Here is a 144179-nt window from a genome sequence, read left to right as displayed (position 1 = left end):
CAATGAATATCCTAGTAAGAGCACCAGTGGAAGGGGAAGCCCTGGGTCCTGCTAAGACTGAACCCCCAGTGAACTAGACTATGGGGGGAGGGTGGCAATGGGGGGAGGGTTGGGAGGGGAACACCCATAAGGAAGGGGAGGGGGGAGGGGGATGTTTGCCCGGAAACCGGGAAAGGGAATAACACTTGAAATGTATATAAGAAATACTCAAGTTAATAAAAAAAAAAAGAAAAAAAATAAATCCTGAGCCATTGTTCCAAGCCCCGAAATGCTTAAGGCACTCACTCTCCAAATGGTACTCTTTCTTGCTTCCTAGATTCAGTCCCTTACCAATCCTTAAAGGGTTTGGTTTTTTCAAAATGTGTCTAGAACCTGACCATTCTGTAACTCTGAACCACAATCATGTCATCCAAGTCACCATCGTCATCTTTTCCTTGAACTGAATGCCAACTAGTTTAAAGAAAGTTTTCAGTGACTCTTTCAGAATGTAAAATAAAATCTCTTTTCCAGAATCTTCCAACCGTATTCCCCGTAAGAACAAATATCTATAAACCCTGTGATTCCTATAACCATCCTTTTCTCACACTGCCCCCCAACACTCTTTTGTTTTTCATTTTTTGTTATTCATCAGTTCTAGGTACTGCCTCACTTTACTCTGTTGCTCAAGAGTCTGCACATAGTGTTCCCTTCTCCTGGAATGCTCTTACATTAGACCCTGTAAAGATCACTGTCTGTAGTTGTCTCTCAACTTCTAGATTATGAAAATTGCTTTCTCTCATTGCCATCTTTTGAAATATGGGTGATAGGAACCTGGCATCATGTGCTGTCAGTTTCGATTTCCTCTAGATGCCATCTTATCCTTTTGTTTAGCTTCCTCTGAATCATTGTAATTTGAATGTATTGAAGCATCATCTCTTTCCTGCTGCAACCATGAATAATGCTTACATTAGTACTGTATTAAAGACATATTGGTACCAGAAGAAGACGTGGAGAGCAGGACAACCAAATGAGATTCTGGAATAGTCTTTACTAAATTTGCGGAGAACAAAGACAGGCAGAATCTTGCATTAAAGTGTGATCCTGATGGACCTTGGTTGTTTTGCTTCTTTGTTGATGGCCCCATTTTCTGCTACATAATGATGATAATGTGCTATCTGGGACTGCTAAGGAAGAGGTAGCAAGGACTCCAGATGACAAATAAGATAGGCATACTCTAGAGGGCTGGGTAAAAAGGTCTTGAAATATGAGTGGGCCCGAGAGGATAAACTGATATCCTATCTGAGTTGGTACAACTTTCGTAATACTCATGCCTTAGAAAAAGGTCATAGCTAACATTAAGCAGTTTGAAGATATTGAACATATTTCTATATGTCTTCTTGCTTACTTATTGATAATTTATAAGGCTAAACATTTTATTCCATATCTCTGGGCAAAATGAGCTCTATAGCTGGTTTTGGCCTGTAATGCAGGAAGATCTGCTTTCATAACATAGTACACCTATTAATAAAGTGAGTATATGTGGCAGACATAGATGTTCTGCGAGTCCCTGGCAAACTGGCTTGGAAAATCAACAGCTCAGAGAGCTGTGGTTCTGGAGTAACTCCATGCCCTTCTTTACTGACAACCTACTTTCTATTTGCAAAGCAGACTCTGGCTTGCACTAAGCTCTGACAGATACTAAACACCTCATGCCAAGTTATAGAACAATTATGTGACTTTGACTTTCCATTATCTTAAACTATTTCCTGACCCATATAATTTAAAGGGGGATAGAAGCAATAATGTTTTTCTAGGATATTGAAGTACTGTACGCAGGTCCAGTCCTAAGCACGCCACTGTCAGGAACAGATGGCTCATGAACACTGTGACTCCTTCTACTTCTTTGCAGACTTTCTCTTGTCTGCAACTGTAACTTCATGGGGAGTTCATAGTAGTCACCATTGTGGAGACAAAATCCTAGGTCTGATTCTAGATAAATCTCTGTGCTCTGCTGGCAATGGCTCAGTAACTATAGACACTGTACAACAGTCACACCTACTAGTGACCATGGAAGATGGCACGAGGGCACTTTATGCCACTTCATGAAAATACTAAAGGTGAGTGTTTCATATGTCTCTTGGGATGAGAGCATGCACACTTCATCTGAGGAGGGAGGAAAGAGAAGGGTGAAGGAAAAGACCACACTGAGGACACTTCTCTTGAGTTGTAGGCCAACTTTCACTGTGGATCTCTGACCAAGGGAACAGACTTGTGTGAGTCATGGGAGAGACATCTTTGAACTTCAGTTGATTGGCCAGTAGGCATGCATGCTAGGGCTTGCTAGATTGAGGTAGGAAAGGTAGTTCTACACTTCTCCTATGTGTTCACTTTAAACTAGCTATCACCTTGGCTGAATACATATTTTTTTTGTTTTTTCTTCTTTTCTTCCAAGGTTACTTTTTCTTCATGAATCTCTCACTCTGTGTTCAGGTAATTGCCCTCTGCCCTTGAGTGTTATTGGTGCTTATAGCCTTTCTCCAACCAATCCTGTGGTTCCAGTTTATCCTGCCCACACCTCCATAAACAGAATCTAATTTGCTCCCAAATTATCCAATTTGAGAGAACCATCTGTTTCCTATTCTGAAAAATGCCTCACACAGCCATCTTGACTCTGAACTACACATTGTTTATTATTTAGAGTTCAGGGAACTGCAAGTGATATAAATATTCCAACCACCCTCGCTTAAGCTTTGAAAGCATATGGATTTATTGGGCTGCATCACTAGAAAGTCCAAGCAATGATTTTGTCCACAGGCACGGCGGAATCCAACAGCTCATGTGACGTTGGCAGGGCTCCCTCCTCCTCTTGGCTCTTGTGTGCTGCCTTCCTTTTCAGGCAAGCGCTTTCTACTGAGCAACAAATAAAGACACTGGCAGTTCCTGCCTTACAGCTGATATACAAATTACAGCCCAGAAACAGACCCTGAGAGATATTATGTCTTAACACACACTATCCTTTGTGAACTGTAAAGTGTCATTAAGGTTGCTTCCCTGGATATAGAGATAAGTAACCCAAGTTACCAAATCCTCTACAGCCCAGTTAACGAATGGCTAAAAATAGAAAAGAATATCGCTCAGCGAGAACACAAATACCATCTACTAGTCCTCAGAGTTCTTTCTTTCTGAAGTACAAACTTGAAAACAGGGGAGAACATTGTTGAATGAACTTAACACCAGCTTCTACTGTCCATGGGACATTCTTCTTCCTAGAATACAGATTCACTTGCCCACCTTGATAAATGCTGGTGTAGCAAATTCGTTAGGCATGGTCTCTCAGCTTCATTCTAATTGGTGAATGCCATAATTTGGTGGAAGGGTGTGCCCTAGGGTGAACAGACAGGTAGCTCTGCCCAAAAGACTGTGCGAAAGTCAAGAAGGGACTGTGCCAACTTCATATTTCTTTCTTGGCAGCCAGTTCTGCAAATATGACTTGGAATGGACTGCATGAAGCTTTGAGATCAGGAGGAACATTAAGGAGCCAGCTTGTCTAGGATAGAGGGTGTAATAAGTAAAACAGCTGGTTACAGTAGGAGAGGGAATGGACAGGTAGGGCAGGCTGGGCTCCTTAAGGGAATTACCCACAGTTAGGCAATTAGTAGAGCCATGGGAAACCATAGGGAACTCACATTAAGATAAACCATGAACATGGCAGACATGAAAGACAGATTTGCCAATGGTATTAGGAGACTGGCAGGAAGGAAGTTATAGCTATTCAAGAAAAGAGAGCCTGGGATCTAGACAAGGGAATTAACAGCTTACTATGGGAAGGTAAGACAAAGAAGTAAGGGAATTCTTCAGGCTGAGGAAAAATACATGTTAAGAAATGGTACATGGAAATCATTTGCCTACAAATTCTTCTTGGTCACATGCATCAAGTCAGAACTCAAAGTATATAGAATTCCGTGTAGCATCTTTCAAGAATGTATAGGTTTTTCTGACAAGCTTTTCACATTTTTTCCCAATAGACTTTCATTACATTGTTTATTTCTTTGTGTTTGGGACCTATTATGAAGGGTAGTGCCATAAATGGGGAGAGGAACAAGAGTTTCATTGTCAGAAAAGACGGCTTTTGAATATCCACTCTGCCATTTAGTAGTTAAGTATTTTTGGGTCAAATGACTGGACTTTATTTATAAAAGTTGAACACAATCCCTACTTCATGGGATTGTTGTAGATAATAATGTTGATGATGTGCCCTAAGTGTCTGTCACAGTAACCACTGATAGTAGATATTATTGATAATTCCTTAGCTAGAATGGATTTCTCCAGAAGTGTCATTCTCATGGGAAATTGATAACGATATTAATAGTTACTTCCTTTTTTACGTCACTTTTGCTATCTGAATAAGCAGATCACACTAACCTTCAATTTTTTTTTTTTACATTTTGGTTCTGTTGGGGGGAAAAATGTGAGTCTCCTGTGGTTTGGCTTTGTTCCTGACAGCAGAGGTCAAAAACGTTATATTCATTTACTCTGCCAACCTGACTCTCCTCCTGGGTCATGGGATCATGGGTTGCTTTTGTGGAGATGTGGGAATCTAGATGGACTTTAACATTTCTGGTCTGTGCCATGGGCTCAACACTTCCTTTGTGATTTTGATGCTGGGATAGCCAGACTATTGAGCCTCTTCTTACCACAGAAAGCTTCTTCTTCTGAAACAGTTTTGGTTTCTATATTGTCAGGTATGGGGGGGCATAGTGAATCATGACGGCTATGGCCAGCCAACCAGGTACAGTGTGCAAATTAAGGAACAATGTCTCTGAGCTTTCTGGGCATCAACTGTAGACCATTAAGGAGTGATGTATCCGCCTTGCTCTCATTAGCTTCGTGGTTGCTCTTGTTCATTAGAGATGTAGCTGGTGGGAGACTGGATGTCAGCGGGTGGAACTGAATACAAAGAGATGCTTTTCTCGTTCTTTTTTACTGAAGGAAACTACAAAGTGGTTAAATGAACCCAGTTGCCGGGTCCATTTGAAGGAATCTATTTGCCTTCTGTTCATTCTAATATGGAGCCTGCTATCTTATATTTCAGTTCTTTAACCAGATTGTACTGATGTGTTATTTCTTATTTTTCTGGTAATAGAAGAGAAGTCATCATATAGGTGTTAAAAAGGGCATTTGTCTATGTGAAGCAGGAGAATCTTGCCAAAATTATCTGTAAAAAGTCAAGGATGGGGCTAGAGAGATGGCTCTGTGGTGAAAAGCTGTGGCAACTCTTGCAGAGGACATGGGTTTAGCTCTCAGTGTCCACATTATACTTGGCAACCATCTATAACTTTTATTCTGGAGGACCTAACACCTTCTAGCCTCTGAGAGCACCAGGCAAAAATGTACTCATACACATTAAATAAAAACATCTTTTAAAAAACTCCAATGACCATGTAAAACTCAAATCTTTTAGCTTGGTAAGCATGTGTCTTTATTTTAAAATGTCCATGCAAAACATTTCCAGATTGCAATGGCTATCTCTGTTGTTTATACCTCCCCTCAATAAGGGTGAACTGAGAGCTTCAAAATTTGTGAATTAAGTTTTCAGAGAGGGGTTGTCCACAAGAGAGTGCTCTAGGGACAGAAACTGGAAAGAGGACATTTGCTTAATTTGGGTTTATTTGATTTGCCTCAAAGCCCATTGTTTGACTCTTAGTCACATTTCTGTGTCCTAAGAACCATTTTGTGGCTAAAGATCTGGGTAGGAATGGCTGCAAGGGAGCAGCTCCAGGTTTTAGTCATCCTTGAGGAGGAAGCTGGGTTTTGCACATACTGGTCAAGGTCAATTATTTCTTGTTTACTTTTTTTTTAATGAAAGTAAACCATCTTTCACATTTATTAAAAACAGATTCTATTCTCATACAATATATTCTGATTATAATTTCCCATCTCTCTACTCCCCCACTCCATGAACCACTCCCTTTCTGTTCCTCATTAGAAAAGAACAGGTTTCCAAGAGACAGCAGCCAAACACGACCAAATAAAACAAAGCAAGAACTAGCCTATGAATGTTGGTTATGGCAACTGAACAGAAGGAAAAGAGTCCCAAGGGCAGGAACAAGAGTCAGATACCTACTTGTCCTCCCAGTCAAGAGTCCCATAAAATTAGTAAGCGTTGTCTATACTATACACATAAAGGACCTGGTGCAGACCCATGTAGGCCCTCTGCTTCAGTCTTTGTGAGCTCATACGCATCTTGTTTAGTTGAGTCTAAGAGCCTTTGTTCTCCTGGTGTCCTCTGCTCTGACTCGTTATCTAACTTTCCTAGTTACAGATTGGAGCTTGTTTGTCAATTACTTAACAGGTAATATCCACTTACAAATGAATACATGCCGTGTTTATCTTTCTGTGTTTGGGTTAAAGTCAATCATTTCTAAACACTTGTACTTGGAACAGAAGAAGGCTTGGCTGATGCTCACGTGTCTGGGCCATTAGACCATGTTAACAGTACACACGCATGCAGGTCTTCATCCCCTCTGTATGTATCCACCCTCTTCAGCTCCCCATGAATTAAATTTGGGTTTTGTCTGGACAATTTTTTTTTTGGTTCTTTTTTTCGGAGCTGGGGACCGAACCCAGGGCCTTGCATTGTCTGGAGAATTTTAAACATGAAAACAATATGTTCTCCTTACTCCTCTCTTGGTAGGGCATGATCATGGCAAATACTCAGAATGAGGTGGACTTCAAAGTGTAGTTCATAGTTTCAAGTAGAGAAGTCCAAAACTCTCAATGACTTAAAATTACCTCCCCCATCTCCAACACAGAAGACAGACAGAAAGTAAGTGTTGGGATGACTTCTGACAAATAGTCCCTTTGCATTGTTGGTGGCAATGTGAATGGCAGTGCAGTTGCTGCAGAGAACGCTGTGGTGATTCCGCAAAGAACAGAACAGTGGGTCTGTGTGATGCAGGGCTTCTGGTATATCTGAGCCCCTAGTCATTGAAAATGAGGTTTTGTCTGCACGCACCATTATAGCTGCATTATTTACAACTGTCAAAATGGTAGAAGCCATTCTGACACCAGAATACACACCAATGGAGGAGTTGGTAAAAAATTGTTTTTAATGAAATAGAGTGTTAATTATTCAGCTTTTAAAGATAAGGAAATTGTTCCACATGCAACAATCAAAATGAACATGGAGGTTATTATGAGAGAAATAGGACAGCCACAAGAAGAAATGTCATTTAATTATGGTTCAGATAATATATTATTGCTTTAAATCTAAAACCTTTATGAACTTATAGCACCACACAAACACACACACACAGACACACAGACACACACAAAGACACAGACACACACTCACAGATACACAGACACACACAATAGTACATCCTTCATGATGTTTACACAGTACAGTGTTACAGTGTACTGTAACCAGTTTTCTGTAACCAGGCTGCTGAGCCCCCAAACCTGCCTTTCCTTTGACTCCAGAATGACCTTGAACAACATGACTCTTCTGAGCCTAGACATTTCATTTCTAAGTGGAGGTACGAAAATTGTTTGTCTCATAAGGCTGTGGTAAGGATTAAAGAAATTCAACCAAAATCTGTAACAGTGCTCACCACGTTCTGTGTGCTAGAGAAACAGGATCTTGCCTGCCATTTGTGAGTGCACGAAGCATTCTTTTTTTTTTGTTCGCCTCCCCATCCTCCCCCATTACCACTGTCCCCCCAACAATCACGTTCACTGGGGGTTCAGTCTTAGCAGGACCCAGGGCTTCCCCTTCCACTGGTGCTCTTACTAGGATATTCATTGCTATCTATGAGGTCAGAGTCCATGGTCAGTCCATGTATAGTCTTTAGGTAGTGGCTTAGTCCCTGGAAGCTCTGGTTGCTTGGCATTGTTGTTCATATGGGGTCTCGAGCCCCTTCAAGCTCTTCCAGTTCTTTCTCTGATTCCTTCAATGGGGGTCCTATTCTCAGTTCAGTGGTTTGCTGCTGGCATTCGCCTCTGTATTTGCTGTATTCTGGCTGTGTCTCTCAGGAGAGATCTACATCCGGCTCCTGTCGGTCTGCACTTCTTTGCTTCATCCATCTTGTCTAATTGGGTGGCTGTATATGTATGGGCCACATGTGGGGCAGGCTCTGAATGGGTGTTCCTTCTGTGTCTGTTTTAAACTTTGCCTCCCTATTCCCTGCCAAGGGTATTCTTGTTCCCCTTTTAAAGAAGGAGTGAAGCATTCGCATTTTGGTCATCCCTCTTGAGTTTCATGTGTTCTGTGCATCTAGGGTAATTCAAGCATTTGGGCTAATAGCCACTTAGCAATGAGTGCATACCATGTATGTCTTTCTGTGATTGGGTTACCTCACTCAGGATGATATTTTCCAGCTTAATGACCTCACCAGCTCAGGGACAAGTGACATGATAGGTTTATATTCTTTCAGAATCTGAAATGGCTTCTAATAGAAATCCTTGATAGATATTAGGGAAATGTAGACTAATAAAAACCCTTTGCTTTGCGGATATTGTAGATTATTTCCCTTTTCAGGTTAGAGTTATCCACATCTAAATCCATACCCTTTCTTCCCAGGAATTCAGCATTATTCCATGTTCCAGTTATGTTTGGTTCCACCACTCATTTAAAGAAAATATCTTCATCCCTTTGAATGTCTTTCTGTCTTGGTCCAGCTTGTAGAGGCTTTTTGTTGGTTTGTTTGTTTTGCTTCTTTTATTTATCAGTTATATTCAATTTGTATTTTTTGTTGAATGATTTAGTGAGCTGTAAAACATGTTCATGTCCAATCTTGAAAGCCAGACTAGGACAGACAACAAGAGATCATATTTACATAATGGCCATGGGACAACTGAACTTGGACATTTTCCTGTGCCTAACAATGACATTCAAATTATTATGCTGGTTAGAATAGAGCAGCGAACTAAGCCTGTCAGGTGTTTTGTAGTCAGATAACAACATGCTTTATTTGTTCTTTTTCTAAGCAAACTTTATGAGGATTCTCCCTATTTATTTTTTCTGATTTAGTCATTTACGGTATCTGACATGACCATGGACGTGTATGTAGTACTTAAATCAAAGGAAACTAGGTTTTGAATTTGTTCTTAAAATCTTCTCAACTGCATTCCTCTTAATAGAATTCATTTTTGCAGCATATCTATAGTAAATATGAAAGCATGAACAGAAAGCAACGTCAATGTATATGAAAAATACTTTGGCTTTAGAATAAAATTGTGTGACTTTTACATTTTTCTTGTAAGCTATGCATACAGAAGGGTCCTGTCTGCAACAGTTGTAGCAGTGGGGATGACTGGTTAAGTAGGTAATGTCTAAGTTGATTCCCTGAGAGGAACAAAGAATTGGACAACCCAGAGGATGAAGACCAAGTCACGGAGACAAGGAAAATAACTGCTTTAGACATTTTAGATGGTAGAAGCCCAAAGCCTGAAGTCTGTTAAGTGGATGCTGGCTTGGGCCTTTCATAGGGCCCCTGGGTTCTTGATTTTCCCTGTTTGGTCCACATGCATAGTTGACTTATATCCCCCCCCCTTTTTATTTTTAAAAATTTCAAAAATTTTTTTATTATATATTTCTTTACTTACATTTCAAAGATTATTCCCCTTCCCGTTTAGGAAGCCATAACCGGGATATGTCCATAAGCCCCCATTTGCTCCCTTCCCCCTCCCCCATACAGGTATTCCCCCTATACATCCCCCTTATTGCATCCCCACATTCCTCTGCACTGGGAGTCCAACCTTGGCAAGACCAAGGGCTTTCCCTTTCACTGATGCTCCAACAAGGTTATTCTCTGCTACATATGCAGTTGGAGCCCTGGGTCAGTCCATGTATAGTCTTTCCGTAGTGGTTTAGTCCCTGAAGCTCTGGTTGGTTGGCATTGTTATTTTCATGGGGTTGCAAGCTCCTTCAACTCTTTCAATTCTTCTTCCCCCTTTTTATGTTTTTTAAACTTTATTTTAAATTTTATTTATATTTTTCTTTAATATTTAAATATTTAATATTAATATTTTCTATAATATTTTTTAATATTATAATAACATCATTTTCCTTTCTTTTTGTCCCTTTTGTATGCCCTCCACTTGTCTCTTTTAAATTCATGACCTCTTTTTTATTCATTGCTACTGCATGCACATATGTATATACATTTATATTTCTAATATGACTTGTTAGGTCTGGGTAATGTTATTTATATATATGCTTTCAAGATTGACCATTGGCTAACCAACCGGTGTGCTCTTCACTGAGGAACACTACCGCTCCTGCTCTCAGTTGACTGTAGTCCTTTGTGTAGACTTGGGACCTCTCTCCTTCCACTTCAGCCTGTCTACAGAGTTCATCTTTGTTTAGGTAGCCAAGTTGGTGAGTCATTATGAGTGTAGCTTCTTACACAGTCTGACAGCAACTTCTTGACCCTCTCTCTAGCTCTGTCTTTCCGACCTCTCTTCAGCAATTTTTCCTGAACTTTAGGTGTGAGTTATTTTGTGGATGTATCTATTGTAATTGTGCTCCACAACTCATTTGATTATTTCTAGAATGGTATCTATCTGTTCCAAAGGGTAGTTTTATTGGTTGTAAGTGAGAACTACACTTCTCTGTGGATATAGGAACAAATATTTAAGAGGGAGTTGGATCACTGTGGCTTATTGAAGGGGCGGATGTGGATTCTCCACCGAGATCCATGACTTCACTAGCCCTGCATAGTTAGCCAGGTTTTCAATACCACATATGAATTCCACATTGTTGAGTGGGTCTTAAGACAAATTAGTCGTTGGTTACTGCCAAGGCATGAGTGCCACTACATCACCCATTGTGCTCTTGTGTTATTTTACCATGCTGGTCAGTGCTGTGGTTCATGGGCACCAGAGAGCTGGGCGGGACTGTTGGTTTGTTTCCCTCTTTTGTATAATGCCTTCTGGTGCCATGGGAGCTAGTCCTCAAGGAGGAGCCATTCAGGTTAGCTCCAGTGCAGGGTGACTCTCATCCTTGTTTCTGAAGTGCGTGCTATCTTCAGCAATAGGGACTTTCCTTCCATCTCCCGGGGGTGGGGGCACGCTTACGTAATAACAGTAGCCTATAATATTCTGGGAGTCCCTTGAACGGCCCTGATCAACAGTCTAAAAGAGGGCTTCTCCTGCCTGCTGTTGTCATTTTTGTTAAATTGTCTTTGGCCCTGGAAGAAAGCATTGCCAGTCCATATGGGAAAATTTCACTTCAACTCTATATGTCTGTGTATACACAGTTTTACATGCACCATAGGTATTTTGGGTAGATAATTAGTAGTATGATTCCTCATGACTTTTTCCAGACATCCTTACTGTTTTTTTTTAACTTCCCCCCCTCCTTCTTCCTTCCCTGTCTCCTTCCTCTCACTTATCATAGCACCCCATGTTTCACATTTACCCCTTCAAACCACTTGCACCCCATGGTTCTCTTCTCTATTTCTTTCCAAGTACCCCCAAATGGTCCCCCTTTACTTTCTTGGTTCTTCAGTCACTCTCATTAAATACTCACACGTGAAGATTTAGAATTAGGAGCCTTAAGAGAGGGAACATGAGACATTTGTCTTTCTGATGTGTTAGATTTATGTGCGTTATATAATCTCCTCTGTAATAGCAGACTGAACTGATATAGACAGTGTATTGTTCTATGTTGCTAGAACTTTCCCTGCTGGACTGTTGTCTTGAGAAATTTGACCGTATTCTTGTGTCTCTTTCTCTATGGGATGCACATGGTCTTTCTTCCCTTTGATGCATTTAACAGCAGTCTTTTGGCATTAAAGAACTGGAATCATCTTGAAAATGACTTAGGGCAGTAGATGTCTGGGCTCTAAATCAGATAAATTGTGTTTAACTCAAGGCGGCTTTGGGCAGTGGCAGTGTTATAAGCAGTGAGGTTTATTATCCAAGGCACGGCTGCTGCGAATTGATAACTTTCCCAAGCACAGGGGCCTCAGCAATTCATATTTTTGAGTCCCTTCCCAAGTAATGTTTTACCCACTGAAGTGTGAAAACCATCTTCCTATCTCATAACATTAATAAATTAATTTTATTAATATTATTAATTAATTAATAAATAAAAGAAATATATTATTATAAAATATATATTCTTTGTACTTATAAAATGGTTGTAAAATTATTATTATTATTTTTTATCTTTATTAACTTAAGTATTTCTTATTTACATATCGATTGTTATTCCCTTTCCCGGTTTCCGGGCCAACATCCCCCTAATCCCCCCCCCTTCTATATTGGTGCTCCCCTCCCCAGCCTCCCCCCATTGCTGCCCTCCCCCCAACAATCTAGTTCACTGGGGGTTCAGTCTTAGCAGGACCCAGGGCTTCCCCTTCCACTGGTGCTCTTACTAGGATATTCATTGCTACCTATGAGGTCAGAGTCCAGGGTCAGTCCATGTATAGTCTTTAGGTAGTGGCTTAGTCCCTGGAAGCTCTGGTTGCTTGGCATTGTTGTTCATATGGGGTCTCAAGCCCCTTCAAGCTCTTCCAGTCCTTTCTCTGATTCCTCAACGGGGGTTCCAATCTCAGTTCAGTGTTTTGCTGCTGGCATTCGTCTATGTATTTGCTGTATTCTGGCTGTGTCTCTCAGGAGAGATCTATATCCGGTTCCTGTCAGCCTGCACTTCATTGCTTCATCCATCTTGTCTAATTGGGTGGCTGTATTTGTGTGGGCCACATGTGGGGCAGGCTCTGAATGGGTGTTTCTTCTGCCTCTGTTTTAAACTTTGCTTCCCTATTCCCTGTTGTAAAAATTATAATTATATTTTACTTTCACATTTAATCCATAGTTTGCTGCAAAAATACATTTTACAGTGTTAAAATTTAAAACAAAAGCATAAGTCCCAATATTTTATACCTGTACTCCAATAGATTGTCTTTATGTCGTCATACTTTGTAGACCCCTGTTCTAAACTTGGAGGAAATTGATAAGGTGGGGTTTACTTTTAATTATTTTATTTTTTAAAAAGGAGCCAAACCAAATGCTCCAAATGAATTTTGTGTATTAATTCACAACCACGACGATGGCTGTCCTCATATCAATCAAAATATGAATCACTTAATTGGTATTCAAGATTTCAAAAGTGCTTTATGCAATCCCAATGTGCAAAAAAAGTTGCAAGCCTCCCTATTAGGATAGCATTTCTTCACCTTGGCATGCATGAGAATCACCTGGAGACCATGGTAAAGTAGGGATTCTTGGGGGCTTCTCACTCTGACGTCACGGTTTTATTTTAACAAGTCCCCAGGTGAAGCTGGTATTACTGGTATGCACAGTACTCAGCAGCTCCATTTCACAGATGAGGCATGTATCCATCTCTGAGAACAGAATAAAGTTAGAGTAATAGAAAACTAGTCTGGGACCAAATATTTCTTTAAAATGGTTTCTTATGTATTTAAGAAAACCCGATTATCACTCATTGTACACTGTGGGTGGTCTCCATCATGAAGTCTACAAAGTCAGTTTACAAGCTGGTCACATGATCTTGGCCACATGATGACCAAGAACAAGTTCTGTGGTTAATATTATACGTTCTTGCTAGATTTCTACAGACGAACTTTCTTCCTGTTCCCAGTGTTGGTCTTCCAAGGCATCTGGGGGACCACTTCTCAAATCTTGCTATGCATAAACCAAGAAGGAATGAAGAGCATTCTGACCTGACACTATCCTTTGTTGTCTGTAGATGTCCAAGAAAGGCATAGCTTATTTTCTGGCCCTTGTTTTCCTCATTTCTAAAACGAGTTGGGTAAAATGAATGTTCTTTTTAAGTCCCCTTCCACTTCTAAACTTGTTATCTTTTTCTTTTTACAAAATCTAGACTCTAAGCAAACACGTAGTTTATTATGTAAAAGGGCCTGTGATGGTTCACTAACTCAGTACATTAAAAAGATTGGCTCAAATGTCTGACTTTTGGGGGTTTTAGCATTTTAGCTTTCAGGAAAGAGCAAATCTGATTAAAATGGGAGCATTTCCATGGTGACTCGGCTTCATCCATCTGTGGCTGGAAAGCCTAGCCACAGATATCTTTGCAACTATTAAAACCACCAGTTTAAATCCTCCTCTGGCAAAAATAATAAAGGGATTCTATCTCCCTGGTAGAAAATATATCCTTTTGTATTAAAAGTCTATGTGCCAAGCAACAGAATTGAGAACATTATAGCCAGATTCAGAAAAGAAAGATTAGTGAAATTTTGTAAGGTTCCAATTGGCTGTTCTAAACCATTACCCACATGCAGGCTGCTGGGTAATTGCCAGTGACCCACGGTGAGGCAGAACTGAAAGGGTGGGATGGAGTTATTACAGATTTTAAAGACTAATGACCTAACAATACAGATGTGTATGAACAACTCTAGAAGCTTTGAGATGTTTTTAAGAAAAAAAGTAGACTCTAAGGTCACTCTCAACATTCTGGATACATTTCCTAAGGAATAGTTCCACATGGTAAAAGTTGTGCTCATGGCGAGGTTGAGATGAATTCATATGCACAGGCAATAAGAAAACAGCGAAAGCAGCTTACTGTTCAATAACAATTAACAAATGTCTAATCAAAGTTGATAAGTCAATTATTCTAGTTGGAGAATTTAATAGAATGTAGCCACTAACATTATTACAAAATGATAATGCACATGTGAAAGTAGTTACCAGTTGTGAAGTTACACAATGTAGTGTGGGATCAGTGATTTCCCTGTCAGCATTAGCAAGACACCACACTAGAGTCAACAGTCAAAGTGAAGAGGTGATTTTATCCCCCTTTGCTTTCCTAACTTTGCATAGCATGTCTTTTCTGTCTTAGCACCATGTACTATGAAGAACATGGTTTATCTGGAACAAGCAAATGAAGCATAAACTTTTCAACCACCCTGCTCAGATGCAAAATTGACGTACTTCGTATGACTTAGATAAATTGGAGCAACTTGGTAGCCTCTCTCCTTAGCTTCAGTTTATGTAATGTGAGTAATTTTAGCAAACTTTATGTTATACTTTAATGCATTAATGAATAACCAAAACACACTAGAGAATTTGAGATTCAATAATGTCTGTTTGCTATTTACTGTTGTCTAAAATAATGATTCGTTTTCTGTGAGTGTGCCAAGTTAGAAGGAGAAAATGTCTACTTTAGCTTACTGCCTTGGAGGTCTCAGTCCTTGACTAGATAGTTCTGTTGCTATGAGTTTGTGGCTAGATGTCACATCATGGTGGAAACACCTGGAGAGAGATCTCTTCTCCTCATGGCAAAGATCAGGAAGAGGCTGGAGTCCCATAATTCCCTTCAAGGGCACACCCTCATGATGTAAGCTTCCCAACAGGTCCACGTCTTCCTTTTTCCTGTAAAGATCGTAATGTGACCAAGTATGATCTCAGGCTCAAAATCCGATTATTTTAAAAAAAATATTTATTTATTTCTCTCTTTTTAAACACTCCAATTTATGTCTGTTGATTATTTGATGTAACAAGCTGACATTGATCAAATTTCGAATGTCATCTCAAATTTGTCATGGGCACTTGACTTGGCCAGAAAGTAGTTCTTTTCATACATTACTGCTTTCAAGGTACTGCTTAAAGTTTTGAAGAATGTCTAAATTTATGACTGATACTCACCTGGAAATTTCCTCTTTAAACTTCAAAATTGCCCTGAGTTTAATTTTTTGCCTTTTGATAACTCACTGAGTTCAATCAAGTTTGCTCGTATGAGTAGGATCCGGGGGCTATTCCTGGATCAAAGGCAATGTTCGAGTAGTTAACCCACTGAAGACAACGATACTCCCTGTCCTGACATCTGTTACCTGCCAGTGTTCCTTAAGATAGAGCTGAGATATCATTCACTCCTTTTTCTATCCATGCAGTAATCTTCATGGTTTCAGTCTCGCGTAGGTTTGTTGTGTGACGGTAACTAGAGCTTCTGTGAGTTCATGTGTGCAAAGGCCCTACTATATCCAGATGGTAGTGTTTCCCAGCACTAAACCCCATCTTCCAGTTCTTACAATTCTTTATGCCTTTCCTCTTTATGTTCTCTGAGCCTTGGAGGGACTGATCTAATGTACTATTTTGGGCCAATCACTCAATAATCAAGTATTCGCATCATTTTGGCCAGGTATGAGTATCTATATTAACGATTGCCCACGGTGAATGGGTTTCCTAACCCAGAACAGTTTTGGCTATAAACATAAATTCTTAGGAAGCAGTTTGAACTATGTTCATTGAGAAAAAGAACACTAGTAGCTTCCTTCAGGTCTCATGGCTTCACATGCTACAAGCTTTTGACAAGGTTTTCCATCATGAATCAATCAAGGAGTAGTTGGTTACCCTCATACTCGTCATGCCACTCTTGCATCAGCGAGCACATCGTGCCTGGTAAATGGATATTATAGCTCTCATGCTTCACAGCTTAGTAAAGTTGCTAGTGCCGTCTCTCCTCCAGCAGCGAACAGAGCGTCTTCCATTATAGTGAAAGCTGAGATAAGAGGAGCTGGAGGGGGAAAGCTTCTAATTAAGTTCCAGCTTGAGTTTTCTGCTTGCACCCAAAGTGTGTAACGTCTTAAATCAATGTGTATAGGGTCTTAACATATAGTTCTGGTGGGCAACCAAGACCGTCAGTAATGGAAACTACAGAAATTAGTCATCCCAAACCTTGGCTTGGGACTTTCTTTGGGTTTGATGCACTTTCCTATCTTGACTATAATAAGTCTTAAAACCAGTTGAACCAGTTGAGAACAAAGACAGCTTTGCTATAAAATCTGGAAGAGCTTCTGTACACGTAGAAATTTTCCTTAAATGCTTAGTTGAGCTCAATAGTGAAACAATCTAGGCTTGTTCTCTTTGCACAACATTTTGAATTGCTGACTTGATATTAAAATATATTAAAGCTGTTATTACTTATTTACATTTTCTATTGTCTGTTCTGATAATACGATTGGAGAACTCATGTTTACAAATACTAAAATGTGTTCACAGGATTAATAATAATACCCATTTTCATGACCTAATACGGCACCTATGTCCACACTGAACATACCATATATTTGCTTTCTATTTTGTTAGAATCTTTATTCCACCTTTTCCCTATGATCTGCATGATTACCATTTGTTACAACTGTTATACTTTGCCAGAGGTGACAGAAGCCTCTTTATTTTCTTTTTAATACTTAAAACATTATTTATTTATTTAATGACCTCTGCATAACCAGGCTTCCATTCCAAGAAAGTTCTGAATTAAGCGAGATGAATAGAAATACCTTTCTCCTCTCATCAGAGAACCTTAGGCAAGTCAAAACATGTAAACGGGGTGTGCTCTGCTGTTGCTGGCAACTGGGGTTGATATTGGAACTATATATAGGCTTGCTGGAAATCCACTGAGGTAGACTGGGTGAGAGATGGTTACGTTTTGTCTGCACATTGTTTCTGATTGGCTGGTCACTCCCGTGTGTACTGTAAACTACACTTTTGTTTGCTAGAGCTCTGACAATGTGATTCTGACATTTACCTGTTTGTCAGTATCTTTCTTTGGAGTTACCTTTTTTTTTAAATCTACTGGTGATGGATTTCTGAATCTTTCAACTAAGAACATTTATTTTCCTCTATGTAGTATTTCATTTGCATCTCATAAAGTTTTGTTGTGTTTCCTGCTTATCCAAAGAGGTGATTCTGAGCAGAATGAGGTGTGGCTGTAGCAGTGCTCTGGTATGTTTCATGGACCAAAGGGCTTATGCTCGACCTTGGCACTAAGCCTCAGATCCTGAGCCACTCAGTTGTGTCTTAGATGATGGTGTTGCTTCACTACAGGTTTTATCACCAGGGAAACAGGATCTAACTGACCTAGGACATGAATCTGTAGGACATGAATCTGATCCTCTTTTTCCAACTGGAATAGTGTTTAAGCTCATCTTCCAAACCCAACAGTGGGTCAACTGAGAGTCCTAAAGAAATGTCACCACAGACTGATGCGGAGATCGGATTTCTTCCCTTTCCTCCCATAATATATTGATGTCACTGGGACACTGAAATTCCAGCAGAGTAATTTTCATGTTAGCCTTTTCTCAGGGAATTAAAGCCATGAGAGAAGGATTTCTGGAAGCACTCATATTCAGCACCCACGCTGAAGAAAATATACACCAAAATATATGCAGTATGTTAGCAACTCATAAGGCTTTGGGGGTAGAGGTGTGAGGATGTAACAGTGTGCCTTGTGAGTGTTGATGAGGATGAGGGGAGCATGTAAAAAACATGTTTAAGCTAGACTACAGAGGATCTCCATATATCTACCTTGGGAAGCTTTGGACCTTAGATACCAATAGAAATGTTTTTATCTGTAGATGCTAGGAATATTGGGAAAGAGACAGTGAAATCTCTTTACCAGATGAGATGTAAGGGTTGGCTGGGTAGAGTGGTGCATATCTGTCATTCCAGCACTCGGAGAAAGGAAGCAGGAGGACCAGGACTAGACGCCAGCCCGTGCTACATAGAACCCTGTTTCTATCTCCTTTAACAAGAACAGGAGTATGGTGTGTTTCATTGAAATAGTGAGGACGATGCTATCATTCCTTGATGTCCCATGACATGTAACATGTAACATGTAATGTTTTGCCCACAAAAACAGCCACTGAGATGAGAGATTTACTACTCACCCAGTTCGTCAGACCACTTTTTCTGTGGATTCACCCCAGTAGGATTCTGGATGGTGTTTTACTCTGGGGAAGACCACGTAGCCTTCTCCTCTATGGCTTGCAGGCAAATGGTACCCAAAGGGAGAGCTCTGTGTATTGTTAATCCTCTGATCTGCAGCCAGATCATTGCTGTGTGTTTATTAAAGGCATAAATCTGTGCTGAATAGGTACAAGGGAGATTTGATTTGTGCAGTGTATAACAAAGGAGTCACTCTGCTTTCCAAAGGCAACCTTCTCGTTGTCTCATTAAGTGATCAGCACCACAGTGATATTTTCCAGTAGATGACATCGATGGCTGTTCTTCCTCTTATATTTTAAACTAGCAGAACAGGTGAGAGAGAGTCATAACCAAACCCAAGCTAGTACTCACTCTGTAAGTGGTGAATAATTCATTAGAAGTGAAAAATTCTGAATTGATCATTATAAAAGCTGCAGCTAAAAGTTAAACTCTCCAGCTATAAAATCATTCTCCACAAATATTAAGACTACTAAAGTAGGCGTGGATGGTAGGAGAATTAAAGACTGGAAGAGAGGAAAGTGAACCCATGCCTTTGTGTTTCTGTGAGGAGTAAGGCAATGATGCTTTCCCAGAGATCCAAGCGAGCGCTTCAAAAGTGCCACCAGCAGAAATATCAGGTAGAAACATTGTTGGGATCATATCGGTGATCAAACTATCCAAATCATGTGGCAGAAGACAATTTTTCAAAAGCAACATTGGCACTCCTATGTGACAAACTCAATCCCACCCACTACAGAATACTCACTCAGTAGCAAGGAAGGGTGTTCATATATGAGATGCAATGAAAAGGGCTGAGAGAGTAAAATGCTCTTGTGTGGTCCAGATCTGACTCAATTGCTTGCCAATCTGAAACCTCTATTTAATAGCTCAATGCAAGTGATGCCTTGTCTTACAGGTATGATAACCCTGTGCAATAAGGATCAGTATATGCACCCATTGACATTTGACGAGGGTAGAACGATGGCTTCTGTCTGTGAGGATTCTTCCTGGAGTCGTCTTTATACCTCAGCAACTTAGGTTGGTAATTAGCTTTCTTGAACACATGACCTTTCATGGTCATCAGGAATTAGCAACAGGGAGCCCCACCTTCTAGTCCTGCATACACTTTGATTACTTTTCTAATACTTTCTCCACTGGATTCTCCATTTGTTCATATAGATCTCTATTCAATCTTCTGAATCAATTTCTTCTGTCATTCTCACTCTACAATGTAACACTCATAGCTAGGCACTTATTAGTCACCCAGCACATCTTTATTTTTGTCCAACTTTACTATGTATATCATTAAAATTTTGTTTTGATTAGTTCTAGTTTGCATTTCTCTTGGGAGATTGTCCTTGTTAAAGAAGAGCACAGTAGTGGGTGTGTAACCAGCACCCGTCTTGCCGATCTCAATATTGTCTCTGTTCTCAGGGCTCTCCACCGCTCTCCTTCTCACTGTAAGCTTTTTAATACAGTATTAAAGGTATTTTGGATCCTCCTTGGCCTGCCTTTGTATGACCTGAAATATCCAGCCAGCCAGTTACAGGTGCTGTTTTCATCCTACTAACCATAGTCTCTCAGATCCCTATTTTCTCTTTGGTCAGTTCTTATTATTGTTGCTGTAGTTGGGATCTCAACTACCCAAGTAGAAGAAGATTGGTTGACAGCCTCTGGTGCTACTGGGTGGTGGTAGAGCCTGGAGGAAGAGGTGGGGTCCAGGGCACGGAAGCTACTTCATTGGGGTGTACCCATTGAGGAGTTACTGGGACACAGGCTCTTTGTCCTCTTTCTTTGCTTTCCAGATACCATTGAAACAAACATGTTTCATCTGTAACATGTTCCCCATCATGGTGTGCTAACCACCTATCACACCCGCAAATGTAACTTAACTTGATTTATCTCGTATATTTTGTCACAAAATGGAAAGCAGACTAGTAAAATTATCTATGCAGGACAAAATGAGTTCCCTTGGATACAGGCTATTTCAAGATAGTCTGTTGTTTAGATGGACACCTAAGTGCATTCAGATGCACATTAACTTTTTGGAGCTCAGTTTTGGTTTATGAGCCCTTCTTTAGCTTTTTCTGTATTTATCTTATTTCTTAGTCCCTAAAGTATAAATTATCAACTACCTGGATCTCATTCCACGAGCTGCATAGTTAAAAATTTGCCCAGTTCCCGTGTTTGGCAAAACTCTACTGCGAAAGATAATAATGCATTCAGAATAAACAGGATTGGCTTTGGGAATGAGTCCAAGTTGGATCTCTGGCAGGGCTGACTTCTACTGGAAATACAATTAACCAAAACTCTGGCTCAAAATCTCTTGAAAGATAAAGCTGCAGGATTATCCTAATGTATTCAAGGTGGCCATGTACTTTGAGTACAGCTAATAACAAGCTCCCTGGAAACACTGAGGAGAGCTTTGGCAGATTATCAAAGCTCAACAAAATCAACTTCAGATATGCCCAAGACGACCGTGTCCAAAATAGACTGGGGCTTTCACGTTTACCATTTCATTTGGAATGCTATCTTTGGGAGTGTGGGAGGAGGCACTTTTCATTATCATGAAGAAGGGGCAATAAGTTTAGCCTCCCACAGCCAGTGTGCTTCCTCATGTTTGATCATAATGTCGGAACTCATAGTTCCTTCCTGCAAAGAAAGAGGCCACCCAGGAGCTGAGATGACAGGCATCTTTAGAGGCCTTGGTGGCATAGTTTGACTACAGTCCCTGAAAGCCATCTTTCCTATACCATTGTCTGTCTGCCCCTCCCTCCCAGTCTCTCTTTTTGAGATAGGGTCCCTGTCTTAGCCTCCCAGAATCCTGTGCACTAGATTAGAGGTTTGAGCCACTGCTGCTATTTCTGTAGTTTGGGCAAGTGTTTAAGTAACATTTGCAGCTCCTCAGCTGGACAGAGACCCTACCTATCAAAGTCAGCCTTTAGGGATCTGAGAGGAGAGTTTGCAGAGTAGTCTGGGCTCAAAAGTGACTGAAGACTCCTCTTTGATCTTCCAAAATATAGAAAATGAATGAAAACCACCTCACATCCTAAAAATTTCTTTACTAAGCCAGCCCCAACCAACGTTCATAGGAAATACTTGATTTTTGACAACTGAATGAATAAAACCCCTTTCTTTTCAGGCAGCATGCAACCCCGGCTCCAGTCAGTTTTCAAGGGGGTCATTCTAGAAATCACCTGTGATACATTTTCAAGACATACATTCTTTCTCTGCTCAAGGCTGTTTTCTTCCCCAAGAATCTAGCTCATTCTTGTCTGGGGTGGGCAGCATGGACAGAATTTACCACGGATCAGCAGTTCCTTGTGAGAGTGGTTCGTGTCTCCAAAATATTGAGGGGGAGAAAAGGTGAAAGAACATAGCTCCATGTCTCTGAGGTATGTTTCTGAGCTGCGTCTTGAACTCTTTGGGGTGTAAGTAATGGATAGCTGTAGGCAATTTTCATTATGTTTTCTAGCAACCTTATGGAAACCGTACATTTTATTCTGACAAGGAAGCCGCTGCAGTTTCTGGCTGAGACCTCAGCTCCTGTCTGCCTGTGAAAATTGCATCAACTCATAAGAGTACGCTAATATTCAGTTCACAAGCTTTTGGGCAGAAGTGATGAAGGGCTACATACATGTTCACTGTTGGATGGAAACAAGCAAACAATATCTAGTTAACTAAGTCTGGCCATTTGATAGGTGAAACACTTCAAAACGTGAGTTCTAAAAAGGAAAAATAGTTAAGAGGTTATTGTCATGTAAAGGTTTGGAAGGCACTCTGGGCTGCAAATGAGAGACAACTGAGCCAGGGAAGGAATTTCTGATTTTTTTTTAATCAGTGGTTTCTTCATAATGGCAACAGGTGTATAATTGCACACAAGCATACATTCTGCTTTCAAATAAAAGGAAGAAAGAACAAATACATCAAGATGATTCTAAATTTCTACATGCTGCTTGTTATCACTTACTAATAGTCATCCTTTAAAATTCTGTGTGTCTTATTTACCCTGAGTAAATTTGAATTCTACACTCTGCTCTTCCTTGGATGGCTGATGTAGGTGGAGAGATTGTGGGAGGCTCAACCTTAGCGAGTCACTTCATAATTTTAGTATCGTAAACCAGATCTGGGTCTTACATAAGACATGAATATTTATCCTAAGAAGTGTATCTGAAAAATCCAAATTTCATTAATATAGCTTGCATATTTTTGGATACCACTTTATATATTAAAATTTGAATGCCATTTTCTCTTTTTCTTTGATAGAATTTGCAAGAATTTCCTCCAGAAAAATTGTCATTAGGAAAGTTGTTTGTAAGGTATGAAAATCACTGAGGAGTTGGAAACTATTGTGCTGTCATTGTGTTTGGGATGAAAAAGAGTATTTGTCGTTTTCTCTGTCTTCCTCCTGGTTCCATTTAAAAATGGATGAGAAGTGCGCACCCCTGTAATCCCAGCCTACGAGTGACAGAGGCAAGAGGATGAGGAACTCAAGATCACGGCAGCATAACAAGTATTGGTCAGCCCGAGCTACATGAGGCCCTGATTCAAAAACTGACACAAAATTAGATGACGAAACAGAGAAGAACAGAGCTTTCTGAAGTAACAATGAGGCCACAGCTACACAAGAGTGGCATGGTTCCAGGTGGACAATTTCCTGTGTCTGTCATGATGTCCACACTCCCTGTCAGGAGGCAATGGAGGTTGACCTGCAGATGAAGAAGAAGAAAGCATCTGATTCAGAACTGCAAAGTGTTCTAGAATAATTCTGCTTTTAAAAATAAGAGCAGGCTCGTTTTTAAATTCCTGGTCATCCTTTGAAAAGCGAACCTGACAGGTATGGGATGATACTTAGTTAGATGACTACAATCAAAAAGAAAAAGGGCTGCCCTCCCTACATAACAACTGAGCTTCATAATTGGATTGCTTTTATGCAGGGGAAGAGATTATGATTTCAACAAACAATAAAGATATTTGGTAGATAAAATATATAGTTCGTTACATGTGATTCTGCTGTATATTAACCATTTTTGTTCTGCCTTGCATAGTAAAATATTATTTTCTCCTGTAGAACATTCAACCAAACAAGACCAAACAGGTGACAGGATAGAGCTAACCAACACACTGAACCCTGGTTTCTCAAGGGCACACAGTTTTTCTGTTGACTGAGTCACTTATGGGACTTCTGCAAACTGAGATTATTTAAGCTGCCAGGGACAGAAGGGTCTGTGCTCCACAGAGATGTCTGCAGCCTTAGGAGTGGTTCGCCCTGCAGTCAGCATTCAAGGCTCTCTTCTCTATGGATCTGGGTCCCGACACACCAGCTGTCCAGTGTTGCTTCACTGTGTTCACAGACTGCTCAGCATTCCACCTCCTGTTCTAACAAGTGAGACTTCGTTTTTCTTATTGCTGCAATTCTAGAAGCTGAACTTTAACAAGAGAATGGCTGCCTCTTACTAAAGCTTCAAGCAACTAGAGTCTCCATAGCAACACATTTTGGGGGATTAAACATTTTGAAGTAGGAACTGATGAGGAGAGAAGGATACATGCAGTCAACTAAGATTTTGACTAGAGGCAGAAAAAATCCTGATGCTTCCCTAGAGATATGGGGGTTGAGGAAAAAAACCCATAGCTCATAAAGGCTCCCTGGCACAAAGCAAATCCATGTAGGAGGTGAATCAATGTCGTTCCTCAGCTCTCTGCAACCAAGAGTGAAATGGAAAGGTTTGTGTGTATCTGGTTCATTTCCTTGTCCAGGAACACATTTACTTTGTAATCTGTATTCTATTTACTTTCCTTTATCCTTTCTTAGATATTATTTTAGACTGCATTCTTCTCCAAGGCACAACTTAGGAAAGGGCACTGAGTGTATTTGGACTGGATATTGGGACTGTGTTTGGCATTTGTTCTAAACACAAGATGAAACAAATTTAATTCTTGGACAACAGAGCAAGATGTGGCTGCATCTTCAATACTCATGCCTTTCTCAAGGGACCTGAGCCTTGGAGTGGATTTCAAACCAACCCTTTGGCTTTTCGTTTTGTTTTTGGTTTTGTTTATTTAGTTCTGATGCCTTTCTCCTTCATCTCCCATATTCTTGAAGACTGAGGCAGAGTCAGTAAATGGTAAAGCTTTGTGTACAGAGATGTCCTTCAAGTTGGGAACCGTGTGTGACAGTTTGGAGGAATCCTGGAGTTCTGAGGGTTACAATTAGTGATATCACAGTGTGGAATTAGCACAAGTTAGCATAGTGAAGATGATAGTTATGAAGAGGTGGAACGAGACTGGTCCCACAGATTACTAAAATGATTATGAGGTGTGTACCATCCTATTTTGGATTTCATGGTACCCTGTAGTCAACTCAGATGCAGAACTTAATTGTAACTAAATGATTCTACCAGGTCCATGAAGCCAATAATTCACAAAGACGGAACTTCTGGGGCTTCTCTTGGTCTCCGAGAAAGTTAGGAGCCAGAGGTCTGGAGACAGTGATGAGGATTACAGTTCTGATTCTGCCTCTCATTTGATGAGAAATTGACTGTCTTGGCTACTCCCAGAGAACCACTAGCAAGGTTAATGAGTAGTGTTTGGATGGGGTATGGGTCCCTGTTTGATATAAAGCCTTTATTAGCATTTGCAAACAACAATAACAACCATAAAACCCACAAACAGAATAAGCAACATTTTATATTTATCTGTATCAATGATAACAAGATTTCCTGTTTGGGTCAATCAGAGAAAGGATCTTATTGTAGCACCTGAAATTTATTATTAAGGGCACAATTTTTGGATGTGATTATGTTTTAAAAATATTTACTTTATTTCTAATCATGTGTATGTGTGTATTTATGACTATGGGTACGTGAATAGGAGTGCAGTTACTATGGAAGCCAAAAGAGGGCATCAGATACCCTAGAGCTGGGATTACCCGCAGTTTTAACTCAATTTTGGCAGCTGCTAGAAACTCAATTCATGTCCTCTGGGAAAGCACTACATGCTCTTGACCACTGAGCCATCTCTCCACAGTCCATGGTTATGATTTTATTGCTGTTGTATTATCTTCTTATGTACAGTGAAAATATAATCAAATGGGTTAATTAGACACCCATGTATAAATAGATAGTATGGATAATGTATGAAAAGTATGGACAAGCTTTTTTATTAAATTTTTTTATCTTTATTAACTTGAGTATTTCTTATTTACATTTCCCTTCCTGGTTTCCAGGCCAACATCCCCCTAACCCTTCCCCCTCCCCTTCTATACGGGTGTTCCCCTCCCCATCCTCCCCCCATTGCTGCCCTCCCCCCAACAATCACGTTCACTGGGGATTCAGTCTTAGCAGGACCCAGGACTTCCCCTTCCACTGGTGATCTTACTAGGATATTCATTGCTACCTATGAGGTCAGAGCCCAGGGTCAGTCCATGTATAGTCTTTGGGTAGTGGCTTAGTCCCTGGAAGCTCTGGTTGGTTGGCATTGTTGTTCATATGGGGTCTCGAGCTTCAAGCTCTTCCAGTAGGACAAACTTTTAAGACTTACATATTACCACCATTGGTTAAAGAATAACTTCAAGTACATCTAACCAACATTTCTCATCACAGAGACCTATCTTGTTCACCCATTGTACAGTCTGAGGATGCTGAAGGTAGGCTGAAAAACTATTAGACCCAACACTGAGCAAAGTAGAAAATGTAAGGATTTTTCTTAAGCATTGGACACCAAGCTTCTATGACTGCCAAGTTCCAGCAAAGCTCCTGCAGTACACAGCACACAACCCATGTGCGTGTGAGGGGGACAGGGAAATATTCTGCAAGGCTTATTAAAAAATACCCAGAGGAAATTTCTACAGCTGACAGAAAACTTTCAAGTAACACAGCTACACTCAAGCTGCCACTGTGAACACACCAGCCGACGACAACCACGGTGGTTAGGGAAGGTATTCTCACTGCCTTCCTTAGCTGCGTCTGGGCTTCCGTGTGCTTGGCGTTTGGTACAGGATCTTACGGTGCAGCTCAGGGTGACCTCGAATTCATAATCCTTCCACTTCGGTTCTGAGTGTAGGGAGGAACAGATGCATCAGGGTCTGCCTTGCTCTGGACTTCTCTGTTTCTCCAGTTAGTCATATTTCTCCCTCCTTTTAGCTGTTTGCACAGGCTTCTCTTCTGAGGATTCTGCTGTTGTTAACCCTCTTGGTTAGTTCCTCTTCCTTTTGTCTTGGTATAGATTAGCATTGGTTTTCAAGGAGGGCCTCAGGATGCTCCAGATGACAGGAGACTTTTTCTGAGATTCGCTTAGGGTGTGACATATTTTGCTCCTATGCAGCAACCATCTTGTATAGTTTTTTTTTTACTTTATTTTTATTGACAATGTATATGAAGATTGTGAAATCTATAAGGGATGGATGAATGTTTCTTCCATAGTCTCACTATGTATTATATGCCCAGTGTGTGTTAGAATGTGTTAAATATCACACATATTAATGCTTTGGAAGACAAACTTATTTCTTGCACCCACTAGAGGAAGAAAAGCTCCTGATGAAATTAAAACTTCATGCTGCCTGTAAACACTCAATAACCTTATTTTATAAAAAAGTCTCAGTCTTGTTTAGATATAGATAATTTAAGCACGTGTCACTTTCACATACATGTAAGGAGAATAGTTTATTTCTAAGATTTCTTCATGTTTAGTTTGGCTCTTAGATTAGCTTTTAACATATAGTTTAGGGACTTTTTTTCTGTCATGAAATATCAAGTGTGCAATAAAGGTCAGTGATGAGATCATAGTTTTCTTTTTCCTTTTCCTTTCCATTCATCTATCCATCTACCCATCCTTTATTCCTTCCTTTCTTTCCTTTTTGCCTCTTTCCTCCCTCCCTTTCTTCATTTCTTCTTTCTTTCCTTCTTGTCTTTTAAAGACAGACAAAATTCCTAGCACGGAGCTGCAAACAATGCCCTACACCCAGATGAGGAGTGATTGACATTTGGTCATTACTGCTGGAAGAAGAAAAGTCAGTTTTCTTTAAAAGTGAGGTAGGTATCTGGTTTGTCAGTCAAACTCTGAGTCCAGGAGTTAACCAACGAACATAAACTGTATGGGGTTGAGGGAGACAAAGAACAGGAAGTTGTTGGGTAGTGAAGTAGGAAGAAGGTCTGGGGAGAGTTCAGGGAACTCAGGGGGAAGAATAGATCAAATTACACTATATACAATTCTCAAATAACTAATAAAAACTCAAACAATTACTATAAGCGTGAATAACAATGAGTAAAATGAGGGCTGGGTGTACAGCACAGTGGTAGAGCACGTGCATAGCACATGTTACCTATCTTTTTAATCCTGTATTTGTGCTTCAGAGATAAAGAGACAGAAAGGCAGAGGTGACAGTGAGTAGCACAGGATGCACATACACAGAGAGAAGTCTGTGAAGATACAGATGCCCATCTGCAAATCAAGGGAAGAGGTGTCAGGTCTTAGAAGTTCAGCCTATCAGCTTATAAAAAATTAACCTTCTGTTGGTTAAGCCATTGGTTGTGTATTTTGTGTTGGACCAAAGCTCTCTGATGCTGCAGCAGAATGAATAAATTTAGAGAATTTCAAGTGAAGGAGAGGGGTCTTAAACATTTTAAGTAATTTATAACTGGGGTGGCCATTAGATAATATTGTCCACAAAGTCCTAGAAAAAGGAACTTCTCAAACCAAAGCATCCTTTCCTGAAGGCATTTACGGCCGTTGTGTGCCAGCGGCAGACTGCTCTCGCTGTGGTGTTTTGAAAGCATCTCCCTGGAGGACCCTGGCTTGTAAGACTGAGGGTGACAAGCACCCCTTTCAGCCCTGGATCACACCCACCTTAGGCCTTGATGCTTCTGATGACAGACAGCACATTGGGAAAAAGAAAGCATCAATCTTAGCACAATTAGGTTTTTAAGATTTCTTCTTTAGTAAATGTGGGCTTCAACTATTTCCCACAAAGCCAAGCGTTTGTTATCAAAATATTTACATTTATTGCTCCACGGTCTAGATTATTTTTCCTCCCTAACTACCAATGAGAGACAAGTATACAATGCGGGTTTGCTCTTCATTTCTGGCTTTGTTTGCCGTCTCCCTTCTATTTTATGCTTACCCTTCGCTTTCCCAGAAGAGAATTCAGGTTCTGTGCTGTATGTGGTTCCTTGGGAATCTGAATTCCGGCACTCATTCTCGGCCACCGTTTCTTAATTCTCCCGTGCTTTCTAAAGGGGCCACTGGGTCATGAAGGCCATAGGCTTTTGTAGATCAATACCCTGATTTCTGTGATACATCAGACTTGTGTGTGTGTTCTTTTGTTGAGACTTTATTGTCATGCTCGGTACCTACACCGGGGCTTTCTTTCCTAGGCTCTACCAACTCGATCTGCTGTTTATTGTTTTGTGAGGCTGAGGATAGAATTGTCTTTGATCACACTGCCCAATCCATTTGAGCGACTTGTTTGTTCAATATTCTCCTACACATGTTGAAAGAGCAAATTAAAGTCCGTAATATTGACGCTTTGCCTGGACTTTAACGGGTTTAATCTAACTCTCTTCCACTGGGGTTCAATCTAAGACACCCACACAGAAATCCTGACTCTTTGAACAACACAGATTGATGCTGTAGAAGAAAAAAGTAGTCCCTGGATATGCTCGTCCAGGGGCTTTAACAAGTCATGTACTGAAGACCCATTTCTATATTCTGGCTGGCAGTTACCTGAAGATTATAGACTCTGCATATTTACAGAAGAGGTATGATGTATGGTGCCCGGAAGGCTGTGGGGAGAGCATGTTGCTAGACTCACAGTAAACTTTGGACAGCCGCAGTGACCGCTGTGTTGGTTCACATCCTCCTCCTGAATGGGGCGAACCTGGGGACCGTCTCCTGAATGGGGCGAGCCTGGGGAAAGAAAAGATTGTTCAGCTTCCCTTGCGTCACACACATGCGCAGAGACATTGCCAGTTTCCATTTCACCGCTTTTAGTCTAGTCTCAGGCAATTTTACACATTTGTCCTCTCTTTTTCTGACTTCTGTTTAGGTAATAATTTTGGTTGTTTTTCTACCCACAGTGTCTAGAATGTTCTAGGTGCTCTAGGTAAATAATTAACAAGTGTATAGTTACTACAATTGTATTAGTCAGGCATTAGGAATGTTGCATTGGGAGAACTTTCTGGAAAAAAAATACCATCCTTATTGTGATTAGCTTCCTTGGTTATATTTCTGTGACCTGACAAAAACCTAAATGCCTTTATCTGGAAACCGTGCTGTTAACAAAATCATCACAAGTTGACTTATTCATCTCATAAGCATTAAGATACTATTGCAGATGCTCTGTCATGATAGGATTCTTGCCTGTCCCATGAATAAAGATGTTTGGCAATGATGAAACATTAGAAAATGCTTACAGGGCATTATGAGGTATTGCCAGTTATGTAAAAAGGATGAGACGGGATATTAAAAAAGATAACAAAGAAGATACAGTGAGGATCTTTAAAGAAAGCCATCAAGATCAAGAGTCACAGAGAACAGAGCTGGTAAAAAGAGGGTTCTGGGTGAGATAACAAAACCCAGAGTCTGGGATAGTAAAGGGGATGGCAGGTTTCTCTGCACTGGAGAAAGGGTTGGAGTAGGCTAAGTGGGTAGGTAAAGTGCTTGCTTTGCAGGTATGAGGTACCCAGTTTGGCTCTTTAGTATTCAGATAAAAACCTGGTCACAGTGGTCCTGTAATACTATTGTCTGGAAGAAAGGAACAGTAGGTAGAATCCCTGGGGGGTGGCCAGCCATGCTAGCTGAATTAATAAGTTCCAGATTCAGTGAGAGACCTTGTCTCACACACACACACACACACACACACACACACACACACACACACACACACGCACGCACGCACGCACAGAACACATTGAAGAAGATATCTGAACATCTGATATTAACCTCTGGTTTATACACACATAAACATCTGAATACATGTGGGCACATACATGTGAATGCACAGACACCTTCACAAACATGTACAGCAACTGCAAAATAGGGCAGAAGAAAACTAGCACGGATTTGTACCTATGTGTTGCTGAGAATAACCTTGTCTTAGAATGTGTGGATTGTGCCAGATTCAGAAGGAGGGCTGCTTATAAGACAGAGTGATGATGAACCAGAAAGTTATGATTATGGGGCGGTGAGAAGAGTATGTGGGAAAGGTTATATAAGTGGATAGTTCTTTCCTGGAGAAAATAGATTTTAAAAGAGAACATTTTAAGTTACTAGTAGGATGAAGTTCGTTTTCTCTCTCTCTCTCTCTCTCTCTCTCTCTCTCTCTCTCTCTCTCTCTCTCTCTTCCTCTCTCTCTCCCCCCCCAACCCCTTCTCTCCCCTTCTCTCTAACGCACTTAAACTACATGAGCTAGAGTTGCAGTTGTGTTTCTGCCTTATTTAGTTAATATTTTTTTGGTGTCTACTGAAGTCTAGTGAAAAAAACTTAAAAAAATAATTTAAAAAACTAAGGTATAGACTACGATTTCTTAGGAACCCAACACAATAGTCAGTCAGCATGTTAGGAAACATGGTGGCTTTTCAAGGTACTAGAGCGGTGATGTGCTGAAGAAGTGTACAGTCTTAACCATGACTGTGACGTTGGGAACCGAATTCAACCGTGGCTTTGGAGGGTGACTCTGAAGATCATGGGCGATTTTCTTTAAATAGAGCAGAATGTGAAAACAAACATAAAAACAGCCAGCCAGATTCTTTGCCAACATTTGACGTGGGTTACTTCTAACTTGGTTTCCAATATCATCTTTGTTTCCCTTTGAAATCTCTTGAGAGTGGTCTCCACTGTCTCCTGTCTCTTGGCAAATCACCAACCTGGCACCAAAATAACCCACTGATCTGATTTCCTCGCAGCACACAGCATCCTTAGCTCACAATTCCAACTCTTCCACATTCCCGCCCACAGACCAGTTCCCAAGACCCAAGGATGACGTAAATTGGCTTATCACAGCAACAGCCCTACTCCTTGGTACAAACTTTCTGTATTTGTTCATCTTTTCACTGCCATGACTAAATGCATGGCAGAAGCAATCCAGGTAGCGAGGATTTGTTTGGTTCACAGTTAGTAGAGACACAGCCCATCATGACAAGAAAGACATGGTAGTAGGAACAGGAAGTGGCTGTCACATCAGTTCAATAACAGAGAGGAATGAGCACTGGTACTCAGCAGACTTCCTCTTTCTTTCTTTTTTTAAAATTCAGTCTGGGTCTCAGTCCGTGGTATAGTGTCTCCTACATTCAGGGACCATCTTCCTCCTCAATTAAATCTCTGTGAACACATCTTCATAGGCACATCTAGAGATGAGCTCCTAAGGTGAATTAAAAGTCCAGTGTAGTTACCAGTAAAGGCTGCCCATTATGATTCCAGTGTTGCTTTCCTTGTGTTATGTTATAGTTACTTGGGTGTCCTTAGTTCCACATTCTGTTGTTACGGTGTCCTCTGGTTATCCAAACCCCTGCTCAGCCTGAAGTGATACATGGATCTCATGAGGATAAGAAACGTTGTTATTAGGTTAGTAGGTGGTACATCCTGGCCTCTGAATACAGTGAAATTGGCTAAGGACATGATTAAGAATACAAAGCTCTTGTGGTTCAACAATGCTACCATCTCTAGACTATAGGCAAAGACTCCCATAGCATTGTGATAAACACATGGAGACCACCACTACAATGGACTCTCTATGTAAGGGATGGCAATGTTTATTTTTAAATTACTTATATGCTATAAAATTAAACCTAAGGTGAATACAAGCTACAATACCAATGAGGCAGATAACATATTACGTTGTTGTTGTTGTTGCTGTTGTTGCTGTTGTTATTGTTACTGGGCATATTAAGTGAATGGATTAATAATACCTTGATCCTGAGTGTTCTGGTAATTAGAGAAGTGGGAAACATGTTGGTTTCATGCTCTCCAGCAACTGAGATTGTCCAAGTTTATCTTCAAGACAAACTTAAGTGGCACAAACTGAAGGAGGCAGCTGTTGTGTAAATCTTTATGTAAGGGATATGTGCTAAAATATCCAGCTATGATTTCAGTCAGGATCCTCCAGAGAATACATTCATGATGTGTAAAGCTGAGCTTTATGATTCTGTTACCTGTAAAGTTAAGGAAATACCGTGAGAACGTCACCGCAGGTGAGTCCTGCAGGCAGATGAAAGACGTTCTCAAGAGCGTCATCCAAGGGAGACATCCTGTAGTACACTTCTTGAGACTCCGTCTCCATTCAAGGATTGTCCCGCAGAACTATGAGGATTAATTAAAGGATCCGTTCTATTATCTCTATGATAAATCATTTACTTAAAGGGTTAACTTTTCCTATGTGTCTGATGAGAACTTGACTCAAAGACATGCATTTTATTGGATAATTACTTTATTCTGGAAAAGATGAACATGCAGTCAGCCATTTACGAGGCAGCCAACCTGGAAATCCACGTGAATTTTCACAAGTATTGTCATTCATTTGAGACCACCATCTTACGGGTTTTTATCTTGTTTGCCTGTTTCTTCTAGAACAACATCTATCCATTGGCTACAGATCTCTATGGCATTTAAGCACAGTTCAATAATTTTTACACTTTTAATGAATCGAAAATGCAGATAATAATGCAGAGGACAAGCTCAATCCTTATATATTTAAAGTTCAATCTACAGTGGCTATGGGTTGATGAGTATGAATTATTGGGTACACTTAGTTGACCATCAGGAATTAAGCATTCTTTTCAGAATCTTGGAAACTTTCTTGTTGGGAGCCAGATTGATACAAGGTTTTCTCAGAGGCTCTGATAAAAGCACAAAGGGAAGACTAGATTTATGCCCTTAGTCAGGGAAAGGCTTGGGCAAGGCCCATCTGGGGCTGGAGCCAGGGCCTTGAAAGAGTTAGGATTTCCATCCCTGGGAGCTTAGCTTTCTCCCATTAAGGGTTATAGTTATCAGTCTTGTGTATCTGATATATCCTGTGTTCTATTTGCCAACATTATTTGATTTAGCTTTCTGATGACTTTGGCCCCTTTCCCCATGCAAATAGTATATACTTTCCCCATGCAAATAGTATATTATTAAGAAGTACCCCGGACTTCTTAATAAATAATAAACTGGCTTGGAACAGTTTATCCAAGACCTCCTGGTTTCAAGGGTTTCATTTGCCTTCTTTATTTCCTGTTGCTGGTCCTCCACCTCGACACCTCTCTCTCTTCAGGACACTTATTCTTACAGGTCTGGGTTATTGAATTGAACCACTCCAGGGGTTTACTCCACCTCTGTTTCCATCCAACTTTGATTATCCATGCCTTCAGCTAACCTTTAGTCCTTGGCGTGTTTTAAAGTTTCAGGCTTATGGTATAAGCTCTTCCTGTGTCAACATATTCACTTTCATGAACAACTACATACATCCCAATGATCTAAATCTTTATTTCAAGTTAGAACATCTTTCCTAAGACCCAGAGTCATAAAACTCCCACCTCATCTCTACTAGATACACGGATACATATGCTTGTACCAAACGGGCTGGGCAAGCACTCCTTCTTCAAGACCAAACATCAGCTCAGTTCTCAGTTCTCCTGTTTCTTAACTTGGCTCAAACAGCCACACAAGTGGGCCATCTGGAAATTATCTAAGATGCATTCTCTTTGCTCATTTTTATAGATTGGATTATAGAATTCTCTATCAGTTTCCCCTGTCATTTTCTTTTACGGTAAATGTCATAGTCAAGGTTCTCATAAAGTTTAAATGAAAGTATAATATAGGTGAGTGATCCCCGAAAGCATGGGTACTTATCTCATTTCAGCTTCCAGAACATTTACTTCTATGTTCTAATGTTTACCAAATGGATGTGTAACTAGATAGAAAAGTTAGAGGACTCGTCACCACCTTCCCTTTTAAAAAAGACAATAATTTTGTCATTTGATTTATTTCCTCCTCTTCAGCTTCTTTGAAGTAGGGCTTTGTTAGTCTGGCTGTTTCTCTGTGATTTTGTAATAAATATCTAAGAGGAAGGGGAAAAGAGGAGGAGGGGGAAGGAGGAGAGTGAGGAGAAAGAGGGGGAGGAGGAGAGGGAGGAGGAAAGAGAAGAAGAGAAAAGTTTAGTTAGGGTTTGACAAGGAATTCCTCAGAGAAACCTTGGAGGAAGCTTGTAGAAAAGGAAGCGAATTTCTGAACAAAGCAGATGAGAGAGAAAGGGAGATTTCAGAACACTTAAAACGTGCTGCTGTGACCAGTAAATCCCCTCGTGTGTTACGAAATTCAGCTGAAACAACAGAGATGAAAGATGTAATTTGGAATGGCTTTTCACTTGCTTAACTGTGCAGCCAACCCGTGCACCTGCCACACGCTTCTGTGCCCACTGTGATGTGAGCCTTTCTGACAAGACTCCCAGTCATTGGAAATGCAGATGACTGGGTACAGAGTGCAAGAGAAATCGAAGCACAAATGATTGAACTCAGACCATGGACCTGAGTGAATGCAAAAACAAACAAGAGTCTAAGCAGCATTGCACCCAGAGAAAGGTTTTTCATATCTCTATAGATTTTATTGCAGCTTGGCGATAGATAAGGGAGAGCAAATAGAGAATTTATAGCATCCGAATTGGAAGAGACAATTTTCATTTAAAAAATGTCAATATAGATTCAGAATTATTTTATAATACCAAAGGTATTATAATATCCAAATAGCCAAAGGTATAGAATATTCCAATGAGACTACCAACACACAAACACAGGCAGACAGAAAGACAGACAGACAGACAGACACACACACACACACACACACACAGAGCCTGGATAAATGCACCTGTTTATTGATATCACTTAATGCTTTTCAATTCAACTGTATTAAGAAAGATAATCATTTCACATTTAACGACGTCTGTTCAGAGAGTTGTGAGTTGTGTGTGCTGATTTTCGTGTGTGCGAATGGCATCCAGCTAATTGTTCGGCTGCCTTTAATTCACCTTCTAGCTATGATAGCGAAACTGTCATTAACTCAGCAATAGATAACAGTTTTTCCTTTGCTAGTACATAGATGTATGTAATTACATAACAACCATTTAAAATTATGTTGCAGACTGGAGACTTTACACAGTTTTGGACATTTTTTCTCTGTAAGTGTAATTCTGCTTTCTATGGTGTGTGCAATTTTATAAGAGCCTAAAGGTAGCGTTAGCAGGCAAAGAGAGTGGTGAGGTCGCTTGGATCTCAGGCATCTTTTCTTTCTATCTTTCTTCCATGCCCCCCCTCGAAGACACGACTATGGTGGTATCCCACACTTTTCTAGGATATGACTTCTGCTCATTTTCGAATGTTTTATACCTAATTACTCATCTGTATTAGCTTTCTGACATGTGCTTTGATTTTGGAGTTGTAGTGTTTTGAACAAGAACTTTCTCCACAGACTCAGATGTTTGAACGTTTGGTGCTCAGTTGCTGGCACTGTTGGGGAGATGGTGCAGCCCCGCCTGTGGATTCGTGCCAATGAAGGTAGGCTCTGAGAGGTTGTAACCTTGGCTCGCTTCCAGTTCCTCATCTCAGTGTCTGGTTTTTAGTTAAAAATGTGATCTTTCATCTCTCTATCCCTGCTGGCATGCCTGCTCCTGGCAGCCATGTTTCCCATCATGGCAGACTCTTGCTTGTTTTGGAATCATAATCCAAAATAAACGTTTTCTTTGAAGAGTTGTGTTTGTTCATGGTGTTATATCATAACAGAACTGAATTAACAGATAAGGACATTATTATTTTTCATTTGTGATTATATACTAGGCATTACGCTAAATGATTTGCACTTATTATTATGTTACTTAAACTTCCTAACCTTTAGTTCCAAATTGGGCGAATGACTGATAGATTCCAGATGTGAGCTCCTGTCTAAACATCAGGACTCATCCACTACTATGTCCATGTGCAAACTACTATATGTAGTTTAATAGTGAAATAATTCCATGTGGCTTTCAGTTTTCTCCTCAACATTGGACTAGTTCATATACCAGTCTGTAAAGAACTTCTCATGTCTGTCTCCACATTCACTGTCTATATGAGACAATAAACTTTTGGAAGAAATTACCCCTTATTATGTCATTTTAAGACCTTGTACTTAAAGCAATGCATTGAGCTAATAGGATGAATTAGAATGAGGAGAAGGAGGAGGAGGAAGAAGTGATGGTAGTGGTGGTGATGATGGTGATGGTGATGATGGTGATGGTGATGGTGATGATGGTGATGGTGATGATGATGTGGTGGTGGTGATTATGCTGTTGCTGATGCTGCTGGTGGTGCTGGTAATAATGATGGTGGTAATAGTGATGGTGGTGATGAAAACGGTGGTAGTGGTGATGATCTAGTAGGATGATGAGATGTAGCTGTTAGCATTTGTACAGATGATATTTCAATAACTCTTCCCATCCCACACACAGTTCTTAAAACTTTGAGCTCGGAAAGCATCCCACTCTTCTCTTCAATTTGACTGCAGTTCTCTGCTCCCTTCACCCTCCGAACCTACAGAGTGGGAAGCTTTGCTATCAGAACCCCAGTCCCTGTTCTTTTGAGGTTAAAAAGTCCTGTCGATACTCAGGATTGGATCATGTCTGATAACAAGATGGATCGGAGCCTAAGTATATCCTCCTGGCATGCCAAAGTGGACATCAGTATCTTTCTTGGTCTACGATTCTCAGATAATGGCGATGTTTATTAAATGCAATGCACGCAGACCATAGACAGTAGTGGGAAGCTCAGCAGCTAAGTGGACTTCACTGCAGAGCCACACTGATGGCTCCTTCACATCCACCTTGTTTCCTAAGACTTCAGAAGTGATTAAGTGTAGTGGGAATAGACTAGCAGAGACGTTTCTTGTTTAAAATCTCTAATTAACTTTATCTTTGGTTCAAAGTCAAATGCAGTACCCATGTGTGGGGCTTGTGTTTATAATATAAATGCACAGGCAGCATGGATCAGCAAGAAAAGTATAATAATATATCGTCAGCACAATAGGACAACACCATGTATGTACACGTGTACATGTGCATACATCATACGCAGAAAAGCATAAACATCCCACCCTCCCACATGTATGTGCACATAAGCTCATTCACATAGGCATGTACGCACACAAACATACCTACACATACCCAAGCCCCAACCATATGCAAGCACACAAACACCCCTTACCTCTCCCAGACAGATGCACTTACACATTTTAGCTGATATTTTGTAAATAAGGAAATGAGTATATAGGCACAAATACATGGCATGGAGCAGACAAATCAGACATAACTTTAAATGTGGGTAAATTTTTGAGGCTTGAACAAATTGCAAATACTGTGTTGCAAAAAGATGATTAAATTAGAGAAATAATGTCTTCTTGAATTGCTAATCTTTATGTCTTCCTCATGACTGAAGCATACATCTAAGTATCAGTAATATTGAGAACTGGTCACAGGCATGGTTTAAGCTTTGACATGGCTTAAATCTTTGTCAGACCGAGCTTCTTTAGTTTCTTTATGCTGAAGTCTTGAGGAGTTCAAGGGGAGTGGCCAAAAGGACATTTGAGAAATATTCTAGTTTTATTTCTGTTACTGTGATAGAATATTCTGAAAAAAAGCAACTTAAAGGAGGAAAGTGTTTTTTAGCTTACAATTCATCATTCCAGGGGTATCAAGACAGGAACTCAAAGGAGCTGGTCACATCGCACCCAAATTCAAGAACAAATAAGAGTGCATTCATGACTACCTGCTTGCTTGTTTTCTTTCTTTACTGTTATATGGTTCATGACCCAGCCTAGGGAATGCTGGTACCAACAGTGGGCTGCGTTGTTCTATAGATCAGGACAATCTTTCACAAACATGCCCATGGGCTAAACTGTTCTAGACAATTTGTCTATTAAGACCTTCCTCTTAGGTAACTCCAGATTGTGTCAAGTTGATAGTTGAAACTACTCATAACTGGGACAGAGTGTGTTTATTTACTGATAAGTGTTGATACATTTCTTCATTGTTCTCTACTAGAGAATTTGATCAGCTTATCTGAAGAATGTCAGCCTTGCAGAAAGTTATTAATATTAACAGGTGGTGCTAGAAATAAATTATTTCCAAGTTTAGATAGATCTATTTTAGTGGTAGATTAGAGGGGTTTAGTATATTTGCCTTTTTAGATAGAAATCTCAGGTTTGGAAAATTTTTCTTGAATATAGTCTTTCCCAGCTGTTAGGAAAACCAGGAAAAGAAAATTATTGAAAATCAATTTGCTGCTAATGTTAAGAATTTAGGAAAGTATAATAGTTGCCATGGTTGGCATTAGTAAAGAATAGGACATTGAGTAGATGAAATAATAGAAATCTACTTTTAAAAATCCAAAATGGTGTCATTAGGGATGGTTATTTCATTAGGGATGGGTTATTTCAGTGACTTCTCTTGATGGCTCTCAGATGACACATTTACATCTATGACTACATATAGTCTTACAGTGAGTGTGTGTGTGTGTGCACGTGTGAACGTGCGTGTACTTGCATGCGTGTGTGTGTGTGTGTGTGTGTGTGTGTGAGCGCGTACGTGGCTACCTGCCTTCTAATTTCCCATCCTTATGAAAACACCAGTATTATTGAATAGATGTAGGATGATGTCATTATGCAACAAGGCGGGTCCAGGATAAGGCATAGCCTATCATTGGATGAGAAGCAAGGGCAGTGGGGGGGTGTAGGAAGGAGGGAGGAGCAAAACGAGGGTGGGGGGAGAACCAAGATGGAGACAACAGAGCAGTATGATCCAGATTCAGGTCGACTGGGTCAGTTTTGTTTTGTCTAGGTGGGCGGTTTAAATCTTTATTAATTGGCAGTGAATTTGTTGTGTGGATGTATTGTGGATTGGAGCTTTGATTTTACTGGGCTAAAAAGGACAGCGTGTGAAAGAAATGGCTGAGAGGCAGTTGGAGTGTGCGGATCTGTTGCCCTTGAGGAGTGAGAACGTGCAGGGCCCGCAGAACGAGATGTGTATGTGTGTGTCAGGAATGGTAACTACCTCCTAGTGGACCCCGAGGAGAGTAGCCACCAGAGTGAGAAGATCTGGCTCGTGGGAACTGAAAGAAAACATTCTTTTTAAATTTTTACTGCAACAAATAGGTCTCGTTCTAGAGATTTTATTTGCTTTTAACTATGTTTTTTAAAAAAAATAAACCTGTCTCCAAACATGACAGGTTCTGAGTTACAACTTTTGTTCCTGAATTTTAAGAGACAGCTTAGTAGAATGCTTGCTGCCCGTAACAGAAAGTTATCAATTTAACATCATTTTTCTGTATCTAAATTATTGTGAGGTCATTAATACCACTTAAAGAAGCCCTTTCTCACCCTTTACAGTCAGTGGCAACAAGGATCACAGACATCATCATGGCTTCAGGTGGCCTCACAGACCCCAAATATCCACATGGGCTTCAGTGGTAACACAGGCTACAGACATCCACATGGCCCCTGGCAGCAGGACCAAGGGCATTACCATGACATTTAGGGGGAGCACAGAATGGGTATCCAAATGGTCTCTGGCCTCAGCATGAACCACGGTCATCGTCATGGCCTTGGGTAACTCAACAGCTGAGAATGAGGAACATAGAAGGCTTCTGTGACAGCCCCTCAAAAAGAAACAGTCTAGACAGAAGAAAGCCATTGTAAAGAACTCTTACACTGTGTGATGGAGATTCTGAAGTATAGCTCCTCACAGTTGATGGATTCTGGCCGGGGTAGGGGTGGGGAAGGACTCGGTTTTCTCTCAGGGGCTGCCCACTGGGAGTTTGTTCACGTCCCAGGGAGTATAAGTTGGACTTGATATTTATTTGGGCTTTCTTCTTCTTTTGTTTTTTGGGATGTCCCAAGAAAGCGGGTTAGACCAGGGAGGACAGCAAAATGAATGTGATATTTACAAACAATCAATAAAGTCAATTTTCAAAAATAAAAATGCATTCATTGTGAGTGTACAGATTAGCTATTTTCAAAGGTATGTAATCAATATGTATATTCATATAGCCAACACCATCACCAAACTGTAGAGTAGTATTACCCCCACAGCTCCCCTATGCTTTTCCTTATCACTAACAACTCCTTCCCAATCCTGGCTCCAGGCAGCCATCAACTTATTACATTTTAGAATTTCGTGTAACGGAGCCACTCTCCTTCACTGTTCCGTGTCTGACCTCTTTTCTGCAGCCGGATGCAGACTTCCTTGAAACACAGTTTGAGGGGAACCATATCGATGGTCTGTTCCATTTCATTTTACTCCCTAACAGTGTTCTATTGTGTGGCTCTACCCCACTCTCTGTTTATTGTTTATAGCTTTAGTCAGGAAGCACCAAAGATACTAATGAACAGTTGATTATAGGTGTCTGTGTAGCCAGGAAATAATTTTAGTTGTCTTAGGTAACTACATAAAGACAGAAATGCTGGATCATGCGAGAAAGCCATGCTTATTTAAAAACAAAACAAAACAAAACAAAACAAAACAGAACAAAACAGAGCAAAAGAAGCCTGAGTTATCCAAGAGGCTTTTAAAACATCTCAAGCTATTGGCATTGCCTTTGGTTTCCCTCCACAGAGGTAGAAGGTAGGTCTCTGTTACTGAACACACCATGTACCGCAGAAGAGGACAAGAAGCCCCCAGTGGGTCTCTGACCTGACTATCTACTCCCTGAAGACTATCATTCATGGTGTCAGAAGGCACCATGCAAACATCCAAAGGAGGACAGCAAACAGCAGTCCTACCCAGCCATCATGCCCATGAAACCACAACAATGACCAGAATGGTACAGTAACCAACTCTAAAGATACAATAGGCGCACACATATCTTGCCACTCACCAAAACTCTCTAATTAGACTTAAATCCACTCGTGTTAACTACTCAGGTCTAGTAGTCAGGTCTACACACACAAGTGACTAAAACTTGCCCTTACTTGTCTATGAGGCTTCACTCTCATCCCTCTGGCTCTTCTCGATTCCCCATAATCCTCTCTTCTTCATTCTTGTCACATATATTCCATGCCTTACCATTTAAAAACATTCTTTCTCTTTTCCTTAAGATTTTTTTAATCTCTCATAATCTCCTTCATATTTTCACAACCTATATACATCCTATATCAACATACACACATTATCTATGCACACACATATGTATTTACACACATATATAAATTTAGTACTAGATTCTGAATTTAAGAAAAAAGATGCAGTGATTATCTTTCCAATTCTGGCTTATTTGATTTAATATAATTTTCCAGTTTTATTAGTTTTCACCTCCCAAAATATCACGATTTTTTCCTTATGATTAACAAAATTTTCTGGGTATACATACCATATTTTGTTCATCCATTTATCCTTTGATAGATATCTTGGCTGGTTCTTTGTCTTAAGCTTTAGGACTAGTACAACAATGACACTAACAAGCAATTACTGTCACCAAACCAAAGCAAACCAAGTCAGCGTGAGTAAATGTCTCTGTGGTATGTTGACTAGCCCAGGAGTCATACGCTGTTTCATATCATTCTAGTCGTACCACTTTGAGAAACCTCCACCACACCAATTTCCATTCCTGGAAGTGGTGTATAAGGCTTCACTCTTGTGACTTCCCAATCAGCATTTGTTACCACCTGTTGATAGCCAGTTTTCTGAGATGGGATAGACTCTCAAACCAGTTTTAACTCACTTTTCCCTGCTAGCTGTGGATGGGGAACATCCAATTAAATATTTATTGGCCATTTGTGTTTCTTTGGGAACTGTCTAATCAATGCATTTATTCTTTGGATGGCTTGGTGTTTTGGCATTTAACATTTGGAGTTCTTTGTGTGTTCTAGATATTAATCCTTTGTTTGATGTATAACTGTGAAGAGTTTTCTCTCTGTAGGTTCTCTTTCACTCTGTAGTTCTTTTTCTTGCTGCTGCAGAAGATTTTGTTTTTTTTTTTTTTTTTTTAAGTTTCACACAACACTTTCTCAATTCTGTGCTTTTGAAGACCTTTTTTAGGAAGTCCTTGCTATATCTTGGAGAGTTTGCATATACTTTTCTTAGTACTTTCAGTGTTTCAAGTCTGACATTACATGTTTAATTTAATCTTAAATTGATTTTGTACAGCATGAGAGACATGAATTTAGTTTTATTTTTCTACATGTAGGTATCACATTTTCCTGGCATAATCTGTAGAAGTGCATCTCTTCTTTCCCAATGTAAATTTTTGATACCTTTATCAAAAACTACGTGGTTGCTTGTGTATGTTTATTTTGGCATCTTCTATTTTTTTGGAGGGGGGGAAACCTGGCCTTTGTGTCTGCCTTTGTTCCAATACCATGCTGTTTTGCTAACATAGCTTTGCAGTATAGTTTGAAATTAGGTATTTTGGTGCTTCTAATATTGGTCTTCAGGCTTAGCATTGTTTGGACTATTGGGAATATTTGGGCTATGCCATTAGAATTTTGAGGGAATTGTCTTCACTCTGCAGAACACTTTTGAAAATTAGGCATTTTCTCAGTATTAATTCTGCCATTTCATGGACATGGGAGGCCTTTCTAACTCTAATTGTCTTCATTTTGTTCCTTTATTGTCTTAACATTTTAATTGTGGAAGTCTTTAACTACTTTGGTTAGAGTGTCACTAGATGTCTTAAATACTTGAAGATATTATGAATGTACATTTTTTCATGACCTCATTTTTGGCAAGTTTGTTATTGGCTATTGATTTTCATATGCTGATTTTATAGTGTTATTTTGCTGAAAGTGCTTATTAGGTCTAAGAGCACTTGAAGCATTTCACATTTTAAAAAATGTTTTATCATGCAATTCGTTATTTGTATCCTTTGTAATTGGTTTATCTTGTCTTATTGCTCCAAGATTTCAAGCATTACATTCGGGGAAATTGGGTCATAGTGGGCAACCTTGCCTTAATCATCATTATAAAGGAGTTTCTTTTATTAGTTATTCCTATTTATTGTAATATTGTTAGTATTTTGTCATTAGTTTTCTATTCAGGCATGTTCTATTCCTACCTCCTGCCAGGGTTTTATATGAAGTGATGTCGAACCATGTCAAGGGGACGATCATGCAATTTCTGTTCCTAAGTTTATTTATGGCTTGTATTATTTACTGATTTGTATATGTTGAATGGACTTTACTTCTGAGAGTGGAAGACAGTTGTTCATAGTATATGATCTTATTAATGCAGTCTTCACCTTGACTTGCAAGTATTTTGGTGTCTTTTTTAACCAGTGAAAATAGTCTGTCTGTAGTTGAGTGTGTGTGTGTGTGTGTGTGTGTGTGTGTGTGTGTGTGTGTGTGTGAGAGAGAGAGAGAGAGAGAGAGAGAGAGAGAGAGAGAGAGAGAGAGAGAGAGAGATTGATTCTCTGGTTTTGAAATCAGAATGAGCTTGACAGATCTCCTTCCTGTCCATTGTGTGGAAGAGTTTGAGGAGTATTGGCATTATCGCTTCCTTAAAAGTTTGACAGACACAGAGAAAGTCTCATTCTCCATGTCTATTTCTGACCTACTCACCACAACAGAGAAATGCGGTCAGCCTAGTTCTTTATCAACAGACGAATGAATAGTGAAAATCTGATACATAGACAAAATGAAATATTATTGAGATATAAAGAAAAATGAAATAAAATCTGTAAGAGTATATATAATACTGAAGTCACCCAATCTCAGAAAGAAAAAAAATCACATTTGCTCCTTCAAACGCAGAGCCCACCTTATAATGTATACATACATATATGTAACAGATTTAAGTGTGGGTATATTATAAAATGTATTAAGAAGAACAAGAGAGTGGACTATTAAGCTATGAAGAAGAACCAATGCAGGTAAAGGACACAGGGCATTTGAGAGAAGATGAAAAGCTAATAAAAAGTTTAAAGTCTGCCATGGATTTTTTTCACTTTTGTGGCTGGTAAACGCATAATGATGTAGTCGATAGTGTAAGCACATGGTCCAAAGGGAAGCCCCTGGCTTCAGAATGGATGCTCGAACTCCGTGAAATGTCACTCAGCTGTACCAGACTTGGGCCTGGAAAAGTGCCTGTCAGAATGGATATATTAATCTAACTGCATAATGCTCTTTTGTAATTTGGCATGTTATGTACAATAAAGTGATTTTAAAATGATAGAGTCCACCAGTAAATATGTATGGTCCTGAGGTTTGCTTCGTCGGGAGATTTTTCAATGGTTGCTTCAGTCTTACTTATTTCTATAGAGTTGATTTAAGTTGCTTATGTACTCTGGATTTAATTTTTGATCACACATATCAAATAATTTCTCCACAATTATTTTAAAGACATTTTGATACCTCTCCTCCCAACACCGATGTTTGAAATAAGAAATAAAACTGAGCATCCTTTTTATTTTTCAAATTTAAGTGGAAAATTTAGATTTTTTTAAACATTTACCTAAGAGTAGGTTTCTCAAAAGTGAGCCTTTTGCTTTTATGGTAATTCTTATTAACTTGATTTGATAAAATACTTTATCATGAATGAATATCAGATGTCCCTTGCTGTCTAGTGAGATAAAACACAGCATTTTCTTTTTTACTTTGCTAATTGCCTGATTTATAATGATTGATTTTCAAAGAGTAGATGCTTGGATCTCTGGGATTAATCTCACTGCCAGAAGTTTTTAAAATGTGCTAGATTTGATTTACTAATATTTAGTTAATAGCTTTGCCATTCCCATTCCTGAGGATTATTTATTCATTCCTTTTTACTTTTTCCCCTTTCAAACATCTTTGCCTAGGTGGCTGTTTCTAAGTCAACACTGATCTCATCAAATTAATTGTGAAATTCTCATCTTTTTATTTGACTATGAATCTACCTTATTGACTAATTTTAATAATAATTATAGTTCCTTTGTTTCATGGGGAGAATATACAAATCTATCTATCTACCTATCTATCATCTATGTGTCTAAATTTAGGTATGATAATATCTGAAATTTATGTTGTGTTTTATGTTGTATTTTGTTGTCTTTATAAAGATAGTCAGATTTCAGGAAGTCTGCCAAATGTTCAGTGGATTGGCTTAAGTCTTACAAGCCATGCTTGCAAACTATGTTAGGGCTCATCCAGAGACATCCTCACTCAGCAGTATTCGGACACCTCTACTAAGGTGTGAATATCTGGGGTCATTAATCAAGGTGACCCAGAAGGCTTTTCAGGCACCATTTGTTACATCTGAATGGTTTCTGGACTGCATCTGAGGCTACCAGCACACATTCTGCAGCTCCAACGTCCTTAGTAGTTCTCCTGGTCTCTCAGTTGTACTGTGTTGAGAGTTTGTTTTCCTATCAACAGCAGATACAATTTCCTGCATGAAGATTTTTGAGGGCTTTTCTCTGCGTGAGTTCTTATCTGATTCTGCATTTCACCAATCCCAGATGCTTCAGCTCCCTTCCTCTCACACATTTCTCCTCAGTCCAAAAGAGGAGCATACTTTGGTTAAGGATCCGTCTGTTTGCTACTGGTTCAGGCTGAGTTACCATGAGTGCCCTTCAATGGTTTCTCCTGAACTTGTGTTTTAGGTCAGGGTTCCCTGCAGTGTGTTATCTGAGATCATTGTTTAGGTTTTTAAGTGTTAGTGGTGGGATGCTCTGTGTTCTTCCCATTTTTAACAATTGGGACTGGGAGCATCCTAGTCTCACTGCTTTGTGTGGTTCAGAAACCAGAGGTCTGTAACCACAGAGTAGAGAAGTGAAGAACAGCATGGTGGTTGCGGGCTGGGGTGCACAATCTTCCCAGTGGTTATTCAGCTTTCTATGTTAACTTCACGCATGCATCTTTAGAGGAAGACGCTTCTGATACATTGCCAGCTGTGGCGTTTGCAGCACAGTGCAAGGTTGGCTCACTGCATTGGACACGGTGATACCTGTCAATTGTTTTCATTATTGCTTTAGTAGAATTTTATTTTAAAACAAACAGACCCTGCTTTGAAATGTCTATGGCCTCTTCCTCGTTTCTAAATGTTAAACATGTTCTTGGCAACTTTCTTCTTCTTATTGGTGACATTCATTTTGTTACAATTTTTTGCTTCAAATCCCGGAATGTACCATTGAATAGTTTTCCATGGCCTATTAAATACTTTTTTCCTTTCGAAATTTATGCCAGAAGATAAATTAGTATGTTCAAGCACACAGAACCCAAAAGTGTGCTCTTTAAATGGGATGGGAAGAAGAGCCGCCATATCCTGCCCCTGAGGAGGTTTTAAGGAACAATTATGTGGATATTCCATCCAAGATTCTTCATTCAGCATACATGTCAAAGGTTTCATTCATCCTGTGGGAATTACATGTGTTTTAGGTCCTGATACACTTCGTATTGTGACTATTTCACAATCATCCATGTATTACAGGCTTGGGTCCACAATGTACTGCTTTGGAAGGTGGTGGGCTCTTTAAGAGGTAGGGCCTAATGGGAGGTACTGGGGCCACTGGGGTTGTGTCTTAGAAGGTGATTGTGTTTGTTCTCTTTTATGTCCTGGCCATGAGAACTGTGATATCACTCCTTCATGCTTTTCTATCAGGACATGTTCTATTGCCGCAGGCAAATGGTACCAAATGGTCATGGGTTGGAGCCTTCTGAACTGTCAACTTTTGTCTTTAGAGGTTGACTCATCTTCGTGTTGGTTGTACTGATGTAAAGATAACACAATCATTGATTAAGACTACAGCAGGCCCTTGAGATAATACTCACAGATAATTGGTCTTATTATCTCCTGTGGTATCCCAGGGGGGAAAATATCTGTGGATACTCAGGTTTCTTCTATAAAATGATGACATATTTGCATATAAACAATGCATATTTCACATGTGCTTTAAATTTTTCTCAGATTATAGTGCTAAAATAACTTAATGTAATATAAATATACAAACTGATGCCAGACTGTGTATTTATAGAACAAAGACGACACAAAATACACTGTACATGTTTAGTGAAGACACAAGTCTTTTCCTACTCTTTTTCATCTGAGATTGGTAGAGAATGGGAGCTGGTGAAACAGAATACTGTATGACCACTCAAAACACAAATTTGTATGTGTATATATATGCATATATCTTCCGTGTTTCATCATAGCTGGGATATCAGTATCCCAATTCCTGCTTAGCCTTACTGACATGCATAATCATGCTTGTCATTAATATCTATCTATCTATCTATCTATCTATCTATCTATCTATCTATCATCTACCTATCTATTTATCTAATCTATCGTCAAACTGTATGTATTTATTCTGGGCATCAAACTCAGGGTTTCATGCATACTAGGCTATTGAACTGTATCCAGAACTAATCACCTCTGAAATCTAAGTGACAAGTAGAAAAGAGACAGAAAAAAGTCAGAAGAGCATTAACACATCCATCACTGAAGATTAGATGATGTCAGAAGCTGATCCTCATGGACTTAAATATAGATGATAGGAAGATAAGAGATGTGTTAGCCACATCTAAGGCAATATTTCAGCTCAACAAGGGGGCACTTAGAAGTTGTGCCTTGCCAGCAGTGACAGCTAGAATGTCAGCCAGTGGCACTCACTTGTTTTCAGGTGACAACATTGAATAATTAGCTCTTGCTGATTTTTTGATTGTTGATAGACTTATGCTCATCTTGTCATGCAGCACAAACATATGGAAGACCCTGATTTTTATCTAAATGACTGCTGAACTGTAAATTATTATAAAAACCTCGTGAGAACGTCAGGTATAGGAATTATTTATCCAATAAATCATCAAATGCCAGTAATGGTGTTACTGACTTGAAACAAATACTTTGTCCTTTCCAACATTTAAGTTGTTTTAAGTACAAAGTTGAGATTTCTTTGAAGTTGGTGCTACAAAATTACCTGAGAATGTCCTAAAATTCTCTGTTATCAGTTTGGCCTTCAACACAGATCTGACACCTTGGTTGTTGGTTTAGAGCAATTAATTCCCTTATGACCAGCTCTTAATCTGGAATGATCAAATCAGAGTCAATGCGGTTTATGAAAGTTAGAAAAAAAGTCATTTTGCCTGAAGTAAAAGAGTTTGTTTCTTTGCCACACAAAAACTATTTTGACAGGCTTTTGCTGAGGTGGTCATTGGAACAATCTAAAATAATTCCAAATACCCCCGTTGGGGATGCTGCAACCACTCTCTTACACTTTTAGAGCCTTGTAACCTAAGAAATAGTCCCAAGGTGAAAGTGTATGTGGTGTGGATTCTTCTTTTTCCTTTTTCCCTCCTATCCTGCTATCTTTCTCACAGAAAAATAGAGAGGAATGCATGAGAATTTTATGTGTTTGCTTGATACCTTTGATAAGATGCAGCTCAAATATGAGGAAGATAAAAATCAAAATGATCACATACCCCTAAAGCTGAAAGGTTTCATTACATCACAGTAAAAGAAAATCAACATGACCCTGTAACATATGTCTTTCCATCTCCACCTTCCCTCAAATCAGTAAGATAAGCTTTCATTGAGTTCATCTGAAGAAATTATAGATTTGCGGAAATTTCCCCAGACCTCCAGCCATCTTGACATTTTGATCTCATGTGTCAAGAAAATGGTCAAGGTTGATCAAGGTTTCAATAGCAGAATCTGTCCTTGAGGGGGGTCAGTGCTATGTTTTTATGAAATTTTTAGGAAGGTGACTCATCAGAAAATAATATTTCAATTAAGCACTGTTGACATGTTGATTTTCTAGAGACTGGAGTATTGCTTGCCCCACATCTGATATTTCTAAAAATAAGTAAATAAAACTAATCACAGAGATAGTGTCAATGAAATGGATCAATCAAAGCAATATAACCCTGATATCACCCACCCAGACATTCTAGTCAGATGGTATGAATTACAAGTGAGAGAAACCAAAGAAATGGCAATTTCTTACCCTCGACTACTGGCTTATACTTTAGTTCGTTGGTCTTTTGACAGTTGCTTTTGCATATTCTGATGAGCTCCAACCCAAAGCTAGCCAAAACGATGGGGCTCCTATGCCTGCACGCACCAGTCATGATACAATGTTTAGCATGCTGAGTACAGCCATGATTTATTAAAAGTAACACCTGAAAACATGAATAACATACCTGTCTCTACAGAGAAACATGGCATGATTTCTACTTAACATTTATTAACACACTTGCAAAACGCCCTGCATTAACACAGTGGGAAACAATAAATACCGACAATGGCTAACATAAGAACACAAAGAAAACAGGCAAGTCTCCACAGATCGCGGCTATAAAACCCGGAAGTCTAGACTCAGCTAAGGCATGTCTAAACTCAGCAGGCTACCTGCCCAGGCTGGGGGATCACGGTTCCTCCTAGAAAAGTCCTTGAAAACTAGAGTTGTTTGATTTTCTACGTCTCACACAGAAGATGTCCAGAGTTCTTTATGATTCTATCAGGTGATAGTATGTCATTCCTTTGCTGGGACAGGCAACTCGCGTAGACTGGTGAGAAGATTGGAAATTGTATCGGTTCCGAGGACTTTCTTTTCTCCACCCTTGGAGTTTAGAAGCTGAAGATGAAGCCTGTGAACGGCAACAACAACAAAAGCTCAGACCTAATGAAGTGAAGAACCCAGAGGGAGTGTGGAGTACTAGGTCTCGGCAAGACAGGCTAGAGACGTCATTAAATCGTATTATGCACAGTAGTCACGTGAATGGCATACACACTTCAGAGTGAGACTCTGAGCAGAGAAACATATCTTCCTCAAACTGGCCTTTACGTCACGATCCTGGTCTCTGTTGCTACTTTTGTGATTCACACAAGCCCACAGGCTGGAAGTGCGGCTGGCATTAGCAGCACTGTTTCTATCCTTTTTCCAACCCACATCCAACCAATCAACATGCCTAAGTGCTGAACCCTGAGAACAGGACCTAGTACATCCCCCAGTACGACACCAAGTCTGAGGTATAAGAGCACTATTTTCTGGAGCCCTATCGACCTTTCTATGGTTATCAATGTAGCAGATGGTAGGTGTGATGGTTTGTATATGCCTGGCCCAGGGAACGGCACTATTTGAAGGTGTGGCCTTGTTGGAGTAGGTGTGCCACTGTGGGCGTGGGCTTTAGGACCCTAATCTTAGCTGTCTGGAATCCAGTCTTCCATCAACAGCCTTCAGATGAAGATGTAGAGCTCTCAGCTTCCCCTGAACCATGCCTGCCTGGATGCTACCATGTTCCTGCTGTGATGATAATGGACTGAACCTCTGAACCTATAAGCCAGCCCCAGCTAAATGTTGTTCTTATAAGAGTTGCCTTGGCCATGGTGTCTCTTTGCAGCAATGGAAACCGTAAGACAGTAGGATGGATTTGAATTTATGAGATGATATCGTTCTGTAATTGTTTTATTTTTTCTTTCTTTTAAAAAAAGATTGATTTATTATATATAAGTACACTGTAGCTGTCTTCAGACACACCAGAAGAGAGCATCAGATCCCATTACACATGGTTGTGAGCCACCATGTGGTTGCTGGGAATTGAACTCAGGACCTCTGGAAGAGCAGTCAGTGCTCTAACCACTGAGCCATCTCTACAGCCTGTTTTCTTATTTCTTACATAAGATTTTATTCTCCCAGTTGAAGTCAAGGGTCATAAGTCTCTTGGAATTCCTGTCTGCCCTGCTGATTCGCACTAAATATAATTACCTGAAAAATATAGATGATCAATAGCTCAAAGAGAAAGTGTTAAATATCCTTAGAATGTTCATTTGAGGTAAAAAGTTTGAATGTAAGCGATTGTCTGCACAGTGCTGTTGCACACAGATTCAGAAAGTTCTTGTCTCCTTCCGTAATCCTGGTGAACTCAACCCAATTCATTATGAGTCTGCACTGATATCTGATTTCTTGCTGACAGCCTGGAAATCACTCACTGGTTATTAAATTCTGAGTACAGTGACAGAAATATGTATGTTGAAGAGAAAGTAACACAAATAGATGGTGCGATTGGCAGATGCCAAGCTTGCTTCTTCCCACTCCTTTGTGATCTTTACTTTTCGGAAGATTGTTACGCAATTCCCAACTTATTCAGAAGAGCAACAGGAGTCCTGCTAGTTTTGTGAATCAAAAGACAAGAAATCCTATCCCCTGGAAGGAATATACTATCTGTGTGTACAGTATGTATATATTATGTATGGCGTGGCTATATATGTTTAGGCTTGTTTGCACATACCCAGGCACATGTGGAGGCCAGATGTTGATGTCTGCCTCAATCATCCTCATTATATTGAGGGTGGGCTTCTCACTTGAACTCAGCTTATCAATTTGGCTAAGAGGGCTAGCTAGCTTGCTTGCTTCTGGGACAGCCTGTTTTCACCTCTGAGAGCTAGGATTACAAGGGGACTGTCACACTCATCCCACGTGTACATGGGTTCTTGCAATCAACAGTGTGTAGAGGAAGTTTGATCCAACAACATGGCTACTCTGATCACATCCAAAGACCTTTGAGGTCTTTGTGATCCAGCTGGAATGCAGACAAGTCCTTAGTACACAACTTTTTCTCCTCTTCCTCTTTCAGCCCGCTCATCTGAATAGAAGGGAATTTGTTTTTGTGCAGATTGAACAATTGGATTCTACATTTTCAATACTTGGTATGTAAGAAAATGTCACTCTCCTAGGTCCTGGAAACTACAGGTGGCTTTCAAGGAAACTTCCTTTACATGAATTAATTCTCATGTGTTAATCACACATTACAACACCCAGTTTCTCCAAGTGAGTTTCTGAAAGTGACCATTAAGAAAAGGAGGGATGATGGCCTAGATTCCTCTCTCTGTAATACACACCTAGTAACAGGCTAGAGGCGGATGAGATTATTATTATGATGATGGTGATGTCTGAATCTAGATAAGCCTCTCTACTGCTGTCTGCTGTTCCTGATGAAGAAGGCTTGGACACGCCCATGTATTCGGCAAAGTGTTGGTTAGATGACCAGATTAATAGCTGGGCAGTAGATACAAGCACTGCACTGAGCAGGGACACTCTGTGCCCTGGACTTGTTACTCATGTGAAGACCAGGTTGGTCAGGCCAGTACTGGACATGTAAGTACTTATTGGTTCATTTGCTTTTTATTGTTTATTATGAAGGATATGTTTTTCTGTATGTTCCGTAAAATAACAAATGCCGTGACAGCATTTAGTCAATGCTTTTTATAAGAACTAAATCAAGATCAGAAAGTCTCCTAATCTGCTTCTAGGAAAGCCTCAGGCAGTTTCATAAGAAGCAATTCCAGAGGAGCCTTTTCAGGAAATAAGAAAGGTACCTGCATTGCACTGGCTCCTGGCCCAGACAAGCAGCATGTTGATGAAAAGAATTTGATGCTTCTGAGGATTTCCATTTTTTTTAGTAGCAATTATGGCAGCATGAAATTTATCATTTCTATCTAGTCTCCTTGAGTTACTAGAAGGGTTATGGTCTTCATGTGGTCATGTAGCTGAGCAAGTCTTTGCAATTAGTTGGGAATTAAGAAACCTTAACTGAGATGGCATCTTTCTGTTCAAATGGCTTTGTACACATGTCTGTGGTTCCTAGCTCCAGAAAGTAAGGGCCTCCTGATTTGATCCCTACAGTAGAGAGATGGTTGGGTCTTCTATGGAGCTTAACCACCAGTTGTGAGCCAGCCTATGGCAGAGAGGCACAGCTTCAACGTCATCAGTTACTGTACGGTGTCACTTCCAACAATAAACTACAGGTCTGTCAGCACCGTCCCTGTGTCCTGTAAACTGTCATAGAACCTTGCCTAACCCAGGTGCAAAAGGACTGTACTCACAAGCATCGTCCAGAGGAAGGGAGCATGAACTCTGCCTTTCCTTAAGCCAGTAGGAAGGGCTACTGGAAGAATGTTCTGCAATCAAGACAGCAGTTGTCTTTCTGGCAGCTTTTTTAAAAGTTTGGTTTTAGACAAATAGGCAACGATGTTCTCGTTGACACCAACCATTAAGTGTTCAGGGTTTGAAAGTCTTTGAAGTAATCTGAGGTATAGGCTAAGGAAACAGATGTTAATGAATGGAATTAGGAAACTTACTTATTTATTGCCCAGGTGTAAGGAGGATCCATCACGATGTCAGTTCTTGGCTTTCCCCTGTGCAGAGTGTTCGCCTAAGAACAGAGGATAGGTTTGATCTATGTGCTCAGCGAGATGAAGTATGAAACTAAAGTTGCCTGGGCTTCCTTTTTGTTGAAGAAAAGTTCAACTTTTTTTTTTCTACAAGAATGTCATTAAAACCACCGTTTGCCTCTTGGTATTGCCTGGAAATTATTTAGTAAGGTTTATGAGTTTTCTTTAACTGTTATTCCTTTTCACCCTAAAAAAGCCTTGCTTACCAACTCCCTGGGGGTAAGAGCGTGGATCAGGGGACACAAGAGCAGAGAAGCCAGGTGGTTCATTATTGACTCTCCTGTTACACAAGGCGCCTTTCCCTAGGCAAACCCACACTCTACATTTAAAGTTCCATTTAATCAAGAAGGTATTCTTGGGTCCTTCTGTTTAAATTATTCAGTGGAAACTTTGGGGAAGTAGTTTATAAGCCCACACAAACACTTTAGTGACATTCAGGGAAGCATATAGGTGATATCCTTCAAATTTTCAGCCATATTCTGCTATCAAGCTTGAAGGTAAAAGGGTGAACCTGGGTAGTGGGAAGATGAGAGTCCCAGAGCAGTTTTTCCATGGCACTAAATTCACGACAGGAGTGTTCCTTCTGACCTGTATTCTTCTGGGAATATCAAATATTAGTGCCCATCACTATCTCTTGGGGCAATATGGGAACGAGTCCCCAGTTCTTAGGATGCACATCATCATTTTCCTCTAGCTTTTATCTGCCAGTGATTAACACAGCTGTCTCTGGTGACAATGTATATGTCACCAGCTACTTTCACAGGTGTGCCAGCAATCAGTAGTGTCAGAGAAGTAAAAGACAGACTTGAGTCTCTTCCCAGTTATTCTCCTTAGGTCGTCATGTGCTGCAAAAGTTGCTGAGCACAGCGTGACAGCCCTTGCAGCCCCGACCACACTGCACCCTTCTCCTTGCAACTGTTTCGTTTGCCAAAGGCGCATCACTTACCTGGATCCCATGGCAATGAAGTAGAAAAACCGGGAATAAACAAAATACATTTTTATTTAACCCCTTCTACCTGATATTACATGAAGGATACAAGAATTCATTACAAGCCTTAATATTTGACCTTATGTTCTGTCCAACAACATCATGATTTGGGTAAGAGTTATTATAGTAATGACATCTGTATGCAATGATTTGGGGGTGAAGCCTTGCTGGGGGTGGGCTTTGAGGGCGTAGAGCCTTGCCATATTTTCTGTTCCCTATCTTTGTTCTGTGCATGAAAATGTGGTGTACTTCCTGCTCTTGTTGCCATGTCATGCCTTCTCCACCACAAGGACTCTCTCCCTCTGGAACCATAAGCTAAAATAAACCCTTTTTTCTTTAAGTTGACTTTGGTCTTGTTATTTTATTGCAGCAACAGATAATAGCTAACACACTGTGACATAAACAAAAAGCACATCCGTGTACCAAGGGCGGGAGGAGCAACTGGCAGGCAGTAAGGCAGCAAAGGCCAAGAGTGGTTGCATCAAGCTTGGGTTTCACATGTAATTTAAAATCCATTTCATATTATCTTTTTACCCCTATTTCATAGTATACATAATGTGGTCAAATGCTTTCTTCAAATTTCTTATACTCTTCTTTGTATGCTAAGAGGGAAGAGAAACGTACGGTTTCTGAGTTACAGTCTGAGAGTCCCATTTAGCTAATCACGTTAGACATATATTCTGCACTTAGACACAGTGGTATTTAACTTGGCTAGATTTCCTACAAGAGCCAAGCACATCCTTCTGAAAGCACAGCTTTCTCCTAGTGTCGCATACTGTTTCCCTTCTATGAAGACAAGCTCCATCTCTAAACAGGAATGAACCACATTTTCAGCAGCAGACTGCTTGAAAAAGAACACAGAGAAAGGAACCAAGGTGTGTGGGCGATGGGTATGGAGACCCAGCCAGAGTAAGAGGGTTCAGGGAAAAGAAACTGTTGGCATTGGGAAAAAATAACAAAAATTTATCCAGCATCCTTAAAGCATCTAGAAACTAAAATAATTCAGCATACATTTCAATTTTCCTTGAAAGTATAAGGCTGTGGAGGTTTTTGTTTTGCTTTGTTTTTATTTTCTTGGAAACATTTGCTTATTGACTTCTATCATAACATAATTAATTTTGAAATTGAAGTCCTGAAATTCTATAGTGAAACAATGACCATATTCCCAAACATTTATGACTTCTGAACTCTAATTTTATTGTCCTCTCACTTAAGCATGTTAAATGACACTGTATGCCTTAGACCTTAAAGTAAATAATGTAAGCTGTAGCAATCTCCGATTGCGATTTATGAGTGGCCTGAGGTCTTCTTTATCAGATGAATTTTTAAAAAAATATTTCGAGATGATCATATGGGTGATGGTAGAACAATTGAGCTAAACTTCTGAAATTATATTCAATCCAATAATTTCAGGTTCCATTCTAGTTCTATTTTAGGAAAGATTTCAACATCGGTTCTGAGAAAAATACAAAATAATTTTAAAAATGAAATTTCTTATAAGTGGTGAGAATGATTTTATTAAGAAGATATGTTTGAATTAGTTCAAAAGGCGATGAGAAGACATTTGATTGGGAACACCGAAGTAGCCACCAAGTGCTGATAACAATAGACTTTAATCAAAATTCAGGCCATTTGGAGGTCATTGTACTTAGCTTAATTCTAGACTATTACAATCTATTTGGTATCATCAATTTCTACCCAATCCAGGCGTTTTCCCAGGGGAAATAGCTGGATTATCTTTGAGGTAATTTTGAAAGCAGTGTGGTTTCCAAATCCAACTGGGAAGCAATGAAATTATCAGAGACTACTTCTTAATATTCCCAAGATAATGTCCCTGCTTTATACCTGGGTCCTGACAACTTGTCTCGGGAGAAAATGAAAACTTACAAGTTTGAATGTGAGAGAGGCAAAGCTGTCCTTCAGTTTACAAAAAAGAGGGTTTCATTTTGGGGCTGTTGTTGATAGTGGTAGTGGTAGTGTCCTCTTGAGAAACCCATGATTCTAGTGAGAGTTGTCATTTTCTTGGAAATGGGTGGGAGAGAACCTCGAGTGGTCTTTATTATAGCCTGCTCCCTGCAGGTATCACTAGGAGTTCCTGCAAAACGCCTCATCTTATGGCTCTAGTAACGCAAGGCCCAAGACTCCATTTTATGAAAATGACATTTCCCTTCATAACAGGAATTTGCATTTCTTGAGCGCTACAGCTGAACTCAAGAAGTTCTGCTTTGTGTTGCATTTCACGTGACCAAAACTCAACATTGTGGTTGGACTTCTGTGTAACCATTTGTCTTCCAACCAAATGGGAACTTACCAGACTCATGAGAGATTGTCTTAACGGTGAGCAGCTTTACACTCTCTTTATCAGACTGAGGCCTGTTTGATACAGAAACACTTAGGTTAGTACCACAGTCATGTGCCGTGTGTCTTCACGAGGAAGCAGAGGTGGCCCAAAATGAAGAAAAGTACTTGTTTTTCTAAGATTCTACAGCAAAGGCTGTTTATCTTTTCTACAAACACACATGTACTGTGCATTCTTCTCCAGTATTTTTTGAAGGAAGATTACAGGTCACAAGACTGTCACACTGGCAACCATCAGTTTAATCATCACCTGGATTATGGAAACAAGTCACTAGGTCAAAATTTCCTGTGTCTCCAGTGCTAAGTTAAGTGGTAGAAGACACGGAAACTTTTTGATCAGATAGTGAGTTCGGGGGACATTCATTTTCATTAGATCTCATAATTTTAGTGTCCGAACCAACTAATTTAAAGAAACCTGCTTCCCTCCTTGGTCCTGCTAAGACTGAACCCCCAGTGAACGTGATTGTTGGGGGGAGGGCGGCAATGGGGGGAGGGTGGGGAGGGGAACACCCATAAAGAAGGCGAGGGGGAGGGATAGGGGGATGTTGGCCCGGAAACCGGGAAAGGGAATAACATTCGAAATGTAAATAAGAAATACTCAAGTTAATAAAAAAATAAATAAATAAAAAAAAGAAACCTGCTTCCTGGATTCTAGTTCCAAATGCAGCTCCTTTCCCTAGACATCTTGAGAGCCTCCATTTGTAAGTGAGATGCTTAGGTAGTCAAGAGCTACTGTTTCTGTAATGGTTAGAGTCTAGTGAAACTAAACCAAAACAACAACAGCAAATCCCCCAAATACCACTACTGTAAATGCTTAGTACATGTTCAGGCCAACAATGAAATCCCTTTTCATCAGTAACACAGTGGATCCTGGCTTGTCATCCCCTTGCTTGCAATAGCTTCCTGGTTCGCTACCAGCCGTTCTGCTTGCTTTGACACTCAAGGTAGAGTCGTGCTTCTGTTCAGGTAAAGCTGCTCAGAGGCAGTGATAGTAACACACACTGCTTCCCTTAGCTGTGGTGAGCATGTTGAACATCTCGCCAAGAGAATGGTCTTAAAATGCTAGGCGTGGTTTATCTATTTTGCTTACTTATATTTATCTTCTGCCCCCTCACTTAATCTTTTCTTCATCACTTTTTTCTTGTTTTCTATCTCATACTTTATCTACACCTAAAAGAAACTTTCTCTTTTAGTTGTCTTTAAGTAGCTCTGACAAGTAGCCAAATTCCACCTATGGTAGCTTCTTTCTATTTTTTTTTAAAATAAATACATAAAATGTTAAGTATAAGTTCCGAAATTTTCTCTATGTGAATGGAAGACTTGGAAGTTGGGGTTGGGGGAGATCACGCAGCCCGACTTACTGATCATTTCCACTTTCTGGAGTGCCTAGAAAAGAAAATGGTTGTTATTAAAGCTGAGATCTTGGCTGCCTCCTCTTTCCATTTTACTTGTTACCCAGAGGCCTTCCCTCAGGCTTAGTCAACACTTATTCTGGCATGGGGCAGTTATGTAATCAACAAGAAAGTTAGTTCTGGTGTCATCCTTATCTTAGAGTATCACATAACTTTGAGATACACCTTCTAGGATTGTCTATCACGGACACTAGAAACTTCCAAAGAGGTGATATCTCTGAGAAACTTCTCAAAGCATTGAGTTGCCTTTTCAGTCAGAGAAAAGGACTTTTCCTTTACACATTACTCTTTCTTCCTTCTTTCTTTCTTTCTTTCTTTCTCTCTTTCTTTCTTTCTTTTTCATACAGCAAATGGTTAATACCATGAGGTTTATGAGATTGAAGCCTCTGTCCTCTGTAACAACACCCATTGTTTTATTATTATTTTATTATTATTATTATTGGTGTTGTTGTTGTTATTAACTATTTTATTTAATTACATTTCAAATGTCTCCCTTCCCAGTCTCTGCCCTGCCACCCCCATCCTACCCCCCTCCTTTGCTCTAAGTAGGTACTCCCCACCCACTTCTTTCTTGGGAGACAAATCCCTGTATTTATGGTGAGTAAGGATGGAGAGATCCTTTGTGTTGGATTGTACCCCTGTGATTCGGCCTCTCAAGAAGTGGCCTTCCAAGTTCACTGAGGTAGCTAAATTTTGGCATGCTCTGCCTGGCAGCTTCCAAAGCATCTGATAGAAATCCCTTGGGATCAGTCTGAGTATGGTTCTTACTGTATGGTAGGACCATGGCCTCCAGGAAGCAGATGTGAGGCTGTTTAACTCTTTCACTTTGCTCCTGGATCCACTCCATCCTGCTTGGCTCCTGTATCAGTTTCTTGTCATGTCTAACATAGCTCATTGTTGGGCTTCTTGTCTGTCTAATGTAGCTCATTGTCGGGCTTCTTGAGTGTTACTTTCTTCTGCCTTTGAGTGTTATTGTTTCTTTTATGACGAGCTTGGCTAACATTAACATTGGGGTTGCTTCTATTTCTGTTCCCCAAAACAAGACGTCCAACTAGAAGTCTAATTACCTAAGATTAACCTATCATACCCCATGCCGCCCACTAATGGTTTCCTACCATGTTTTCCCCATCAGCAGGGTCCAGCTGTAATGTTTATTACCATGAGTGTCAATGTAATATTACTTGTGCTGTCCATAGCCTCTCTTCAGAGTGAGCTGATAAATATCTGAATGTCTATTTTAGCATTTATCCTAAGAGTATGGTAACAGTGGGTTAATTAGCAAAGAAATGCCTTCCAACAAACTTTCTGCATATATGCCATGCTCCTGTTGAAGCTCAATCTGCGATCAACATTATTCAGATAAGCTTAATTTCCAATTTCTGATTCATTTTGTTTTCCAGAGCGCAGAGTGAGCTCACTAATTGTCTGAATGTAATGAAGTCTCCTCCACATACTCAAAGAGTGATTAACTGCAGGTGTTTAATGGAGCTAATTTAATGATAACAATGCTTGAGATTCTGTGTGGAAACAAGGCTCGCAGTAACCAAACAGAGTTGGGTGATTATATAATTTCCATACTTGGTTTTAGAACCCCATACATCTCCAGAATAACTGTCGGGTGATATGGCGTTACTCCTTAAGAGTCAGCTTTGGTAGAAAATGCCACTTTTAACTCATGCCTTCTCAAAATTTCCAGTTTAAACAAGCCTTTTGCAGTACACATCATTTTTCTAAGTGGGTTTAACATAGTAGTTTTGATCCATTTTATAGACTCAACCCCCACAGGGTTCAACTGTGATGGCTGTATTCCCATAGACATAAGATTGACAGGTTAAAAACATGAGGAAAAAGCTGGTTTATGCAAGTACTATTTTCTCTTTGGAAACTGGATAAGAAAGAAGCTTTCAGGCAGTGTGAGGTTTACTCACTTGTTTCTACAGGAAATCCCACTGCTTATTATTTATTCCTTTATTTTCTCTTACTTCCCACCCAGAGCTCAAATGAATGCCACCATGGTGCTCTGTTAACTTCTCCTTTTGCTGCCATGATCCTGTCTGTGAGATGCACAGTTAGTGGCTGGCCTAAACCACATTCATTAGTGTCCTGGGGTAAGAAAGTAAGAGTGCAGTTTATAAGCTGTATAAAAATAAATACCTTTTACCTTCTTAATAGCTTAAGAGGCTTAGGTAGAATTTTGTTAGTGAAATAGAATGAAAATTAGGGGAAGATGTATTTCCCTGGCCATTTTAAGATAGAATAAAGTCTACTGATATATATCTAGCATAATGCAAGGTGAATTTTATAACAGGACAATTATTGATGGGCTTACAGGCAAAGCAGGCACAGAGCAGAATACAAATTCTACTGCACCCTGAAGGTGTCATCCAATTTTGTAAACTAAAAAATTAAAAGTATGGTGTGTTCTGCTTAATGAAGTGCTATGTCACCAAAAGGTATGATAGATTATTGTAGGTTGAATCCTATAGGGTAAGTTGCAAGTGTGTTCTAAAACCCTAGGGGTGGGTAGGGATAACATTCCAGGAAAATGCAAGAATGGATAAATGTGTGAAAACTTGAACTTTGTGGCAAGTCCGGGGCAGAGGACTGGAAATGGGCAGATGAGTCGGAGTCATATGGCAGAACTAAGCAAGCAAAGGGAGGTGTGGCCAAAATACCAAGTCAAAAGGCAGCATTACCCTTGGACTAGGGAAACAATTAAATAAAGAAGGAAGGAACATGAATAAAATAGAGATTTTTGTTTAGACTAATTCATTAACATTGGCTCCTCAGCTCCAACAAATATGCTGTTCTAAGCTAAACTGATTATGAGGACAGATGATGACTGTGGTTATTTTTGTAGATGATGTTGATGATGATGATAATGATGAACTCTAGATAAGGAATATGAGGAAATGTCTTAACTTTATAACTTACCTACTTTAAAATAGTAATTTAATCTACTCTAAAATGGAAAGTTTATTTAAAGGAAGGATAAACTGCATAATACTATCATGGAAAGTACCTATGTTGGAAAGACATTGAGCCTCTTAAGGAGAGAAAGGGGGTCCCAGAGATTATGGGCTTCTAAACTAAATTTCCACATACCTTTGCTCACTCTGACTATGCATGTTATTGCACATGGCCTTTGGAGCATACATACACACACACACACACACACACACACACACACACACAAACACACACACACACCTATGACTATCTTCACAATTGAAGCTGTTTCATCAGTATGAATTGCTTGTCTATATTTGCTCTACCAACAAATCTTAATCATTGTTCCTTCCAGCAGCACGGGGAGAATTTCGCCACCTGCTCCCCCTGTCCTTTGCGATTGCGTGGCATGATATCTGTCGTTGCTATAACTCTTCTCCTTCTGACAGATGAAGTTCAAGGTTTCCCTAAGCAACCGTTCATCCTCCCTTTGGGAAAACAAAATGAAATGAAACAAAAAGGCCAGTGCTTACCTGGGTCTCTTTTCCAGCATATTCGATACAAGCCCACCAGAGTAAACACCAAGACTGTTATAACAATCAGCGCGATAACCACGGGCAAAATAACACCTGAAAAGTATTGGGAACATCGTCAGCTCCAGTGGTGCTGATTGCATACAGATAGACCACACCGGACAGAACATGTGTGCTTTCTTCTTTAAACAACATTTTATCAAACCACTAGTATATTTCAGGCAATAATTAATATGATTTATGGGTTTGCTCTGCTTGTCATTTCTGACATATCCACTTGATGTCACCCTTGTAGCCTTTCTTCAACAGACTACCAAACCTCAGAGAGATGGCTTCCCATCTTCCGGGTGGCTGGGGGAGTAAGGAGAAAGACTAGAGGAAACAGTTCTCTTTATTATATCTATATATATTTTTGTATTTTATTGTAATAAAGTTACTTGAAAAAATACAGCTTACTGGGTGGTTCTAATTCAAAGGCTGAGACTTGCAAATATCTTTTCATCGTGTTGCCTTGAAGATAGAAAATGTGCAAAGGAGCATAAACAGATGGATGAAATAGCTTTTTAGAAAGTCTAAAACATAGCTTGAAATAGGTGTGACATTATTAGCTCTTCAGAAAGAAAGTGGCATTTATCAGTGGGTCAGTTCTTTTTGTGATTCCTTAATTAATGAAATGCTTTTTACCGACACCAAAGATACTCATTTGTACCTCCAGCTTCCCACACGTTCACCTTACTGTTACTTACTATAACTATTGAGTATCTTGAGTATTCTTTACTCAGACTTAGCACATCTGTGAGGTGTTATATTCTTAGACATGTTTATGTTAAAACGAAATTAACTGCAACCGATATGATAAAATTTCATCAAGGTTAAAAAAAGCATTGTTTTTATTATTGGTTGCTGTAGGAATATTTAATTGACAAAGGAAGGCGTACGGCATGATGATTTGCATAAAAGTTATTAGCGTGGAGATTTTGCCTTAGTTGAATACACTCCCATTAAGCTTTTAGTTGCCTCTTCTGGTGATTGCTTACCACAGGACAAAAGTGGAAAAGAAACAGAAAGAGAAATTTAAAAAAAAAAAAGAAAATGGCCACAGTGTGGTAACTAAGATCAGGCTTATGAGGAATTTTTAAGCAGGCTGTAGTGAGGATGACAATGGAGTCACATGTTGAGTAAAGTTGGGAACAGGCTATCCACAGCCCCATTCCTTCATTGTTCTCACTCACATATTCTGTGTGTCTGTTTCCAGGAATGGAAATACATATGCTACTCACTGGAATAGGAGGGGGTGGTTGATGTAGTGGCTGTGATCTTCCCATCCTCAGTATCTGTTATTTTGAGAAAGAACATAGCTAAAGTCACCTTTGATAAATATGATAATCCACATAACCCTCCCTCTGCTCCCATTTAAGGATATATTCATGATTTATCGTTATGATGTCGCAAATGCAAAATTTTCTGTCACCCTGCAAGAGTGTGTCTCAAAAATGAAGATGGATAGTATTTATTCCATAAAGAACAGTGAAGTAGAAGAAGTTTCCATCTAGATACACAAAAATCATACCCTGAATCTGTGAGATGGTTTTTGCAGTTGTTAGCGATGCAGAGGGCGTCTCGGTGGTCTTTGGTTTTTGGTCATCTGGCAGTTGATTGGTACCTGTAGGAAAATCACAAACCAGGCTCAGTTTAGGCACTGAGACTTCAGTATTGGGTTTCTTTGTAGATTTAAACAGTCTGCATTTTGAAAGATCTGGGAAAACACTTTATTTCTGTATAAGAGAGATGCATGAAATGGTAATGCTGAACTTGACATCACGTATTTCTTCTGGAAAGATAGCAGACTTTGGCACCACGTGAACTGGATATCGACATTACGTCATCCGGAGAACTGCCTAAGAAAATGTGAGCAAGTCTCATATTCTGGTCCCCATTTCACAGAACCAAAAGCATGAGGTTCTTGTGAGATGTCAATCTACGATAAACACTAACCACACGTCAGATATTTTTGACCTTGGTAAATGCTATTTTGTCTATCACACATGCTTAACATAGATATAAATGTAGAAAGCTTCTGATTTTATGTTATTTTCCAATGGTCGAAGATAAAAGATCACTACGTAGCCTTTGATAAGAAGTCCAGGAGAAATGGTAGAGACTCCTTGATTTCCCTCCATAAGTTGCTACAACTGTATGAGCATCTTCCATTGAATAATGACTGGTAGATTGTATCATTGATCATGATCTTTTCTTCCTTTAAGGAAAATGTTCTTTCCTTATTTAATCAGAGGACTAAGCAGATTATTATTAATAATAAAAATTATTAAAATTTTAAATATAAGACAACATAGATTAATATATGTGACATAAAGCACTGCATTTCACTGTCTTTGTATCATGGCTGCTGGCTCATCCTTCCACAAAGCTCCCAGAGTGCAAAAGGCCTCAACATCCCTCCCACCAATTCCTGCCTTAGCCAGTGGGCACTAAACAAGACTGACTGCTTCCCTGCACCGACAAATCCATTTTGCTGAGGATCCCGTAGAGGTGTTGAGACCCTGCATAATGGCACCAGAGAGATTGATATTTCTAGGGCTGCCATGGCTCCTTTCTCCTCTGCCACCCACAGCATAGCACACGCTGCATGCTCTGTGGGGGCAGAATCATGTTGGGAGTCGACACTCTGCTTGCCAGGCAAGAGATATGTGGGAAGGAGCTGGATACATGCCCATAGGAACAAAGAGAAATGTCAGGCTAGTGCACAAAGCAGGGGGGAAAACGAAAAAAGGAAAAAAAATATTAAGCAAAAGTGCAGGAGCTAGCCGAGAGCTCTGTACTGTTAGTTTTGTTTTCCTGTGTCAAGGGCTGTGTGGGGGTGAATAGTCTTTTGGGTGTTTAGGTACAGGACAAGATGGCTTGCTGAATAACCAGTGCTTGTTCAATTTAGAACAGCTAGTTTTCAAGACTCCCTATACTCCCTCATTACCTCCTTATTTTCAGGCCAAGGGTGGACTGAGGACTCTTTCTGATTCAAGCTACGCCACCCCAAGCTTTCTGTAGAAAAGCTGATTTGATTGTCCAGGGTCAGTGGTTACCACTGTGAGTCAAAAGATTGCTTTGATAACATTCTTAAGTGAATGGTCAGGGCGGGTGAAGTAGAAACTTCCAAGTTTCTATTTTTGTTTTTCCTGTAACTGGAATTCTTAAGAAATCTTTTCTGACTGGAATGATGGCTCAGTGATTAGGAGCTCTGACTGCTCTTCCAGAGGTCCTGAGTTCAAATCCCAGCAACCACATATTGGCTCACAACCATCTGTAATGGGTTCTGATGCCCTGTTCTGGTGTGTCTGAAGACAGCTACAGTGCACTTATATACAATAAATAAATCTTTAAAAAAAACAAAATAATATCTTTTCTGAATTCAACACCACACACACACACACACACACACACACACACACACACTCCTGTGACTATAACAGAGGGATTCATAGTGTGATCTGATGATCTTGAGCTTCATTTATTGTGTGAAAAATGTGCCACTGCAAATTTCTACCAAAATACCATGGTCAGGGAAGGTCCAGATGAAGACTAATGCGGTAGGTAAGAACATGGTTCTGAAAGCCAGAGTCAAACTCTAACTGCAAAGCTTACTTCCTGTGGAGACTTGACAAGCGATTTAACCTCCTTTTGTCTGATTTTCTTACATGTAAATGGGGCTAGAATAGTTTAACATTATATTGTTGCCATAAAGATTAAATCGACTAGGAGAATAAATGATCCTAGCATAGTTATTTTAAATTATATAACATTATGTAATATAGGCTATATGATATTGTTATAATGTATGATTATGTCTTTTAGGAAGGTAAACTTTTCAACCAAAGACAGTTTGTCTGATTTCCTAAAAAAATTCAGAGTATAGCCATGTGAAATTGACTTTTCAAACATCTCTGTTTCAGGTGCCTTTAAAAAAAAATGCCTGGAGAAGTCAGGAGTGGGAGAAATTAGAACTCATGCCCTTCTTAGATCACGTGTTTGCACTGGGTCCTGAGTTTCGTGATTCTGTTGGTTAGTGATCTACAGAGGCACTCCATCACAACTTAAATGACTTCAGGTCAAAATTCACATCAAACTATGTGAAGCAAGTTCTCTTAGAGCCAAATCTCTTGCACTGAAATGTGTTTGTGTTTTTCCCATACGTGCTGAGAGAGGCCACGTTCTGGTTTTGAGGACAAGGTTTCATTATACATCTCTGGCTATCCTGGACTCGTTAAGTAAAGGAGATGGCTCAAAACTGCCCCTTCCTCTAGAGTGCTGGGATCAAAGGCATGCAGCACGATGTACACGTTTTTCCTGTAAACTTCATAAGTCGTTTGAACCTTCACTAATAGAAGACTTCAATGGTAGCTGAAGAAATCTGAGTTTGACCTGAGAATTGTATTCAAAGGCCTGAAGTTATAGAAATGTAGGTGGCTGTGATTCCCCAGGCTGGATGAAAGTCTGGCCAAGGTGACAATGCCCACCACTTCCTGAGAGCCTTAGATACCTTCCAAGATTCTTTTGGGCTGGAGGATTCCCTGATGACCCTTTAATAACTTCCTAAGCATGAATGCCAATCAAGGAGGCTTTTGCCCAGCTCTCCTCTTCTGCCCTCCCCCAACTTACCTTTCTGCTAGTGGCTTCTCCAGCCCCCTACTACATTCATGTATTTATTATTATTTTTATACAAGCGCATAAATATATAAATACAGCCCATTGAGTCCATTTAATGTTGCCTGTATGTTTTGGTGTTTTCCACTTGGTATTAGATAACAAGTACAGGTGCTGATGCTGACACTGGCATCCTGATGTTGAACATCCTGACACCCAAGGAAGGAATGAAGTCTATGCTGGGCTCTCCTTATCAGAAACGAAATGGTGGATTAGAAAAGCAGCCAGAACAACATAGTTCAGATGAGGGCTACTATGTACTATGCTTGCAATTGGTGTAGCTCTGTTGACAGAGGAGAGTACAATGGTAGGAATCCTAGAACTTTCTTCCAGCTTTAAGAATGTAGATTCTTGTCAGATGATGCTTTGCTTTTTCACAGCTCTTTTGTGCATTTTCTGGAGATGTCTATGTTACCAGTAGAACATCAGAGGGGAGTTTTTCTGCCTTTACTTGGTTTAGATAGATTTCTATTCTCCTCAGAGCTTACCTTTGTAAACTGGGACAATTTATACAGGAATGGGAAAGTTTTACCCCAAAGTCATTCACTTTACTTTGGGATATCAATGTGACTAACCTGAGATAGTAACATATGCTTACCTGGACATTATTATGAATTGAGATCTATTCACTTTGGATAACTCTATAGAAATTAATATTAAGGGAGGGTTTCCTCTTCCTTAATCAGTTTAAATAGTTATTAAGTGCCAGGAATTTGTGCATGAGATGCAAGAAAAAATGAAGCATGATACTATTATTGTATATGTACCAGGTAATTTTATCCCTAAGGAAGTATATTTAATCTTGTGTTTTAAGAATGCGAGATTCTGTGGTTCAGGGAGATAAGTTAACAAGTCTGACAGTAAGAGAGAGGTAAAGTAAGTTAAATATACTCTAAAACCACTTTTATATCCCTTCTATTCTGTCCCAGGATAAACAGATTCTAAAGACTATTCTGTTTGTTCATAAATCTTACATTTTTACAAAGTGAAAACCGAAGCCCAGAGAGGTTAAGTATCCTCTCAAGACCACACAGTAAGTAGACTGGAGAGCAGGTATTTCAATGCAAGTTTAGAGCCAATTACTTATTTTGATGATATAAAGCCATAAGCTACCAACTCTAGATAGCTTACCGTAGGCGTATTGCTAGCATGAGTGGATCCTCACTGAGTAGAAATGTCAGGATTCTGCCACTATAAGATAGGGAGATCAGTGGAGAATACTCTGCACAGAGTGCTGCATTCCTCACTTTTTAGAGCTTCCTGGAGGTGAGTACAGCGTGGTTTCTCCTATCTAATGGTCTGAGGGATGGTCTTCTTTAGTTATTACTTCTGCTTTCCTACCAAGTTTAATGTCCACATTCCAATCACATTGCTAAGAGTCTAACTTGAAGAAGGTACCGTGGAACCCTTATAAAGTGTGCTGGACACTGGAGACCAGAGATATTACTGTGATCGTTGCCCATATATGGCATATACCGAGGTCAGAGGGCAACCTTGGGTGTACGTCCTGAACTTCTATCTTGTTCGGGACAGGGTATCTTGCTTTGCTTCCCTGTGTGTCAGGCTGTCCGGCCAGTGAGCTTCTGGAGATTATTCTGTGTCAAGCTCCAATTTCGTCACCAATACACTGGAATTACAGACATGAACTGTGGCATTTGTTCTCACATGGCTTATGGGAGACTGAGCTCAGCTCCTTAACATTAAGGCCTCTGAGCCATCCCCTCAACCATTCTTCTGTGCTGCCTGATGCCACCTCATCAGAGTCCCTGGTTTCTGTGTCAGAAACCCGGGTTGCTATGACCTTGAACTTAGGCTGCTACACTGTCAGCTTGCTGGGAGCTTGTTCAATGCAAGGTCACATAAACTTTCAGGCTCCAAAATCCTTCCAAATACCTTTATGTACACATATCGTATTAGCCATATTTATCTGGAGAACTGAGACAAACAGTTGTGTTTATAAAATACTGGAGCAAATGATATCTTTTCCTTCAGTATAGTTGAGACATTATATTACATTATACTTTCACTCAGGGATGTTTTAAGCAGTTATTAATATTTGAGAATTTTATACAATGTATTTTGATCATATTTACTCCAACTCCTCTCCACAATTCCTTCCAGATACAGCCCCACCTCCTTATCCCCACAACTTCATTCTTTAAAAATAACCCATTGATTTCAATTTGCATTGTCAAAAAATCAGTCAGGCTGGGGCCATCCTTTGGAGCGTGTTCTTCCTACCAGGAGTCTCAGGGATGAGTTCTCTTGTCAAAGGAATAGAAAGCTCAGCTTTGAGAATAATAAGGCTAAGAAAAGGCAAATTACAGCATTGCTTAGAATTGCATTGTTATATGATATTATGTCTGTACCTCTAGGGAATCCATACCCCACACAAGGTTTTAATGGCTCCCCTTATGTCTCCGTTAGCTCTGAGCTCATCTGAAAATGAATAGGTAGAATAATCTGGCAGTTCGAAGTTTTGAAGTTCATTCCTTTGATGAACTCGATCTTTTTTTCTTAACTTCTTCTCTTCATTCAGGAAAGTATGTGCACCTTAATTGACCATTTATAAAGTTGCCTGAAGTTCACCTGGGATGAACCACTTTATATCTACATGGCTGGTAGGCTATTATAGCTATTTATAACATCGACCAATCTCCTTAAGTGACCTTTTAATGGTAGGCTAACATCTTTCTTAGTGTTATAGATAATGGAAATAAAATGAATGCTTATTGAACTGTCTTGGTTGGTGGTAGTTGATTAAATATGCAATTCTGCATATTTAGCATGGCATCATATTCAGTTTGAAGCCCTTTTGGATATTGTATCTTTGACCATTAAAGTTTGACTTTTTTATGTTTTAGAATCTGTCCATAAGTTCTTCATGTTGCACATGCATGCAGAAGCTACCCATTGCACAGTAACTTATTCTATTGAGTAGAAAGTACAAACATGTCTTCTGACCATGTGATTATCTTCATGTTAAAACATGGAAAAGCACATCACTCACTGAACCATCCCAGCCTCATTTTCTAATTCTGTATTAACTAAAGGGCACAAGGAATGAGAGCTTTAAGATTTGTCATCTGCAAGAGTAATGGAGAAGGAGGGAAGGTCACAGTTCTCTACAGATGCAGAAGGTCAAAGAGCACTTGGCCCCATCTTCTTCCCTATGCCAAGGGGCCCCTTACAGTTTCTATCCCTCCATTACTGAATGTTAATTCAGAATAAAAGTCAGGTGTCCAGACGTGGGAACTCCTTGGCATTACCATTTCATGTTTTATCTGTTATTTACAACATCCTTTTGAATGTCAGGACCAGGCTTTGTGTAAAAGTAGGTGAAAGCATGTACTCCTTTGAGAGGACACACGGCCAATACAGCCAGAACTGGGGAGCAATATCTGTAGGTATGGTTCCTTCCTCAAGGCTGGCTTTGCTTAGCTCTATCATAATCCCCAGGCATACCCTGGCTATCTCTAGTTTCAGCTTTTTAAGCTCAAAGCCTCCTGGTATTTAGTTATCTTGTACTGTTCTCTAATTCAGCTTGTTGGCAAGCTTGCATATGTGTGTATATATGTATACTCCTAGCTGGTCTCACTTTTGGCATATTCTGATGAATACTCTTGGAAGAGAAAATGAACTTACCTGATATTTCTGTTGTCCTGATTGAACTCTGATTCTCCGCTTTCAAGGAAAAATAAAAACACTAAAATTAAATGTTGAATATAATACCCGGTTTTACAGTTCTTTCAAAGGTAAGTTTTGTAGCTATCAACTTCGTTTGGATTCATTTGTCCCCCAGGTAACAGATTCATGCAGCTATGTCATTGCAGGAAACCTCAGAGCAAGAATCAATGAACTTTTCTTAATTTTTAAGCAACCGTTTTACCATGTCATTGTCACGGATACAAATCATTGTAACTTCCTCTAAAAGGACCGAATTTCTTAGGCTCTGTGTACTATAAAATGTCTGTTCCAACTTCTAAGCTCTGCTTTTCAGTATGAACTCAGTTATACACAATACCCAAGGAAAGGGTGTAATTGTATTTTTACAAAACTTTCTTTAGAAAAATACACAGGGGTTCATATTTTGATTCTCTAGTTTATAAAATCTCCATATAGGATATTTTTTACATAATTTTTACTCATGGAATACCTAGATATAACAAAATGAAACATAAGTACTTTGATTCCTGTGTGGAGGGGGGTATCTTAGGTTCATAGACACAGGGTTCTTCCAGACCCGGGTTTTTCTTGTTCTTCGGTGTGCCTCAGGGCTCTCTCAAGCCGCCTCCCTAAACTGCCTCTGCACACCTTTTCACACCAGTCTGCACATGACTTTTTTTTTTGCTCCACTTCAATTTTATTACCACAGTAATATTTACTCTCTGCTTGAAAATTTGCTCATTGTCTGATGGATTGTACCTCCCAGAGAATAGATTTCCTGTCTTCTACAGAGCTGTAATTCCGATACCTATTACCAGGACGGGCCATAGTATGCCTCTAGTAGATGGGAAAGAATAATGGATTGTAAATTTGATATTTATGAGAGATATTATTCCCATCTTTCAGATCTGCAAATATTAGCTGGGAGAAATTAATTTGCTTTCTTAAAGGTGGAATCACAATGACAGTTCAGGGCTTTGGTTCCAAACCCATCTACTCTTACTGCAATAGACGGTTTTTCGCCTCTTAAACTTTCTAAGTATATAGCTTATATAATAAATTCCTGCTTCTGATAACTCATTAAAATCCTTTTGAAAGTGGCATAATGATGATTTTGAAGATGCAGTTAAAATATTTATTAACAGATAGGATTAAAATACAAGGAAAATCAAAACCCTTTGTTCCTTTTATTAATATCAAGTCCCAATCTTTCCTACTGATAGACTTGTTTCAGAGTAAAAAATTTTAAGCTTGCATTAGACAAAACTTTCAGACTCTTCTTTATTTGAATTTTTCTTAGCCTCCAAAATGCATAATAATTTTTGTGAAAGTAACATAGGTAAGAAGGGTAACTGTGCCCTGGAACTTTTCTGGAATATAAAGAAACACATCAATTCATCTTATTATACAGCATAGACTGAGGTCAAGGCCCATACCAATATTTGCACAAGGGAGGAATAAAATATTGAGGTCAACATTCTACATTGTCATATTTTAATCAAAAAATAGGATATGGCTAGGCATACTGGCACAAGTTTATATAATTCCAGCACTTGGAAAGCTGAGGCAGGAGGATCACAAGTTTGAGATTAGTCTGAGCTCCTTAGTGAGATCATCTTTCAATAAATCAGGATGGGTATAACTTAGTGGAAGAGTGCTTGGCTAGCGTGCTCACCTGGCTTTGATCTCCATAATTCCAGGAAAAAACAAAAAGCAAAACAGAATGTGTGTCCCTTTCTTGAAGTAGAGGGAATAGTTAGAAGACAAAAAACTGTTTTAAATGTGCATAGTGTTCAAACCTAGACTCAGTGTGGAGAATATTAAACCTCAGTGCCAATGGGTGCTGTGGCATATGACTAAATGTAAGTGTCTCTGGATTTTATTTATAACTGTAAGGACACATATGTGCTGTCAGAAGGCCACACTTGGATCTCTAGAGGAAATGAGGCAAGTCACATCTCAAACGCATATGGGATGCTTTTGCTAATATCTCACAGTTGGAAGATCAGTCAACGACAGAACTGTTGAAGTCTGTTGTTGAGTTTTATTCTGTGCTATGAAACTGTGGTCTTGACAACTGCAAATATACTTCCAAAGCTCAGCTTAAATGCTATCATTTCAATCAGGAACCTTACCAGCAATGTAAGAAGTAGCTTTGCTGATTTCATACAAGAGACTGTGTTTTCAGATAATAAACAGTAGTGTCATGAACGTGATGCTAAATGCAGGAGAAGGAATAGAGAGAGCTATTTTTATGTATGATTGCCTATTTCTACTGTAAAGTAAGTTATGGCCAATTTACATTGTATTATTCCATAGTCTGATACTAAGACATGTGATTATTTTTGGTTTGTCTAAACTAGGGCATGTGACTAAGATGGTTATTGTTCTGTGGATTCCTCCTGTTGGTACCCGCAGCAGATGATATCAAACAGCTAGCCAGAAAAAGGAGAAAGTTATGGCTAAATCCTCGTGAGCGACTCAGGTAAATGGAACGGTTCATAAAGTAACATTGACTCAGATAAAGTAATGTTTTCTGAGTTGTCGGACAATCCCATAGCATGAGATGGATTCTCTATAATGGTTTGGAAAGAACGTTCAATAAGAGTGTTATTTCCTTTCATTTTAATGTTTATAAGGATGTTATGTGAATGAAAATTGTGTGAATGTGGTATGTATGTGCATGGTATGTGTGTGCATGTATGGTGTATGTTGTTGTTGTTGTTGTGTGTGTGTGTGCTGTTTTGTGTTTCAGTGTGTGCTTGTCTGTGTTTGTGTCTATGGAGTTTAGAAGTTGATGTTGGGTTTCTTGCCAATTGCTCTCCTCTTTAGTTTTGGAGCCAGAGTTTCTCATTGGTTGACCTAGAGACCACCAACAGCTAGAATGACTGTGGAGCAAACTCAAGGATTAGCCTGTCTTTGCCTTTGTCTTAGCCCGGGGTAGAGGCATATGCAATTCTTCCTGGATGTTGAGGGTGGTGCTATAGATCTGTTCCTCCTGCTTACACAGCAAGTGTTTTACTCAGTGAGCGATCTCCTCACTCCAGATTTATTCTTTTAAATATTCTCTAGATGGAAAACCCAAGACTCGGAGGAGCTTCATAGCTGACCAAAGGCCACAGCATAAATAAATGTTCATATTTAATATTTTTATTGGCTAAGCATTTTGAATTATGACTCATTACCCATACCCACTAACCCAATTTGCTCATGCCGTGTTCAGAGACACCACTGTTTGCTTTAAGACAGGTGTGGCACTCTGAAGAAAAGAGACTTGGGTGCAGTCTATTTGCATGGTCAGATAGGAGCACCTCTAAAACGTCTACTTGGTTATTGTGAATCGGCTCTGTTTTGTATAAAAGTAAGCTATACAATAAACCGTAAATAATCAGGTGATAAGGACATTTATTTGGGATTCTATTCATTGAATGTTATCATTAAAAAGTAGATTGCATAATAGTTATAGTATAGATTATTAATGATAACATTTATAAATGATAAATAGATTGCTAAATATATTTCCTATTGTATGTAGTGTATTTGCAATTTACCATCAATCCATAATCTTGCTCCCCATTCTCTTTCCTCAGCTGTGTCAGACTTCATTCTTGAAGAGGGAATAATGAACTCTCTCTCTCTCTCTCTCTCTCTCTCTCTCTCTCTCTCTCTCTCTGTCTCTCTCTCTCTCTAATTTCTGGCCACATAGAGACTGTCTCTTTCCAATCTAGTTATAAACACTGAGTTCACTTCTCCTACTACAATATCTGCTGATATTTTTACATGACATCATGATCTACACTTAAGAATCTTTGCCCAATTGAATTAGAGTTTAAGAAAACGATCTCAGAGATGTCTCATAATGTTTTCAATAATTTACGAATGTGTTCTCAGCTGTGTTCTTGGCGGTACTTGTGGGCCACAAGCCATGCATTGGTCTCTAATACCACTTCCTTCTGTGCTCTGTATGTTCTTCTTGCCTACCTGTGCTCAGACACTAACAAATTGACCACAGTTGTAACTACGTGGGACAAACTCCCTAAGAGAAATCAAGGCAGGCGTATTTTGGCTCATGGTATCTGAGGCATCAGTCCTCAGTTACTTGACTTTGTTGGTTTCAGCTGTGCTGAGGCACCATGTCATGATGGAGCATCATGGAGCAAGCTGACAAAGGTCACTTCAGCAAAGCCACCATAAACATAAAACCCCATTGTGAGGCAAGAGCCCTCATGAGCTGGTCACCACCCAAAAGTCCAACCTCTGCTCATTGCTATGTGCGGACCAAGCTTTTAAGATAAGAGTTTGGGGGATATATATGGGACCCAAACCATAATATCACAGGGAGTGAGAAAAGAGAATGTCACATTTTCAACACCTTAGTCCCAAACTAGAGACCTGGGATGAGAAGATTAATGGATTTATATGTAATACCAGTGCATTTCAGGTTTTGGTCTACATAAAAAAACAAACAAAAACCCCTCAGCTATTAGCATGTCTTTTGAACCACGTATCAGTGCCCAGGAAATTATTGCTTTACAGAAATGGCGAATGCTTGACAACAAAGTAGGGAACCCTGAGAGCCAATGCACTGCGATGCCTGTAGATCAGGGAAGGCTTGAGATCTATAGCACGTGTCTTGATGAAAGTACCAGCATAGCCAAGATGGATCAGAAGGAGCAGACATTGATGCACAGACACACAGGACAAAGGTGTCATGAAGACAAAAGCATATGTGTAGCAATGGGGGATGGGGAATTGGGGGTAGCAACCAAAAAGTCCCAGATGCCAGGAAAGAAAGAGCCTCTCAGGACCCCCCCAGGGATGACATTAGCTGAAATAACCAACAAAGGAGAGGGAGAACCTGTTGAGACCATAAGCAGAGGTTAGGCATGGCCTCCTGGTTGAGGGATGGGGCCACCCTAAAAATTTTAACCCAGAATTGCTCCTGTCTAAAGGAAATACAGGGACAAAGTGTGGAGCAGAGACTGAAGGAAAGGCCATCCAGAGACTGCCCCACCTGGGGATCCATCCTATATGCAGACACCAAACCCAGACACTATTGCTGATGCCAAGAAGTGCTTGCTGACAGGAGCCTGATATGGATGTCTCCTGAGAGAATCTTCCATATCTTGACAAATACAGATGCGGATGCTCACAACAAGCCATTGGACTGAGCACAGGGACCCCAGTGAAGGAGTTAGAGGAGGGACTGAATGAGCTGAAGGGGCCTTATCTGGCATCCATGGGAGGGGAGGCCCTTGGTCCTGTGAAGGCTTGGTGCCCCAGTGTAGAGGAATGCTAGGACAGTGAGGCGGGAGTGGGTGGGTGGGTGGGGGAGCACCCTCATAGAAACAGGGAAAGGGGTAAGGGATAGGGGGTTTGCAGAGGGGAAACCGAGAAAGGGGATAACATTTGAAATGTAAAGAGATAAAATATCCAATTTAAAAATGAAACAAAACAGAAAAAAAAGTCAAGAGCATATGTAATATACTACAAGCCAAGGTGTGTAAGAGCAGCCAGCCACCAGTAGAAAGGGAGAGAGATCCCATTCTAGGCTGCAACACTGAGCCCTAATGCAAACTTGACTACAGACTTTCTGACACTAGAATTGTGAGGGGATAAATTATTGACTACGGTCTTTTTATACAGCTGCATGTACATACCTCTATGAAATGGATGTGTGCATCAGCATTTAGTGTTAGTAAAGAAGAAAGGAGTTTGAATCATTCCTCTGCTATACTATCATTTTACCAGTTATTAAATGTGAAGGCATATTTGTACAATTGAGTTGGGTGTGTCTGTTTATTTTTACATGAGGAGTTGTCTTTAGTACTATAGGACAAAGCGTATCTTCAACATTCTTCAGTTGACTGATGTTTAAGTTTGATAACTATCATGTTATACCTGCCACCATTTATTAAGTACATAGAGCAAAATGGCAGAATTATGCATAAGACAATTTCAGAAATTGCTTAAATTCTGACCTAATCTCAAGCCAAAAATCATTTTTCAAATTTTAAAAGTTAATTCAAGTCAGTAACCCAAAGAGGAACTTAAAAATCAAAGTTCCTAACACAACACAACCTAAAGAGATAGTAATTTGAAATACGTATGTTAAAATAATGTTGGAAGAAAATATTGTCCTTTTTCCATAGTTATACTATTATGATTCTATAAAAACTCCATATGTACACAATGTACCACATATGTACCACAACAGCTCCCAGCAAGCTAAGTGTGTCTAATGCAGTGGTTCTCAATCTGTGGGTGGCAACGCCTTTGGTGGTTGAACGAACTTTGCAGAGGGGCCACCTAAGATAATTAGAAAACACAGCATTTACAGATGATTAATGGTTACAAAATTACAGTTATAAAGTGGCAACAGAAATAATTTTATGACTGGGAGTTACCACAACATGAAGAATTATATTAAAGAGTCACAGCATTATGAAGGTTTGAGAGTCACTTCCTTCATAGTCAAGGTTACTGTGAAGAATCACAAAGTATTTCCCTGGAACTAAGAACAAAAGCTTTCTTGAATGGGATATGAATACAGTCATGCATCTAAGCCTGGTGATTGGAGGAAACCAGAAATTCCCACCTCCATTCACGTGAACCAAGGACCACAGACACAGTTCATACACAGAAGTGAGCCATGGTGGATGGCTTTATACATTAGAGGGACGGGGTGCTCTTGGCAACCTATGAGAGCACTAGAGTTTATTTAGATTCCTGGAAATTCTTATTCCAGGGTATTCATTGGTTATCCACTAGCTAGTAGAGTAATTTCCTTTGTATAATATATCACATTTAGTGTCATCATGCAACTGTTAAAACTTTCCTGAACATTAATTAACTAATGGTAAGTTTTCAAGGTTAGGATATCCATTCATTCATATTTTCTGGTTTTCATTCCAAGGATTTCTATTTTTTGTAGGTAGTTTTGCAGTTAATTTTGTTTTATTGAAAATGTTTGGCATGCTTCCTCAACTTTCTTCAGGTTTAAGTAGTTTACATTTCAACACTCCAAATAATAAACTCCCTTTCCCCTAACACACACTTTCTGTTTTTAAATAGAATGCCTGAAATTTCAAATGTCAGATTTTATTTCACAACAAAAGAAATTTCTTCTTTAGTTGGGGAATGACCATTTAAACTCTGAACCATTATAACTGGAAGGCGATTCTGTTTTGTGAGCTAGCAAAGGGCACAGCGGGTTAGGTAATCTTTGCTCTAACGAGAGATGTACACACATTATCTAGCTGTTTACTGGAGCCTAGGACTGACATGTATCACGAACGTTCTCGTGTAAGCGGCCTGTCATCAAAAATGTCTCAAAGTCTAGACCTTTTCATAAAGTGCTGGTGAGACGTTTCGTGTGCTGACTTAACTTAAATGACTCTATTTAAGCCTCAAGTTATTTCTTCTAAACTTTTTTTTGTCTGACGTTAACCCAACTCCTGCAATGTGGGGACATCTCCCATTTTTAAACTCTCTATTTATATTTAAAGTTTATTTTTTTAAAAAAATTCTGAATGTAGTTGGGGCATATTTTAGTTCAATATAAGACTTACTTTTTTTTTTTTATAAGAGAAATGTGTAAGCCACTTCGTGTCATATGGTGTCATTTCTGTCACCATAGTACTTCATTTAAAGTTAAAGAGCCGGACATTTGTATTTAATTTCCTGTGTATTCTTTTTCCTCCTTTTATCAACTCCTTTTGGATTGGCATTTAATGAAAAACTCATTTCAATTATATGTACGTGTATGTCTGTTTAAGGGTATGTGCACATGCGCACATGTGCACATGCGCACGGCGCTTCGAGGAGCCAGAGGAGGGCACTGGAGACCCCTGGAGCCGAGGTCTGAGCTGACTGGTGCGGGTGCCAGGGATGAAAGTTCGTACACAGACAGGCCTGAGCCATCTGTCCAGTGCCCGACTGAGATTTCCTTTAGGATAACAAGTTGTCCGTTACTGAGCTTACAACAGTATAGTCACATCTCTCCACTCAGAACTCATGTTGTTACATTTATAATGTTCCGCACATTATTTACGTGTATGTCTTGCCTCAAACATGTCATTCTCTATGGGAGAATCCGAAGTGAGGTAAACGCCTTTTGTATCCACATTAGTCTGTCACTCCCAGAGCTCTTTCCTGAACTTCTGTCTGGTGCTCTTTCTCTCTTGCCGAATGTTTTTGTTCATAATGAAATGTCTCAGCTCCGCATGTCTGTAAAAGTCTCCACAGAACGCGAGGGTGACAGTTTCCCCTCAGTAGGGAAGAGGTTCTCTGTTGTTTTCTGGCAGGCATTGTTCCCAAAGAAGCCCTGCTGTCATTTCCCATGGTCTTTTACTTAATGCATCTTTTTTTTTTTTCAAGAGCTTATTTCAAGATTTTCCCTTTATCTTTAGTGTGGCTTCGTTCCGTTTTTTGTTTTTTGTTGTTTTTTGTTTGTTTGTTTGTTTTGTTTTGTTTTGTTTTGTTTCGTTTTCTATTTTGTGTTCATCGTCCTGAATCTGCCTGTCTGTTTCATTGTATTGGGGAAGTATTTTTTGCCCACCTTTATCAGTCTTTCTTCCAGCAGTTCAGTTACACGCATTTGGGTCTTTGGGTCACTGGGGCCCAGAACGTTTCAAATGATTGTTTCTTTCCTAGGTTTTCTTTGTAGTATTTATCTTCTCTGCTGCATTTTAACTGTAGTTTCTCCTACAGGGTCATCCTCCTCCTCAACCTCCTTCAGCCTTTCTCGAACTCAACCACAGGGGTCAGCAGCTTCTGTCCATTGGTTGGGTGCACATTTCTGCATCTGACTCTTTCAGCTGCCTGAAAGGCAGTCATGATAGGTCTCTTTTTGTCAGCACTCCATAGCCTCAATAATGGCGTCAGGCCTTGGGGCCTCCCCTTGAGCTGGATCCCACTTTGGGCCTGTCACTGGACCTTCTTTTCCTCAGGCTCTTCTCTATTTTTGTCCCTGCAGTTCTTTCAGACAGGAACAATTCTGAGTCAGAGTTTTTGACTGAGTGATGGCAACCCCATCCCTCACTTGATGCCCTGTCTTTCTGCTGGAGGTGGGCTCTACAAGTTCCTTCTTTCCATTGTCGGGCATTTCATCTAAGGTCCCTCCCACTGAGGTCTGAAAGTCTCTCACCTCCCAGGTCTCTGGCACATTCTGGGGTGACCTACAACTCCTACCTCCCGAGGTTGCCAGTTTCCATTCTTTCTGCTGGTCCTCAGGGCTTCAGTCTTCTCCCCCACCCCAATACCTGATCGTGTTCTCCTCTTTCTCTTCTTACTCCCTTCCCATCCAGGTCCCCCCTTTCCCCGTAGGTGATTGTTTTCTTCTCCCTCCCAAGTGTAATGAGGCGTCCTCACTTGGACCTTTTGGTTTGTTAACCTTTTTGAATTCTGTGGACTGTATCTTGGGTATTTTGTACATTTTATTTTTGGCTAATATCTACTTACTGTCATATCACCTTCAAAATCATGACTTTATATTTTACTCATCTACCTTATTGTTGTTTGATTTCAATCCATTAGTTTCATATTTCTTTTTATTACTTTTTTACTTTACTTTTTTTTTTAACCTCAGTTTCTTGAGATTGGTTGCTTAGACAATCAAATCTAAACCCCATTTTCTTTCCATGCATTTTGGAGTTATAGATTTCACTAGAATTTTGTCTTAAATGCAATACTGGATAATCTTTTAACAAATTATGTAAAATGTTGAGCCTTTCTAAAACCAAGTCCATGATACATTATGTAGGCCTTGTCCATATGAAAAGTATTAGCTTTCTATGTGTCCATTAGCTTGTATATCCATTAGGTTAATTTCTTTCAGCAGTCTTTGTGGGCTCGAGTATCAGATTTCAACATTGCTTCCATCAAAACCTTATTCTAAAAAGCTTGCAAATAAAAAAAATTATGCCACGAAATTAAACAGATCTAAAGTCTAAATATCTCGACAAGCAGTCGAGAACAGTTATAATTTTCTTGATTAGGTTTATTCCAATATATTTTGTTATTCTGGACATGTTTAACATTATTTTGTTTTCTTAATTTCCTCCAGAGGTCATTAGTCATCAGTGCAAAACAAAAATCATAATTGATTTTATTTGTTGATGATGTGGCCTCTACATCTGCTAAACTCATCTCTTAACCCTGGCATTCGTTTCAGTCTGTTCTTTTTTGTTTAGGATTATTTAACAGACAGACCCCATCCTCTCAGGTCAGAGCTGGTTTCCCTTTCTCTTCCCTATTTGCATCTCTCTTCTTCCTCTCTTTGTCCAGTTGCTCTGGACTCTGAGCGCTCTGTTTAAGTAGTGGGACTGGCATCCTTGCTTAATTCCTGGGTTTTGACTGAAGGCGGAACCTTTTTCTCCTTAAGTCTGAAGTCAGCCACATGCATCTCTCTTTTCTACATCCATGGTGTTGATGGAATTTCCTTTTACCCACTTCATTGAGAGTTTCTTTCATGAAGTAGTGCTGGATTTTGTGACAGTTCTGTTTGCGTTCATTGAGACGATTACATTTTATGCATATTTTGTCTTGGAGTGCAGTGAGTGTTTTCTGACTTGAAGTACCTTTTGTTCTATGAACAAGGCCACTTAACATCACACATTATAAAAATATGAGACCTAAGACTTCTAGCTCCAAGCTAATGAACAGTTCAGTAAAAGGAACTGATATGTTTTTAGAGCAATGAGTGCTCCCAGTTTTCCCTTCCTGTTGCTACCATAAAACACAGCTAAGGAATAAAGGGCTTATTTTGGCTTTGGAGGGTGTGGTCATCTGACGGAGGCAGTCGCAGAGCCCCAGGCAGGAACCTGGAGAACTGAAGCAGAACTGAGGTGCTAACTGACTTGCTTCCCTCAGCTTGCTCTCCTACCTTCCTGAAACTTCCCAGACTCACCTTTTCAGGGATGGTACTGCCCACAGAGCTCTGGGCCCTCCATAACAATCAGAAAAAAATGCTCATAGAGATGCCCACAGACCGGTTTGATGGAGATAATTCCTCAACTGAAACTCCATTTTCCCAGGCCACTCTAGTTTGTGTCAATTAGCAAAGTATATTGGAGATGGACTTAAGTCATTTTGCCCTTGGGACTCAGGGGCAGAGGGCTATGCTCTGAACATGTATACTCTGAATGTGAACTATTCCTTGCAAGCTTTGACATTAAACACTAGGTGACCATCTGACACTATTTTGGGAAATGATTGGCATCAGAGCCTCACTAAAGTAAGTTGGTACTGAGGTCACGGCAACTCCGATTTCATTCTATCTCTGCTATGGGATGAGGACTCCTTCCCCCACCCATACTTCCAGTGCTATGTTCTGCCCAAGTACACAGAACCAAGTGTCTGTGGATTGGCCCTTGGGACACTGAGCGAAAACCCCATCTTCCCTTAAATTGTTTTGGTCACGTACCTGTCATCATAATAAAGAAACCTGGAAAACAAAAAACAAAAACAAAAACAAAAAAAGCAAAAAAAAACCCTAAGTAAAAAGCAAACCAAACCAAACAACAAAATACAGTATCTAAAAAAGCCTAACACCACACACTTGTAAGCAACATGTGCCTTCCAATTCTGTATGTGTGTGTGTGTGTGTGTGTGTGTGTGTGTGTGTGTGTGTGTGTACAGTATAGAAAGTTTTTATCACACATTTACCAGTTGTTCTGTGATGACAATTCATAATAATAGTCTGTTATCCATTTCCAGTCAGATATTCTATTATTTTTAACAGTGATAAAATGTCGTTGGATTGATCCCTAGAACTGAATCTTGCTATCTAACCAGAACATTGTCATACCTACCCCAAACTGCTCTCCCCTTCAGTTTCCTGTAACTATTCTTCCTTTGCTTCTGCGTGTGCATCTTTAAAAACAAATTGAGACAGAGTCTTGCTAAGTTTCTCAGGCTGACCTTAAATACACTATGCAGCCCTGTGACTTAGAACTGGACTTCCTCTCGCCTCAGCTTCCTATGTTGCTAGGGTTTCAGGCCTGTACTTCCAAGATCAGAGGTGTGAAACCTCATGAGAGTCCACACATAGGCAATGTCATAAAACATTTGTATTTCTCACCTAGGCCTATTTCAGTTAGTTTGATGACCTTCAAGTTCTTCCACACTGTCACATTGGTATGTTTTTTTATCTTCATAAAGTCTTAATACTCTTTAATTTCATATACATTTCAACACATCTTTTTTTAGTATGTCATCTGTTGAAAGGCACTGATAGTTGTTCTCCATCTTGGCTATTGTTAGTGTGGTCGCAATTAACATGGAAATAAGCATATATACCCTACATACAGGTCTCATTTCTTTGGCTATTTCTATCTCTATATCATCTATATTATCTCTCTCTCTATATATATATATATATGTATATATATATTTCCATATACATTTGTATATATTTCCATATACATATGTATATAGAATTACCAGATCATATGGTAGTTCTATTTTTAATTTTCTGAGAAACCATCCTTATGGTCTTCCACAGTATTTGTACTAATTTATATTTCTACCAACAACCCATCAAGGTTTCTTTTCTTCCGTATCTCACTAACATTTTTCACCATTTTAATAAAAGTCATTCTAAAATATGATGTCATATCTCATTATGATTCAAAATGAGTTTGGATTTTTGGCTCTCTCTATTCTCTTATTGAGGCGTGTCTAAGTACTTTGCTCATTTTCTCAGTATTTTCTTGCAATTGCGTTGTCTGAGTGTCTTATCTATATTTAATATTAACTTATTAAATGCATGACGATTTCAAGTTAGAAGGTTTTCAGCATCTATAAAATATTACCGTTTCGTCTCTTTATTTATTCAGGTGATTTTTGTTATCTGTGATTTTATGGTCACACCCAAGAAATTGCTGCGGATTTTATGAACGTCTGCACCCTCACCTCTTCTAGATTCATAGCTTCATGTCTTTTGAAGTTGTGAGCAAGACCATGCTGATGCTCTGTTCTTTACCCTGTCCTCTTCATTAGAACTCACTGTTGGCCCTGAATAGACAAGAGCTTGATTCCTCCTCTAATGCCTCCCAAGTCTCTTTCATTGCAACCTCCACATCTCCCCTTTGTTAGTCAACCTAAACTCCTCTATGTTTGTTTCTCAGCTTCTCTTCTGCAGACATCATGTGTTTTCCCCCCTCTATTTAGTTCTCCCTGTTAACATCCAAGAGAGTGTCTTGACTCTAGAGAAACTTGCAGAATCACCATTGCTTCCTTTTCCTCCTTCTGTCTCATTATTAAGAACCCATCCATTCGTTATTACCAGGTTAGCATTTACCTCCTGTGCTGTCTTTCTCAACCACCACTAACTCTATGATGTCATCGTCTAGTCTCCAACTGTAACTCACGAATGAGAGTAATGGTGACACACGGGTTTTCTTTCAAAAGAGGGTTCACGAGTAAACCCATTAAACAACCCCACATTTCTTTACAATTTCAGAGGAACGAATCAATGATGATTTCTGTTTTTAAATTCTATAATTTTGGGAGCATGAAAGAGCATGAAAGAAATAAATGCGATTCAAAAGGAATGCTGAAAGTTATAGAGATATCTTACTTAAATTCTGTCTTCTCTAGAGTAGGTAAACAACAAGCCTCATCAGATCTTTCCTTTCTTCTAAAATATGCTGGCCTTTCTTTAGATGTTAGGATTGCGTTAGATGCAAGTCCTTTTATAGCCATGACCTGAAGAATTATTAGCCATAAACTTAAGGTGAGAGGAGAATTACCAGGCTCTGACAGTTAGCAATCTGAGGGACAGGGGTACTTGGAATAATTCTCTGTCATATTTTGTATAGGATTCCTTCATTAAGCAAAATAGCCCCAAGGTTCAAACTTGAATATTACAGCTGTAGAATATATTTAGAAACTTAGCTGTGTAAATCCACGCACTTTGTTTTTTTGTCAAAGCAATTTTGATTAGTCTATATCCTCATTTCCATACTAGTTTTGTATATATATGAATTTCTTAAAAATAATTCTGTCATGCTCTAAAGACTCTTCTGAAATATAAAGGGTTGTTTATCAATTTAGGAAGAACTCTTCAAATACTGTCTTCCAAGCCAAGAATATGTAATATCCAGTTACTTAGATATTGATCTAATAGAGTAGTGGCTGTTTTTAGTGGATAGATACTGCATTTGTCTCATTGAAATTATCCCTAAATGTATTGTACCATTTGATATCATTTTAAATGGAATTTTAAAAAAATTCTTTGTATTGGCATTACTAATATGTAAAGTAAGATTTTTAACATCTTGCATTTTGTGTTAAAATTACCTTATGACCATTATAATTTCATTGTGAGTTTTACTTCCTATACACATGATTGTTCCATATGCCAATAAAAATATTACCTTTTCCTTTACACCTGAATAATGCTCTTTATATATTTATCAATCTTTCATTCATCCACTTATATACTGTTTAGAGACTCTGGTTATAGTGTTTAGCAGAAACTATGTTTTAGATTTTAAAGAGGAAACATTAAATTTTTCAATCTTTCCTGAGTTTGGGAAAACTAATATAATTTATTTTCATAAATTAATGTGGGAGTTGTGAACAGTTCCAGTTTCCTTTTTAAATTCTTTCAACGTTAAATCTTTTCAGGTTATGTCTTTATGAATAATTTCAGTAGGTTGCTCTTTGAAAGAATGTTTTAGTTTTATCAGAGTTGTGAGTTTGGCTGACTGACTGTCTCTTGTAAACAAATGGTTTAGAAAACGACTACTCAACTTTATCTTTATTTGTCTTTGCCTTGTGGTTGTGGATAGACAGCACGTTAAGAATCCAGTCAAGGTTGCCAGATCGTTGCCTTATTTGATGATGAGTAGAAGGATGTGAAGGCAGAGAAGTGATCTTTTGTAACAAGGCTGGAAAACATTCTGCAGCAAGTCCTACCCAACAGATTAGCACAGCAGAGCAACAGCAATCACCCATACTTACTCTTGTTCTGGGGACTTGAGAGTGTTGAAACAGCATTCGAAATGGTAGGATTTGCCACTGTTGTTTTTATAGTGGAAACTTCATTCTTTATGACACCACGAGTTGTTGTTTCTATTATGTGGGGGAAAAAAGCATCTATTAGGGATATATAGATCACTAGCTAGTTACATTAACACTTGTGCCTACATCCATTCACAACTTCAAGATTCATTCCTGAAAATATTTTTGGCCAAGATTCAGAAATCCAGCACTCAAATAGTCACCACTAGAATGATGTGATCACTCAAGAAAGTGGAATGACATTAGAATTCCTTGTGTGTTTGCTATGACTGCTTCCATCTGTAATACTATTAATAACATGATAATCAATGAAAATTGTCGTATTGTGAGACTCAATAATTTGTCTAGCTACATAACTTTCATGTGATGAGAGTCATGTCTGTAATCTACTGATTGAAAAACAAAACAAAACAAAACAGAGAATCACTACTGGGAAGAGGAAGACACAGAAGTGGCAGCAGCTAAAGAAGACACTATAGTCCTCAGGCTTCCTAAGAGTGAATTTCATGCACACAGGCAAACCAGAGAAGGGGGAAGACCAGGAGAACCATAGAATCTATTAAAGCTTATATTTACTCAGGATTTAAAAAAATTAACAGCAAAGGCGAGTCAAGATTTTCACAAAACAATACTGGAATATGTTGATTTGAAACAACATCTATCTATACAATTATTTTAGAAATGACCAGTACTTTTCAGTGTTTTCAAAGTTCAGTATGGGGACATTGGGCTAGTAAAGGAAATTCATAATTGTCAGTGTACAATTTGTGCTACTTAGATATGAAATTAGCTGGAACTAGTCAGGAAAGCAGTTTTGAGAATTCTTATTGCAGAATGGGGTGGAGAAGAGATTTCTGATGCCCTCCAGTACAAAAAGTCTTAAAATTATGACAATAAGGAAGAATCTATAAAGTAAACCACTAGTGGTACTGAGGTATTTGTGTGGGAGAAACAATAGTTTAGAAGGGTTCTCAGTAAATAAATACATCCTCAGGTAGAAACACTTCAGGATTTAATATGCAAACAAAGCTGAAATTCAAATGTAAACATAGTTAATCCCGTATGAGAAAAAAAATATAGAGTTTATACTCAGAGGCATCATAAAGTGTAAATGTGAGGAAAATACTTGAGAAACTAGGGCTGGACCTTTCTGCAGAAGAACACACTGGTGTTTTTGATACCTCAGAAACAGGAAGGATGTCCACCCCCAGCCCCAAGGACAGATGCAGCACATGAGATTGGAAGGTACAAGCGGCTATTTATTACCCACTAACTTCTCAATATGTACTTGGGAAACATCCTAAGAGAAGTTCCTCTTCAAAAACCACTGGGTAAAGAACTCCTCAGATGATCTAAAATGGAACGTTAAAACCTTCCTGCGTGAGGTCTCCCAATAGCGCAAGCGAGGGTGCTGTCTTGCCCCCATGTAACCTCCACTTGTAGCACTGACTGGACAGATGATAATGCTTTGAGATCATTATCACACCTAGACCACCAGTACCAAATATTTAATAAAAAAATCATAGAAAATAATAAAATAAAAGCAACAGACTATCCAAAAATGAAAAAGAAACGTAAATAAAAATATCCAATAAAAAGGAAGCTGATTGACATAGAAAAAGGGAATAATTACTCCAAACAATGAGGTATCTAGGAATATGCCTAACTAATGAATAATAAAAGTTGAAAATACTGCTAAGGTTTAAAAATGCACAACATACATACAAAATGAAAAGTCCTTTGAAGTTCCTGAATTGGGAGACTATCAGCAAACTGTCCATTTTACCTAAAGCAAACTACAGTTAATGACTGCTCATAAAAATACCTGTGACATAATTTTTATAAAGTTACAAAAATTTACTAAAAACTCCTATGGCAGTGAAAGAGACTATGAAGAGCAAAAGTAAATTATAGCAGAAGAAATAATCTGAGACATCTGACTTCAAAATACACTATAAAGCTAGGGTAGTCACACTACAGGGTATTGGCATAAAAACAAACACATAGACCAGATAGGAACAGAACAGAGATCAAGACGATTTGCCACATCTACAACCAAATGATTCTCAACAAAGCAACCGAAAAGTACTCATTGAATAAAGAACAATAAAAGATTCTGGGAAACCAGATATATTTAAATGGGAGACTGAAACGAACTTTACCTTACACTCTGTTAAAAATAAACCAAACGATTTAATGGAGGACTTGAAATTCTTAAACTTATTGCAAGAAAACTGTGAGTGAATCACTTCAAAACAGTGTTCCAGGTAATGATCTTCTGGTTTGGACCCAAAGCACAGGAAGAGAAGCAGAAGTTGACAAGTAAGATTATGTCTTATCAGTTATTTGTGTTCAAGGACATGATGCACAGCCAAGAGGTATCTGGGTTTCTAGGTCAGAAGCTAAAGGCAAGAGTGAAATGATAGAAGACCCAGGGCTGCGGCACTCAAGATGTGACTTTGAGAATTGCCTGTTTAATATGGGATGTATGGAGGAAAGCAGACCAAAACCCCACACTTAGTCCAGGGCTGGTGTGCAGAGACGGGGACTAGAGGGAGACTTGGATGCTGTGAAGATGATGTAATTTAAAATGTATGTAGTAGATCGGGAGGGAACAGAATGAGGGTGTGGAGTGGAAGACAAGCACAGATGTAAAGGTTTGGCATTTATGGTGCTACATGCATATATGCTCTGAATTCTGACCTGAGGAAAGAAAGATCTACACATGCATGGTGGATGATTATTAACACACAATCATTGTCACACAAATACCCTGATGGGATCTTTTGGTTCACAGAGAGTATGTTCAAGGCTCCAGCTAGTGAGTACTGGATACTCCAGAGGGAAAGGAAGTCTGTCACAAAGGAGGCCTTTAGACTTACATATTGCATTCATTCAATTTTTCTGCTTTCTTCAGATTACGGTGTGTGACCCCTTGGACTGAACGTAACTTGTGTTGCCGCTTCAGAGCATGCTCTATACATTAAGTTTAATAAACAAGATTTAATATTTTAATTAAGTTCAGAGGATGCTATATGGATTAAATTCAATAAGCACAATTTAATGTTTTAATTAAATTTCTGTACAATCTAAATCATAAAGATTGTACATTTTAGAGGGATCATGTGCTTTTTTGATATATATCTTTATTGTGTAATGTTGAGATCAAAGTAAACATATTCCTCAAATACTGTCATTTCTTTATGATTAGAAGCTTTTAAAATCTTTCTTGTTTTTTTTAAATGACAATCTATTTTTATTTCTGGTACTCCATATGGTACACCTGAATAGCAGATCTGTAATTTTTATTCTTACCTCAAAAAACTTTTGTCTAATTCTCCCCCAGTCCTATTCTTTTTAGTCCTTGGTACTCATCTTGTAATCTTAGCGTCTATGATAATTATTGTAGAGTCATATACTTCCCCTGGATATCTATCTAGCGATGAGTTTGCTAGACCTTATCATTGTTTAAGGGTTAATTATTTTAAGAACTGTTTATGTGATTTCGCACTATAATGTCTATAATTGGAAAATTTTTTTTACCAGCATCCTGTTTACTGCTTTATGGTAAGAACCCTTCTTAGTGAGGTAAAGGGGTACTTTTTTGGCTTTTGGATTGCATTTTAATTTATAGGAGAACAAATATCTCAAGGTATTCCTACTTTTACTACTAAAACCTATGGTTTTCAAGTCCATGTCACTTGAAATCTCAGGTCTTGGTGTGGGTAGCATATGCAAGGGACAAGAAGAAATCATTTTTATCTGTATAGGTTTTGGAATAAGTGAATTTACTATGGAGCATACTTGAGGAAGTCATATCAGTACTAGATCAACATTAAAGGGAACTGACTTTACCTGTCTCCTTATAGTCAGCCATTGCTTAGTGCTGAGCACAATACAAGTGCAAAGTTAATTCCATTATTTGGGAATTTTCGATATGAAATTAATTTTATACATTTTAGAAATTGAATTTGTTGTGAGAAACAATGAATAAGGCATTGATTATATTAGTAATTTATCGTGTGATTATAAAAGTAATTTACTATGCGATTGGCTTAAGGGGAAAGGTTTATTATTTTTAATTGCATAGAAAGGATGATATCCTGCTTTGTATACAGAAAATATCTAGTAAACCAAAGCAAATTTGAGAAAGAATAAAAAATAGAAAACTTCATACTCCCTGATTTTAGACCACATTACAAAGCAATAGTAATCAAAATTTCATGGTAGTGGCATAAATCACATACATAACAGTGAACAAACAAACAAAAAGGAGAACCAGAAAATAAAAACAAATAAAAGTTGACATGACAGCTAGAGGTCACAGAGGAGAAAGAATAATCTCTTCAATAAAGGTTGCAAGAAATTAGATTCCCATAATCTAAAAATGAAACTGGACATCTATCTGATATCACAAACCAAAGTAAACTCCAAAAATTAAAAGGCCTACATGTGTTATGCAGTCATAAAGATTCTATAAGAGGTTTCCGAGATTCCATAAAACAAATCTTGTAGAACACAAAGCAAATATAAACAAACATAAAGAAATTAAATTTGTTTCTTATGTCTTTAAAAAAGTGATAGCTGTCAAAGACAGCTTAATTAATTAATTAATTAATGTCTGGCTCCCCTCAATGCCTTCTGGGATAATGGTGATGAGCTCGTGCTGAGATCGTGGGTTGTCCTGAGGTCTACACTAAATGTCCTAGGAAGATATTTCTAAGCATCGGCAGAAACAGGCAGCAGAAGCTTCTAGAAGACTCCTTTGGCTTCTTATTTGGGATGAAAAGTAGTGTATTTGTCAATTAATTTACATATTGTGCTAGCTGGGGACACTATATGTGAAAAAAATATAGGTCAAACTGAAACTTGATTCCTCCAGGATTCATTCCTAGGAACAAGAACTCAAGACACTGAAACCAAGCTACAGGGGTCCCAAGGATCCTGGAGAAGAGAATAGCAGCCAAGGGGCATTCAGACATTAAAAAAAATACTTGTTTGAGTGTGTGTGTGTGTGTGTGTGTGTGTGTGTGTGCACATGCGCGTGCACGCATGCGAGAGAGAGAGAGAGACAGAAACAGAGAAAGAGAGAAACAGAGAGACAGAGACAGAGACAGAGAGAGACAGAGAGAGACAGAGACAGAGAGAGACAGTGAGACAGAGAAACACACCCACAGAGACAGAGTCAGAGGGAGACACACACACACACACACACACACACACAGAGAGAGAGAGAGAGAGAGAGAGAGAGAGAGAGAGAGAGAGAGAGAGAGAGAGAGGAGGTACCACAGATGCGGCTGTTGTAAACTGCCCATTGTGGATGCCAGGAAATAAACCCAGGCCCTCTACAAGAGCTGTGCATACTCTTAACCACTGAGAAATCTCTCCAGACCCTGGCTTTGAACTTTTAAGAGGAGAAAAATGAGCAAAAAATTTATGTGCTCCTGGACAAAATAGGAGCCTTTAGAGTTACACACCCAGCAAAGGTTCTTTTTCCCTCTTGAAGAATACAAAAGGACTTAATTCAAGCTGTGGTTGGAGACTCGAGCACATTGCCCCTTAGACCATTGTTAGCTGGGTGATTGGCTCACCAGGTTCCTTTTTTCTGACTTGATTTACCAAAATAGAATTTTGCAGGAATTTGGGGTTGATCTGGAGCAGGAATAAAATATCACTTTATTTTAAATAAAGGGCCACTCCAGTTCTGTTTGAAGTGGCCCTGTGTATAATAACATTTTCAGGCATCAAATAAATTATAGTAGTTTAGTATCATTAAAGTGGTTCAGAAATAAAACTTGAACATTCCTTCTACCAGACTGAAAAGATGGCTAAGCAGTTAAGGGCAGTGGCTGTTCTTACACAGGTCCAGGTTCGATTCCTAGTACCCATGTGGTGGCTCGCAACCATTTATAACTCCGGGCCAGGCCATCTGTTACAGTCTTCTAGCTTCTGTGGCATGTGGTGCATATATAGCACACAGACATTTGTGCAGGCAAAATACTCATACACAGACAGTGCAATAAATAAATATAAGGAGTAACAAACCCCCCTGTTCTTTCTTAGAAATTCCTATATTGCTTCAAGCTTTTTCCATGATAATTTTGGACAGCAGATATTAAGAGTTTTCCCCTTTGTATTTCGACTTTCTATATTTTATGAGAGATCTTGCATATTTCAGAGTCATTAGCAACACTTGCTTAAGGGCTAACCTTGGAAGATTTTGGAGCATCTGAGCTGCCCCCAGTGGTAACTGAAGTTCATAGAAATTGAGTATGAAGTGGTGATGGATGAAATGATTTCCTTTTGTCTTTTACTGTGAATATGAGTCTTTTTAAGTGCCACTGTTATTCATAAAACTCTGCTTGTGCTAGGCCCTTTACAGAAGTCTCAAATCTCAAGTACTTTCCACTAAACTTGGTGGTAAAAGAGGAAAAAATGTATGTAGGTCTATCTTTCCTCACCTACTTATCACTTTGCTTTACATGGAGGGACTCAACTCCTACTTGTCCAAAATGTTGGCATTGGGCGTTCTTCATAAGACTTTGAGTAGACTATTTTCTTCTGATGAAAAGGAAGACAGATAAGAGAAGCCTAATTTAATAGTGCATTTCTTTAAATAGCACCTTGCCTTTGTAAAATGATGAAATCAGAAAATATTTCAAGCAAAATTTGCAGAGAAGGGAATATATTCTAATGCCATCTAATGAGGCTAACATTAAAGTGATATTAAAAGAAGACAACGGTCACAGGAAATCTACAAGCTTATATTATATCTCTTATGAAACGTCTTAGCAAAATAATACAAACGAGACTGGCCTCATGTAAAAGTGAAGATTTTTCACCGACGGAGCAAGGTTAGTTCAACATACATCAGCCTGTTACCTGTCATGTTCATCACTGAAGGGATAACATGACAACCTCAATATATCGAGAAAACACAGGTTTTGAAATTTAAAAATTCCTGCATGATAAAATCATCTTTGAAAACTAGTAAAGAGGGTCTAATATCACACTAAATGGAGATCGGATAGCTTTTTCTTGTAGTTAGGAAGAAAGCGGTGATGTCATCTCTTACTGCTGTTCAACATCATTCCAGCAGTTCTACCGAAGAGAAGTGGCAGACGATAAGTCTAAGTAGATTAAAGGCACCGAGTTCAGAAATGAAGACCTAGGCCTTTCTCTGTATTCAGATGACACTATGCTGTTTATAGAAAATACCTTATTAGACACAGAGACACACACAGATACACAGACATACACACGCATACACTCAAATATATAAATTTAGCAATAACAACAAAAACAGATCAATACTCACCATGTTTTGGTGTTGTCGGTGAATCAAGTGCTGGCATCAAAGGTGTTTTGGGTGTTGCACTGTTGGTCGTTCCTAGTTTGATGAGATAGATAATATTATTATTAACCATAAATATCATCACCAAGGAATGGAAGAAAATCAAGGTGATAAATGGCCTGCAATCAATCTGCAGATTACTAAGGGACCCTTTACTGTTTTCCAGCTTGTTTTATCTAAAGAAGAATGTGTTCATGAATTATTAAAAGTGATTTAAGCACATATACGCATGCATACACACATACACTTTCCATATGAATGATCAAACGGCAAGTTTGTACTGCAGATCATTATGTTGGTATCATGCGAAAAAGATGCAAAAAAGTATTTAAAAAAACCTAAATTTTAGTGATTTAAGGATCACTTTGGTTTTCCATGCTTTGGGGAAGGGGATTCAGTCAAATAGAATCATGAAATATAATTTCTATTTTAGAGTTATATTTTATTCCCTTAACTTAGTCATTCATAGTAACGAAAACTCTATATAAACCAGACATGGAGAAACTTGAAAACTTCTGTAATTAATCTGTTCATTCATTAGATGGGCTTTGAGTTCCTATTACATAAATTTCAGAGGCCCAAATGGTTTCTTCCTAGTATGACATGCATATGTGAAGCATGACTGTAATGTGTTCCACAATAAACACGGGACCTGATCCCTGAGTACGAAAGGGCATGGGGAAGCGCGGTGAGAAAGAAGCAAAGGTTACCGAAAAATAACCACCGTGAGCCGTGTTGACGGCGTAGGTCACGCTGCCGACCTTCACTGACTTTCATGCTCTTTCCAGTTTTTAATTTAAAAGACTATTTATTAAAGGCCAGGAATTGTTCTTGAAATTGTTCAGAGTATGAAGTTGCTAGAAAAATTGCCCACAAAATGTTGCAGGAAGCCCTGTTCTGCTAAGTCTCAAGCCTTACAAGGCATTTGTGTATGTGCATATGAGAGAGAGAGAAGGAGAGAAAAAGTCAGTCAGAGAGAGAGAGAGAGAGAGAGAGAGAGAGAGAGAGAGAGAGAGAGAGAATCTGTCTGCCTGTCTATGTGTGCATACATACGTGTACACATGTATGCTTGTAGTGAGAAGAATATTGTGATGAGAAGAGTAATACTTTTGTGGATTGTAGCTAACTTATCAATAACCACTTTCAAATATGTGTAGCACTTGACATGTGGTATGGTGAATTTCTCTTTATGTGCCAAATGCACTAAAATTCTGAAGAATAAATGCACATCATTATTGTGGGGAACTAATGGCAACTAATGGGAATTTTTAATAATTTCATGTTCGTAAACAGGTGCTTCGAGAATTGTTCAGAGAAACAGACTGACGTTGGCATAAACATAAGTGAATACTATATATGCATATATAGATAAGAATGTTTCATAACTACCATTGTTTGTTTAGTGAACTCGTATTTATAACACTTTCCACAGATTGTTCATTTTAAACTTAAACATAGAGATAAGAAGATGACAGAGAAAAGGAGAGAGTCTATGAAGAAAGATTACAGTCTTATTGAAGTTCCATCTATCCATACAAGTTTAAAGTTGTTCTGTTTTAAAATCTATTCTTGGGGCTGGAGAGCTGGCTCAGTAGTTAAGAGCACTGACTGCTCTTCCAGAGGTCCTGAGTTCAATTCCCAGCAACCACATGGTGATTTACGACCGTCTGTAATGGCGTTCTTCTGGTGTGTCTGAAGAGAGCAACAGCATAGTCACTTACATAAAATAAATAAATCGTTTAAAAAGCTGTTCTTTACAATTTTATATACTTACTTTGTACATATAGGACGTGAACTTAAATGTCACCATAGCAGAGCCTCATCAGAAATATCTCACTGGAAATACCTCTGACTATACCTGAAATTTAATGCCTATTTACTACTTGAGATTTTAGTATTTGTTCTGAAAACTTTTTGTTCTTTTAGCTGACTTATCTCATTAACAGCACTGCACTGCCAACCTTCATTTATTTATTTTACCAAAAGTTAGCGGAGTCAGAGAATTAGCTCAGGTAAAGCCAACCTGCTGACCTGAATTCAACCCCCAAAATCCACACCGGAAGGAGTGCATGTACGTGTGCACATAGACAGGATGAATAAACACGGTGAACTCAATGTTTTAAAATAAAAAGAGGAAGTGCATCTCCATCGTCGGATGTCTATTTCCACCACCTTCCTAATGAGAAAGAGGAAGAAGCTCTCTTTGGTAAACAGATATCTAACACTCTCCAGTGGTGAGAGGAGAGGAGAGAATTCACATTAACATGAGCTTATTTGAGTCCTTTAATCTTAAAATCTTTTCACTGAGGAGTCTTGTAGCTGGGTTTTGTATATAACTATGAACCTATACAGGGCTTTTGTTTGAATTTTTCGCAATTATATTGTATTTTGATGATACTACACCTGAACTCCAAGGTAAAGACACTGACTACCAAATGCTTCTGAAGCGAGATGAATAGCAATCAATGTTAAAAAAATATTGTTTTCAGATCTAGTTTTGCATGCCTGAAGTTCATTTTCTGACGTTGAGATGCTCCGCTTGCCTGATGGTACCTCACTGTTTGACCTTTGCACAGGTCACTTGATTGACGTCACAGTCAAGTTCCATCTGGGATTGGGCAAGCTCTGCACCAGACCCAGCTGGCAATCAGTTCAGCCATTATGGCTCTATTGCTACAAGGACAATTCTCTTCTCAGCTGCACACACTTGTTTGTTTGGTTGTTTGTCTTTTTTCCACTTCCTGTGAATTAATTAATGGAATTAATGCCATTGGCAAGAGAAAGGCAGTTATAAGCTCTGTGGAACCAACTCTCTTTTGACTTTTAACCATAGAAAATCTGATTAGGAAAGCTGAAAGTGAGAAGAACCAGCTTCTCTCATTTTTGTTTTGTTCGTAAAAACTCTTACTGTGGGTAAGAGCACTGTGTTGGTTTAAGAAAGGAAGAATAAGGAATGGCCTCTCTCTCTCTCTCTGTCTCTCTCTCTCTGTCTGTCTCTCTGTCTGTCTCTCTGTCTGTCTCTCTCTGTCTCTGTCTCTGTCTCTCTCTGTCTCTCTGTCTCTCTGTCTCTCTCTCTCTCTCTCTCTCTCTCTCTCTCTCTCTCTCTGTGTGTGTGTGTGTGTGTGTGTGAAATATTTTAGTCTATATCATGGCTGTTTAGGGGGAGGGCCAGACAGTTAAGCTGTTCATATGCATGGCACAAAGAAGCAACACACTAACACACTGCTTTGACTAGGAGGATCTGAGGCAGATTTTCCCTCCTGTTCATCACCGTGAGTGACCGTGTTGCCTTAGGAGGATGGGCTCAGCCAGTGCACATATTCCAACTTTCCCTAGTACAGAATGGTGTTAAACAAGCTAGGGCAAAGCACCTCATGTGTCTACCATTCTACCATTGCTTAGCACTTCTACCCACCCTCTTCAGCTGCCTGGTCATTCTCTTAGCCGTTTTCTCCCTACCAGATTTTCTCAGAGTGCAGGTAAGGCTGTCTTTCCCACTTGCTTGTCTCTCAATCACACACTGTTCACTTGGTTTCATCAGAGGTCCCAGAATGCACTTCGTTCCCCCATCAGCCTTCTCTCATTTCTGTATTCCTGGCTGCTATATTATGTCACTTAGACGTTCTCTTCATTGATGCAAAGTTCATAGTAATTCGGAGGGTAGGTTTGATAATGGCATTGTAGCTTCTCAATAACCTGTCCCCAAAGATGAGGCACGTTTTTAATGTGGCTTCCACAACATTTTACTGATTAAAGAAATAGACTGAAGTAAGAAGAAAAAAAGTCCATAAAGGACGAAAGTACAGATGGATAAAATCTGTAAAAACTGATTTAAGGAGGTGGATATGGGAGAATAATTAAAATATTCCTTGCTTAACAGTGTGTCTGAATGTTTTTTGATGTAAAGTTTACATGATTTATAACAATTTTACAGATGAAAGTCAGCAATTTTATATTCACTGGGAGAACTTTTGGGGGACCCACACCATGGTGTAATTCTTACTAAATGGATGATATAAATCATTAGCGATGTCTCCCTAAAGACTTTGAAGGGATATGTGTGTGTATACATTTGCGTGTGCTACATTGTGTCCAAGCACGCTACACCTTTGCCTCAGAGACAGGTGCTTCACGACCAACTATAGGACACACCTGTTGCAAAAAGAATAAAAACATCTGCTTTCTCTGCCTTAACAAGAACAGGTTTGAAATAACATCGGATCTCAGTAAAACAAGGTGTGTCCTGATATTGGGAATTATAATTCTGCCCGAATTCTTTTCAGTGAGTCCTCTTGTTTATGGTTCACATAACTAAACATCGTTCCAGAGTTTGTGTTATTATCCAGGTAGCACTTTTGACCATAGCATCATCTAGAGATGGGGCGGCAGTGGGGCGGGGGTGGGGATGGCTGGATGTGACTTAGCACTCAGGTTCTCTGACTTGGCTCTTACGTAAATCTCACTGCTCGAAAACAGAATGTGCTCTTGCCGACTTAGAGCCGATTTCATATTGAGTCAGTTGACGCTTAGGGGAAAAAGCAAATAGCTGTAGTTTGCAAAAACAAAACAAAACCAACCAACCAAACAAAGAAACAAAACCAGTTAGGCTAACTGTATACAGAGACGAGCCAGTCCTTCAAAAGGAAACAGAGTGTTCAGGAGGCAGCTTGAGACTTTCTGGGCTGTGATATCTTAACTGTGTCATTTGGAGCTTCTCTTTGGTGGAAATAAGATTCTCCAATATCCTGGAACTAAAATTCCCCATGCTGCACTTGTCGTGTATGCTTTTTCCTGATTTGGTCAAGAAGGTCTGTGAGGCCTGGTTTGTTTTCATTGTAGACTCACGAGTGGCAGGAATAGATGCTACTCATGATACCTTTTGTCAGCTAAATTACCAAATGCAAGTAAATTATTAAAGTGCAAGTCCAGATTGGTTTTGTTTTTTCTTTTTTGGTTTGTTTGTTTGTTTGTTTGTTTGTTTGTTTTTGGTTCTTTTTTTCGGAGCTGGGGACCGAACCCAGGGCCTTGCGCTTCCTAGGCAAGCGCTCTACCACTGAGCTAAATCCCCAACCCCTGTTTTGTTTGTTTTTATGTTTTAATGATTCCTCTTTAAATTTTTTATGTGCGTTGGTGTTTTACATGCACGCATGTCTATGCGAAGGCGTCAGATCTCCTGGAACTGGAGTTACTGATGGTTGTGTACAGCAATGTGGGTGCTGGGAATTGAACCTGGGTCCCCTGGAAGAACAGTCAGTGCTTTTATTTAACCACTTTGCCGTCTCTCCAGCCCCTTAAGTCCATATAGTTGATGGACTCATTTGTTGCAGTAAAAACTAAAGAGGGTAAAAAGGAGTGAAATCTGTGGAGGGGTGGTTTCAGCCATCACACACTCTAAATATTCAATTTTCTGGTAACTAGATAGCTAATTTGTTTTTTCTCCTTTTGAATACTGAGCTTGAATGAGATGTCCCCCATCCCCCCACTCCTGTGTTTCAAGATAAAAAAATGTAGCAAATATTGGCTTGGAAATCCTTTGAGGTTCTGAATGATTACAATGGCTTTTCTTTTGTTTTCCCCCTTGATATTTCATTATGAGCAGGATCTCTCTGTATAGATCTTGCTGCTTTGGAATTTGATATGCAGAATAAGCTAACGTCAAACTCATAGGGATCTATCTGCATTTGCCCCCCTCGCCCCCTGTGGTGGGATAAAAGTCGGGGGGGGGGCATTTCAAAATGTTATAGATGGTTAAGTCGTCTCCTTCAAGATTTTTTTTCTGGCATAGTTGCTGCACCATCCAGTAACAATCATGATAACTTGGCCACAGAAGTCTACAAATTAAATCTTTTATTAGCACACAATGACTCACAAACTCTGTCTGTTTGAACAGGTTCCAATTATTAGCTGTGCTATGTAGGTGGAGAACCGGGTTATTTACAAAGATATTTTAGGGCTTAGGTATGATAATTGTTTTCTTCTCTTAAAAAAAAAAAAGAACCCTTTGTTTATGTAACAGTTACAATGGGAGTTTTCCAAAACAGGAAGTGATCTAAAAGAGTATCAGTAAGGAAACTCAGCAAGGTCTCCAGATGCTATGTTCTGCTCAGAACTATAGAGGAATTTGTAAATAGAAAATTATTACTTAGTTTTGTAACAATTGTTCCCCATAGTACATTATATAGAATCTGTTTACCAATTTTGCTTTTAAAAGGAAAACTACATTCTACATAGAAAGAGCTTACCTTTAGGAGGTGTTCCGCCTGTTGATTTGTTTGTGATTGACACCATGTCTGGTGTTGTAGCCGATGCTTTTGTTGTGGATGTTTCTGTCAGTGCTGGAATAAAAATATTTTGAACATTTGAAAAAATACGTTTAAGTAATTTCATTATTAATCATGTTTTCAATCAACAGAGCAATCTACTTAAATATAGTAAACTAACAAAATTGAGTTATGCTATCTCTGTGTCTATCACACACACATGCGATGTACATTGTGATATAATAGATATGTTTTCTTTTAACCCAGTTAGCAGTGCAATGGCTTTGGGACCAATTTCCAAGTTGTTGTCAAGAGATCTTAGCTCCCCAGTGCTTTTGCCTCTCACAGTGGTGTGGAGTCTCCTGGATAAGTGGCAGAGTAGTCGGTATTTCTACAGTCGTGTAATAGCTGAGAAGACTATTGAAGAATGAGGAATGTTAGATGTGAAATTTAACACAATTTTTACTGTAACGGACCCTACCAGAGAAAATGACTAAATGTGAGCTCTCTAGACAGTGGCTGTTTAACTACATATTTTCATAGTACACTAAAGTCATTCATTAGTAAATGTCAATATTTGCATATATGTCCTTGATAATTCTTTATATCCTTACAATGTTTTTAAATTTTTTGCTGTCTCTCTCTATAAAGTATAAATTAATGTGATTATAATTTATTGTCATTTATATCAAACATATTTTGTACCATATAGCTTATACTATGTGTAGTTTTTAAATATGCATACATTTATAGTATCTTTTAGCACACAAGTTCTATATTTGTTACATTTTATACTTGTTTTATTTATTTTTTCCTTTTTTTCGGAGCTGGGGACTGAACCCAGGGCCTCGTGCTTGCTAGGCAAGCGCTCTACCACTGAGCTAAATCCCCAACCCTTGTTTTATTTTTTTAACATACACTTTGCCATATACATATGTAAACACAAGAGCGAACAAATGAGACCTTACAAAAAAGGCCAATAAACTGCAAACTAAATAATTTTGATAGCTTAAGTCATGGGGTCACTATAAATTCATATTTTCAAATTGCTTTAGTTCTCTAACATGCCTAGGCAACCAAAATTACGGAAATGTAGTAGTGAATTTTAGCCCACATTGTATATTTTTAATGACAATCCTTAGTGCCACATTTAGCGCACACGGGGAAAACAGCTTATAACAGGCAGGAACTGGGAAGTCACTGCTATGTCACCATGTTTCCAAAGTGAAATGTCTGAGGCTCAACTCTTAATAGTCTATGAAGAGATTAGTTCCTATCAATATTATAATTTAATAAGCCTTTGGCCCCATATTTTATAGGTCTCTGTGTCTGTCTGTCTGTCTTTCTGTCTCTGTCTCTCTCTGTCTCTCTCTGTCTCTCTCTGTCTCTCTCTGTCTCTCTCTGTCTCTGTCTCTCTCTCTCTCTCTCTCTCTCTCTCTCTCTCTGTGTGTGTGTGTGTGTGTGTGTGCATGCACGTGAGCGTGTGTCTTCAACCAGAAGTGGAATTGTTCTTCAATCAGAACAACTGCAGAGCCACAGTCTTTCCACAAAAGTTAGACTGTGGACACAAGGCATGAACGCAGTAAATAAATGTCTTCAGGAGTATAAAGAAATCAACCATACGATGAAGGCACTACTTTCTGTCTGCCATGATTTTTGCAGTGTATAGAGTAGATTATGGAAAGCAGATGGCTTTAGAGCAATGAGAACTTAGGTTCATGTCCTGAACTAGATATGTCCTAACAGTAAATGCGAATCAGTATGGAACCTCAAATTCACTTTGTATTTGAAGTTTTCTTTGACTCTGTGCCAAAGTAATATTTGGCCTGTCAGGGAAGGCAGAGTCTCCGGTGTCCTGAGGTAGAGGCATTTTCTGGTCATCTCATAGCCCTGAGGTGCTCGAAAGTGTTAGCTCCTAGCACCAACTTTGTTTATGGACACAGTAAATGGAAATTGCTTGGTACATCAGCTCAGGGAGATGTGTTTAGCACACACAGAAAGGAGAGCCGTGTTCTCACAGGCTTTACGGAAATCAAGTCTGAAGGTTTTTCTCTCTGCAGGTAAATCTTACACCTTTGCTTTGGCCTTTCCACACCCCTATCCCCCCTTCCCCATATTCAGTAGGGAGCTGGAACACACATGGGTGGGCTATCCCCTGTCTCACCCACCTTGTAGCTGTCTTTCCTTTAGTCTTTCATTTCATCACCTAACACAAATTTCTAAGTTTAGTTGGAAGTGGGTAAATTAGTCAAAGACAAGTAAGTATACAATGCTACTGGGATGATTAGTAACTTTACTAGGACATAGCTTTGTATGAGCCCTGTATGTAGACTTTTCCAACGGAAACAATTTTATTTCTGAGCGCCATTACGGTCTCCAGAGGTTTTTCTTCTCTCCTCTTCCTCACTCAACAAACAGGGTGACTACTTGTATGAAAATCGTGACCTGATATAGGAAAGGGCTCTACTGAGTTTCTCGTGGCATCAACCTCAAGTACCTTTTGCCCTGGTGGGGACCAGAATAGCAGTGTACAACAAATAACACAAGACATCATTGTAGGTTACATGGTTGTGCTAAGCAAAGGCTGGTGGTGAAAAAAAACCTGGTGGTGAAAAGAACAATATGGGTTTGTTTGTTTATTGAGAAAGTGTTACCCTATAAGGGAGATTCCTCTAAAAAGTCCTTTGTAGAGTGTTTGTACAATGAAAAAGAGAATAGAAAAGCCGCACGTGCAAGGAACAGCTTAGGTGCCTATTTGCCCCAGAGTTCAGGATGGGATCCTTTTTGTATCCTAAGGAAGCATGGCTTTGAATTTTTTTTTTTGCTTAGAAAATGAATTGTTAAAGGTTGTTTTCAGCTGGTAGAAAATTCAGCTTGTTAGCATTTCTGTAATCTTTATTGTATGATGTTTTTGTATAGCCATTTCCTCTGATTTCTACAGGATCAGGGGCTTGAGAGAAACCAAAAGTCACAAGTCTGAGGAAGTGGCTTATCATTCCTGAAGACCCTTCCCAGCTTTATAGAAGAGGTGGGGCACTGCTGGGTGAGGCCACTGAGCAGTCCAGCTGCAGAGAGAGGACTCTCTGACCGTGGGGCTGCTGCAACTTCTGCAAACCATCGACATGCTAGGGTGAGCTTTTCAGACGGTGTTGTTAGCCATCCTTGTTCCTATAAGTCACCCTCATGAGTATTTCTGTTAGTAGCCCAGTAAAACTTCACAGTAGTTGGTCTTTGTTCTGTAATGGGTTCCTATGTGAGATGTGTAGATGTTTATGCATGTGTGCATTCGTATGTATGTGTGTGCATGTATGCATAGATGTGGGCACATATGAGAGCATGTTGGAGAGTGCATATGTCTGTGTGTATGTGTGTGTGTGTGTGTGTATTTATATGTATGTGTATGGGTGCATGTGTGTGTACATGTGCATGTGTGTTGTTGCTATCCATGAAAAGTCTGACATACAACAAAAGAATTTCTGTCTTTGCTCCCAGCTCCATAGTGATATTTATGTGCACTCGTTCTCTCAACTGTGTCTGAGAAAATGTTCATAGCACTATCTTTTCTAGGAGCAAAACATTCAGAAGAAAGGCTTAAACTCTTGAAGGAAAATGAGCTTTCTGAGGTGCACAATCACAGATGATCAGTTTGATTGCAGCCCTTCTCAAAGTAATAGCAGCCCTTGTCTTTTGACATAAGACACATCACTGATTCACTGCCAACGAAATTATGTGCAAGTAATTTTATTAAAAAGGAATCTTAATGTACAAGGATGCAGTCAAACATATGCTTACATTTTATTTCTCATAAGGAATAAATAAGGCATTTACTAGCTAACGAGTCATTTAACTTGATAAACATGCATTAAGCATCTATTTCAACAAGTTCAAAGAAAAACAAAAATGTATGAGTTGTATCTAGAGAAAGACCGAGTTCTGCTCGGTAAATTGGCTCTATATAATAATTAATGTACAGACCTGGCTGTATGCCACCTAAGTAACATAATATGCCTACAATAACCAATGACTTTGTGAGGGAGAGATTTTGACAGAGATTGGAATATTAGGCATAATGTGGAGATGTGTATTTCATATGCTAATAGAAGGGGAGATCCAAAGTAACAAATAAAGTTAGGGTCCTAGCGGGGACCTGGAAAGGGCTCTCGCTTGTGTCGGACAAACTCAAATCTTTGGGAAATAAAGACAGGAAAATCCCATTTTAAAATGAAGCTTCAAAGCTATTGAAAACTTGAAAACCAGGCTTTTGATGTACAGTTCATTCTCAATTAAAGCTAAAAATACTCCTGAAAGAGCAGAAGTCGTAAGAGGGCTTAGATAACTCTTATGTGGAATTAGTGGGGTGGAAGGAGAACTAACAGGAAAATCTCATCCCTCTCTGGAAAACACTTCGATACGTGGAGAAATTCTGAACCTGGAAGAGCCATCTTCTCGGGTCTCCAGCCATCTGTGCGGTGAGCAGGGAGGGCCAAGCCTGGCAGCTTGCAGGCAGTGACAGGTGTCTCAGCCACCTGGCTCCTCTGGGGAGAACAGGACTCAGGGCTGCATTGGTGAGTTTGTTAAACACAAGACATTATCTGCAAATGGACCTGAGGATCCAAGGCACTCTGGCTGACAAGCAGAGAGGTGCGAGAGGCCAGAAGCTGTTACAGGGCCAATCCTCTCCGCCCATCAGTATCCCATTCAATACTAAGGGGCAATGCCAGCAAGTTTCCATTTGCTAATGCAATTCTTTGAAGATCATGTTTACTAATGAGATATATTTAGACTTGGGAATTTATTACAAGACTTTTTATATCACGTGCTGAGTTTGACTGATGAGCATCTACTCCCCTTAGGCACACACTGGTTATGCTTGATATAACTATATAACTTAATATAGGGCTAAAAATAAAAGGGACAAGGAATGACCATTGCGTGCTCTTGGACTTTCAGACCTCTGCGCTAGGATCCTTTCCCCGAAGCAATTGTGAGTCAGGAGAGGAGCGGGTTCTACCGACCTGTGTTGAAATCTGTTTCGTTTTAACAAGGTACTGGGACTCAGCATCTTCTAAGTTTTGTCAAATGTCACAGGCAGGGCTCCCGGGTCATCTGGGATCAGTTCTGTGTCTGTCTGTTTTGTGGGAGCACTGCCTTGTGCCTTCCCTGGGACCTGCCAATCACAAACTCACTCTCACTCTCTCTCTCTCTCTCTCTCTCTCTCTCTCTCTCTCTCTCTCTCTCTCTCTCTTTCTCTCTCTCTCTCTCTCTTGTTATCAACCTGCACCTTCACCCTAACTCACATTCAGTTCCTGGGTCTATCAACTTTACCAAAGGTTTCTCCAGAAACACAGGTCCCGCAAGAGACTTCTGACTCTCAGATCACCCTAGTCTGGAATAGTGGCGTTCACTCGTTCACTTGGGAAAAGGCACACTTTTCTGCTGAGTCGGGAATTTTGTGAAACACAAGCTTCTGTTTCCACTCTCTCCAAAGTCCTAGCTGAATTTATATTCTCTTTTGAGCAGCCCAGACGATACATTTGGTGACAAAAGGGTGAAGTTGAAGAAGGAAGTGTCCCCCCATTTTCTGAAAAATTAAAGATAACCATTTCTTTCCCTAACAGTACAAAGGTAAATCATAGTTGAATATGTACATAACGTGCAAAAGTGATCTTACAGTTAAGTACTAAGTAGAATGTGGACTAACTCAGTAAGAATAACAAGGACAAAAACATCTTGAATGCTTACTTTTCTGTGGTTGAACCTCTAAAATTTGCCGACAGTGATGTTAAAGTAAATAATGTATACTTTGCAATATCCATCTCTGAAAAATCTCAATTATGTTCTCTAGTCTCATCAGCCATCGCAGCCACATCTCCTTTATCTCCAGCCTCCACATCCACCTTGCATCCTCTGCCTCCTTTCTATAAGATTATTTTACACATAAGCGAGGGAGGCTGTGTGTGTTTAGGAAGCCCAGATTACTTTCCTGAGCAAAATGATCTCCAGCCTCAGGCATAAGACGATGCCATGTCTTCCTTTTTTACAAATCCCATGTGCTTGCTACACGTGCTGCTGTATTCTTTTCTGACTGCCTAACATAAGCATGGCGAATAGTTCTGGGATACATGTGTGTTACAGGTGTGCGTTTGGCCTTCTGATTTCTTTGTTCATTCACCTGCTGTGGCATCGCCAAGTCACGATAGCGCCACTTCAGTGTACAAACTCAACGGTTTATTTATTTTATGTGCATGTATGTATGTGTGTGTGTGTGTGTGTGTGTGTGTGTGTGTGTGTGTGTACCATGAGCATGCCGGGCACCCATGGTGGCCAGAAGAGGGCACTAGATCCCCTGAAACCACAGGGTTGCAAACTTCCACGTCAGTGCTGGGAATTGAACCTGGTTCTCTCCAAGAGTCACTGGTGCTCTTATCCATTGAGCCATCTCCCCAGCTCAACTTCTCTTGTTTTTGTTTTTTGTTTTCTGGACTTTTTTTTTTGTTTTTTTTTTAAATGTATTTGAGTAATTTCTAAACTGCTTTCTATACTGGCTACCTTGAACTCCTGTCAACACTGTGCAAACATTCTCTTACCCGCTTAATATCAGGGTCTCTCCCTCCTATAGTTCTCTAAGTTCCTCAAGTGTTTTGGCGATCAACTCTTGTCAGAAGTGTGCTGGGGCATGCTTTCTCCAACCTCACCAATCTCCTCCTCCTCCTCCTTTTCCTCCTCCTCCTCTTCCTCTTCCTCCTCCTCTTCTTCTTCCTCCTCCTCCTCCTCCTCAGTCTGTTGGCTTCCATGATGTCCAGGTGCTTTTATTCTGATGCGACCCCTTATTATATTTTTATTTTCCTTGTGTTTGCTAGAAGCCACACCCACCTAGGCCGCGTCCCTTAGCTTTCTCCACATGCTTTTCTCTCATGGTTAGACACTTCCGGGTCTTATATACAAGTCTCTAATTTATCTGAGGTTGATTCTTGCATGTGCTGTGTGTCTGGGGTCCAATTTAATTCCCCGACACGTGGATATCTGGGTTCCCAATACCATTTACTGAGAAAGTAGCTCCTCTCTAAATCTGGATACTTGGTGACTTTGCTGAAAGCCACAGTAAATGTATCCAGTCTGGATTCATATTTGGTTACATTTATTCATGTGTCTGCTTAGACAATAGCAGTACACTATCTTAGAACTGTTGCTTCTCTGAGGAACCAGATGGGCTACAGATACAGGAGTTTATTGTGTTTCACACGACTCCAGAACACATCTTAAGACCTCATGGAGAAGAGAGGTCACTGTCACAGCAATGTTTATGAACGAAATGAGGCTTGGTGGGGAAAAAGAACAATAACAAAAAGGTGAAACTCTAGGGACGAGTAACATCACGATTGGACTGAAAGATGTGGGGGGATGTTCAGCAGGCGTGACGAGCTGAGGAAACAAGCTGAGGAAACAAGCAGCGGGCTCTAAGATAGACATTCCCTATCATCGGGTTTGGGGGGCAGAAGGACACAGGCACACACAAAAAGTAATAGTTCCAGTCTACAAAAGTTCGACACATCCATGTTCAATATTAATTTAAGAAGGAGGAGAACGTGAAAACAGGCCAGAAATGAATTGTAGAAATAATGACTGAAATTTTTGTAATCTGTGGAAAAGATGCTAACCTCCAGACACAGGAATCCCAAAGGGTCTTCAAACTGTGTTCACCTCAAAAGGAGAGTTCATAAAGACATGTAAACTGTACTACCAGAACTCAAAGTCAAAAGTGAGAGCAAGAAGAAATAAGAGATTGTTAAGTGGTTAGCACTGTTTCATTACTCTTTTTATTCAGGGGATATAGCTATAATCATAACAAAAATCTTTCATGTTGCAGGAGAGCTAGAAGTGAATTTCTTAGCCCACAATTCATATGTATATGTATATATGCATACATATATGTGTTTGTAAGTATATATTTACATGTATGTGTGTATAGTGTCCCTTATAAACAGAAGATAATAAATTAAGATAATGTATTAGAAAAAAGGAAGCATGATCCGTGCCTAATGTTGGAGTAACCCTGGGCCTATAGCTAGTCTTCAGCTCAGGCTCTGTCACTCAGCAGTTAAGTGGTCTTGTACAAGTTGCTTATCATTTTAAACGTCTGCTGGATTTGATGCTGATGGGCCTCAGAAGGCTCAGTTATTAAAGGGGTGTTTTCTGGATGAAGCTGTTGGGAAATGATGGACTCTTTAAGTGAGCCTATTAGAAGGTCCTTGGGCCTTGGACAGGAGCAGAAGGAAGGTGGTTCTCATGGGATTCCAGGATGGCTTAAAAAAGAGAGTTGGCTATAAAAGCTGACATATGTCTGTCTGCTTCTGGTCTCAGATGTAAACAGTCTACAGGATAGTGTTTTACAGTGCACGGACATGTAATACAGCCAAAACCCAAGTAAACACAGTTCCATGCCCTTGAGCCTTGAAAATGGAGTAAAAAAAACTTTCGTATTTATGAAGTATGTTGCCTTTGTTATTTCGTTATAGTGATAGAAGGCTGACTTATACAATGTTAGTGTTCAGTCTTATGGAAACAAACATCGTAGAGTATTACATATAAAGATAAATGATAAAGTCAATAAGCTTTTATAGTTAGGTTTAAAACCATTAGAAACATTGTTGACATGAAGGAAATTTTAGAGTTTTGTCACAGGGACACATAGATTTATACTACTTGGTAAGATTGCTATGACATGTTCGGGTAAACGAAATTTTCAACTTGGTAGGTTCAAGTTAATAAAGCTTTCTTTGAGGAAAACTTCTTTCAAAATTATAATTGGATTCTTCTAATTAGGTCTTTTCTTTGGTGACCATTTGACTAATTTTATGTTACTTTTATCGTTCCTTTTTACTAGAAACTGTGATTAAAGCGATTAGAAAGAAAGAATGCAGAGAAGAAGAAAGTGCACTTGAGAGCTAGCCTCAAATGGTGAGCAAGAGAGTTACTATGTGTCATAGTTCTGTCAGAATTTGATAGATAATTTTCCTGACGTGAACATTTGAGTATTGTGATCCAAAGTTTCAAACAGGAATCTATGGACTGATTCTCACACTACATAATGTCTATATGTTAATTCAATGTCTCAAAAATGTGCTGTTTTTATATACCAGTGAGCTCCATTAATAAGAGTATTTTATTTCTCTTTCCTTGTTCAGGGGATATAAATATGACTTAAAGGTCTTGGGTACTTTATTTGTAAACGGGGTATGTAAAACATTTCTTTTTCCAAAGTTGAGAGAACCATTGCCATAGGTCGTAGCTAGTATGTCTTCATAAGACTGAGTGAGAAATTTTATCTGTTTTTTTAGTCACCCCTATCAGTAGAATCACTTTCAGCACTAATGACTGATACTATATAGATAAAAATAAATAAGTGAACATTCACTCCAGGGAGCCATAGCCCTTTAGCTGTAGTATAGAGGAGCTCTGAGTATCAGCACACAATCCTGCCTTCTCTCTCTGCATATGTTCTCATACGGTGTCCCCACGGTGCAGAGAAAACTGGTCAGATAGAGCATGCTCAGTTGGAGAACACTGACTATTACTAATCTGACAGCAGAGTGGAAATCGTGTTTCTTTTGCATTTTAGAATTTAGAGATTAGCTTTGTAATACTATATTGTCTTTAAAAATAAGTATTTTGAAATAACCCCTTATGACAACATCAAAGAAGTCACTTGTGGGTTAATTATCTCTCACACATTTAAAAATTACCCTGCATTTTGTGGGACAGATGCAACAGACTTTTTTGTTGTTTTGTTGTTTTCTTTTTTAAACGTAGTAGTAGGCAATGGACATATTTCCAGGGTAAGCTCTCAGCTCCAGGCAGGAAGCATACATCCTGACATCCAGCAGAGAAAACAGGACTAGAAGCCTGCATTTGCTGGCAAGGAAAAGAAGTGAACTGCGTACTGCTCTTTCTAATTGACTCAAACACACCTCATTACTTACGGATAGGAACTCATTCTATGATACCCCCTTACGGTTTTCATTAGAAAAGTTAAGCACCTCAAGATTCCTCTCTAAACTTCTAGCCAGTCTTTACTGGGCTAGAAATGGCATTTATTGAGGAACATGTGGTCGGACTCACCTTTAGAACAGATAATCTTGCACATTTAAATTGATGCCCAGGACCAGATGTGAAAGACAGAACTAGAAAACTGGATTTGCTGAAAACCAGAAGCTACGTTTTAATTTCCGAGGATGCAAAGAAAAGGAATGACCAAGGTTGAGATGGAGAATTATGACAACACAGTAGCAGAAATAACAAAAATGTGCCCTTCACTTTGCTCCTCTCTGGTGGCAGCCTCCCTGCCTTCACTGGCGTCTACAGTATACACTAGGAGTTTAGTTACATTTTTTTGTCTGCTGCGATGAAGAAAAGGAGAAACACATTTTGGCTTCTGCTAAAGAGAAGTTAAAGGACATGCCCTACAGAACCAGGAGACGAGTAAGATTTGATGGATGCAGAAAGCTGGAAATAAAGATACGTGTGAGAATACTTCCCATCCTCCATCACACTTTCTGACATTTCCCAAGGGCTCAGAGTACATTTTCAGTCACATAATGGTATTGAATTAAGTAACGGGGAAATATAGGTAACATTGAAGTTACAAGAAATCCTTTTCTTATTCAATTAAATCTAATCTACTAAATCCAGAGCCATATATTTGCTGTGCTGTAACTCTGTGTTTGTGAAGCAGAGACTAGCTATAAATTGTCTCTGCACCTTTTCTTCATGGTGTTGGCTGTAATTTCTTTGCTTTAATAGATGAGAAGACCGTCAGAGGAAATGGACTCGAGCCCCTTGGTCCAGCTGCAAGCTTTACCCTGATCTGTGAGTCTCCAGCACTGAGGAAAGTGTTTTATAATGTTTCTCAAATCTTAAAGCCAGGAGGGCATACCAGGAAATACTTATGTATTGATTTTTGTTAATTTTGAAGATAAATTCACTTCATAACAATTAAATTTACTTTCTCAACAGAGATAAACGTAACAGAAAAATCAGTAGACATAATCTCACATTATCAATATATCATCAATATAGACCTCTGGAACATGTTTAATACAATTAAACATTTTAGGACTTTAGACTTACTATGAAAAATTGTGAGAATCATCATTTTTTTTTTCAGGTAAGCTTCATGGCTTTAACAGACCTCTGTGTATCTTCGTCTGCTAGTGGAGTATTTGTCATTAAGTCGTTAATGTTTATTAAATACTCGATAATAGTAAATTTTGCTTAAATTGGATAGGATATGTATAATATTACAATGTATAATTTCTACCCTGTAAAGTGGATTAGCACCTGGTAAAAACTGAATAAGGAACTGAATTTACAATGACCATGTGAAAGACCAAGAGGACATTTCTGGATTTACGTCTGTGTTCACAGCATTATTTCATATATTTATTACTATGTTTAAAGAAAACTCAGCTCCTCTGTGACCCTCATAGAGCGGAATACAGCACAAGCTTGGATTTTGGTTAAGTGTAGAGTCATTTTAAAGTCTGGAAATGTTTTAGCATTCCACGGGTCCGTGGCAGTTCTCATGTTTCCTGTGAGACTGTAATAGCAGAAGACATCACTCTTCGTATCCTTCTGTAATAGAGGTTGAGGAAAAATGCATTCGATGTGATCAGAGGGGTTGTTTATTAATCACCAGTGTGTTGTCGAAAACCTTGTCTATTGTCACAGACTTGGAGCTAGCAAAAACAAAAACAAAACAAAACAAAACAAAACCGCCCCATTTGCTTTGCCTGAGGTCTATGAAAGTTTGAGTCCTTAGAAACATGGGTGACAAATTCCAGCATCTCCTCCCCCACTTGGATTTTTGATACAGTGTGAGTTTTCATTGCTTTTCCTTTATCTACCATTACTCCTTTTTCTTGATATCAATCTGTCTTTTAAAAAAATCAGCTCACTTTACAATATGCAATGCTATGATATACGATATAAAATGACGTTACAGATCTTAGCAGAAGTAATCATACAAATAAATAGTATGAAAGCTACTAGAGCTGTTGTTATTGTTGTTGTTGTTGTTGGTGGTGGTGGTGGTGGTGTGTGTGTGTGTGTGTGTGTGTGTGTGTGTGTGTGTGTGTGTGCTTGTGTGCTGGGCACACGTGTTTTGCCACTGAACTATTTCTCCAGCCATCACTGTAGAACAGGCAGAATTTTTATTTATTATTTTTATTTTTCGAGATAGAATCTCGTTCTGCAGCCCAAAAAAGCTGTAGAGCCACGCCCATCTCAAAACCGCTTTCCTCCTGTCTCTGCCTCACAAATTCTTGGATTCTAGACACATGACTAAATAGCAGTCCTCGAATTTTTGATTGACACCTTTAATTATGATGGCTTCAATTCGATCCCTGCCTTCTCGACTTTGAAGCAGAAGTCAGCAAACATAGTAAAAACATAAGATCATCAGCCACAGCGACCTGCCCCAGGAAACCAGATGCATGTGGTAATATGGATCCATATTGTATAATTCTATGACTATTTAGAGCACCTAGTGACATCAGCTGTACCATTTCACACACACTGGAAATGGTGCTCCTGACAGAGCTCTCTAAGGTCGCCAACAGGCGTGGATGTTGTGTTGCACCAAGGCACAGCTTCTAATCTAAAGGAGAATCAGTCCCTTTGCTCATGTCTCTCCTTCTAGCAGGGTTTATATCCATTTCCCCTGAAGAACATAAGAATTAAGAACAGCAGTAAGGAAAAAAAAAAGGAAAAAATCTAAATTAGGAATGAAGATGAAGTTATGTGATATTTTATTTTTAACTGTACACGATCCCAAAGATCAGCATTATTTGAAGGACTGATAACAAGTAGAAAGTAAGAGTGGAGCTGGTGACTGACAATCGTTTCATGTCTCAAATAACAGTGCAGAGGTGTTATTTTACACAAAACAGAGACAATAGGCCTACAACAATCTAGAGAGACGAGTAAGACATAATTTCTCACTTCATACGCCATAGCTCGCAGCAGAACAGATTTAACTACAAAACGCTAAACTGCTCCATCTAAAGAAACATGGGAAGAACTTGACTCCCCTGACCCCCTGACCTCCTGACTCCACTTGGAATACACCTCACACTTGGGCCCTTTATATATGGCCAACTCTACTATGACCCCTCCAGGCTTTGGGACCTCCACATGCTCAGGGGAGTTCATGACATGAGTGGTCTAAGAAACCTGATCTTTACATTTGGGAGAGTAATTGAAATCCAACTTTGAAAGGGCAGTAAATGACATTTTAAAATATATTAAATAGTAAGGAAAGAGACAAGATGCAAATAAGAGGGAGAAATCATTGTTTATTTGTAGGATAAAGTTTAGAAGGGATAAGTATGATGTGAAAACCAAAATAAAAGAGGAGAAGTAGAAAATAGCAGGATGACATAAGAACTAAGAACAGCAGTAAGTGAGAAAAGGAAAAAAAAACATCTATGATTAGGAATCAAAATGAAGTAATATGGTATTTTATTTTTAAATTTTGATAAAGTTGTGATAGTTTGTATACTTGGCCCAGGGAGTGGCACTATTAGTACATGTGGCCCTTTTGGAGTAGGTGTGATCCTGTTGGAGTAGGTGTGGCCCTGATGGAGTAGGTGTGGCCCTAATGGAGTAGGTGTGGCCCTGATGGAGTAGGTGTGGCCCTGATGGAGTAGGCATGGCCCTGTTGGAGTAGGCGTGTCCCTGTTGGAGTAGGCGTGGCCCTGTTGGAGTAGGCGTGTCCCTGTTGGAGTAGGCGTGTCCCTGTTGGAGTAGGCGTGTCCCTGTTGAAGTAGGTGTGGCCCTGTTGGAGTAGGCGTGGCCCTGTTGGAGTAGGCGTGGCCCTGTTGGAGTAGGTGTGGCCTTTTTGAAGTAGGTGTGTCCCTGTGAGCATGGGCTTTAATACACTTGTCCTAGCTTCCTGGAAGTGAGTTTCCTCATAGCATCCTTCAGATGAGGATGTAGAACTCTCAGTTCCTTCTGCACCATGCCTGTCTGGATGCTGCCATGCTCCCACTTTGATGATAGTGGACCGAACCTCTGAACCTGTAAGTTAATCCCAATTAAATATTGTCCTTATAAGAGTTGCCTTGGTCATGGGGTCTGTTCACAGCAGTAAAACCCTAACTAAGGTAGTTGTGCTATATAAAAACTAGGAAGTAACCATGACCATTCAACCATAGTTTGATTCTTACAACCTTGCAAATTTCATTTTTGCTCATTGACTTTTAAGCCAGAGTAAAGTTATTAAAGAGAAACTAACATTGGTAAATGTGTAAATTGAATTCCAGGAGGAGGAGAAGTGGGATGTGGAATAAATAATATTTATAGCATCTAAATGAATTTATCTCGAAAGTCGAAACACAGTGTCAGTTTTCATTGGCAGCAGATGCATTACGTAGCTCATATTGCATTGTAAATTATCTCTACACATGCGTTTAAAAAAATTTCTTTAAAAAAATACTGCTCTTCAGAGCAGCAGTTTGACAAAAGCTTAGAACAATTCTGGCTTTGTTTTCATCACTCTCTGACACCTGTAAGGTGTTGGCTGGCACTGGCTGGGCTAAAGGCAGGATGAATTTGAAGAAGCCACATAGAAGAAAAAGATTCAGGCTACCCACAGGGCTGATTAAGTAGGTGCTGGCCTTGTGGGAAGAGCTCAGATTTTTCTCTACTTACATTCCTTGATTCTTCTCCCAGATAAGTCAAGCCAATAAACCAAGGTAGAAAAAGGCCCATTACTATGAACTGTTACTGTTCTTTGCTAGTTATGCAACTTAATTCGGATGAGTTGCACGCTTACTCAGATTTAAGAATACCACCAGACAGAGAGCAGTGGGTATGTGCTGAGCCTGGCTACCACAAGTTGGTGTCAAGACGGAGATAAGTAGATTTTAAAGCATGAGACAGGAGCCGGATGTAGATCGCTCCTAAGAGACACAGCCAGAATACAGCAAATACAGAGGCGAATGCCAGCAGCAAACCACTGAACTGAGAATAGGACCCCCGTTGAAGGAATCAGAGAAAGAACTGGAAGAGCTTGAAGGGGCTCGAGACCCCATATGAACAACAATGCCAAGCAACCAGAGCTTCCAGGGACTAAGCCACCACCTAAAGACTATACATGGACTGACCCTGGACTCTGACCTCATAGGTAGCAATGAATATCCTAGTAAGAGCACCAGTGGAAGGGGAAGCCCTGGGTCCTGCTAAGACTGAACCACTAGTGAACAGGATTGTTGGGGGGAGGGTGATAATGGGGGGAGGATGGGGAGAGGAACACCCATAGAGAAGGGGAGGGAGGGGTTAGGGGGATGTTGGTGGCCTGGAAACCGGGAAAGGGAATAGCAATTGAAATGTAAATAAGAAATACCCAAGTTAATAAAGATGGAGAAAAAAGCATGAGTTTCTTCATCCTAGAATAATTGTTGCAGTTTTTTCTTTTCTTTTTATAACTTGAACTTACCCTAGTTCCTATGGGCCTCCATCAGAGAAGCTGGACTCCCTGCCATCTCTTAATTAAGGCATCGCTATTTCTAATTTTGGCTGTACAGTCTTACATCTCCCTCTTTTTATTTAATGACGCCCCTCTAGAACTCAAGTGGTTTTTCCTCCATTAAAGCTCAGTGGCACCATCTGTAATCTCCCCCCAGCGTTCCTCAGCATCTTGTCCAGTCAATTCCTAGGGCCTTCAATGAGACACTTCGTTGTTTTCGTTCAACATTACTGAATGTCCACTATGTCTTGGGACTGTGCTATATAATGATATAAATGTTAGCTACCAACTAAAATGATTTATGTTTGCATCTTAAAATCATGGTGCTCCTATTTTGTGCATCTGGGAGGTACATTGCTCAAGATTATTTTAATGTCTCTGAGTGCACATCTTGTGTGCATAACTTATGTTTTTACAGCTTAATTTGTTTTTGTATGTTGACAGTCCATTTTTAAGTCACAGAAAAATACAACTATTTCTTGGCTAAACTTTTAAGTTTACTTTACATGTGGTACTTTGCTCTGTATTAATATAGCACATTTAGCATCACTTTTTAGGTACCCGTAGTCTCATTTACATCTTTTTGTTTTTAAAATTCTGGTCTGGAGAGATAACACAATGGTTAAAAGCACATCTTAATCTTGCGGAGGACCCGACTTCCGATCTGAACGCCTACACTGATTGGCTTACAGCCATCTCTAATCCCAGCTCTGGATTGATGCCCTCTTCTGGACACAATGGCAACTACACTCACAGGTAAATGCACATATGCAAAGTTAAAAACATAAAATCAAATGCTTTAGAAAGAAAATTTACAAGTTTATTATTAATTTAAAATAATATGTACCTACTGGCCTGTCTCTTAGGGGCTTGTAGAGACTGCATATATAAAGTTTCTTTATAATTCCCAAAGGATACTCAAGTGCTGCATTGTTATTAAATTCCAGTCTGAAACGCTTTGGTAAGGAAGAACTCCCCTGGGAGACAAGGCACACTGCTTTGCTTGGGGGTGCTTTTGATAAATGTGTCATCACTTTGCAAATGCTTTCTAAAGTACTTCCTCCTTAGATGGGGTTGTGGGGAAAATTAGAATTGAAAAGGAATTAAAGGTCTGTGAGAGAGTTGGAAACGTTGTAGGTAATGATTTCCTGTCTTCAGCACCAAGGAGCACAAACAAATCTGAACACGAACTGAAGAAGCCAGGGCTGAGCCCCACCATCAGCACTTCCGGGAGAATCTGGAGCGGTCCACCTACTCCTACGCCTACATCACTGATCTTCAGTTTGCTGAGACGGCAGATATCAGCCTCTATCATCATCGCCGGATCCATCAGCTAATTAAGGACAATGACTACCTCGGCTGACATCATTGGAAGCAGTTACATCTTGCAGAAATGTACCGCCCTACAGGGGAGAAGCCTGAACAAGGTGGTTGTTACCTGGTGGTCTCTAAAGTCAAATAAGCAAGGCTTAATGAGAAGCTGAAATTCAAGAGACGAAATGTGGATTGAAACGAAATCAATGGCACGATTCAAGCTCACAAGTATACACTATTTCTGTGTTAACAGACATTATTCTAGTGATGTGGAGAAATAGAATATCCCACAAATCATTTAGGACTGATATCATGGAGACTTATTTGGCAAAAGAACCTATTCTTGTAACAAACATTTGAGAAGGCTACAGATTTTCCTCTGGGGCTTTCTTTTCTAACGTTCCCTAAGGTTTTTCTGACTAAACATATTCAACCTGAGATAAGTGGTAATCACTCTTTAGACCTTGAAGACTCTTCTCTACCAAATAAGATCGCTTATTTTCATCTTAATAAATTGCAATTTAATTGTTAAACTTCTAAGCTCAGAATCTACATTCTATTCTGAGCTCAGGCAGTCCCGCCTGCCTGAAGCCTTGTTGATTAGTCCCGTTTGGAGTCCTTAGCTTTCCGATAATCTAATGCTTCACAATGAGATCTCACCTTCTCCACTCAGCACAGTTGCTGAGAACCAAGTAGTGGGACCGTGTTAGGGACGTTTCTTAGGTCTTTCTTGATGTCTTCAAAATGTTTGTTTTTATTATAAAAAGCCAGACACAGAAGTGAAAAAAAGCATATGCACATAAAATAAGTAAAAATCTTAGCTCGAGGCTGGTCTAGCAACGACCTGGGAGCTCTCTGGGAATGTGATTTTATGAATGACCTAGCTCTCACCTATATATAAGTAAACTCTACCTGACATTGTAACAATTCTTATTCTCGCTTTACAGATTCCATATTCAGTCAAGGGTAATAGGGTTTAGATTTGACAGTTACAATTTATGCAATTGGAAATATGTATATGTATTTTTGTGCTTTGGTCAGTAGAAGATTTTCCATCTTATAAATGATGGCTAAAGTAGGTGTGCTATTATTTCTGCATGCAGTTCAGTGAAGAGATGAAGAGTTTCTTGCTTACTTTTTCTATGTTGTTAGGATAAACTAGGATGAACAGAAACGACTTAAGGAAAAGGGGTTTATTTAGTGTATGGCTCAAGAGTCTGAGTCTGTAATGGCAGAGAAGGCATGGCATCAGGTGGCCGTGGCATGGCATCATTGAAGCTGGCCAATTGCATTTTATCTGCACAAAGCAAGACTATAAGCCTTCAACGCCTGCCTCTACTGATGTATTCCTCTATCAAGACTCCAACGTCTCAGAGTTCCATAGCTTCCCTCAAACAGTGCCACCTACTGGTGACTGAGTGCCCCCATATATGGCCCTATGGAGGAAGACATGTCATACCCAAATGGCCACCTCAAGTAGTGCATTTCATTCAACACTAACATCTGACCAACTCTGACCCTAACACTAAATGGTCATGGAGAAACCTGAAAAGGAACAGGGGGCAGGAACAGAATCTGTAAAGACTCTAGGTTGGATAAAGACATGGGCCTTCAAGCCTGATGACCTGAGTTCAATCTCCTGTACCCACATAGGGGAAGGAAAGAACCAGCTCCTGTGAGTTGCCCTCTGACCTCCAAATTCATGCCACGGCATGGATGCACTCATATACCCACACACTCAGAGTGAGTGGGTAGATATAAAAAGAAAATTTCAAAACACATCACGTGGAAGGCTCTTACCATGACTTACAGAACTGAAACTTCAGCTGTTATTTTTGATCACTTTCTAACTTTAAATTCATACATTCTTCTTCAAATTTAGTTTCTAACAGACCTAACTGTCCATTGTAAGACTGAGGGGAAAAAAGAATGTGTCTCCAATAGTTTCGTCAAGGACCAGAAATTTATGGTCAGCAACAGGTAAGCAGGAGATGGGAGGAAACAAGCAAAACTTAGTCTCAGGTTATGATGTGTGTTCGCTGTAATTTAAATAATTCTCTAAGTTCTCCGGTTTCTTAAGCCTATGAAATCATACTGTAAATCTGTGCTAGTAATTATTTATAGCAGTGATTTAAGAGAACTATTCTTCATCTTGAGAAACAGAAAAATATTGTACCAGGAAGCCTAGCTAGTTGTACAAAATAATACTGTAATTATGTATCAGGCACTAAACATCAAATGCATGGTGACAGCTTTGCATGCTGTATGCTGGTTGCTTAGACGCAGCAGTCAGTACACAATAGGCAGCAGTGCACACAGGCAGCCAGGTCACGGGAGGAACAGGCAGGGTGGAAGAGCTCACACAGCTAGGAAGGAGCAGAGTTTGTCTCCACAGAACACGTGCAACCCAGGAATAACTTACAAGTACGAGCGCTGGGGTTACTGAGGACAGCAGGAAAAGCCTCTCCTCTTTCCTATTGTCCTTTTCTTCCTTTTTCTTTGTGGCTATTCTGTGTCATTAAATTTCCTTTTTAAACAAATGTCTCTTGATGGGGGAGCATCCTCATAGAAGCAGGGGGAGGAGGACAGGATAGGGGGTTTATGGACAGGAAACTGGGAAATGGGATACCATTTGAAATGTAAATAAAGAAAATATCCAATGAAAGAAAAGGAAAAACATGTCTCCTGAAATTATTAAATGCTTTGTGGACACATGGCACAACTTCTCATTTCATATCATGGATGTCCAGTTTCCGATCTCTGTGGGACATTCCTCAGCCCTCCCTGTGTCTGAGCCTGATTTACTGAGTGTTATCAGGGTAGTGAACCAACTGGCTGAAGTCAGGTGTCATCTTCCTTCCAATCGCTGACACTTTTGTGCTCATGTAACTTAGGAGACACAAAGTCAGTCTCTGTGGTGATACCATTTCTGCCTCTGGGTGTCCTCGAACATTTTGTATCTTAACATTTGGCGTCTTAACATACGGAGGGGGCCAGCTTGGTGTTTGAATTGTCAGACACATCCCAACTGCATAAGAGACTCAGAAGAGAATGTGACATTGTTTTCCTCAGTTAAGTTATTATTAAAAGTGGATAATATTCTTAAGTAGCCTACAGAGTGGAAAGAAGGACTAGGCTGGAGAGGGAATGCCAACATCTCATGAGGAAGTCGTGAAGGGGACATTTTAAAAGGAGAGGGCCAGAAAACATAGGGATTTAAGCTGTGTTACCTAGGGGAATTTCAGTAGTTCAAATAATATTTTTCTTGGCCATGTCTACTTTCCTATTATCCTAAACTACTACAAGCCAAGGGGAAAAAAAGATAACGAATTCATACCACTTTTTCCCCTGAAAGCAGGAGAGCCTGATACTTTCCTCGAAAAGTAAACTCCCCAGTGCATGCTGTGAGGTGGGATAGTGAACAGTGTGATGACCGGACAGTGGCTACAGGCCTGAGCACTCTCCTCCCCATTGGAAGAATTTAGAGTCTCCTTCCATTGGTCTTATCTGCCCGGTCCCAGGTCTCTCACACAGGGCCTCTCCCTCTCTGAGCATGGTTTTTAAGGTCATTTTTAAATCTCCTTTTCTCTCTCAGGAACTCTTCTTGGGTGTAAAATCAGTGTCATTAAAACAGATGGAAGGATGTTTTGTTTACATGATCCCTGGTAGCACATTAGAGGCTTTTCACATGCCAGGCCACCTCCACCAGGCAGATGAGAATCTCTGGAGCCGAGCCCTGCTCCAGAACAGATATACCTGGCAGTGTCAGGGTGAAGGCGAGGCAAGGCAACATGGGTAGGGGGCAAGATGTACAGAAGCTGTTGGTTACAGTAAGAACATAAAACTGGAGATGTTGAAGGACCATTATCATCATTCAGCCTAAGTTCATTTGCCTTCTAGACATGAAAGATTCAGCCTGGAGAACATAAAAACTCAAACACAAGATAAACTGAAGTCACTGGCAGCTGAGACTAAGGACTCCTGGTTCAGGAGACAGTGAATTCTCCACATCGCTTAGTCCTAGTTGTGATACCAGGAAGGACTCAACCAGGAAACTTATAAGAACTCTGTTATGTTATCCAGTATGTTCTATCTTTTTTCTAAGATAATTTAGATAGTTTCTTATTAGAACAATACTTAGATGAATGTGTTGTGAAGAATTGGGTCTTTCTTTTACTTAGAAGACTTAACACCCATATCAACCACATAAATGGCATTAGGGCTGATTACTGGCCTATGGAAACTTAAAACTTCAGAATGACTGAAGGATCTAAGGTCTCCACTTTTGCAGGATTAAACTGAGGTTACCTCGAGGAGTGCTGGGTGTGAACAACTTAATGAATGTGCTTTTATTTGAACTGTAATAGTTCAGACAGACGGTGCAGGGAATTATGAGACCTCTTGTTTTTTTCTTTGTAAGAAGACCTGAGTCCACAGTTGCAGGCCACTCTGGCGTGATTTAGGGAGATGAATCCATCCAAAGGCCAACACAATCTATATCAGGGAGACTAAGGTTGGGGGCCAGCTCTACAGAGCCTGTGGAATAAATGTAACCAACCAAGAACATACCTCAAGAAGGAAGACCTCCCAGATTCTCTGTTAGCCAAGTGTCACAGTTGGTTCTTGTTAACACTCAGACATACCTTAGAGAAGGGAATCCCAGTTTTCTTAATTGCCAATTGATGTACAAGTGCCTGGCCTGTACAGTGCCAACCCTGGGCCTTGTGAGAAAAGTAGCTGAATTTGAGAATGAGATCAAAGCAGTAAACAATGCTCCTTCACGGTCTCTGCTTCAGTTCCTGCCTCTGCGTTGCTGCCTTGGTTTCCCCCAGTGATGAACTTTAACCTATAAGCCAAGTATGCACTCTCCTGAGTTGCTTCGGTCATGGTATGTTATCCCAGTAGCAGAGAAACAAACTAAGACATCAGGATTAAAATAAACATGTCCCCAAATAGCAGAACACATCTGGGATGCCCTGCGTCTTTTCAACTCTGATGATGTGCAGTGAAATAAAGTCTTCCAGACTAAAGCAAGGCCAGTTACTAACCGTCTACTGTACCCACAGATAGGGCCTGGGAAAAAGAAAAACAATCATGAGACATTGTCCTTGATGTCAGAAAACTCTTATACAGTTAAGTAGTGGTCTGATCATACTGACAGGGGGGTAGGTGGTTGACATCATTATATTTTATTATTCTTATTTTAATTTGCAATCTTTACGAGTTTTAGAATCTGACATAAAATTAGATCAAGTGAACAAAAGAGAAAAAGAAATCCAAAAAGCTCATTGAGTCACTTGATTTAATCATTAAATAGTCCGATCTCAATAGTGCAATTGCTATCAATAAATTCTAATTAACTAATTTTGTGTATTTAAAAAGATAACTCCCGTCTTTGAGATTTCATTTTCAGAGAAACAAAACAGGAGCTGTGCCAGAGTTGGACAGAGGAGTGGGAGCCCTGGAGGGAAACAGTGTGCTCTGTACCCTGGGGAGAGAGTCCAGGACTACAGTCTTTGCCCTCACACTTGCTCAATACTCAAAGAGCGCAATTTCACACTTCTTACCACAAAAACAACTTTCTTTTCCCACTTCGGTTAAAAATAAAGCCAAAGTGTGATACAAATGGTTTTATGTGTTTGTGGATTTTTTTTTATAACTCAAGCATTATTTTAAAACATGACCATTGGGATGTGAACACATAGACACACACACACACACACACACACACACACACACACACACACTAGCATAAGGTAAATGGCTATAGGAGAAGTGATGGAATGACAAGGTCCCAGTTATTAAGAAAGAATCCTGAAGTGTATAAATCTTTCTACTTATTGACTCTGTGGTTTCAATACTAGTTGCCATAAGCAGAGGCAGCACAATGGGAAGTCATAGTTTATATGGCATTTAAAAATTATATTTCTCCTTGCTGTGTAGCATGAGTGTTTGTCAATACATCTCCCTTTCTCTACTGTCTGTTGGTGTAACCAATGCTAACATACTGTCAGTGGGGTGGTCAAGCCTGTCACACACAGAAGCAAGACTAGACTTCTTGTCACATCATGGTCGCGTCTCCGTCACTGACACATCCCACCTCTCAGACGTACTAATACTGAGTATCATATGAAAGATGAAAAGCGTTCTTGGGGACACTGTATGTGGTAGCACATGCTTTCGATTCCAGCATTCTAGAGGCATAACCAGCAGATTTCTGTCCGTTTATGATGCCAGGCTCGTCCACACAAGGTTAAGACCATCCAGGGCTACTCGCTGATACCTTCCTTTAAAAAAAGTAGATATTGACTATTTTCAAGTAAAATGATTTTCCATTGAATATAATCTTTTAAAAATAATGTTTTATTAGTTCTTTGGGAATTCACTTTGTCCATTTTGATAACACCCACCCATCTACTTCACCTCCAAGATCCACACCCACCAGTGCATTCCCTTTCTTCTTTTAAAACCCACCATGTCCTGTTTGTGCTGTACATATCATCTTTGGGTGATATCTCTCCTAGAGAATGGTCAATGTATCATTACTGGAGTCTCACCAATAAAGGAATCTGATTCTCCCTTTATACCTACTGATTTGAGTGATTGATTAATGAAGCAAGTTTAATAACTTATGAATTTGAAAAATATTCTAGAAATTACATGAATTCACACATACAATTTTCACTTGCATATGTTTGTTGTGACTACAACCTAACACAGTGTCCATCTTCCTAGAATACAATTATATTGTGTGAAATTTTTTCATGAGCTTTTATTTTGTCATGTGAGAGTTAGCAATATATTTATTAATTGGTTCTAACTGTAATCAATTTGGAATAAAACCATTTTATCTAAATGATGGGACATAATGTGTTCTAGAACTTTAAGTCCCAAAGTAGAGTAAAAATTGTACAGGACTTGCTACCCATTCTATAGCATCTGCGTGTGTCACTTCACTTCCTCCTTCGGTGTCCCTATGAGACAAGGCTTGCACTTATCCCCAAGTTAACTTAGAATTCTGGAAGTTAAGTAATTCATCCAACAGACAGAATGTGAATCCAGGCAGCCTGAATCTAGAACTATTATAATTTGACATTAAGGGATTAATTCAGTAAGTTTCCACTTATTTCCTTCCTTCTGCTCCTATAAACCCCTTATCTGTTTCACTGACACTCAGAGGCAGGTCCATTTTCTTTCGCCATCATGACAAAAGGCAGGGGCCCAAGTGACTACAGTTCCTTCTAACCCATCACATGAGATACATTTGAACCCAGCATATTAAAAATGTTTATTTCTAAGCAGAGGTTCTGTAGATGCCATGAGCGGCAGAGTGATTTCTTAACCATCTCAGTGATTGGTAGGTCCCTAACTCCATTAATTTTTCATTATCAAGAAACTCAAGTTATTGAAATGTCACCGCACTGGAAGGCAGTTCTGAAGTTCTGAAGAGCTTCAGCCTTGTTTGATTCCATGCCACATGACCTCGCTATTACCTCACACTATTTTTGAACCTCTGCTCCTTAGTCAGTAAAGCAGATGTGACACAGATGGCCTGGAAATGCTGTGACAGAAGAAACACGTAAAGTTCTCAGCACCACCAATGGCGGATGCTCGCAGATGTTGTACAGACACTGCTCTTGGCTGATGTGGACCAGATTCAAGTGTGCTCAGCATTTTCAGGTCTTGAACACACTTTGTATAGGCTTCAGTGAGAAGATTACCGATTAGAGAGATGTATGAGCAGTGCACATGTCAGTAAAATCCATGCTATCGACTCTTTAGACATAAAACTCATTACCGAATCTATGCACACACTGCTGATTTCTTCAGAGAGGTTCCCTTTAGAATATTGTTTAGCTTGTCAACAAGAGAAGTATCAGCACTTTAAAGTTACGTAAGTAAGGAGACTGTAACTAATCTATACTGAGGCATACGCCATCGCCCAAGTCCAAATGTTTTCACTAAGATCAGTGTGCTCCCTGGGAAGCAGAGTATGAAATCAGGATGAGTTTCCCCTCAGTCTACAAAGGACTGTGATTGCAAGGCAGAGTGGAGACTAGAGCAGTGAATCTGTCGAAGTGAGGAAGTGTTGGATCTGGAAGAAAAGGAAAGTACTGGGTTGGGAAGATGGCTCAGTTGGCAAATTGCTTAAGATCCTCCCCCACCCCTCCAAAAAAAATGACGCAAGGTGGTGCACACCTGTAATTCCAGCATGAGAAATTTAGAAACAAGAAGATCCATGGAGCTCACTAACTGAACCATTGCATTCTGTGTTCATTGAGGGTGCTGTGGCTGGAAATTAGGTCGTAAGCCATTGAGGAAGACACCTGGAATCTACCTCTGTCCTACACATACCACTTGGACAGGAATCTCCTAACATATACACACACATACATACATACATACATACATACATACATACACACACACACACACACATACACACACACACACACACACACACACACATACACACACACACACACACACACAACTACAAAATGAAAGAAAAGGAAAGTACTGGGCTGGGAAGATGGGAATGGGAAAGGGTAAAGCATGCTCACTGAGGTCCTTCCTGCTTCATCCATTGACGTCTTGTGGGATGTTAATGCTACTGTACTAAATTTCAAAGATTTAAAAATAATCAGGTAGGATTCTGAAGCATATGTTAGTATCAGAATAGCACCAGACAGAAAGCTATTTTCGATGACAAAATAGAGTCATCGAAGGGAAGCAGATACTGTTCGTTTACACCTGTGTACAGAGGGCTGCTACAGCAATGGCGGGAGTTCACGTGGGCAGGGAAGCTGGTACGAGGAACAGCGAAGTAGGCGTGTAATTCTCACATGGTACCTCCTTCTATTTGGGGAACAGTTATCTCTACTGATGTAGCTGCTACAAAAGCTCCCAGAAGAGGAGTGTTGTTTAATTGGCCTTTTTAGATGTTATTAAAACACTAATTTTTCTCGCATCTAGTCCTCTGTCCTGGGCTAGAGTGCACTCAGTCTCCTCAGCCAATTGAGCTTCTAAGTTCCTCTTCTGAGAGATTTCACACTAGAAAGACATCACCGTCTGACTCAACAATACCAAAACGACCCTAGGAAATCAGTAGGAGGAAAAGAGAGAAGATGCAGGAATTTTACGTCCCAGTAAAATTCTTACTTTGAAAAATCAAGGCTTAGAAAGGTGCATTTCAAATCACTGAAGAGCCCATTGGAAATTGGTTACTAATGAGAAAGGCTGTAAGTCACTTGAGTCATAGAATGATTCATAAATTAAAATATTTACCTGAAGCTTGGGATCAAAAGGGAAATGACTGTTACCCAAGACTAATTTCTGAAAGCACCAAGCACTAATATTGCCTCAATTTTCTGAATGACTATGATCTCTAAAATAAAACTAGAAGAGAGTTTGTTGAAGAAAATGTTGTGGATGTCCAGAAAGTATTTCACACATTGATAAGTTTTAGATAAGGACCATTTTAAAACGAGTTACTGAGGGAAGACTGCTAAACAAACAACCTGCCGGGCCAAATACTCTTCCCGCTGGATTTTCTTCACATGGAATTACTATAGCAGATCGCTTATTCCAAGTGAGAAATATGGATGAAAATTAAGCTCAATAGAAGGACGAAGCAAATTCCTCTAACTATTTTATGCTATTTGTCCATTTTTATTATTGTATTATATATTATATTTGTATTATTTGTGTATTATATTATTTTATATACAGGATATATACAGTTACTGGTGACTGTATGGTGCTTGCAGTGTGAAGAACTAAGTAAGTGTAAGAACTAAGACGCTCCGATGAATAACTATCACGGAAAGTCAGTGCCATGCAGAGTGCGAAGCATGGGCACCGGGCGAGAGGGAAACAGGGCATCCATGTTGTCTCCGTGAGATCATTAACCTTTGCATGGAGAGCTAAGGAGCGCTTCACCTCTCAACAGCACCCCCAGCTCCTGGCCCATCCCAACCCCACTGCGGATCTCAGCCTGCATGCCTTCCCAGGATTGAAAACTCACCATCCTAGCACCAGCTTTTCCCCTGAACTATCTCTTCGGATCTTTCCTGGTCTCTGCTCCGAAGTCATTTGCCCAATTCTAGGAGTCACACGACCCTGTCTTGGATTGTCCCTCATCAGCAGTAAAAATGACACAGTGAACTGCGTGTGCTCTACATCTGTGAGGCTTTCCCTTGACCTGTCTTTACAAACACAATGATAGGCTTTCAGCCTTAGTGACTTGTAAAATGGCTTCTTGGTCTTCTACCTCTCCTGACCCCAGTAGTCTGATCTATATTCTGCTGAGAGATTGATCCTCCTGGTTTATAACTCGGATGATGAAAGCCCATCTCAAGCACTTCTAAAGGTCTTAATTGTCAACTATAAGAATCAATATTTATTTATTTGGAAGTGTGGGACTCAAACCCAGGGCCTTATACAAGTTAAGAATCTGCCTCAACCTGGGCTACCTCCAGGGATATTCATCTCTACTTTCCATGCTGTGAATTAATATCTCTTATACTATTCTTTGCACTCTGTTGTCTAGTATGCAGCCAGAATCAAGATATGCCTTCCTTATATTCCTAGACTAGAATACACTGATGCCTTAACAATGTCCTCATTTTTAAAAAATTCCACATTCACCTGGAGTCTCCCAAGTTGCAATGTTCATCCCATTCTTAGGAAAACTTGTGTGTTTCCCCAATACACCAAACTGGGCAACTTGTGAATTTTCTATACCCATTCATTATTTATTCCTCAAGCTCTACAATAATTTATATATATATATATACATATATATATGCACATATACTATATACATATACCACACACATACACATATTTCTATGTGTGTATATATATATATGTTCTAGTTGGTCATCCATTTTCTTGGAATCTTTATTTAACATCTCTGAGTCTCAGAGTTAAAAGCTCACCCCTTTAGACTTAAAAGTCACTGGAGTATCTGCTCAGTTTTAAATACAACATAAAAGGCTTCAAGAAAGAGTGACTGTTCCCTTTGGGAACCTCTGGGACATATTTCTACAGAGCAGCTTTCCATGTTGCAAGCTGCAAAGTCTTAGGACAGCATCCTAGAGACCAAAGCCTCTTGCAGCCATGCACATATTCTCTGGGTTTCAACAAAAGTCTCATTGCCTAGGTCGTGTTTATTTAAATCTGAGCTTGATAAAAAACACCAGCAAGGGAAGTACTCAATTTCTCAGAAGAAGATCATATTCAGAGATCAATTTCAGAGCAAAAAGCATGCTTTTGCTCGACAGTCTGAATTTTAGAGCCAAAATGTCTCCCTCCCCAACCCCAGTAATTGAATCTGCTGATAAATTTGTTTATCATCCTAACTGTGAGGGGACCATGAAACTCTGAACTCAATGTACTCTTGGTACAGGGAGTTAAGGAAAGAACCGACTAGGTGAACTTAGGAAATGCTTCATTTCCTGTGCCCAATCTGTGAAGGAAACATCAACTGGCAGAGCCAGGTGCATCAAAGCCATCGCGTCCACAGGAAAATCTCTGTGTCCCACCCAGGCCTCTCTCAAGGGTCCACCTGTAGTGCCAAGATACAACTTCCTTTTCTAGGATTAGTCTCTGACTCTGTCCCTGTCTCTGTCCCTGTCCCTGTCCCTGTCCCTGTCTCTGTCTCTGTCTCTGTCTCTCTCTGTCTCTTCTCGCTCCTCCTCCATCCATCTCCCTTCCTCTCTCCCTCACTCTTTCTCCTACCTCCTCCTCTGCCTCCTTCCCTCCCTCATTTCCCCCCACTCCCTATACAGATTTCAAGTTATCAAGTAGGTTTGTTGGCAGATGTGAAGGAAATACTGTCTAAATATTTTTACTGCCCAAGTGAGAAATTAGCCAGCATGGGCTAATAACTCATTAGAAAGCTGGGAAAGCAAGTGGACACTTGACCAGTGAGCAAGAGGAGGCTGGTATTTTCCCTAAATGACGGTAGAAAACAATCTGGGCCATTCTGCGTAGTACTCCATGGTAGCTTCTTTCTTTTAGTCCCAGTAGGGAGGCCAAGTCCACTGGCCTTTTTCCTCTTTGTTTTCAGGACGTGCAGCCCGTCCAGCATTTAAACCGTCTGCACACTCTGAGGTGTGTAGCCCCGACGTGCTGAAGCGCCGAAGCCCAGGCTTTCGGAATTTATATTAGTCAGGCACACAATTTTGAGCAGTGCCTAGCAGAGTTGACGTTCTCAATTGTTCTCAGATGTACTGAAGAGTTACTTAGAAGCAGGCCATTGCATTCACGGTCACTTTTGTAAGAGTGACTACATTCCTCATGGACACTTTGTAGAAACCCAAATTCTCAGTCACTCTTACAGCTTTCTAGCCAGATTCATAACAAGCAACTGAATGATGCTTCAGATTTATCCTAAATTTATAAAAGTATCTTTAAAAAAGTTACTGATGAAATGTGAACTCAGGTTGGACCATGGATTTTATTTTATTTTTTTCTAATTCTGACTGTTTATAAATTCAAATCTTGTAAGCAGTAAACTTTGGAAAAGGGCACAAGCAAATAAAATTAGAGCTGAGTTTTCTGGATTACTCTGCCACCCCCCCTCCACATATACCCTCCCACAGTGCATGCCCCCACCCTCAGAGTCAGAGCCAATCTCCCCCCAAATGTGCCTTCTTTGGGCAGCTTGAGTTTTACCTTTTGCACTTATTAAATCTATCTAATACTAGAATTGCTTACTTCTTTCTCGCAATGTTGCATTTACCATTGTGTGCAAGGAAAACACCTTATTCATTTTCATATTTTTTGCATTGCCCAATCCGGACCCCAATAAACCTTAAGAATAGTTAGAAATAAAAATGAGCATTCTTGTAACTGCCCATCAGTGCAGGGTAATGTGCATCTGAGTTTCTTTACCTGCCTCAGTGGTGGCTTTGCCTTGTTCTGAAAGTTACACAAAGTGTTATTGATTATGTGTGTATATATTTCTGTAAGAGAAGTGGATACATTTCAATCTCTACTTCCCCAGTCCCCTAAGATGCTAACACTCACCTAATAGCGAATCACCATTCACTTCTCCTCTTACCTACCAGAGCTGAAAGAGAGCTGGGGCTGTTGTTGAAGACATTGCCAACACTGTTTCAATGTTGGACTCTCACTCTTATGGGGTCCACTTATTACTCTGGGCCACTGACAGAAAAGAACATTATTTTGTTTGTTTGTTTTTGTTTTGACCTAGCACACTTTTTGCCAAAATTCTATTTTTAATGTAAGTTAAATGTAAGTTAATACATTTTCTAAGACATTTTACCAATCTGTTAAACACACTTTCAGGCCCTCATACCAGCAAACATTTCCCTTCAGTAGAAACAAGCTCTCTACTCCTGGCACGGCCTCCAGGGCCCCTTCCAAACCTAACTCCATGTACTCCATTCAGCCAATCAACCATCAACCCATCAGAACTGCAGGAGAAGCCTCCTAAGATCAACTGAGCCCAGAAACTCTCTACCTGACATTTTCACACCATCAGAAAGATATGAGGACTGTACCTTTGCTGTTCTCACCACGGCATAGACTGTTGGACAAAAGGAAGAAGAGAGCAGTCACTTGAAGCAGCCGCATGGTGCCCGGGATGTTCTCAGTGGCTTTGCTCTCCCGGGTAAGGCAGGGAGCGATTCCTCCCAGCCTGACCAGGCCGTATGAGCAAATGGAAAAGGTGCACTGGATGTGAGCAGACGCTGCCCATTCCTACTTATTTTGGGGATTCTGATAAAGAACTAGAGGAAATACACACACTCCCTTTGGGAGGTCAGCGGAGAGGAGATTTATTGTTTCAGCCCCTTACAGGAACTCTTTTTTTCCCCTCTCTCTTCCTTTGGCAGCTACTTGTGTTTTTGTTACCGCATTATTTTGCTCTTCTTCAACAAAAAGGTCAGGATGGGATTTGAACAGGAAGAGACCCTTCTTGAGAAAGGGCCAGAGAGCTTTCTAACTTTTGTTTTGAAAGTGTCTTTTAGAGAAGCTGTAAAGAGACCTCACCAAGCTGCCCCTCAGTTCGGTTCAAAAGGCTGTAACTTCCCGAGGGTTGGGTTTGAGCACAAAAATCCACAAGGAAGTTCGTTTCTTCTCTCTTCCAACTCATAAGCCAAGTCAGTGAAGACCACCTTGTACAGGCAAATGCGAGTACTAATTGGATTGTGCTGTGAGCTTGAGGAAGGAAGCTGGCTTCTTAGTGCTGTCCAACGAGGTTTTCAAGACATTTCTAACAGAAGTAAACACAGATCTAATGTTAGCCCCTTCTTATTGCTGGTTCTGAGGCCACCCTCTTAGGTTGCATGCAGGCTGAATTCATGTCAGGAAAGTGCACCACCACTAAGTTATATCCACAGCTGACATTCCTGGCTTTTATTAGTAGGTTTTTATGAAGAATGAGAAAAAATTACACTGTAGGTATAAGGGATCTGCCTGGGATGGCTTGGGTGGAATCAACTATCACAGGGCATCGGCGATGTTGGGAATTATGTGTTCTGTAGGACCAAACACCAACCAGTAGTTCCTTTGCTCTTAGTGATGACTGATTTATACCTGATGATTGCACAGCCAGATCCCTGAACACAGCCCTTGTGAAGAGCAGGGTCAGAAGATTCCTGAATTCCCAAGGCACAGGCTTCACATCGCAGTGGACTGCTCTTTAAAACACCTTAGGTAAGGCTTACTAGAGGATGCTAATGGGTTCTTACAGACTAAACTACACAATTAGACCTTAACCCATGTCTAAGGAGATCATCCGTTTCCTGTGAGACATGCTGCTGCCTCATTTCCTGCTTGCTGCTGCTGCTGCTGCTGCTGCTGCTGCTGCTGTTGCTGCTGCTGGGGAGAGGGGTGTAAGGTTTAGGGCCTTAGTGTTTGAGACTCTCAGCATGATTACCATGCATTTTCGCTAAGGGTACCAGACACCCATACCTGGAAGACTTACTCCTGATAGATGGTCAAGCTACTTTTACACATTTTGTTACTTGATTTTGATTGTGTGTGTGTGTGTGTGTGTGTGTGTGTGTGTGTGTGTGTGTGTACCTGGGGTACATTGTATATGTATGAACCAATGGGTGTAGGTATGTGGACCCATATAGTTGCAAGGAGAAACTGGAGAAACCAGAAGTTGATTTTTTTTTTTTTGAGACGTCTGTCCCTGAACCTGGCTGTCAGGTTAGATGAGCTTCTGGATTTGTCTCTTTTCACATCTAAGCACTAGGGGTGCACACACACTGCCATAGCTGTCTCAAAACTCAGGTCTTCACGATTTTGCAACAAACACTTTATCCACTGAGCCACCACACCAGCCCTATACACAAGGCGTTTAGACGACAGAAGACCACGTGCTGAAATAGAAAGGAACAAACTAATAAACACAAAACTGCCTGAGGTTAAAAAGAAATTCCAAAAATCTCAACCAACCAACTAAAACAACAAACAAACAAACAAACAAACAAACAAACAAAAACGTAGTAAAGTTGGCCAGCTTTGTTTCAGTGAGTGAGACACTGAAGCTTAATTGAAACAGTAAGGATCCAGAAGAGACATATCAATGAGGGACACCCTTCCTGGGTTGGGGGTCCCTTGACACTATGCATTAAAGCTCTTAGAAAACATGGATTAAAGTGTTGTTTGAGCCTTATTCATTTATTTTCCTTTGCAGAAGTTTTTCTGAAGCCACCAAGACAACTTGTTGGGTGGAGGTGTTTGCGGTCAATTGTTTCATCTCTGCGACAGACGTGGTGAAAGAGAGAATTGATTCCTACAAGTTAGCCAATGACTTCCACACATGGGCACCATAAATAAACAAATGATAATAGGAGATTTTAAATGTGTTTCTGGAACGAACACATATTATTTTTGTCTTTAAACCACAAGAGAATGTACCCTGCCTTTCAATTTTTGTTTGAGTAAATACTTGTAAAATTTAATACTTAGGTTATACATTTACACAGGCATTACCAAATATTTGGTGTTCTTAACAGCTTGAAGGTTTTAATCATTTTGTGGTATGTGACTTAAGGACAGTTTGATAAAAGAAAATAGGTGACAAGAACAATATTATTCTATCCTGAAAGAAAAAATTGTGTATATTTGTTTTTCTCACACATCACTCTAGATTTTAATCCAGAGTGTAAAAAAAAAGGATGCTGTTACAAATGAGGTCACAAAAGAACCATCTCACAGTTCATCTGAAGCACTCGCCCAGGGCTGCCTGTGACATCACTGACTCCTGAGACACTGGATGCCAAGACTGTAACCATGGTGACTTCTCTCAACCTGCGTGTCCCTGAGAAGATTCACTGAGATGGCGCTATTGTTAAAGCCACAAGGAAAAGCCTTCTCCATACGTGTCTCTGCCATCTCTTCATGATGAATAAAATAATTGTCTAAAGTAGTTGGAAAGCAAAGGGGAGATCTCACAAACTGGCAGATTCCAAACTCCCTCCTTGAGTGCTGTACTCAGGGGCTGAAATATTTGTTCTCTAAGTGCCTAGATTCCCCCCTACAAAACCAAGGATGAATACTACACCTCTCTCTAATACTGTGTGGTGAAGGAAGTGAGATTCTGGGAGGTCATTTCACAGTGCCTACTGAAATAAGTAAAACAAGAAAAGAAACCTGACCTTGTCTTCTAGAATCGTTAGGCTAAAGTAAGTTGTTTCAGCCCAGTGGTGTGTCTCCACGCCATTAGGATTCTACAGGAGGCATTATTTCAGAGGGATAAAGCTGACTTTGAAAGAAAGGTGTTGAGCGTCACAAGGACCTGAGAAGAGAAGATAGATAGCCTGAACTGTTATTTTAAGACGTTTGCTCTGTGCTCTGCTTTAATGTGTTCTGAGTGTCAGTGTTCTCAGTGGAGATGGGGCCTGGCACTTGTTACTGGAGAGATAAGAATTGGCTAGTCTCTTGTCGTCCCTGAGAACAGAACTACAACTCAAGGGACGTTTAGAACTCATGCTTGGAAAAATAGCAATTCTCCCTCCTACCAAAATGACCATCCATGATAAAGAAGTTAGCGATTGGACCAAAGCTATCCTACCAACAGTCCTGGTTCATTATTACTCAGGTGAGAATTGGGAATTGTGGTGAGCTGTCTTGGGCCTCCAAAGCCATTCTCTGGCACATTCTCTAACCACCCACCCCTGTTCACTCAACACTTAATGTTGGTCTTTTCCACATACACTGATTCCCTAAGTTTGCATAAATCTATCAGTACAGAGAGGCAAGAATCAGGAGTGTTATAAAAGCAATGGTTCAGGAATAAGATCTATATTTATTTCAGTGCAAATATAGAAATCCTCTCTTACAAACTTGGAGCCATCTCTCAGCAGATGGAATGATTGGAACGTTCTTCTTTGTGAGACAATCCAATCTCCTGTTTCAAAGGGTTCAGCATCCGTTCCCGAGCCCTTACCTGTGTTTATGACCTGAGAAAACTCTGTCACAAATGGAATCTTCCCATACAAAACTGAGCCTATTGATTATGTTTATCATACTAATAGAAAAGGTGGTGCTTTTCTAAGAAATAATACTTTCCCATGTGTGCATTTTCAAAAATTGACTTGGAATCATTTACCTCAGTGCCCAGAAGCAATATAGCATTAGCGTTTCATTTCATCACAGCAGCCAAGATGGCTATCGCAAAAGAGTTAATTTTTATAACAACTTTATTCAAATTTCTTTTTGGGTCAACTGCTGCCCGCATGTCACCCTGTGTCTGATATTTCTTATTTTTGGTGTGCAAAAAGTAGCATTTTAGGGAAACATTTTTTACGCCAGAATACATCTTTTAAAATGATTGAATCCTTCCATGTAGAAGTGTGAGATTTAGTGCTGGAAATAGGACTCGGGGATTTAGAGCACTCCTTGCGCTTGCAGAGGACCTGGATACGATTCCCTGCACTCTTCATCTGTAACTCCAGTTCCCCGGGGCAATCTGATGCCCTCTTCTGGCTGCGGTAGGGATTGTGCTCACGCAACAAAACACATGCAAACAATTATTTTTTCAGCGTGAGATTTAGGTGAACTACTGTTATACGTCATTCCATTTTCACGCTCAGTATGCTCCACCCACCTCTGCTAATTTGCCTCTGGCTGTGCACACATAACCTTTTCTGCCTCTGGCTGTGTACACCCCCCTGCCTCCCGACTCCCCCACCTCCCCGTCGGCGCTATGTCAGTTGCTCAGAGGTTCTGAAATATCCTTTGAATCTTCTTCTCCTTAGCCATTTTGTAACAATCAAAGAGTACGTTCAGATCAGCCAGTTTAAAGTCATGATGAGGTGATTTATTTGTTTTTCCCCTTTCAAGTTCCAGATCAATTGATGTTAGTTCTACCAAAAGAATGTGTCAGTTTTTCCTTTTTCTCCTTAGCAATAAAGAAAGCTAACTGCAAGCATAGCCTTGTGGTATTCCGGGAAGCAGGAATCTAGAGTTGGAAGTGACGTGTCTGGTGCTGATCATTGAACTCCCTAATGGCTCAGGTACGGAAGAGTTGCTTCTGGGAAGATGAACAGAGAGATTCGGGATGGGGCTGTTCTCCTCACGGTTGTGGCTACTAAATCAGCGCATGCCTACTGATCACTTAGTTTGGTTTTTATCTTCAGGTGCTGTGTCTTAGACTGGTGTTCTGTGAAGAGATTTTGCAGATGTTGGTAGACAGGAAGCTCACCAAATGGCAGACCTTTTGTGTCAGTCACCTCTCCTGGTTGTATGGGTAACAGCACAATCTAACTTTCTATCTTCGTTAGGCTGCCTTCTCAGCTGGGATCCTAATCTTCAGGGGAAGTTTTCAGTTGGGCCCAACCCCTCCCTACTCCGTTTACCTGCTGCAACCTACATCCAGCAACAGGAGCCTTATTGACGTTTTCTGGCTCCGAAAGAGGAGTCACCCATCCTTCTCTGGCCTTTGACTTAGTTTCAGTCTGTACTTGACTCTCAAGTTGCCCATAGATTTAGTTTCTGCCTCAGTTTTCCACATTCTTTTAGAATTTCAGGACATTTGCTGAATTCTACCAGGCATGACTCACAGTGATACACGAGGTGGGTCGAAGGGCCAAGTCCAGAAGGATCTTCTTGAATCATGGAAATGTCTACTTCACTGATGTGACGGCTCGGTGGGAATGAGGGCTGGTAATAAAGCCCCAATTCGTGTTTATTTGTTTTTCTCTTTTGTTTAGTGCTATTGTAACGAAACGCCTGACACAGGCTCACGGCTTGGGAAGGTCAAGGGGATGGTGATGCAGTTAGTAGAGTTGTCCAGTGTGTCACTTATGGGTGGGTGGCAATGTCAGGGACAGAGGGAAAGAGAGCAAGGAGGGGCAATATGGGTGGGAGAGGTGACCAGGTTGGGAAGGGGGCAGGGGCAGTAGGGCAACAGTGACTGGCTAGCTCTTCCTTACAACATCACCTTCTGAGGATGACAGGGTCTTTCAGGAGCCATGAGGGTTTCTATTTCACGCTCTCAAAGCCCTAAGGAATCCTACTAGGACCACCCATATTATTACATAGCACTTTCCAATACCCCTGCACTACAATACAAACCTCCAACCACAAGGTACCTGTAGTGGTTTGAGTAGGATAGTTCTCCATAGACTCATATATGTGAATGTTCATGGAATGGCCTTAGGAGGGTGACCTTGTTGGAATAGGTGTGGCCATTTTGGAGGAAGTGTGTCACTGGGGGTGAGCTTTGAGATTTCAAATGCTCAAGCCAGGCTAAGTCACTCTCTTTCTCTCTCTCTCTCTCTCTCTCTCTCTCTCTCTCTCTCTCTCTCTTTCTCTTTCTCTTTCTCTTTCTCTCTGTCTGCTGCCTGTAGTTCTGTTTGTAGAATTGTCAGCTACTCTCCAGCACCATGCCTGCCTGATTTAATGACAATGACGATAGACTAAAGCTCATAGCTGTAAAGGAGCCCCAGTGAAATGTTTTCATTTGTGAGAGTCGCTACAGTCAGGGTCTCTCTTCACAGCAACAGAACATTGACTGAGACTCTAATGGGGACTTAGCACGTGTGCGCGCTCACGCGCGCGCGCACACACACACACACACACACACAGAGAGAGAGAGAGAGAGAGAGAGAGAGAGAGAGAGAGAGAATTGGCAAATACCTCAAGCAACTGACACTCCTTGCATTCCTGTTCGGTCATGTGACACAAGAACGGAGAGCGAGAGGCTTCCTCCAGTCTTCGTTTATTGATCTACAAAACAACAACCCTCAGTTCTGAGGTGAAGGGGGCACATCCTATTCTGTAAACCATTTGAACTCGAATATCTCACGACTCATTTCTAAGTGAAAACCAGACAGCTTTGGTAAATTTTCTCAAATTACTGAGTGAATCTTTTGCACACATGAACGCAAACAGTCTTAGCAGCAGGTGTTAATAACTAGGGGATGGCAAAAGTAAAATCCCTCCACCCATCAGAGTGGAACTTTTTTTTTAACAAAATGCAAATTGTTTCCTTTTTCAACAAACTCCTCAGAACAAATCCTTTCCATTTTGCCACCAACCAGAATTGCTTACAAATGCCTTGGACTTCATTAAACGTGCACTGCACATACATGACTGAACATGAGACAGCCTTGGACCAAGAACAGAGCTGTAACCCATCCTTCCAAATGTTGCCTCTGCTGAGAGAAAATGACACAGCAGCGGCCATTGCAAGTGGACCACGCCACACCTGAGTGTGTTTCCAACTGTAAAATCCTAACTTCCCGTCCGGTGGGGTCTGGGGTGTTGATAGCACAGAGGAGCCTGCTGCTCCGGCACTGGCTTGCTGTGCATGTTTAACCTTGTCTGTGTTTACCTCAGTCTTGGCACCAGACTCGCCCCGGAGAGACCTTCAAGAACATTTCTATTTAGTGTTTGCTCTGAGGCATAGGAAGCCTAAGAAAGGATCCAGGCATATGTATGAGGAAAGCATCTTGACAATTCCAAGGGCAACTGCGAGTTAATAATTGCTGGCAAGGGGCGTTAGGAAATCTACTTTTTTAAGTGTTTGCTTGGCACCAAAAGGAAACATCTGCATTTCCTGGCCCTCACTGTCAGACTCACCAAGAAAGCCCTCAGTTGAAGATTCAATAAATATTCTTAATCGACTCCTACCAAGACTTCTGAGTACCGATATCTAATCTATGTTTAAAAAGCAGCAACAACAATATTTTTTCAAAGTCCACTTATGTAATATTTTCTATCACATTAAACTGTAAGTTCCTTTTATGTGGCAAAATGCACAGTCAATTAATATTGGTTTGATCTTTTCCAAACCAAGGAGGAAACTCCACAGGAAGGCACGGTTAGTTCTTTGATTTTGAGGCCTTACGTTTCAAATGTTCTTGCCTATTTGATCACATCTAATTGGCACGCTGGTTTACAGAACAGGAAGAAATACCTGTAGATTTATAGAAATGGTTGAAGAGCAGAGCTTTCATAAGACTTCTTCCTACTTGGCCAAGGCGTCTTATAATCCCTCAAGTTTGAGACATGGTGACTGAGGTGTGATCTCACTAGGATGCTGCTATCTCTAAATTTCCAATGATCATCCCATGTTTTATTTCATGCCTCCAATGTTACCATGGACATTTATACCAAGTGGAATTCTCTTGAGAATATTCTGTGCTGAGCCATCGAGCACGAGCCTTTGTTTTGAGGCAGTAATTATATTCCGTTCAAATGAACCTGTTAACACATGCTCTATACAATTAGCTTCTTTTGAATATGACATATTTAATTACTTATATCTGAGAAAGTTGGGTTTCTTGGCCTATTAAATGAAGAGCCAGACTTCATTCAGACCTGATTAAGCCATCCTTCTGTGAGTGTCACCCGTAAGGTGTCACTGGATGGACACACTATTTTACTGTCATTGTTCCTCTCCCTGTTAAAAAAAAATCCCAGAATTTCATTACGCATTGCACTACATAGAATGTCCTGCTTTCCTTTTTAAATTTGTTTCCAAAACAACTCCTTAAGCTTCAAGAGTTTTTAAGCTTGGGTTTTAACTATAAAGGAAAAGTTTGTAAATTTCCTTAATCTTGTTTTTCTACTTTTACGTGATGATATTTTCTTCCCCGTTTATTTGGGATTTTTAAAGTGACAGTCCACTAATTATCTGATTTGTTAAGTCTCCCATTTCTAAGTACTGAAGTGTTTTGACTCAAGCAAGCGTAGGAAATAACTTAGGAATCTTGGATTCCATTTAGTTTGGGTTATGCACACATCCTTTGCCTAACCACTTGGCATCCTGAGAGTGTTACCTACGTGTACTATAAGCAAACACATGTCCTTCTTCAAACAAAGCATCCAGCAGCCTGCTAGCAGTCTAGGCTCTCCACCTGTATTGTGCTTCTTGAATGTTTGCCTCAAACAATGGGAATAGTTATTTTCCTTAGCGACCCCTTGATAATGAGCTGTTACTATTCAAACACACACTGGGACACATTCAGTGAAGTAAGGGCAAAGGGCCAATCTGACCTGAATCAGTTTCAGGTGCATGTGCCATACAACAAATTGTCTTCTCCACACGGACTCTTAGGGAGACTATTCTGGTGGTAACCCTGTGTCTATGCAAAATTTGGCATGCATATTAGTACAATCAGATGCATTGAACCTGCCAATCAAAATAAAGAACACACATGTCCCCCAAATAGCCATACACCGTATAAGATGTCCCTGACCTTACTGCTAAGGCACATTCTGATTGGTTAAAATAGAAAGCCTATGGCCTATAGCAAAAGGCAGACTAGTAAAGTGGGACTTCTGGAGTGAGAGACTCATCCATCTAGACATGGAGGAAAAAGTAGGTCAGGAAGGAAGGGATAGTAACAAACCAGTCATGTGGCAGAACTTAGGTTAGTATAAATGGAATAACTGGGTTACTAGCTAATGGGAAACAAGGTCTAGCTATAAGGATAAAATCTCATAAATAAATATAGTCTCTGTGTCATAACTCCTGAATCAGGGCAGGCATAGAAAGTCCCCAAATTCCTCCTCTCTTGAACCCCCATAAAAGGAAACCCCAGTTGGGGATTTAGCTCAGTGGTAGAGCGCTTGCCTAGGAAGCGCAAAGCCCTGGGTTCGGTCCCCAGCTCTGAAAAAAAAAAAAAAAAACCACACACTTCAAAATCTAAAATAAATGAATCAATTTAAAAAAAAAAAAGGAAACCCCAAACCTTCATCAGGGGCCTTTAATACCATAACTCCTGATGGTTACTGGATTCTTGTCAATATATTCCTTCCATCCTGTACTATTTCTATATTCTGAATACAATTTTTTTTGCCACCTTTCAAACCTGTGTGCTCATTTCAGTTTTGTTTGGATGAATTCTTATCATATTGGGCATGGAAAAATTATAATAAAATGGAGTAATTTATAAAAACAACACATGAAAAAAGCAGCATGTTTTTATACTGACTTCTTATCCCAACATCGATATAAATATCAAGATTCAAAACACTGCTTTGGGGCGTGATGCTCACATTGATGGTGGGTGATATCTAAGTTCCATTCATTGTCTACTTGAGTAAATCTAGAATGGTCCAAGGGATCTATGAGGATCTCTGGATGCATCCGTGAGGGCATTTTCAGAGAGGAGTAACTGAGAAGGAAGATCCATCCAGAATATGGGTGCCACTGGCCATGTGTAGTTACAGTGAAATAAAATAAGAAAAAGAGAATGACCTCAATTTTTGCTACCTGCTCAGTCTTAAAGAAAGAACCCTCCTTGCCACATGCTCTTGCAGCCATGATGTTCTTCCCACTTTGCACAGATCATGGAGTGAACACTGAATTAAACCACTCTCTTCTTCTTTCTTCTTCTTCTTCTTCTTCTTCTTCTTCTTCTTCTTCTTCTTCTTCTTCTTCTTCTTCTTCTTCTTCTTCTTCTTCTTCTTCTTCTTCTTCTATTTCTTCTTCTTCTATTTCTTCTTCTTCTATTTCTTCTTCTATTTCTTCTTCTATTTCTTCTTCTTCTTCCTCTTTTTCTTCTTTCTTCTTCTTCTTCCTCCTCTTCTTCTTCTTCCTCTTCTTCTTCTTCTTCTTCTTCTTCTTCTTCCTTCTTCTTCTTCTTCTTCTTCTTCTTCTTCTTCTTCTTCTTCTTCTTCTTCTTCCTCTTCTTCTTTCTTCTTCTTCCTCTTCCTCTTCTTCTTCTTCTTCTTCTTCTTCTTCTTCTTCTTCTTCTTCTTCTTCTTCTTCTTCTTCTTCTTCTTCTTCTTCTTCTTCTCCTTCTCCTTCTCCTCCTCCTCCTCCTCCTTCTCCTTCTCCTTCTCCTCTTCTTTTTCTTCTTCCTTTGTAAATTTACTAAGTGATACTTAAATAAATGATAATAATGGTAGAAATAACAACAGGTTGTGTGTACCATACATACTGATCTTCTCCTTGCTTTTGGGAGACCTCACAATTCATGCATTTAACTAAAATATATTGAGCTGCAATTATGATGTAAGTGTGGCAGAAGGACAGGAAATATGGATTTCTTGTGTTGAAGCCTTTGCCTTTCAGTTACTCTTCTCAGGTGTTTCCTTATGATGACGCAAAGTGAAGTAACAAGCTTGCCTGGAAAAGCATCTTTATTTAGCACTTAAAAAGCAGATTATGATTCCAAAAATAGACAAGACTGTAGGAAGGACTCCTGGACTTGGAAAGACAATAAGGTAAGCATGCTAATACATTGGGACTAGCTGTTGGCTCAAATGTGATTGGATACTGGCTTGATTTACAGCCCTCAAAAGAGTTCAAGCTTGTTGAGCTAAGCTTGGAAATGCCATAGTTGTACATGTGTTGATTATGGTAGTGAATCACAATCCATCATTAAACCTCCAGAAGTGTCTGTCAGAAACAAAGATGAGGAGGAGGAGAAATAGGAAAAGAAGGAGGAAGAAGAGGAGGAGGAGGAGGAAGAGGAGGAGATGGGAAGGAGAGAAAGGGAAGGGAGGGAAAGATGAGAAAGGAAGAAAAGAAGGTGGAGAGGGGAGAAGAGAAGAGGTTTTAAGGCAAAATGTCTATGAATCATATCAAAAGAACTTTGAGAGGTTCACAGGAAATCTTATGCATACTGATTTATTAGAAGCACCACTATGGGTTTGTTCATTTTTTCCTGTATCAAGTTGTTGCTGCTGTTTCCCCTAAGGTTTCCTGCATGTAAACTCTAGGTACAACCTGGAGCTTGTCAATCAACAACTAAGAGAACCAAGCCCTTTTTTTTTCTCTTTTCTTTTTTTTAGAGCTGGGGACCGAACCCAGGGCCTTGGGCTTGCTAGGCAAGCACTCTACCACTGAGCTAAATTCCCAACCCAAGCCCTTTCACCTGAATAAAACCAATGCAATTTTTCTGAAGCATTTTAGCATACGTAGGTCATTGCAGATGTGCTTCAGAATAAGCAGCTCTCTCAGCATTCCAGAAGCCAGCCTTGTCCCACTTACATGCACATGGGTAAATGTGGGAGAGTTGGTGAGGAATGACGAAAAGAGGTGATGCTTTACTTCCCAATCCCCGCTAACTACAGCCTCAACTGTTTTTCTGTGCCAGTAGCCAAAGTGCAGTACGATTCATACTTGGACAATTTGCTCATTGCTAACCTGCCACTAGATGACTAGTTGTCTCCTGGGATGAAGTTCAGCTTATGCTTGCTATGATCAGAGATTTTTCTAAGGCCAGGGACAATATATAGAGCAGAAACGCAAGGCTGGAAAGGTGCCATCATTGAGATATAAGAACTCATAGCTCACCCAAATGTGTTAATTTCATATTTGAGATGTATATCTAATATGGTAAGTACATTTTATAGATAGAAAATACAGCCTCCCCGAAGGAACACTGCACGCTCTCCCTTTGGTTGAGTCTTGGCTTGATGAACTAATGAAAAATAGAAGCACTTGTTTGTCCAAGTATAAATCTATTTTCTCCTTGACATCCGAAGAGACAAAAGGTCATAAGAAGAAGATATGAGACTCAGATCCCAGGGCCTTAGGAGGCTCTACTAAGTCTCCAGTCTGCCAGAGGCCAGATTTTCTGTCTAATGTTGTGGCCTTTCCCAGTCTGATTTTACCATAAAACAACACAGGCTGATGGATGAGACCTCACCAGGGACAAAGTTGAGGACAGAGACAGAATTACCACAAAACTAATTTGGCTTTTAGAGTCTTTTATTTACTGATGTTCTTTCCAACTTCTTCTGGGTGGAACTCTGAGATTAATTTAGTCCTGTTTCTGCTGTAGGATTTGTGTTTTAGCTGAAGTCATGATTCCTCTTGACCCATTGTCCTACTTTATCTGAAGAATAGCACTGAAAATTGGTATTATGGGGATGTAGGTAGGTACAGTAGGGATATTGAGTCTGGTTAAGATTTGATGGTATATTTCTAGGGTTCATGGTCAAGTCTAGGGATTGAGTTATGAGTGACCATTTCTGTGTATTGGCATTTAATGCACTGACTGCCATTCAACTGAGCATGGTTATACCATGAATGTGTTTTATGACTCTCTATACTGGACTTTCTGTGGGTTGTGGAAGGAAAACAATGTTTGCAATGTACAGAGTGACAGGCTAGTTGGGTGATAATTCTTATACTTATCAGACATATCAAGTTATAAGGCCAAGCATGTTGTTTCATGTTCCCTTCTGTGAGTGACACCTAATAAATTCCATACACTCCACACATCGTGCAATGTAATTGTTTTGCCTTGATAAAATCATAATGAATAGAATTATGTTGTCCAAAAGTGTGTGTGTGTGTACGAAGTGTGTGTGTAAATGTGTGTATGATGTGTGTGTGTGTGTGAGTGTGTGTGCGTGTGTGTGTATGTATGTATGCATGTATGTATATATACTGAAATGGTTAGATATTACAACTGAATGTAACTTAAAAATTTTGGTAAATGCATGCTGATTATCTTTCTTTTCTTTCTTGAGAAAATGATTTCATATGATGTTTATCTTATAAAACAGTGGCCAAATATTACAAAGCCTAACTATGGAGAAATAATTATCATTGAAGAATATTTAATGTAACATTTCTAGTTCTTTTGACATTTATGGTATTAGTGGGATCTTAAAAATCTCCAGTTTGTAGTGATTTTTTTCATCTACTGTAGACAAACTGTATACTTTTAAAGTACTCTGGTACTTTACATTTTACATTAAATTTTGTAAGATTCAGAATTGTTTATGGCCTTCCTGGGGAGGATAAATGGTTTATATTAAACTGTCCAATGTGTCAAGTAAGCCAACTAAATAATGTGACTTTGAAAATTTCCTAGAACTGTGTGGCAAGTCCGAAACTATACCCGGTCTCCATCTTCTTCTCTGTGTCTCCTCTCCCTTCCTACGTGCAGGCTCATGATACACAGGCTGTCTAGACTTTACATACTTAGAAACTAAAACAGACCTCCACATTCAATGTAAGATCAGTTGCCCACAGTCAAAGAACTCTACAATGGACAAAAGCCCCCAAAACACTTACCTTCTGTTGACTCCAACTCATTTGACAAATTTCATTCTTCTTAGGCTTCTGTACAGAGCCTCTCTGTGCTGAAGCCATCTTTAACCTCTGCCTACATCCCGTAGTATTTGTCCCTCGTTATGAAGCAGAAAACAAAACAAAACAAAACAAAACAAAATGCCAAAACCACACAGAAAAAAGTCTTTCTTCTTGGGAAAACTCAGAATAAATAGACAACTTAGTCAGATAAACAGATCATATAATGAACTTTAAAAAAATGAACGACTGGGGTTTTATTTATTTATTTATTTATTTTTGGTTCTTTTTTTTTTTTTTCGGAGCTGGGGACCGAACCCAGGGCCTTGCGCTTCCTAGGTAAGCGCTCTACCACTGAGCTAAATCCCCAGCCCCTTATTTATTTTTTTTTACAACAAATTAAAGCAAAAAAAGAAGTCATTCAGTTGAACACCTTCTCATGAAAATAAACAAAAATGCATATTTAATCCAATCCTCACAGGAAGTTCCAGAAGCTTGTAAGTCACTTCCGGCCTCTTATTCAGTGTCCCTGTCCTAAGCCCATGTCTTTGTGGTTACTGTCCCACACTCTGTCCCATACCTGGGTGAGAAAGAGCAGAACCATTGTGCCAAAATATTCAACTTCAGTGTCTCAAAGCTGAGTTTGAGTTTGAGCTTTCTGGATATGTGGGGAGTGCACCCACGGGAAACGGTGACATAGCAATGCAGCAATAAGCTATGCAAAGTGAATCACTCGTTCAGAAAATACCTATTGAACACAAATTATGAATCTACTCT

At 39.8% G+C, this 144179-nt stretch overlaps 1 protein-coding gene and 1 long non-coding RNA gene across 3 annotated transcripts; one reads left to right on the top strand and one right to left on the bottom strand.

Annotated features, from left to right (window-relative positions):
* Positions 1–49707: 49707 nt before the first annotated feature.
* Positions 49708–129621, bottom strand: Emcn (endomucin). Of its 2 annotated transcripts, NM_001004228.1 has the most exon segments (12): positions 49708–50217; positions 53708–53781; positions 57100–57161; positions 58508–58532; positions 62041–62136; positions 63321–63374; positions 63611–63703; positions 70402–70440; positions 85393–85503; positions 92771–92842; positions 99049–99141; positions 129442–129605. In NM_001004228.1, coding segments are annotated over 11 exon segments (753 nt in total). In that variant the 5' UTR covers positions 129515–129605; the 3' UTR covers positions 49708–50217; positions 53708–53746.
* LOC147996571 (uncharacterized) lies at positions 104001–118568 on the top strand. Its single transcript, XR_015672580.1, has 5 exons — positions 104001–104111; positions 107951–108024; positions 109867–109932; positions 115201–115348; positions 115751–118568. It is a non-coding gene; the product is annotated as an uncharacterized LOC147996571 (long non-coding RNA).
* Positions 129622–144179: the final 14558 nt, after the last annotated feature.

The sequence above is a fragment of the Rattus norvegicus genome, chromosome 2 (genome assembly GCF_021556685.1).
Source record: "Rattus norvegicus strain SHRSP/BbbUtx chromosome 2, alternate assembly SHRSP_T2T, whole genome shotgun sequence".
Taxonomy (NCBI): Eukaryota; Metazoa; Chordata; class Mammalia; order Rodentia; family Muridae; genus Rattus; species Rattus norvegicus.
Note: the sequence above shows the minus strand (reverse complement) of the source record. Positions and strands in the feature narration are given on the sequence as shown.

Coding starts and splice junctions, on each gene's coding strand:
- Emcn (XM_087620770.1), bottom strand. CDS start 129,514: ATGCGGCTGCTTCAAGTGACTGCTCTCTTCTTCCTTTTGTCCAACAGT. Junction 63,375..63,610: donor AACCATCTCACAGATTCAGG/GTATGATTTTTG, acceptor TCAAAATAACAG/ATACTGAGGATGGGAAGATC. Junction 57,162..58,507: donor CCAGAAAGTGGAAATGATCA/GTAAGTCGGGCT, acceptor TGTATCAAACAG/GCCTCAGTCTGATAAAGAGA.